Source organism: Xiphias gladius, chromosome 17 (genome assembly GCF_016859285.1).
Source record: "Xiphias gladius isolate SHS-SW01 ecotype Sanya breed wild chromosome 17, ASM1685928v1, whole genome shotgun sequence".
NCBI lineage: Eukaryota > Metazoa > Chordata > Actinopteri > Istiophoriformes > Xiphiidae > Xiphias > Xiphias gladius.
Window position 1 is genome coordinate 16,493,954 of NC_053416.1, and position 119,083 is coordinate 16,613,036.

At 39.1% G+C, this 119,083-nt stretch overlaps 7 protein-coding genes across 12 annotated transcripts; 3 read left to right on the forward strand and 4 right to left on the reverse strand.

Annotated features, from left to right (window-relative positions):
* Window positions 1–37,544: 37,544 nt before the first annotated feature.
* On the forward strand, window positions 37,545–38,395 carry gsx1 (GS homeobox 1). Its single transcript, XM_040151232.1, has 2 exons — window positions 37,545–37,923; window positions 38,043–38,395. Exons 1-2 carry the CDS (start codon window positions 37,545–37,547, stop codon window positions 38,393–38,395), a joined length of 732 nt encoding a protein of 243 aa, XP_040007166.1.
* A 7,365-nt stretch (window positions 38,396–45,760) lies between these two features.
* On the reverse strand, window positions 45,761–58,025 carry arhgap31 (Rho GTPase activating protein 31). The gene is made up of 12 exons (XM_040151060.1): window positions 57,624–58,025; window positions 54,651–54,753; window positions 53,873–54,017; window positions 52,245–52,327; window positions 52,014–52,121; window positions 51,625–51,767; window positions 51,277–51,484; window positions 50,992–51,113; window positions 50,260–50,316; window positions 49,436–50,080; window positions 49,188–49,336; window positions 45,761–48,671 (listed from the first exon to the last, which is right to left on the reverse strand). Exons 1-12 carry the CDS (start codon window positions 57,721–57,723, stop codon window positions 46,596–46,598), a joined length of 3,939 nt encoding a protein of 1,312 aa, XP_040006994.1. The 5' UTR covers window positions 57,724–58,025; the 3' UTR covers window positions 45,761–46,595.
* Window positions 58,026–62,704: 4,679 nt separating this feature from the next.
* b4galt4 (UDP-Gal:betaGlcNAc beta 1,4- galactosyltransferase, polypeptide 4) lies at window positions 62,705–71,732 on the reverse strand. 5 transcript variants are annotated; one of them, XM_040151136.1, is made up of 8 exons: window positions 71,169–71,590; window positions 70,009–70,170; window positions 69,638–69,787; window positions 68,072–68,304; window positions 66,543–66,730; window positions 66,244–66,366; window positions 66,010–66,114; window positions 62,705–65,917 (listed from the first exon to the last, which is right to left on the reverse strand). In XM_040151136.1, the coding sequence occupies exons 2-8, from the start codon at window positions 70,031–70,033 to the stop codon at window positions 65,782–65,784; spliced, it is 960 nt and encodes a 319-aa protein (XP_040007070.1). In that variant the 5' UTR covers window positions 70,034–70,170; window positions 71,169–71,590; the 3' UTR covers window positions 62,705–65,781. The 5 variants fall into 5 exon arrangements, with proteins under 5 accessions (XP_040007070.1, XP_040007067.1, XP_040007068.1 ...); XM_040151133.1 differs by lacking the exon at window positions 71,169–71,590 and adding an exon at window positions 71,600–71,732 and having other exon boundaries at window positions 69,638–70,170; XM_040151134.1 differs by having other exon boundaries at window positions 69,638–70,170; window positions 71,303–71,590.
* Window positions 71,733–75,101: 3,369 nt separating this feature from the next.
* On the reverse strand, window positions 75,102–78,884 carry casr (calcium-sensing receptor). Its single transcript, XM_040150860.1, has 6 exons — window positions 78,700–78,884; window positions 78,295–78,601; window positions 77,216–78,049; window positions 76,895–77,125; window positions 76,331–76,454; window positions 75,102–76,237 (listed from the first exon to the last, which is right to left on the reverse strand). Exons 1-6 carry the CDS (start codon window positions 78,882–78,884, stop codon window positions 75,102–75,104), a joined length of 2,817 nt encoding a protein of 938 aa, XP_040006794.1.
* Window positions 78,885–83,290: 4,406 nt separating this feature from the next.
* zgc:175280 (cationic amino acid transporter 2 family protein) lies at window positions 83,291–88,187 on the forward strand. The gene is made up of 11 exons (XM_040151067.1): window positions 83,291–83,660; window positions 83,903–84,058; window positions 84,241–84,397; window positions 84,638–84,771; window positions 85,119–85,341; window positions 85,604–85,740; window positions 86,382–86,484; window positions 87,190–87,323; window positions 87,410–87,576; window positions 87,827–87,935; window positions 88,045–88,187. The coding sequence occupies exons 1-11, from the start codon at window positions 83,291–83,293 to the stop codon at window positions 88,185–88,187; spliced, it is 1,833 nt and encodes a 610-aa protein (XP_040007001.1).
* A 1,095-nt stretch (window positions 88,188–89,282) lies between these two features.
* On the forward strand, window positions 89,283–98,527 carry kif20a (kinesin family member 20A). 2 transcript variants are annotated; one of them, XM_040151086.1, is made up of 19 exons: window positions 89,283–89,472; window positions 90,376–90,549; window positions 90,886–91,011; window positions 91,175–91,294; window positions 91,667–91,805; window positions 91,919–92,094; window positions 92,727–92,826; window positions 93,136–93,348; window positions 93,631–93,742; window positions 93,854–93,928; window positions 94,557–94,700; window positions 94,916–95,084; window positions 95,187–95,333; window positions 95,604–95,743; window positions 96,006–96,108; window positions 96,260–96,449; window positions 96,542–96,633; window positions 96,730–96,867; window positions 97,550–98,527. In XM_040151086.1, the coding sequence occupies exons 2-19, from the start codon at window positions 90,382–90,384 to the stop codon at window positions 97,925–97,927; spliced, it is 2,730 nt and encodes a 909-aa protein (XP_040007020.1). In that variant the 5' UTR covers window positions 89,283–89,472; window positions 90,376–90,381; the 3' UTR covers window positions 97,928–98,527. The 2 variants fall into 2 exon arrangements, with proteins under 2 accessions (XP_040007020.1, XP_040007021.1); XM_040151087.1 differs by lacking the exon at window positions 97,550–98,527 and adding an exon at window positions 97,376–97,528.
* Window positions 98,528–98,687: 160 nt separating this feature from the next.
* Window positions 98,688–105,221, reverse strand: cdc23 (CDC23 (cell division cycle 23, yeast, homolog)). The gene is made up of 16 exons (XM_040151088.1): window positions 105,090–105,221; window positions 104,411–104,483; window positions 103,137–103,274; window positions 102,978–103,020; window positions 102,773–102,878; window positions 102,431–102,563; window positions 101,966–102,143; window positions 101,772–101,869; window positions 101,388–101,469; window positions 100,871–101,024; window positions 100,570–100,689; window positions 100,409–100,484; window positions 100,244–100,305; window positions 99,934–100,012; window positions 99,216–99,335; window positions 98,688–99,118 (listed from the first exon to the last, which is right to left on the reverse strand). The coding sequence occupies exons 1-16, from the start codon at window positions 105,200–105,202 to the stop codon at window positions 98,966–98,968; spliced, it is 1,728 nt and encodes a 575-aa protein (XP_040007022.1). The 5' UTR covers window positions 105,203–105,221; the 3' UTR covers window positions 98,688–98,965.
* Window positions 105,222–119,083: the final 13,862 nt, after the last annotated feature.

Here is a 119,083-nt window from a genome sequence, read left to right on the forward strand (position 1 = left end):
TAGTGAAAAACTATTTTTTTTTTTTCAAATTCTCAGGTTCTGGTTTTGCAAATGACAGGATTTGCTGCTTGCTCTCTGTCATGTATTACTGTAGACTAAATGTCTTTGGGTTTTGGAAAGACAGGGAGATTTGAAGATGTCAGCTCGGGCTCTACGAAGTTGAGATTGACATTTTTGTTCACTATTTGTTGACATTTCATAGACCACATGTTAATTAGTGGATTAATCGAAATAGTAATGAGCAGGTTAATTGATTATGAAAATAATCGTTAGTTGCAGCCCTAACCACTTGATTTGTCTGACTCAGATTGCTAAAGTCTCATATCCGCTTCAGATGAATTTTTGCACAGAACAAGGACTGTGGATTTTTTACTCCATCACATACAAAAAAATTACTTTTATGAGCTGGATCTTTTTGCAGCCAGCATGGACAGGAGGAACAATTACAGTGACCATGTGACCCTTTCAATGTACATTGTTTTGAGATAGATTTGAAAAAATGTGAACCTATCCTTTAATATGAGGGTATTAATGCAACTAATTGACAATCTAGAACAAAGGAATTTTAATTATGTGTGTTTCCTTGATAATGTTTTTCAAAAATTAGTTGACAAAACAGTAAATCGAGTTACAAAGAAATTGTGGCAATTATAAAAGGTAAGTCAGAGATGTGCACAAGTAAGCCATATTTGAATGAATTAGTTAATTATTTATGAGCAAAGATAATAAAATCTTTTTGTTCCCAGGGCAGCATCCAAGTCTTCCAACAGCAGAAAACTTCTTCAATACTCATATACAAAACATGAGCTATATAACAATGTGTCAGTGACACCAAAAGATGCTTCAAAACACAACTGTGTGTCTATCCTACCATGGAGTTGCCGTTGGGTGTGCTTGTTCCTTGGTTCAGCGTACGTTTTTGTTTTTTCACGTCAGCAGTGACGGTCGACTCCACGCTGTCTCATCCAAATGAAACAACCTCTCTGCTGGCCCGCTGCAGTTGTGTGCTGGACAGCCACAGCAGTCATCTCTGCACGGCGGAATTAACTCTGAAAACAAATCTCTCTGGTCCAAATCGCAGCTTGAGCCATGGGGGGATTTGCTCAACAGATTTACTCCTGTCATCCAATCACAGTTGTCATGCCAGCCATTTGACATCCAGTGTTTTATTTCGGGGTGTGTGTTAGTCCTGTTTGCGTGGACTGTAAGTCATTAGCTGCCTTCTATGAACTAGATATTATAAATTAGGCAATTTGTACTGATTGATAGTAACAGCTTATCAAATCAAGATTGTTTCTAATGATTTTTTTCATGATCAGTTAATGTGATAATTAGGGCCTGTTTTTCTTGATTAATCAGGGAGTCTAGTCAGAAAATAGCAGAGATGCCCATCACACAGCCCAGCGTGAAGTCTTAAAACTGCTTGTTTTGTCTGACCAAGAGTCCCAAACTGAACATTGTTCAATTTACAGTGCGATAAAGAACAGAGAAAGGCAAATCCTTGCTTTTTGAGAAGCAGTAAATGGTGAATGTTCGGCCATTTTAGTGGCAATGACACATTTTTGATTAATTTCCTGCCAATCGATTAACTGATTAAAGTTTCAGCACTAAGATTAAATTAAAATGTCCAAAAGTACACCTTGTTCTGTAGCCTTTTAGTGTCTTCCACTGTCACTTTCTTGCATTGTCATAATTATTCCTCAGAAAAGGGTATGTGTGTATACGTTTTTAAATATATTTAACCTTCAATTTTAGTCAGTTCTTTCTGATTTTTTGACACCCTGCATATGCAGCAGCAGGTCAGTCTCAGTCTTTTTCAGGCTCCATCTGTTAACATCTCATTAAGGGACGACCTGGATTAATAGTGCAATCAGACACTCAGCATTTGATTTGAAAGCTACACACACACACACACACACACACACACACACACACACACACACACACACACACACACACACACACACACACACACACAAACACACACACACACAAACACACACACACACACACACAAACACACATTGCTCTCTTCTCACAGATGGCATCATCTGGATTGTGGGAGGGAGTGGTGTAACCCAGATATGGGGGCTTAAATCTTTATAAGTAGCACACCATGAAACTATAACTCATGATGGGTTTAGAGGTCAAGTTAACCCCTCACTTTTTTCATGAGTGGTAAGTGTGAATTTTAATCAAGACACCTACCTTTAACAAGAAAAGAGGAAAGAGGGAGATAAAGAAGCCAGGGACTACAATATATAAATCACAAAATCACAGATTTTGAGTTGGAATGAGGAATATTTTGACTTTTGGGGAAATACGTTTCTTTACTTTCTAGCTGAGAGTTAGATGAGAGGATCAATATAACTCTAGGATGCTGTTAGCTTAGCATTAAGACACATAAAACAGCTGGAGTGTTTTGGCAACATCAGCAGAAACTATTAACTGCACGTCCAGCTCATTTACCTCACATAAAACCCCAAAATGTAATTTTCTAACTTGGGTTTTTGCCTGGATTAAACAAACAAGATATAATGTGTTATTTATTGAGCATTACAGGTGCTGGAAAGATGATTTTTCTTTATTTTACCATGTGCTAAGCTAACCAGTACCTGGGGCCAGCTTCCTATCTAGCATCTAGACATCAGAGAGGGTATCAATCGTGTACTCTCAACAACAACAAAGTGAACAAGCTTATTTCCCAAAATGTCAAACTATTTCTTTAAGTACTACAGAGGGGTCTGACCATGTCTTGTGTTGATTTTCAGAGGCTTTAAAATCAGTCCTAAACGTGACAGGGAACCAAAGGAGAGAAGATAAAACTGAGCTTTTGATGACTTTCTATTGCCATTTCAACCTTGTGATTTTAATCACGGTGCAGAGGGATAGTGATATGTACGTCCCATCCTATATTAAAGCAGGTGCAGGATGGTAAATTCAGAGTAGGAAACAGAGGAGTGGCCTCACAAACTGGATACTGTGGCTCCCCAGCTTTATTTGACTGAAACAGGCAAATGGCTAACATGACAGAAAACAACTCAGCCGTATACATACTGGCACAAAACTGAATAAAATAAGACATACAAGATACAATGTCACACACTACAATTATTTGCAGGTAGAAAATTATAAAATAATTAATTATAAAATAAAATAAGAAATAAAATAAGAAATAGAAAATAAATTATAAAATAAAATAAGAAATAACATAAAAAATATTTTTAATATATTTAAAAACAATTTTATGACCATAACATGGCAACATTGCCCAAGATGTAATAGAAAGCAATGGTAAAGTGAGGAAAAATACCTCCAAAGTTGGTAATATTGCAGATACAGGATGACCAGCAACCTCACAATACTAGACAATATTTCAACAAATCAAAACATCCAGAATCATGTAAATAACGAATCCCGGCCGTTCGGAATGTCTATCAGATTATGTAGGGATTAAATCCAGGAAGTGTCATGCTGAAGAAGCTGTTGTTCATAATCCCCAACTAATTTTTAAATTAGGATCCACCAATTTTTTTTTTTCCAATCAGGCCCTGTAGTGTGTAATTGAAAAACTCTTTTCTGTTTGTGACTGTCTTTGGTACATGTATTCTTGATGGCATGTGTTTGCTGTTGTTAAGACTAGGAGCAAAACGTTTCAAAGAGGGTTCTTCCATAGTTTAGACAGTGCCATAATCTCTTGGCCAGCTCAGAAGTATTAACCCCAATACAGTACTTACCCTCCCCATTATCGCCATCATTGACCCTGCTGGTTTTGAACAATGTATCCAACCACCAGCTTACCCACTTACTGCACACACACCAACCCAAACACTAACACCTCTATCATCCATTACGCACCGACACCCAGACTGCCGCTCCTCTGATATTTGTCCTCCTATTATGGCTTTCTAGTCCTACTCTACATTGATCACTGCCAATGCCTTGCCAGTTATTACTCAGCGAGGGTGAGTGCTGCACACACACACACACACACACACACACACACACACACACACACACACACACACACACACACACACACACACACACACACACACTTGAGCTGTGTCATGAGCATCAGTGTATAATTTAACATTCAGTTCCCCCTTCCATGTTTAGCCCTTTCACCTTCATGTTTAAAGTTAGAATCATCATCGTATTCAACACTGTTTGACTGTATCAAAAGAGTCTTAAAATCATGAAGAACCATTTAAAGAGACACATTATTTTAGTTCAATGTTCAGTTGTCTAAACAGTTGTCACTACGGCTTTCATGCAGATGCACCCAGTGCTCATGAAGTGCTAAGGGACGTGTTTGATGATGTTGTAGTATTGTGTAGTGTTGTTAGCAAATGTGAAGCAGCAGAACAGTCAGCCGAGCACCCGTGGGTGAAGAAGGATCCCTTTGCCGGATGCTCTGCGGTAACCATGTGTGGCAGAGTCATGAAACATTTAAATGCTTCATTCAGTCGGTTGGAAACTTTAGTGTTTAAAGTTAACTCTCCATAACAGTTTTGCACGTGTAACAGCATTTTATTAAAGGGGCAACAATTTTACAAGGAAGTTTAGTTTACCGGTAACAAAGAGTCTTGGTGTTTGTCTTCTGTGGCTCTGGAAAAATAACCCAGATGATGAAATATTATCTAATGTAAGTTGATAGCAGAAGTTGCATTATGGAAAATAGTGTAGTTTCAAGCATTTTTCGAGTTTGACCCATATTAGAGACTAGAAATCAGGATCTCCCAGCCTGTTTTTATTTTACCCGTTGTTTGTGAGTGCCCCAACTTTTTGAAGTGAAATACTAAATTGCTGGAGTGCCCCTTCAAATTTAACTACTGTGATATGTAACAATCAGTCAGTTCCTTTGTAACCTTATAGATGCCAAACTAATAGTGTTTTAATTTTCAACAAGTTTAAGCAATGAAATAAATCACCTTTTTGTTGTCCATTTTAGGCCAAAGTAAATAAATACAGCTTATAGTATAATCCTCTGATGCCCATACTCTTTCACCTTTCACTTGGTGCCATCTGCTGGTTATTGTTGGTAGCACAAGTGAATGAGCCGTTAATCTGTGAGTTAAACCTGTCCTGCAAGATGATTTTAGGGAATTTCTCAATACATCTTTCAAGACACTTGTAACCTGTCTTGAACTGGAGACCCATAGGATTCATATTCCTACGAATGTGTTTTAAAGTTTGACAGGAGCTGCTCTCTCTGGATATATCCAGTTGCTGATAAGCTCTGAGAGCGATGAGGAGGAAGCTGAAGAGCAGCACCAGAGTTACCTGTTGAGTCCAACTCTTCTCCTGAGCTGAGGCATTTCTCAAACAACAAGCAACCCAGAGTAAAAGATCAACCTTTGAAAGACCTGAAAAATCGATAAATACTTTTATAAAACACATTTGTGAAGATTTTGATGCCTTAAATGACATGATTTTCGATGAAACTAAAACTCATTACGTTTAATTGTCTCCTGGTAAAACTACTGGGCCCCTACTGGAGCCACTATTTAAGTTTGCACACTGCATGATGTTTTGATGGTTTCTTTTATCTTGTCTGTACTTATGTATTATGTTTGTATTACACCAGAGTGCCTTTAATAAATAAAATAATAATGTCAATATAATGCCATTTAAAATCACATTTTTCTTCAGTATTTGGGGATATGACAAAACAATTTCAAACATAGGACCATTTATAAGCCAATTTCATAGCTTTCAACCATATAACAAGGTCTTCATGAGCAGGAGGAGTTTTCTCAGTTATCATGGAGAGGGATCTGTTGACACGCAAACTCACCAGCAGTTATAATTTCACCCATAGCACTTTTAGGACTTTTCATCCATATGGGCTTAGAGTTAAGCTTCCAAGTTCACTCTTGAACTTGTATATCATAATGATAGTGACAATCCCAACCCAGCTCAAGGTACGCTTACGGGCTTTTTTGGGATCTTTTAACCATATCACATACTGCATATCATCTCAGGGCTTGTTCAGTTGATGTTGATAACTGAAGTTGATCAATGGATTAAAGGAATTTACCACATATAGCCCTAAAAATAGTTGTAGTTTGTATCTAATTTTCAAATTATGCTTACTGCTTCTTTTCTACATTAAGAAATCATTAAAATTCACCTTGCCTTGTCATTATAAAGCTATCATCAAGTAATTATCCAACTGTGTTCCTCTCATCTTGTTCACAATGGGCTTTTACAAAACACAAAACCTTAAATTTTCCCATAGTAAAGCGCAGCACATCACACGACAGTGGGAAAAATAATCAGCCAGAGCTTAATGCTGTATCAAAGGCCTCACAGTTCCTGAGCAGCCGCCTTTAGAGGGGGTGACTCTTAGAATGCCTCAGCTTGTTTGTCTCATGGTTTAAGTGGTGCACATAGCCATGGAAAGATCATTAAATCACTGTTTTACCACTTGGCTTAATCCCCACGACAAAAGGGGAAGATACAAAAAAGAGAAAATGGAGAGAAAAAAATGGTCGGCGAGATTAAGTAGAAACGTGATGGATCTAAACTGACGGCTCTGTTTCCCAGCGTTGCCATAGGGAGTTAGGAATCTTGATTCCACATCTCTCAGGCTGAAGAGTGGCTGCTGATCGGACATTCCCTGTTACCCCTGCAGTTGCCAGCCGCGCTTGTAGTGTCCGCTGCCGTGGCCATCTGCCGCATTACCCAGCAGGATATATTTTTATAGAGAGCATCCTATTCATATCCTGCCTGCAAAGGTTTACATTAAGGTTGAACTCGGGTGCACTTACAATGGCAGATGAAGTAAGCTCTATCCTTCTTACAGCACCCCTCCCCATCTTCTCACTGTTTGGGAGACTGATAGCACTGGGTTGAAAGGGGCTGCTTCACCGTGGCATGAAAGAGGATCTCATGCAATGCCACTGTCTGCTACTGATTTTTTTTCAGGCGCTGACAATAAAGTGGTGCCCAGCATGAAAAAAAACATTTGTATGTGCCAAGTGCAATTGTTTCTTCTAATAGGCATCAACAGACCAACTTCTCTGTGTTACCATACAGGTGAACTCATTCCTGGGAAAATGTTTTTTTCTTTCTCAGCCTTGTAGGCGCGATGGCGTCCCCCTTTTTCCTTGGCCTAACGGGATTAGTCGTGCCAGTGCTACCCCGGCTGTCACGGTACTGTCTACTTCCCATCTCTCTTCTGGGCCTCTAATGTGATTAACCCATTCCCTGTGGTCCAAATGGTTCTGGAGGGTGGGTAGAGGGGGAGAGGGGGAGGGGGAGGAGGGAGGCACCTCCTTGGCATGTTCTTCCCCATGCCTGAGTCACCATCATTGGCACATTTGTCAGGCAGGAAGGACCGAGGTCGAAGGTCTGTTAGGGTGTGGAGACAAGTACAAGTGGCTGAAGAAAGAATCCATAGACTCTGACACTTACAGCTGAAACTTTAAAGTTAGCAATAAAAAACATTTTAACATTAGATTAATTCTTGTCTTGAATTCTTAAATATTAACCCACGATGCTGTTTGCACATTTAGAAGCTAGATCTCACTTTACCAGTCTGTTGGGTTCGATCTCTTCAGACACCTCAGTCATTAGTGAATATCTGTTCAGGCTGATTTGTATTGTGGCTTCTGCTTTCAAAGAATTCTGCACTGAATATTTACTGCTTGCTTAAGTGGAGACAATAATGATCGCCTACGCCCATCATCTTGTCAAATGTCAGTGCTGCGGGGCTTCGCCTGTTTAACACATGTCACGCTCATTTTCGACTCATCTGTCGCAAGTCTTCTTTGGGGCATCTGCTGCACGCAGAGGACCACATGCCCTTTGCCACCGCTCAGAGGGAGAAGCCTCAGAAGCAAAGGGCTACACACAAAACCCAGAGCTCAAATCACCTTTACAGTGGCGAACACTTGTCACTTCGTATTTTTACATGTGTGGTGATGTACAGCATACTGTAGCCTCTCTTTATAATGGGGAAAATTAATTAACATGTGCATGTACACTGTTCATCTGTTAACAAACCAGTCTCCTCTTAAAACTAAGTTATTACTATTATTATTATTGTTATTACTATTATCTTCCATATTTTCATGAAAAGAAAAAAAAAAACAAAAGATTTTGAGCTGCCCTGAAACAGACTTTTGGATGCAGAGTTTGCAGTGACCAGCACAATATTACTCAGTATGAAATATTCTTGGTTTGCTTACAGAGTCAAATATCTGTGAGGAAAATAAAATATTAGCTTAACTGATTTAAGCATGTTTTGTTTTTAAAGATTAAAGGCGGCTTTTCCTCACGCCCAGCAAAACAACAGTCCCTCATCACCAACATCTACGCTCATGCTGTGTTCAGCAGTGCTTCACGTGAGCGCACAGCCTCGGTCAGGCGACGGCACGGAGAATTAGGAGTCTTAATTAAGATTTTTCACAACTCTGCATGTGCTGTTCATATGCGAGACAACAGGCTTGAATAGGGTGGGGTGTGGTGGATCTGTAAACAGCTGCCTGTTCTGAAACGAACACAAAAGTTAAAATGAAGATCCACACGATGAAGGATTGTGTCACTTTAGATATACCTTCAATGATAGTCCGTGATATGGGTTGTATGGCGGAGAAAACTTTCAGTACGTGCAATTATCTATATTAAGTGTTTATATTTATATTCTAGGCGTAAGTGAAAGAGCAAAGAGAAAACAATTCGACATTGTGGTTGAAAGACAATACCGTGCATGAGGGGGTAGCGCCCCTTGTGTGGAGATTTGGTGGGTTTCCAATCCTGATATCCAACCCCGCACCATGTAATGGAAGGTGACACTTATTGTATTAGTAGGGGCTAATGAGTGTCTAAAAGCCTGTGTGACTGTGTGCGCCGAGGAATCTCATCGTGTGTGTGGGGTGGTAGGAAGAAAGGACAATATCTCTGCAAAGCGGGCGAGGCCATGAAGTTCAGCCTGGAGACAAAAAAAAAACAAAAAAAAAGAAAAACGTCCATCATCACGGCAGATCTCAGGGGGCACGTGAGGCCGTGAAGAGTTTCAAGCACTTCAATTCAAATAGAGATATAAAGAGGAGAAAACGAGCAGGCAACTTTATATGATGTGCGGTACAGATTACTCTGGCCAGGTAAACTTTTGCTCTATTCACACCATCTGATCACAATGTCCACTTAAGGAATCTAGAACAGCCGTCCCATTTTCAGACTGAGTGTGAAAACATGGGTTTCCTGAGCTCTAGAGCCAAATTTAATCAGGAGCATTCACAAATTAAATACTTCCCTCCTAGAAGCAACACCTAGAGGCTTTTTGCAGCCACAGACAATAGTAATCACAATATTCACAGGTGTGTTTTAGCTCACTAATTCTAAACTCTGCCAATCAAAGCCGCACCAAAGCAAATCAAACTCATAATTAACTGGTGTGAAACTGAGGGACCGTGTATTTATCTTTGTTTTTAATGCCGTATGTGTCTCTGCTCCTCTAATGTGTAACATCTATTAACCAAATTACACATTTTGCTGGCACCGTTCAACAGTAACTCAGTTTGTTAGATTGATGAAGTTATGCAACACTGATCAACATACTGACACATGCACCCTCATTAAAACGGTAAAAGGTGCAGTACTTCTTTCTAACCACAAGGTGGATATCTAACTAAATGAATTGGGCATCGTTACCAGGTGGAAATGTTTCCTATTTATGCATTCACTTCCTGGCTTCTTGTAATAACCGTTGATTTTAGTTACTATGTTTCTCATATTGTTCAGAAACATGCATTAATATTACTGTGAGTCAATGCAGTTTCTTTACAATACATTTTTAATTGCACTCTTTAGAATAAGTCTGTAAAATTATCTAATTTTTTGCAAGACTTCTTTTTCTAGACTTAGTTGTGCATAGTGTTTGTATTCTAATTAATGGATATACAGTAAAGTATATTTAAGAGTCAGTCCCCAATATTGAATCACCAGTAAGCTACTGTACATGCCCTCATGTATGGAGGACCGAAACTGCCAGAATAATAAATAACTAAATAAACAATTGACTGAATAAACAAAATAACATGGCTATAAATGTATCAGAAATAATATTTAAAAAAATGTAGGCATGAATTAATTTATAAAATGTGACATATTCATGCACCGATGACAGTCAAAGCTCATTCTTGGATCTTTAGGCTTAAGGCTTGAAGTATCTGGCAAAGAGAGCTTGGCCATGATTCGTTACATCTCCTGCACTAAAGGGCTACACCACTGCCAGCCATTCAACTCTTTCCCAAGACTCTTATTATGGCCTCCATTGTCTGCCGTGACATTTACTGTCTATCTCTTACTGGGTTACAGTGGCATTTCCTTCATCTCACATCTTTGGCCACATCCTCATCCTTACAGTAGCTTACAGTCCAATTGTGGGTGATGCCTAAATGCTGGTGTTACTGAAGTGGGACTGAGGTATTCAGTTATTACTTTCAGGTGCATAAGTTTCTCCCTAATTGTCAAACTGTTCCTTGACTGATTCAAAGTAGCTTGCTTTTATGATGCTTCATAATAAACCAAGTGCTCAGTGATCCATTTATCAATGGCACAATTTACCTTTGAGATCTACCTTGCATTCCCATGGGGAAATTAAAACCAACCCTCCCCTGCAAGAAAACGTTATGTGTAAAACAGTGTATTGTACCGTTACATGTTCATTCAGCAAAGCGAAGGATGACCTATATGGCCATATATTTTTCCAATACCCAATAGACTACTTTTTTTTTTTGCGCAATCTTTCACTTCAACATCATCACAATTTCTCATAAGATCAGTAAACTATGCATCTTTGTCACTGAATCTCCTGCCAATTATTCTAGATATTAAGATATTCTAGACCCTCATCTCCTCTTTGGGCCAAGGTAGCAATAAGTAAGACCAACTGAGCGTGTTTAGCATTTTTATACATGACCATTAGAATAATGAGATGTCAGCAGTTATCACAGGCGTAAACCCTGTCTGCAAGCCAGTGCTTCCAGTATAGTAGCTGTCTTTCATTCCGCAGGTGTTTCCTCTGTTTTTGGCAGTCGGATCGGTTTTAGGTCCAAAATCTTAACGTAGCTCTCTAACACACGAGTTCCTTGGATCAGCCGTCTCCATGATCAGGTGACTGGCCTGATACTATAATTGGAGGGACGTGCTATTTAACAATAGCAGTACCCTGATGTTTGTCTTAATACAATCATGATTTTAAAATATATCCATTGCCGATTCAAGTCCTTTTCATTCACTCAAAATTTGTGCTGATGTGTAAGTTCAGTGCTGACTGGTAAGTTTTGTATAAACACTTGTCGACTTAGAAAATTAGTTTGAGCTACACTTTCAATTGCACAACACTCATTTTTTTTTTTTCAGTTTTCTCCAGTTTTATAAAGCCTGTAAATGCAATGCTATTTTTCGCATCCCATCATCAAACGCAGTAATAAACTGAACAATTCCAAGCCCTACCTATACAGAGAGGACACAGTCCTTTGCGCCTGTGCTCCTTCACTTGAAACAGGCCTTTGGAAGTTATACTCTGAATACTGGAATTCTTGTCATTGTTCTGAATTTATGAATAGCCTAATTTGTTGCCAGATCACAAATGTGCCGGTTCACAAACGCGGACGATTTCGGGACGCTTTCACCGATGGGCGGCTGTGAAAAAAATAATGTCGTTAAACCAGGAGGCTGTCAACTAAAGGCACATGGCCCACTGGAGATATAATGACATCAAGGAACTGGAATGAAAGCGCGCTTTTTAAACAGGCCGGTGCAGGCTTACACTTGGTACACAGGTCAACTTCAGTGCACTCATCTGAACGTAACTCAGGTTGACACAATTTGACCTCAGCCGATACCCCTCTCTGCTGCCCTTTGTTTTCACGTGCTCTCCTGGGAATTGCATTTAATACTATCCTTACACATTCTATAAAATTTTCTAGTCTTCTAAGCTCTCATTTCTCAACATTTGCTTTTCCATTATTTCCCAGACCTCCTCGTCCTTTCAGGAATGGCCCTTTGTAGGCCTTTGCTGAAGCTGGGGGTCTGACAGAATTGTTTCTCTCGGCCTGGCCATCAAAGGAAATGCCCCTTTTTAGAGGCTTGAATGAAGAGGCTATTGTTGTTAGCTTAACTTAAATGTTTCAAAATATGGAACATTTTTAAAACTGCATCTTATTTATTAATTTAAAGTTGACTGTAAAACACTGGGTTGCAATTTTTGTCACATTTGTCGAACGCCAAATGTTGGTAAACTTTCCATGAGGTGGGTTCAGTGATAAGCTTCACTCATTGGTCTTTAGAAAACAGTGATTCCAGAGATTACACAGTCAAATGAACAGCAAAAGATTAATGTTATGTTTAATGCTGATCAGCACAAAGAGAGTCTAATCTTTGCTTTCTTCTGTGGCTTTAACTGCAGCATCAGGCAATGGAGTGGAGCGTCTTAAACAACTGGTTTAAGTAAAGCACCGTCACCTGCTCGTAGCACAGATTTCTTCTCACTGTGCTCCTCCTTACATGTTTGCTTCAGTGTTAGAATAAAAATGCAGGTTGAAGCATGCAGAGAAATTTGCTTTGGCTCAGACCAGCGCATGACTTTCATTTGCTCTCATTTCAGCTATAAATTAAATCAAAGTTTTCAACATGATGCACTGTACTATGCATGCTTTATTGAATTTATTTCCAATTTCCAGTTATCTCTTTATTTTATGACTTGGTAGTTTTTATTTTTGCATAGGATACAGCATACGCATTTCTGTGTTTTTTAAATGTAAGACCTAAAAAATGCTGCAGTTATTCCATGCTCTGCATCAGTTCCAAATTGTCTACACTTATTTAGATTGTGTATTATTCTATTAGCTTGGTCGATAAAGTGTTATTTTCTGTGTTAAAAACACACACTGGCGAGTTTTTGAGGGCTGCCAAACACAACAATCCAGCACCCCAGTGGCCTGGCACTGCTTTCCATGTTGCTGGGCACAAAGTGCACATGTTTGAAAACGTGAAAACACATTTAAATTCTTTTAGGAAGAGTCTGAACAAAAAAAAATAAAAAAACGTCCATCGTTTAGAGGTAGCAGGTGGATGATTGTGCATGGTTGACCGATCAGAAATAAAAAGATGCCCGAAAGAGCATTCAAGATGGGAAAGGCGATGTTCCTCATTTCCTCATTAGCGTTTGGTTTCGGCTTCCTTGTGCAGCATCCCGCATTGTTGCAACAAACCAACAAAAAAGTTGAGTTAAGCCACAAAACCTTCTGTATCTTTTCAGAGGAAACGGTCCCTTTTTGCTGGCCGGTGCAGCAGTGTTTATTTTCCGACAGTGAATGGGTGTGAGGTGTGAAGCTATGAATACTGTGAGGTCAACCCACCATGACGCTGTACATACTAACAGGAGCAGTGGGTAATGAGTGAGGCCACGGCTCAGCGCCCTATTCAAGCCTTTAACCAAAGAAACTGAACAGGAAACAGTGTTGTTCCTGAACAAAGATACAAATAAAAAGAGATACATTTACAACAAACAAAATAAGAAACTAATTGTTATTGATCTCACATTAATCTTGTCTGTAACTTCAGCTGCTAGCATTTTGTGGGATTTTCTAAGGGGATAAAGTGACTGTGGCAAGGAGACGACGCCGTCATGATAAATATTTCAAATGCTCACAGCTGGTACGGATACATGTTTTCAATTATAAAATCTGGTGTCTGAAACTGGTAACCGACAATAGCTATTTTTCAGTTTTTATGCAAATTTAGGATTCTGTATAAGGAAAACCAAATAATTCATCTTGTGCCTTTGAACTTGGCCACTGTAGCAAGGTAATTTATATGTTAAATCATCACCAGGTCTTTAATGACGTGTTCAGATATGTTTTCCAGAGCCACCTAAAACAACAACAGCAACAATAACAACAACTGCAGAACTCAACATGTTCAGAGCCACTGTGTCCTTCTGATGAACTGAACAAAACCTCAGTCAATTAAAATTACTTGTTTGCACCTTTCATACAGGTTAGTGCAATTCAAAGTGCTTTCCAGGGGACTGACAAGCTGATAATAAAGCAGTACAAATAGTACCAGTAAATCAATTTGGCACTAATGCACTAAAGAGGAGAAAAGTAAAGATAAAAGTCACATAATAAAACCAACATCATAGATAAAAATTAAAATAAAATAGATAAGTGGCAACAAAACCATTTAAAACAAGAATATAAAAAAAATAAGCAATGAAATATAATAACGGGCATAAGTCATTATGTTCTAATCAAAAGCCAAATTAAAGAGGCAGGTTTTTAGTCACAACACTTCCAGCTATTGGCTGCTCCTCAGGCAGACTATCCCTCTGACTTGGAACACGTAAAAGACGGATGCCCCCCTGGTTCATCTGTTGCAGGCGTGTCAGATAAATAGGCTGGTGCAAGAACATTAAGTGCTTTAAAAAATATTAAAACAATTTCATAATCAATATGAAAACTGAGAGGCAACCAATGTAAAGACTTTAAAATGGTTGTGTGTGATCTCTCCTTCCCCCTTAACATGATGACTGAGGATAAGGGAGAAAGGTGCAAAGTGAGGGCAAAAAGGACAACAACATGACTTTTCCCTGTTTCACAACAGCAGCGTTAGAGAAACAACACAGGGGGAAAATAATGACTGGGGACCATTGTTGTGCAAACAATCCACAGAGACCAAACAAAAAATACCACCTTCCTTTTTTTTAAATAAAGGGTGGCTTTCTGGGCATTGAGAGGAGAGAGCGACTGACTGTGTTGATTTGACTGGAGTGGGACGGTTTCCACCTTTGCAGAACCACTGGCAAGAAGAAGCATTTTGTAGGTGGAGCATTGGTGATGGAGCACTGGTGTTTTCGGTTTGATGTGAGAAAGCCACAGGCAGCCTGTAGTGCTCTGCAGCACTGATGTTAAATGAAGCGTGATGGTTACATTATATATTCATATCTTCAAGCTAAATGAGCATTGAGTCTGATATTTTTAAAAAAAAAAAAAACAAAAGCTATAGGTATTTTACAGCAGGTGTGCTTTTCACTACCAGGCAAAAAAAAAAAAATGCGACTTAAAGTTAGACACTCCCCACCTGAACATCTCAGAGAGAGCTTAGATGGTCATGCAGACAAACAGGATTTGACCGGGAGTACATGTAGCTTAGTCTTGTCAAGAGTGAGCTCAATGCAGCGAGTACACATTCAGACAGGAGATTTCTGCCACAGTGTGTGACCAAAAAAAAAAAAAAAAATCAAACAAACCAACAGCTTATTCTGAGAAAATTGGCTGAAGTTCATCTTTTTGAAAAGCTGCAGTACGGTAGGTTTGACAGAACTCTGCGTAGCTTTTTGTTTACGCAGAGATCAAAACTACAGATTTGAAGTGCAACCAGAAATGTAACGTCTCAGGCAGAGCAGTCTTTGCAGATCAGACAAGTGTATCATTGAGGACTTACTAGGTTAATGGTTGAACAGGCTGACAGCACATTCTGACTGCAGTACCTGCAGTTGCACCATTTGCCCATAGGATGTCACTATATAGATGATTATCTTAAAGCGTCTCCTGGCCTATGCTCTTGGCATAGAGTATCTGCTTCTGGCAAGTTAATGTAGTCGTGATCAAACTGGATCATTTCTCACTAAGTCATTCATACACACTTAAACCCTGACACGACTAGTGTGAAACTCGTTTTTCTCTCTCTAGGAGGAAATGAAAGACTTTAAGGATGTATTGATTCTCACTGTATCTCCAGGATGGCATAAAACCATTACATTTACAGTGTTTTATGACACCATCTTAACTCAGATTAAATTTAGAAATGAATAGTGTGAAAGACAAAATAGTCAAAAAGTCACACAATTATTATTAACAATTATTTTCTTTTTCTATTAATCTGCTGATTTTTTTTTTTTTTTTGATGAGTAGATTAATTGTTTGGTTTATGAAATATCCAAAAAAAAAAAAAAAAAAAAGATGTCAGTCACAACTCAACATCCAAGGTGTCATTCTCAAATGTGTCGTTTTGTTTGACCTGAGCAAATCCTGACATTTGGGAAGCTGGAGCCCGAAAAATGTGTTGAGTTTTTCCCTTGTTTTTCACTTGAAACGATTAATGGATTATCAAAATAGTTGCCGGTTAATTTTCTGTTGATTAACAGTCACTTATCTCAGCTCTGCAAAATAACTTGCACCATATTGTCCTAGTGGCACTAATAAAATAAAGATATTATATTCCTCAAAAACATTTCCACACAACAGATCATCATCCATCAAAGTACAGGGAAATAACCGGAGACATTGCAGAGGAGAGAGCTGAATGCGTACCAAGTAGCTACACCCAACAACACTAAACCCACTGTTACATCAGTCAAAATTTGCTGTCAAAACAAAGTATATAATGAGATATAACAGGGAGCACTTGCTCTGATTTCAATGCTTAGGACCATCCAAGACTCCTTTGTTGATTTAGCAAGAAAACAGCAGAGGAAATCCACAAATTCTTGAGTCTAAGAAACCTAAACTGAAGGATGCTGAACCTTCTGTCTAATGGCTTTCCCCCGGCATGAGTGGACGTGAAGCTGGTTCTACAGTTTGACACTATACTGGACTCTATACAAAGGATGCTATCACAATAGGATGTGATTTTATTGAGTCATTCTAAAATCATGGGCATTGATGAAGATTTGTGAAGGAGTGTGGTGCAGGTTTGCTCGAATTTCTTCAGGAAAATCAAGCACAGGCTATTGAAAACAAAGTTTGTGGATAGCTGCACCCTGCACAGACTGTTCGAATGAAGGAATGAGCATCTGATATGAATGAAAATCATCTGCCTCTGACTCTACCTGATGCTTATTCACTATATTCTTATTCTCAATAGCTTGAGAAAAGACAGAGTTGGCTCGTGTTAAAGTGTCCGATCTACCCCTTTAAGATTTCAGATATTAAAGGGATAAGATACTTCCTGAAGCCAAGGGAAATGGAGTTGTCCCGGCTGTTGTAACATGCAAAATCGTCTACGCAAATAATCCATTTCAGGCAAAAATATATCCAGCACCCAAAGTTAGATCATGGTAAAATTAATATTATTCTTGTTGTTCTGCAAAAATATATCAAATTAAGTGAAAGTTTAGGGTGGATACTAGCTTATATCCCTTTAGCACTGGCCCCATTGTGCTGACGTTCCTCTAGAAAATGTTGAACAATTCTGGTTTCTTCATCTGCCAACACTCTCTGATTGTTCAGCCTCGCTGCTGCTCACACTGTTTCCTCACAGACTTCGTGGTGTTGTTGTATCTCTTTCTCCTTCCTCTTCCTGCTCCATTCATATATTATGTCGTCGGCAGGATGAGGATAGATATGTAGTGTGTGTAGTGTGATAAACAGTGCGCGCTGTTTATCTCCCCTGAACTGAATTAATCTAAACTTGATGATTCAGTGATATTATAAAACGAGATTTATTTATTTGTTTGGAGATTAACTTCCTTTTACTGATGTTTATAGTTTTGATGGACATAACGGAAGGAATGATATATATTGTGTTCGGTTTAAAAGTCCTTATTTGGGGGGTTTGATGGGAACTACATGAATGTTGGCCTGTTAGAGTTATAAGATGATGTATTACATCTGCTGTCAGAGTTCTGTTGTCCAGCCTGGGCTTGATGTTGCATTCAAGGTCTCGTAAAAAAAAAAAAAAAGGTCTCCCTGCTTGTTTGTACAGCAGGAACGAGAAGACCCTGTGACAGGAAGATTCCTTCCTGCTGAAATGAGTCGAGGAAGACACTGACACTCCATGGTTGTTGTTCTTTAGCTGACGTCTTACCTCTGAATTGTGTGTTTGTTGGGGGGCGCAGTAAAATGACTATATGCTGGGATTTAATGAAAAGGGATTTAATGAAAAGGGAAAAAAAAAAAAGCCTTTCTCCTCTGATATTGTTTTAGCAGACACTGTAACCTTTAAATACCTATAGCTGTTTTTAATCCAAATAAAATCAAGGCTAATGCTTCATTACCGGGTATTTTTACATAATGATCCTCATGCTGCTGCTGTTAATTTTTTTATTAACGCAATTATGGGGCTCTTAGTGGACGGGGTCAGAGAGGTCTAATTACCCTGCGTCATGCTGGTAAATAGTTGGAGGTGTCTCTGAGCAGGTGGCCCTGGAGGTAAGAGGGAGACATGGGGCATACCGAGGCGGGCAATTACTGGATGAATTTCACTTTAATAAATGTTGAGCTACATTTGGAAATTCGGATAACACAGCTTTCTGCCTAATGGGTGCTGCACTGAGGCCACTTGAGCAAGAAAATGATCTGAAAGAGGGTTTAATTAACACAAGCTACATGATCCAGCGAGCGCATGACAGAATGTTAAAGCAAGGGGGAGAGCACACAGCGCAGGGATAATATGAAAATTAGTGAGGAGGATGGTGAGATGGGTAGGGAAGGGGGTTGAGGTGCCAACTTTTATTTCACAGGTTTAAAGTTGAGAATTTGCTCCTGTTTTTCCACATCGGCACAGATGCAGCAGCGTCTGTGTCACAAACATCATCAACATCTGTCTAAATGGAGATAAGACACAAGTGCAGAGCATGTGGCAACAAATGTAGTTTAATGTGATTTTGTGAAACTACATATTTATGCTATTAATAACATTTGATTTCATAATAAAGTGAAATATAATCCAAGTCTGTTAGAGTCTTTTTATTTCCCTCCATATCAGCTCAGGGGCTGTTGATTACCCGTCCAGCTGATGATGTTGGAAATCTGAAAATCTCTCTAGTCTGATCAGACTGGATCACCATCTTGTTTCCTGTTACCCATGGATACAGAAGCAGTTGCTATAGGAGAAGGTAATCAAACATTTTTATGTTATTCCTGTAAGTTAACCAGCACTAACTTTTAAAGTTGTGTCAGCTGGTTTTAGAGAAGATCCCCATTCTTAATCTCGATGATGGAGAGCACTGTTTAACACGTTGGTCCAAAATCTCCCATAGGTGTTCAATTGGGCTGAGATCTGGTGACTGCGAAGACCGTAGCATATGATTCACATCGTTTTCATACTCATCGAACCACTCGTGCCCTGAACTGTATGGAGGTGCCTGTTCGTTTTGTTTCTCTGCTCATTTATTCTGATTTTTCCCTTAATTCGTTTCTCCCTTTTGTTTTCTGTAGTGCCCATAATGTTGTGTAGGATTGACATGGTGACAGAGGAATCCATCACAAACTTCCTTGACTTTTTACCTCCATCTTACATGAAGGCAAACAGCAAAAGCATTGCTGCAACCTGATTGTTAAGCTCTGAGATGAACCTTGTAGTTTCCAGCTTTCTGATGATGCACAACACTTTTAAGTGGTACCTACTGTTGACCCTGTAGTCACTACACACCATCTGCAAACCTGCTACCTCAGCCCACCCCCCAAAACTCAGCAGGGTTATACAGTAAGTACTCTCAGCTATTTATAGCCAGTGGGTACTCAGATGAGATGGTGTTTAAAGGGAAACCTGGAAGGATGCATATGTACATGAGGTAGCTTACCCTGCAATGACATAATCACATGTTTGAAAAGTTACAATACACACAATTCAGTGTTGCACCTGCATTATGTGTCACTGAAATGACTGTGTTTTGGCCTGTAGCTCCTGTCACTTTTTTATGTTTTTAGTGTTTGTTGCACGAGCTGCACTAACGCTGCACCATATAGGTCTGTGTTATGTGTATAGAGGACGTGGGGTTTTGTTTTTGTTTAAGCAGTGTATATGTGTGGTTTTGTGCATGTAAGGTCCTCATGGTTTTACACACCGCGGTCTCCCTCCACTCTCCACTGGAGCTAAAAGCCCCGAAACAGAACGGTAATTGCCCAATTAGGGCCCTCGCTCTGTGGGCCGCAGAGCACTATGCGCCTCCACATGCTCACGGAGTCAGATAATTGAGCTGAAAGCAAATGAACGGATGGCAGACAAACAAGCTACTAGAAAATAATTACTTGGAGTGTTTCTTTTCAGTACCTGTACAGCGAATTTCATTATTGTCAATAGCCTCTAAAGCTGCTCGAAACTGTGGTATTTGTCATTTTCATAGAGACTTGATAATGACATTAATTTGTCTTAATGGGTTGGTTCTATTGTTAAAAATAGTAAAATGAGCAGAAATTGTCTTTCCTCAGCAGGTAGAGAGGACTTCACCACACTCCCGTCAGGCATGAGGAGATAATTTGGTGTGCTTGTCAAATTTCCAATAATTTGTTATATGGAACATGAGTAATGCTAATACCATTAATGTCCATTTTCCTCTAAATTCATTACTGCCCTTTTTCCCTTTTACGTTTTTAATGCCTCTGCCATTTTTCTGTGCTTCAAGAGGTTATACCAGGACTGATTAAAAACATGCACATTTAGACTTTTGCCTCATACACACACACACATGCACACACACACATAAACACATGCACATCATTTAAAACATCTGTAAGATATGCCTGCCATCAATCCTCCTCGTAAACAACTGAAGTGTCAGTTAAACCTGAAATATCAATTCAGTTTGTTAAAAAAAGGTTACATTCAATCAGTAATTCACTGACAATATCTGCTCTAAATGACAAAATTGTAAATAATCTGTACAAATCAACTTGTCAGTTGAATTTATCATTGCTATAATAGTGAACAGAGGGTGAATTTTAGAGGATCATTTGTTGTAATTCACAAATGTAAATTTGTGTTTAATGCTAGAGATATTTTCTGCGAAAAACTGAGTTTTCCCAATTACACTCAATTGTTTTTCACATTTTATTATTCCTTTAACTGCATTTGATTGCATCCAGATGATATTCAGATAGTTTTAATACTGTTTATTTCATTCTTTAATATTTAACTTTTGAAAGATGAGCCTATATTTTTTTCAAATAAATATCCAACAATATAGATTATAATGTTCACGACCCCTAACCTTGCAAAGATGAAATGGAAGACAGTCTTTGAAGATTAAACATTTAGTCAAAAATATTGATTAAAAATTAACAATGAAAAAAAATTGCCAACTCTCTAAATCATTTTCAAAACTATATTTTTTGTGATGATTCAGTTTTTTTCTGAATATCTGCAATGAAAGATTACGATCACTGAAAATAATAAATTGCAGACCAAGAATGAACTATCCTCAAATTCATGGATATTTTAAGTATTTTAAAGTCATATTGTAATAAGGATTAAGATACTGCTCAGCCACTCAGTCTTTGTATTTTTATTTACATTTTAAATTTTTATTCAACATTATCTTACACACTGACAGCAAAGTCTCTTTTAGATGACTCATATAAAAATGGTGTACATAACAATACATATGAGTAAAATGTATGCTTATAAAAATTGCCAGCTTGTAAAACAAATTTAAGAACAGGTGAACAATAAAAAAATGGTTGGAGGAAGATACAAATCAAAATGAAGTGGATTAAACCATATATGTGTGTTAGATGTCCATTTTGAGAAGTAGAACGTGTCAGACTTGTTCCCAGGATATCCCACAAAATTACTAAAATACCGCCAAACTTTGAATAAAACAGCAAAGAAAAGTGTTTAAAGTTTGAGGAGTTGGTGACCTGTTACAGCTCTAGGCAAAGGAGGCAGCTGCTGGGAGGCGATACTAGATCTGCCTCTGTTGATGGCTCCCCGCCTGCATGTGACCCTCCAGCATCACTGGGACAAAACAACACCAAATATCCTGAACTTGTGCACAAAGTGAGTGTCCTCTGTGGCTGAAATGGAGACGGCGAGATGAGCACTTTTATCATCCATTTCCACCATCATACCTCCGACAGTCAGCAAAGGGTTGTGAAGGGAGGAAGAAGAAGAGAATGACAGCACATACAATAAACAGAAAAAAAAAAAACGAGTTTGTTGTCTAGATGTAATTTAATGCTGCTGCGTGCTTTCAACAAACATGAAAGAAAGGACATGTCCAAAACAAAAACGCAGTAAGTTAAAATGATGAACTGCTCCTGTTGAAGCCAGGATGAAAATGGAGCAACTTTATTCTAAGAAATGTTATTTGAGGCAATAAAATTATGGCTGATGAAAATGTACTGAAGAGGAAAATTGAAATTCTGGGTTTAATCTCATGAGTCTGAGATTTTCATCAAAACTGAGAAGAATTTTGGTATTAGAGAGTTCTAATATATATATATATATATATATATATATATATATATATATATATATATATATATATATATATATAAAATATTACACTTAAACTAAATTAAATAATGTTTTACTGTGGCCATAATCCTCTACAAATAAATGCTTAGCCTGAGTTGCCAGATTAACTAATTCCTCCACTGATCTTTCACACTTTTACATCACTCGACAAAATTTTAAAATGTTTCTCTAAATATTATTTCTTAGACAACCCTTACTAAATCTCTGGGACTTACTGAGGAAATGCATAGGTGGCACTGCTCAGTGTGCTTTGAAGCTTCCCTTCACTGGTGATTTTAACAGCCTGCAGAGGGCGCTGGTAAAAATGAAATAATATACAGTACTAATGAAAGTTAGATATTTAAACAGTTGGTCCATAATGACTTCAGTGTACAGTGAGTGGGTCATGCTACCTTATCAGAACATGAGGCAAGAAGTATTTAAATGTTGTGAGTTTGAGTTTAACGATTAATATAACTCTCCACTGAAAAAATATCATATAGTAAGGTTTTTCTTTTATATTGTAGTTATAGGTGTTAGCAATGTCCTTTTTTCAAAAGTATTTTTTAAATTCTTGCTTTGTTTGCAAATCAGAACCCTAAAGATAAGTATACAGGACTTTTCCAGTACAAAAATAATCAAATAAAATAAAAGGTTTAGTAGTAAACTGATAAACTAGATTCCAGTTTTCACTGATCTAATTAAAATAAATTAACTGCTTCAAGTGAAATTCTTTCCCTTCTCATAACCTTTCATGAATAAATACATACAACAAAGTACTTAGTATGTAAATGGGCAAACCCTAACATTTCCAGTAATTTTGCAGCCTACATTTTGGTGCCTGGAAGAGGATTGTCCTTCTGGTGTTACGACTGCAGGAGAAACATCTATAGGTCAAACTATTATGTGAACGTAACTCTAAGTTATACAGTCAGAAAATAGCTGATGGGACCGATAGTAATTGGTAATAATAGAATGTTTTTTGTAATGAGTTATTTTTTGAGGGTACCTACGTGCTTTCCTCTTGTTCCGACCATCAGTATATGATGATCAAACTGATGAATCCAAGGAGTTTTTCTTTTTCTTTTTTGTTCTTTTGGCATAGCAATTCCAAATTCCAGTCTCCTCTTCTGTGTACAAATATAAAAAACTGTGTCACGTTTGATACATTTTAAATAACCATTAAGATGATACTAGTGTGAATGTGAGTGAATGTCTCCATAGTCCTGTCTTTGATCAGCCAGTATCAGCCAGTATGTCTCTGGGCTTCATGTGGGTGTGGTTTATGACCATCTAAGGCGATCTGGGCTGGATTTTCTTGCAGTTGTGGGCTTCTCCTATCTGATACTTCTAAATGTAAAGACCGCAAGGCCCAGATTTACCCCATCACCCTTGACACCAAATGACATTTTCTTATCCTGCCTTGAACGATGCTTTCACGCTTGGTGTGTGTATGTTTTGCACCTGAAGTGCTGTGGCAATTTTTTTTCTTTCTTTTACATGAAAAAACTTGGGCAGACAGCACTTTTAAGTCACCTGCAGCTGTGGCTGCTTTTCATCCTAACATCCCAACAAACACTGTACTACTGACTGTAGCTCTTATAAACATTTGCTGACTTTAAATAATATACTGATTCTCACCAAAGACTAACTGAGTTGTGTTTCATGAGACACCTTGCAAAGTCAAAGGAGACGCTACTTTCTGCTCTGCTCATCGTCCCCAATAATCCAGTCACATTAACTTGGCAGGCAGAACTCCACCTTTTTTTCCAAAGATGGACTACAGTTGATGTCTTCATCCCCTTTTTTGGTCTGCATGAGAAGTCTTTATAATATTCTGTATGTTGGACAAAACCTTAGAAGCACCATTCAATACTAATTACTTCAAAAGTAAGTACACATTGCATTTGTGTGTGCCTAATAAACTGGTAAGTCAGTGCAGTAATGTCTTCCATGGCATCTACTGGAAGGGTGCTGGCTGGTCTCACCAACCTATTTAACCTACCTAAGTAGATGACAGCATTTTCTGCAGCAACTTCCCTCTCAAAGCCAAACAGCTGGATGCATCTGTCTAGAGTCCATAATATGGACAGAAACCACAGCAGTCAAAACACTGTCTTCAGAGGCCGAAAATTATTTCATTTTCAAAACAGAGACACGTGAAAACTGTGTCTACAGGTCTGTCTACAATCTGTAATCTCAGTTTACTGCATGAATTACATTTCAAAATCTATAAAAACAAAAACAAAGTTTTTTCAGTAATGTAAAAATAACTAATAATAACTCCTATAGCTAGTTGTATTTAAACCTAACTAATTAGTCAGGTAAATGACAAATCCAATCATTTTGTTATCTTAGTCCAACTAATGAGAACATATTCTGAAATCATCACATTATCTTTGATACATTATTACAAGGATTTTTTTGTCTGTGATTTTGAATATGTTGTGACAATGACGTGTACATTTTTTCACACTCTCAAATAATTTTTCGTCCTCTGACCTGATTTTGAATGCGTAATCACGATCAGTGTACCATGACTGAATCAAAACCTGCTACATGTTCCTTTATAATAACTGTAATGGGTTGCTTACAGTTACTGCTGTTAGTGTTGATATTTGTTCATACACTAATGCTGAAAGTAAAATGTGTTAATATCCTTCCAAGTATTACCTCTGTCTGTATTTAGGTGTGTATGAGTTTTTGCGGACTGTGGGAAATGTCATAAAGTGCTGTAAGTGCCAGCAGATCGTTTTTTGACATGATGACTGAGCTGATGATTCATTTGCGAGGCCTGACTCCTATTTGGAGCTTTTTATGTAACACTTTGTTGAATAATACTTTTTAAATAGAGACACTCTTGCTTTCCACAAGGCTGCTGATGGGAATTGATGTCTGAGTGTGAGGTACCTTAGGATGTTATAATGCAGACAGGAAAAGAAAGGAACAATAATGGGGAAGAGGGATGCAAAATACATATTGTTATAAACTGTGAAATATTGGTTGTATGTTTTTTTTTTTTTTTTTCAAAGATTTGGTCCCTTTAGCTTTTAACGTGAATACTGAGTGAATTTGTCGTGATAGAACAGGTAGTGCTGCACAGGGTTGTAATGTATAAACCTGCACACAAAATATTTAAATGCTGTGAAACTATTAGGTGTTATTGAGGATGCACCGTGTTAAGCAGAAGATTATAAAAATCCTTTGAGAACTGAGAACTAAAGTAACTTTCTTTGCTGGTATTTCCTTTTCAGGTATTTATACTGATATGTTTTATTACACTGTACAATCCTGGGGAGACTGACCTGAGGAGCCCTTTAAAAAAAGATGTTCGCAGCCTGAGCTGTGTGGCTGGAACTCAACAAAAAAAAACTTGTTAGACAGTTCTGCTTCCGGAGAAGCATACAGCAGGGAAAAAAGAAAGTAAGTCCTATGTCTTAGCTAACTCTAGCAAAAAAAGTTATTTTTGTAAGCATTTTATTCTTTATTTATGTCCTTATAAATGTCGTGCTAGCTGAGTAGTATGCTGTGCTGGTGGTTCATGGTGATTCATGTTTCTCTATTTGTACAGATGAGGGAGATTTCACCGCGAGCCATCTTATTTCGAAAGTGATGTGATCTGCATGTTCCCCATACATGTAGTTTGCATTCATTGCAAGAATTTAGGATTTATTTATTTTTTTACTTCTCTTATTAATCTGATAATTCAAGGTTCATAGGTTAGAAATGGTTTAAATTTTTGGTTAAAAATGTAATAGAGAAAAAGAGCATGTACGATTCAATGTTTTCATGTGCAATGATTTGATTTTATTGGGGATTTTATGCCTTAACAATAATTTTTCAATTTTTCCAATTTTGCCTTTAAAAATAATTTATATATTTCTATGTATGTAGTAAGTTGTTTTGAACTCTTTGAAATATAATTGTAATAATAATTATAATAATAATTGTTATTACTATCATTAGTAGTAGTACTAGTAGTAGTAGAAGTAGGCTAGTAGTATTAGTGTTTTGTTTGCTACTACTACCATTATAACTCTTTCAGGCTAAAACAGTATATCACCCTTGTGCATAAATGGCAATTGAGACCCACTAAACCACATTAACCAAGTATTTAAATTAAATTTAAAGGATATGCCCAGTGTCTCATTTGAATAATTCATTGATGGTGTATCTCCACCTGCTTTTGCCTCTGTGCCAGTGTCTGAATTTGTGTGACGGAGGGGCTGAATGGTGATGTGTGACACACTCCTGATGAAAAATAACCGCAGCCCTCAGATCTGCACAACGGCTGATGAAGAATCACTGACTTTTATTGGTGCCGAATAAAAGGATGCGATGAAAGAGTCAAAGGCTGAGGGAGAGAAAGAGGGATTCAGAGGGAGGGGCGGAGGAGTGCAAAACAAGGCCCCATCCATCACACAAGTTGAGAAGACACATTCCAGTGCCCTTAGCAAGAGGATACATTCACTCAAAGTCACAATAGAGGGGGAATCTGGGAGAAGCTGGGAGGGGCACCCATCAATACACAACCTCTCCCTTGGGCTCTCTGTGCGCACAAACTCAATGCCCCTTCCAGTCCAATTCAGTTCCCTCTATAGGCATGACAAATGTACATTTTGCTTCCAATGAATGCGTTCATACTCAAAACAACAAAACAGACCAAAAACAAAATCACGGCATGGATGCTAATAGTTAAAATTTTTAACTCCACTTCTCTTCCTCCCTCCCTTTCCCTCCCTCTCTCTGACCGTCTCTCTCTCTCTCTCTGTCTCTCTCATTAATCGGAGTTGGAGAAGTTTGAGCTGGGGTTGTAGGATGTCTCTGTCTGGCAGAGTTAGTGGGGATTTTAGGGTGGAGGGAGCAGGTGATGGCTTTCTGGAGAGCACTCATTTACACTCCTCCCTTTCTCTCGCTGAGCAGCGTGAAGAGGTGGGTGAGATGAGGGGCCGCCTCCCCTCACTCCTGTGAGCTGCACCTGCCAGGGGTGAGGGGATCAATTGTGAACTCTGACCTTGTACCTTCCACAATGCCCAATAATTACCCATACCATGTAATATATACATCATACATTACGGATAGAGTAAAAAAATTCTACTTACTGGCACTGATGGTTGAGCAGCTGCAGAAACAGTTTTCACAACTGAAGAGCAAGTGGGATGTAAATAAGGGCTCCGGCTACACTCTTTTCTCCCTTAGACAAGATAAACATTGATTTAAGTATTACTAACCTGTTGCTGCATCACAATATGTAAACTGCTGTAATTTTTACTCGAATGCTTCACTCACATCAGTGCCTGATTGTGACTTTCTTAAGTAGACTAATACCTGCACGTTCCACAACGCCCATTGTTACCCATACCATGTAACGTGTACATCATTTATAAATGAATGGAAAACAAAAATCTTCTGGCTTTGAACTAACATAGCCGTGCAGCTGCAGAAACACGTTGCACAAGTGGGGCGCGAGTAGGATATAAGGACTCAGATTACCAGAGAAAGAAATGTAACACACTACAATCTGTAACAAGGTAGTCATGAACCTGCACCAGATATGGTCTGTACGCTAAATATGTCGAGTTAATAGTCTGGTAAAAAAAAAATCGTCAGGCTTGCAGTTCCTCCTTGTTTCCAGTTTTTATGCTAAGCTAGGATCACCACTTTGCATTTAGAGCAGATAGTCCAAGCAGCGAAAGAAAGAGCTTAAAATGAAAACAACCTAAACTGTTCTTGGACAAGATAAACTTTAAAATCTAGATACTGATAACTTGTTGCTCGCATTTCCCATCATAATATGTAAATGCTGCAGTTTTTACTTGACCATTTCATTCCATATCAGTGCCCGAGTGTTTTTTCCATCTTGTGTTCATTATAAAAAGTTTCCCAGAAATTAGGCCACTTTAGTTTTTGGTGTCATGTGTGCAGACAGGCTGTCATAGCATTATGCTGGCAGCTGACTTTGTAAGTGAACTGGGTCCACATGGGTATTATTCAGGGCTGAGATCCATTTGGGGTTTTGTCAGGACTTAGAGTAGTGTGATAGTTGATGTCAGTGGACCCCTGGCCCAGACCAGCTGAAAGCCAGTGTGTTAGTTTCTATGGTAATGGAGAAATAGTAACTACCTCCCAGCAGCGTCCCGCCGCGTGTCGCCTCCTCAATAGAGCGCATCTGCAGAAAACTGGGGGACCCTGTGAGATGGGCAGTGACCCGTCATTACACCGACTCTCACATATATGGTCATATATAGACACTGAATTAGCCTAAACCTCTTTTTCACACTGCTTACGTCATAACTCTTGAGGGAAAGTTGAGACTGAGCCATATATTCCCTGTTTTGTCAAAAGCAGCGTGTGAGATGGAGTAAAAAGCCGTCGCAGAGGTCATTACGATGGGGGGGTAAAATGCAACAACCACAAAGTGGGGGGAAAAAAATCAAACAAAAGCTGACTCTAAATCACAATGCCTGCAATAGAAATTTGAGAAGAAAAGGGGATATTGGGTTATGAAAATCATATAGGGGGTCTGGTCTTACTCATGCAAATGTCCCTAAATTTCTCATTCATTGCTCTGAGAGTGTTGCTCTCACCCAGGAAACACACCCCAGTCAATCTTTAAGAGTGGGCACGGGTTAATACTTGGAAAAATTTAAAAGTAAAATGGCAGACATATTCTTTTAGTTATTTTCTTTTTCTTTTCATCAAAATGTATCATCAGATTTCTCTACGTCATGCGGCAGAAAAGTGAAAAAGTTTATGCTGACAGTCAAACATTTGTATTGTAGAAAATGAAACCAATCCCAAAACATTGGTGACTCCTGAAAAGAGGCTAATGTGAGATGAATGGAGAGGAAATGGGCCAAACCGCAGGAGGTCATTAATGAGAAAACCATACACTTTAAGGAATCACGGTAGTTTTAGTCTCTGCTTCCTTTAAGACTTATTCCTGAAGCTCATCCTCATCCCCTTGTTTAGAGAAACACACTGAGAATGAGGTAATCATGAACTGCTGAGCCGAAAATGAGTAAGTAATGGTTACATGAGGAGTTTTTGGAGTGTTTTTTTCCCCCCTCCCTCCTGCTCTAACTCTCTGACCTCCCTCCTCCCTAACCCTTACCCCCCTCGGCGGTTTCCCATGGGCCTCCAATTGATTCAATTAAGTGAACACACAAATACCATATGCTTAAGGATGTTTTTTTCTCAACTGAGCACAAAACAACTGGGCAGCTGCATCAAGGAAACATACTTGATGCAGCTACTTTTGCAAAAACTCTGAGATAAAACTTAAAATCGTAAGAAATTCAGCTGCTGTCCATCCTCTGTCCCCCTTTCCTTTTTGAATTAACCGTCGAAGAGAACCCACTGGAAACATCAGAGCATTCGAAAACAAAAAATCAGAGAGAAAAAAAGTGACAATGAATGAAGGGAAAAGTGAATGAGGAGGAGGGAAAGAGGGGAGGATCAGAAAAGTAAAGCGGTGAAAAGGAGGGAGGAGTAGCGAGTCACCATCAGAAGTTGTTCTCAGCCGTAATTCTGCTTTGTTTTCTCTACAATGAACTCTCCTACATGTTGGCCAACAGCATAACATTCGGAGGAGAGAAATGAGGCAAACAGAACATCGCAAAAGACGCTTTGCATTCTTTCGCTTTTGTACTTGTGGGACTGTTGATGAAAGAGCAACAGACACAGAATGGGGAACAAAGGGGGCAGTGTGGATGAAGGCACTATCACTGACATCCCCAGTACTTTGAACAACTTGTCAGCGCAGACACTGAAGCAACTGCATTCTGTCACATTTGTGTACAAACTGCTTGAAAGGGCTTGCTGACCTGCCCATATCCCTTTATTGGGGTTCAAATGGCAAGAGTCATTCATTGTGTCTGGGAGAGTTCATTAAATTCATTGGTTTGACCTGTTATTTCTAGGCCAAAAGTCTGCTGATTTGGAAAAATGTGAGTCAGCCATACGTAATAGCCTACTGACCTCTGCAGGGTAACAAACCCTTTTGAAGAGCATTTCAAGGCCTTTATATGAATAGGGTCAAAGGGGAAGTTTGAGACATATCTATAGCAGAACCAATGGATTTACATCAAAAGGGAATTTGAAATCATCCAAAGATATTTAGATCTCTAATGGCTCTGTGGAGTTTTTCCTAACAATATTTTGAGCAAAATCCAATTTCTAATTATTCTTCGTTCATGAGGAAAGCATGAGGATTGATGAAACTTTTACGTCAAACAACACGGGTGAAAAATGTATCAGTTAATAAATGATTTGTACGTTAGTATGAAGGCCATTGGATGCTAAATGGTGTAGGTTTGTACTATTTGTCTTATGTACGTGAGCATTTTAGTTCCCATAACAGCATCACATTTAGATGTAAATAGGCTCATTAGAGAGGCCAGACCATCAGGTTTGCATCTATTTCTCATTTATTCTTGTCAAACACATGCAAGGGCCCACATCATGCATTTTTCTGCTGAAGTATGAATGGAAATCAGAGAAATTCTTATTTTATTTTAAATTGTAGCAGTGCAATTCTGCAAAATGAGTCACAACGTGGCTGTTGGTGTTGGTGTTTCATACTTGGTCTTCACGGTGACGCCTGAGTTCATTTTCCATTTTATCTTTGTCCGTTTTGGTCCACTTTCTCCAAGCCTGCCCCTTGCTCTTGTAATTGTCTTAACATAAAGTTAACAACAAAGATGTAGATGCTACGCCAAAGACGGTGCCCTATAGGGATGACACAAAATGCATCTCAGTCCACTTCATCGTACACATTCTTGTACGTAATTAGCATCTATAACCTTTGTAACTCAAGCACTTTATAATCTGGATTTTTGAACTCTATAAATAAAGATATTTTTATTTACACTGTAAAGTCGGGTGGGCCCTGCCAGTAAGGCCAAAAAAACAAAGTAAGAGCTAGAGATTTCTGAAACTTCAAATTCGCTGCTCAATATATATCAGAACATACAGTAAATGTGTTTCACGGAGCTTTCCACACTTTACGGTTTGACCAAAGAACGAACAAAAACTTAAAGTGGTTTTGGAGTAACAACCAGCACCAAACAAGCTTGGCAGTATTGACCATTATTTTGAAAGCCAGTCCTCCCTCTCAGACAATTCCCTTCTAACTTTACTGAGTAGAACTCCATCCACAACATAGCTCCTTTCCAGGTATCCTTTTTTCTCTGATTATCAGTTATTCATTGACTGCACTCTGTGGTTAAAGCTTTCAGACCTGACAGCCTTGCTGAGACTGTCAGTACTGAGACTGTCAGTGTGGCCAGCTGTGTAGAGAGAGGCATAGCTGCGAGGACGCACCTAGCAACAGCACTTGACCTGGACTCGACCACATCAGAGAGGCTCTACACGGCAGACAGAGGCATAAATTCAGCAACCAGATTTGCCATCAGGGGAGAAATCCTGAGAAAGACAATCAAAATGGAAAAACCTCGGAAACGAAACAAGCATTTAAGTATTTCAGTCACATCAGTGCTCTCCTTTTTATTATTTTCTTGTTTGTCATCTCTCCAAATTAGAAATAGGCACAAGGTGCAGGTTTCTAAACATAGGCCTGTGTGTTCATGCTGCTTGTATGTTTTGTGTGTGCTTTCCCACTCGTGCTGTTCTATGCTACTTGTGAGTTTTATTCCATTTTATTTCACAAATTTTCATGTGCACGAAAATGTGAACAAGTGTTAATTCATGGTAGGTAGTTTTCTTAGTTATTTTCACTTGCAACATTAAATTTAAGTCCAATAATTAGTAGTGGATTATAACCTCCATGATGGAGGTTGCTGGGAGATTTTTAGGACCCACCTCGATGAATCGCAGCTCAGACTTGTGTCAGCATGACGTACGATGTGCCATTTGTCAAATTCGCACACCACAGAGATGTTTCAATGCGCAGCTCCTGCTTTTGAGTGGACATGTTTTTAAGTTAAGTATGTGTGCTGAGTGTGTATCAAGTGTAACATAACATTCCCATCAGAATTAATCCTACGGATTAAATATACTGAAGCCTGTGTGTGAATATCTAAACACACACAAAAAAATGAGGCAGCCAAGAACAACTTTACTGGCTTAGTGTTTGAGATCAAATCTTATTCTTGTTGTTGTAGATACTGACCTGCAATACCCAACTGGTTAGGATGATTGTGATAGTGCTCAGGTCGTTGGTGATTACAGGGTGCATTATTGGGTGGCTCGGCTTTGTGGTATGAATGGAGTGCCTGCTGCAGGATAGCGTAAATGGCCACAGGTTAGACAGTCAAAAAGCATACATAAAAAAAACAGATTAAAAAAGATTATTAACAAAGGAACAGAGAGTTACGTTACATTTGAAAGTTTTACTGTAACCTATAAAAGTGATCCACTCTTGCTCGGCTCCCACCTTTGCTTTGAATGTGGCCGACAGCGGAGGAGACTCAGTGCCTCAGTCGTGTTGTCTGAAATTTGAAAAGAAAAGAACAAAAAGTTCTTCATATTAGTGAAGCATTCTGTGACCCGCATCAACCATAATGAGTTTACTTTTTCCGCCACAGGTTCGACAGCCACCTACACATGTATTTTGACCACTTTTATTAGCTGATGTCATCACTGTAGATTGCTCTCCTTTTTTTTTTTTTTCTTTTTTGTTTGCTGGTCTCAGCTTAATCATCACTGTTCGTGCATTGGACTGAAATGAGCAAACTGAGTATGAGAAAATGAAATCTCAATAGCATCTAAAAACAGTCTTTTGCACTTGTGACCTCCTCTTTAGAGGCATCTGAGTTGCCTGCATTGTTATTTAGCGGTGGCGACTAGCACTCAGAATTTTTACAGCCACACACTTTGGTACTGCAGAGAAAATGTTCTGCACTGCCACTAAGAATATACGAAGCTACATTTTCTCAGTTGTGACAAACTATAACAGCCATCATTCTGGTGGAGCATCTTAATTTAATCCTTGCAATTCCTAAAAAAATATCAAAACATTTCAGCTAAACCTGGTCCCAAAAAAATCTATTTTGGGCATCAAAACAAATTAAGAAAAAAAAAAAAAGAAGAGTGGTACCAGGCTTTACACAGGCTTTACATCTCAGTGACGTGCCAGAGACGGAAGTCTTGCATCTAATTTGTAGCTATTAAAGAGATTTACTCCTAATTAGTCATAAATCAAGTTTCAACTCAACATGTATTAGAGTAAGTTAGCTGCTTAACAAACGTCCCCTTTTTTGTGAACAAGTCTGAAAAAGACAATCCCCCAAAAAATGGTTTTCTATTCTTAAACTCTTTTGAATACAGTTCTGAGCCTAGTCTCTTCTGAATGAGAACTCTTTGGAGTGAATTGTCAAAAAAAAAAACCCTCAGAATCAGTCATAGGAATAATGAATCACATTTACACTGGTGTAAACATAGTAAAACTTTTAGGCTTTTTTTCCTCATCTGCATTTGAATTGTACTGTTTTGTATGATCTCCTGTTACAAAATAAGTAACTGTGTGACAGCAGTGAAATTGGGATCATAAAAAGATTTTCAGGCCTATAATTCATGAGGTTTTGTGCTTTGAAACAAAATGTAGTGTGTCAAGGTTAAGTCAGCCGAAATATGGAAGTAAACGCCAGGCCTGTATTGGCCTGTTGAGTAATAAGTGTAGCAATTTAACACTGAATAAGGGAAACATGATAGAAAAGTTTCTGACAGTGTTCATTTATTGAGCCAATAAAACCGTATTCTGAAGCAAAATACATAAAATGCTTTTTTTTTTTTTTTAAAAACTGAACATCCGAAAACAATTTCTTGTGTGTTGAGAAATGTCGGTTTAACTTTGATTTGCTTGATGCCACATGTTTCTTGTAACTTCAGGAAAAATGAAACTGCTATGTGATCAGTTTAATTGTGAGTCCGCATTGAGTTAAGGAGTACTTTAACACAATTATCATCTTGAAATGATGACTGAAATATCTCTTCATCCTAAAACAATCAGCGAAAAGCCTCCAATTTCTAGATGTTATCTGTCACTGTTCAGCACATAAGAGAGCCGAGATATTGGTTCTTTAATTCCTTATATTTACAACTGCAACCAAAAATGATCAGCGTATAACTCCTCTACTTCACTCAAGTCCAAATTCACCTGTTGAGCCATATATCTGTCACGTTGTGGTACCTTCACCGACTGCATCTCTTTGTCAGCCTGCCTCTCTCTTAAGGATTCATTAGTCTCTATAGACTCCAGCAGCCTAAGCATATTGCACCATTCAGCTGGTACTTATGTGTCATCTGTTATCTATTGGACTGGTGTTTCTGGTGAGCATATGAATGATAATCAGGCCTTTGTGTGTCCACAGAGGTGCAGCGGGATCGGCGGTCTGTGATGTTGCCTCAGGGGGAGATTAGGAGGGGCAGCCGGCCCTCTGTGTCACGTCGACAGTCACAGCGCCCATCCACGGCTGGGCCAAACCCCACTGGGACCTTAAATCCTGTTACACTGTCAGCTAAAACCATCATTTGTATTAGAGATGTGTGGGTGTTTAAGTGTGTGTACATATTAAGTGAGGGGGGATAGTGTCTTAAACTATGAATAATTCATACCAAAAAGAAAAGGAGATATTGACTACATCTCCATAAACAGACTGCTCTCTTTATGTCATCAGGCACGAGATCTTTGGGTATAATTGCATAAAAGCCCCTGAAAATGTGCTTCTCCAACAGCACAGCAGGTATTGGTCAGCGTAATCATCAGGGATGAATTTGAGTGATGGCAATTGTTCCAACTTAATATCTTATAAATAATTTACTATTTCTGGGGCATTGCTTTCCCCCCTATCAAACATTAACGTTAAGGAGCTTTGCCAGCCCACAGCTGTATGCTAGTTACTGAACACATGAAGCTATGCTGAATTGGTCTGGCTCATTGGTTTGTGGGGGAACACACAGATATGGATGTGATGATGCATTGACCTACAAGTGGCTATATATATATATATATATATATATATATATATATACAAGTTTGGATCTAGTGCAAAAATGTAATAGAGTCGTTACAATGTGAGTGGGCTATTTCCCTCGATTATTTATCTCAGTAACAAGTGATTATGGAGAATGAGATTCTTTGCACTTCTGGCCCGCGCCTCCAGAGGGAGGTCAAAACTATTTGTCAGTCTCCAGTTGGGATTGCAAATTAGGATGAGCCTCCCTGCGTGACGACCCATGAAACCTCTATTCCTATCCACGGGGTGACTGCGGTACATAATTTGAAAATTAGGGCCTTTGATAATATCTTTATGTTGAGCAATACATCAAGCTGCCACCGCGTACAGGCTGCCTGCCTGCCGCAATTCCTTTTTTAAACCTGCAGCGTCTCGGCCTGGGCCGGAAAAGCGGCACACATTTTGGCTATTTTATCTTGGCCTCCGAATAGTAGCGCTTCCAACGTGCGATGAAAACGTGTCGTCAACTTATTACCCCGCGAAGAAGCTGAATAAAAGCGACAGATTTGTATTCACAGGTTTACAGCGAGATCGACGGACTAGTTAGTGGCTGACTCCTGGCAGAAAAATGAAAGGACAGACTAATACAAAAATGAAAATGGCTGCGCCAGGTATATCAGGTGTTTGTCCGAATAGCGAGATCTCGTTAAAGGGTTTCGACTGCTCCTCATTTGTGTCTGCTTTAATGGCGCAGCCTAATTGCAGGTCCAGCCTTTTACGGGAGATTAGTGGCGCGGGGCTGAGCACACAAGGCCTCTTTTAAGAGGAGGGGACGGATAGCAGCGCACCGTCGCGTGGACGCGGTCTGGGCCCGAGGAGCCGACTCGCCCAAGGTGAGCCCCTCTGGGGAATTATCCCCAAAGGAGATGACATGTAAAAAAAAACAAACAGGCGAGGGAGCCAGGAGACCAAAGAGACCAAAGACCAAGCGCCGCGCGCACCAAGTAGGAAGACTCGAGCCAAAACGGAAGTTTGTCTGCCTTGGTAACTCGTTGCCCTGTCAGACGCAAGGTCCAGAGGCCTTGGCTCCGAACCCGCCGCGGTCTATTCGTGATGGCATATTTATCGCGAATTATAAGTCATAGTCGGGCTAGTTTGGCGTTTGTCTACTTTGGAGAGAAGGAAAAAAAAAGACAACTCGGGGGGAAGAGAAGTGGCATTCCGCTATTTACTCACACATTACGGGCCCCGCGGCTTTGAAGGTCTTGTTCAGAAAGCCTTAAAGTGAAAGAAAATGTTTTCCTATTACTTAATTCAATCAGAGCGCGAGGCGGGGGCTTCACGCGCCGCGCACTGGGCTCCTCTATGACAGAGTCGCCTTTGTTGCGTCTATCCGCCGCTGTCACACACTTTAATTCGACTCTCTTTCTCCCTCATTGAAAACCCTCCACAATGACATTCAATAAAGGGCCGCGGAGTGAAAACCTGGTTATTTTTACATATTCTTTCCCCCCCGACTCGGCAGGGGCCCGAGCAAAGGAATTAATCACTGCTCTTTAACAGCGCTGCCTCCGGGCGATGACTTGTCCCTGTTTTGTTGCCCAGAAAATGACACATTAACCTTAAAATGGATATGCATAAACTTTACATGCAGCTGCTGCGTTCGCGTTTTGCGCCCAACGCCGTCAGTAAAAGTAGCCGCACGAGTGTGTCGGGGGCTGCATATAGGACACAAATAATTAGCCACAGCTGCGCTCGGCGTGCAGACAAACATTTATGTAAGAGCCGTTGGCAATTGCCGATGTTTGGGTCGAAAACAATAATAATAATAATAATAAAGGCACATTCCGCCGATTGGCCTTAAAAAAGGACTGGTTTTACCTTCTCGAGATCTCACCAGATAACATGCATGATAAGAAGCGATGGGGAACATACGGGCACCATCAAGGCTGTGACTTGTAGGCGTGCAGACCTAAAAGGGCTGCTTGATGCCTGAAACAAAACTTATACAATACACATGCCGGCTTTCCGAGTGCGACAGAAACGTTTTCTCTCGCGAATTTAAGCTCCGCTCTATGATAAAATGAGAGTGATGATAAAAGGGAGAATGGGGCAGTGCCGCCTCTTGCGGCGTGGGTGGGGCTGACAAGAATAGACTACATTATGCAGTTCATTTAGTTAACAAGTGAAATAATGGGGAAGCGTGCAGTGGGAATGCCGAGAGAAAGGCACAAAACCCTATTGAGAGCTCTTGGCCGCTTACAGCGTAACCGTCACATGGCCGAACCGAGTCCGCGGCGGCTATTTAAGGGGCGGCGGTGCGCCTTCAGCACCACTTCGCTGTCCACCGTCCCGAGGAGAGCAGGCTGACACGAGAGGCACGACGCGCCGGCTTTCACCCAAACCGCACTGAGCAACACGTTTGCAAACATGCCGAGGTCTTTTCTCGTGGATTCCTTGATTTTAAGGGAGGCCAACGACAAAGGGAACGAGAACAACCCACCTTTATTCCCCTACGCGGTGCACTCGCCGCACCACCCGCACGGGCTGCCGGGCTCCTGCCACTCCAGGAAAGCCGGGCTGCTGTGCTTCTGTCCGCTGTGCATGACCGCGTCCCAGCTCCACCCGTCCCCACCGACGCTGCCGCTCCTCAAGGCGTCCTTCCCTCCCTTCAGCTCACAGTACTGCCACTCGGCGCTGTCGAGGCAGCACTCTTCCTCCAACGGCGTCAACCTCAGCCACGGCCCGGGGATATACCAGGCTGCGTACTCGGTCCCAGACCCGCGGCAGTTCCACTGCATCTCCATCGGTAAGTAGAGGCCGATTTAACGTTTGATGAAGTGGACAAAGCCACATTTGACACGTTTTCATAAAATCACTGTGGCTGACAACCCCCCCCCCCCCCTCTCTCTCTTTTTTTTTTAACAGAAAACAGCAACGGCAAACTTCAGAGCAGTAAGCGCATGCGCACCGCCTTCACCAGCACACAACTTTTGGAGCTGGAGCGCGAGTTCACCTCCAACATGTACCTCTCCAGACTGAGGCGCATCGAGATCGCCACATACCTGAACTTGTCCGAGAAACAGGTGAAAATCTGGTTCCAGAACCGCCGAGTGAAGCACAAAAAGGAGGGCAAGAGCAGCGGCCAAAGGACTGGATCACATAACTGCAAATGCTCGTCCCTGTCAACGGCGAGATGCTCGGAGGAAGAGGAGGATGACATTCCCATATCTCCGTCCTCGTCCGAAAAGGAGGATGTGGACCTGTCCGTCTCCCCTTGAACTTCCCCCCTGTGCCTCTCCTCTGAAAGATTTTGGTCCTCATGACTTTGAATACAGCCAAAAAAAAAAAAAAAAAAGACTGTTCCGCTTGTGTTCAGACGTCTGTACATAGACAGAGAATATTTAATCAGGGAATTGCCCTGAATTATTGTATAGCTGTATACATGTTGTACGTTTTGTATGTAGTTTTTTTCTGAAAACGGTCCATTTGTTGTTGCCAATCCGATGAGTATGGTAGGCATATTTGTAAAGACAAACCCAAATGACAAAAAAAAAAAACACAAAAACAATTGTTTATTAGTATTTTGGGGAAGACAGTATTTTGTATACATGGTGAATACTGGTTAGATTCATTCTATGTGGATGGAACTGTGACTTAAAATATGGAGAGCTGGAGAGAAATCCCCTCACTGTCACATTGCTGAGATCACTCTGAAATTATATCTTCAGTGTAATTGAAAAAAAAATATTTATTTATTTAAAAATGTTGATACTTAAATAAAAAATATTTCTGAACGGTAGACAACGTTGTCGTGTGAGTTAAATATTTTGGTCTTTGCGCACACTGAGTGCGCCCGGTGGCGCTCGTAGACTCAGGGCAATTAGAGCTTCGGACATTACATTTAAAGAAGGATGGATGTTGTGAGAAGACAATCAGACATTGGCAAAAAAAAAAAGATTGATAGTAGTTGGTCGAAACGGTGACATGAATTACATCACCTCACATTTTAACCGTCCCTGGCTGCGCAATGCACAACGTGTGGATGTGCAGTGCATTATTTCATTATATTGCGTTATAGTTTCCAACGTTTAAAGTATATATTTGAACATTGTCTTGCATGAAGGAAAAGCTGCTGTGCGCAAGGACCCACTTCTGCTCAGGCTATGAGATGTAGACAGAAAAAGGGATTGACGAGGTTCATAATTCTCGCTCAAGGAGCCAAAACGAACCTGGGAGGAACAAATGCAATTTTTCTCAGATTCCCAACCTGCACTGCGCACCACAGACCAACCAAATGTGCCTGTGCATCAAAGGAAAACATTAGGCCATATGAGCTGAAGGAGTAAATCAAATGCTCAATAATCTTTATCACTCGGAGATGATAAAGACATTGCTATGGGCTCCTCTTGTGTGCTTTCCCTGGGGGACACTCAGCCCAGATATCACTGCCTGGCCCTTTGGAGCTCTTTTCAAGTTCCATGCCTGCTGAAAAGACCCGTCTCGTGTGACTGGGTTAATAATCGCTGTGGGTGTGTAATGGTGCATCAGGAGTGTGAATATCTTAAGATATCGATCTAACATGAAAACAAATGAGGAAAAGACACAGTTTGGTGTCCATGACCCATATTGTTCTTGTTGTTAAAGCACCAGTGTGGTCAAGTTTATTGTCGGTTTTATGAGCTCCAGGTGTGTTTTAGAACCAATAAAAGCCTGTCCAACTCAGCTAATATTATTTTTAATCAAAAAAAGCACAATAATTAATTAGCATATGATCTGTTTTTTTACGGTATATCCTTTAAACCACAAAATTAAATAGTATGCCAAGTCAAATAACACGCAGCATTTTGAAACATAAATTAATCTTTCAGCCAAAATACTTCTATAGGCTCTTGTAGTTAGAGTTAGTCTAAAATTTGTGTATATTTATATTGTCACTGCAGTTAAAAAATATGTCATCCGATTACTAAAACATCTCCAAAAAAACCAGGCCATGACTTTAACATATAGTTCCAGTTTTTGTTCGCCTATTTTACGCACCGCTATAGCTGCTCTCTGACTGAAGCTTTGGTTCTCAAACTGATATTTATTATGTTGAATAGGCTTTAAATGATATTTCCCTTCATAGAAATGTATCTCTAGACCAATTTTTAAAGGGAGTAAAAACTGTTCTTAAATTGCGTACAGCACATTATCTGCATCAGTGTGCCTTTTTTGGATGCGGAGTTTCACTTGTAAACTTTCATTTAATTGTTCACTTAACTATTTAACAAAACTCTAATATTTGCATTTGTTAAGATATGGGATTAGACTATTTTGTTAATTGCACCATAGAGCCCCATTTTGCTCACAACGTCCTCTGCAAAGCGCCCTTTATCCATTCAATAGCCCGGGGGTATGCGCCCTGGGGGAGTTTATACGCTCGGTGCTCCAAATGCTCAATTTATTTATTCTTAATTTTGTGCCGATCAATTCATTGAAGCAAAAAGGACTACGGTGTCTTTTTAAAAGGAAGAAAAGGGAATTGTGGACGTAACCTTGACGGAGCTGAGGAGAGGGCTCCCCTGACGCTGGAGAGCCGCTTGAGTCAACAGGCGCCCATCTAGCAGACTCGCCCTTGTCTTTATTCTGGCTAATTTTTTATTTACGGCTTTTCTTTGACATGTCTCTTATCTATCAGATTAAAAGAACAGCTTGTAACAAATCAGTCTGCACGATTTACAACAGCATTAAAAGGGGACAAAGGGAGCAGGCAGTCAGTACCTGAGAGTCTGGTAGACGGCGCGGCGCTGCAGCTGATTCGATGGTTTGAAAATACGCACGAAACAAAATACTTGAATCCTGAAAAAGAGCCTTTGTACGTTTCTTTAGAAATCAAGCAATTCTGCATGACAAAGGACAATTAATAAGCCGTCTTTTCACGACCAGCAGCTGGTTTCCCCGTCAAGGAAAGTTGGAAAAAATTCAGACTGAATGCGCGCAAAAGCCCTTTGCGCGCAGACAGCAACCCAAGGTGACCCATTTGGCACAGTTAAAATAACCAAGCCGAGGTAAAAGCGAGGGAACTGTCAAAAACATTTAAGCTGAAATATCTTGAAATTGCAAATCCCTTTATGTGGAGGGACGCTGCCGATGTGGGTTAGTCGTACAAAGGAGGTGGTTAAGTTGGAGAGGCTTTGGAAACGGACACGTGGCTTCTCAATGAGAGCTCTTTTGGACCCGCGTGGCTTGCTGTGGCACTGCACATTCAACTACTTTAAACTTATCCCGCTTAATAAATGCGTGTAGTAAACCTAACATGTTAACCTACCAACTTTAAAGAAATAGTTTGTAAACTTTTAAACACTTTAGCACGTTTATAACGTGTTTGTTTTCTAATTTTTAAAGGACAAGTGCCTGCTGCTCCAGGCTTCCAACCTCGCCTGTACATGTAGAGTACTGGGTTATCGTTGGAAAGGGGCAGACTATTTTCACTTATCAAGATGATATTTTTAATAAGCATGTAATGGTTTAATGCACTTTTAACTTCACATTTCTTGACTTTTTGATGTGTGGTGGCGTTTTTATTTTTCGTGCAGCTGTTTTTCGCAGATAAATAGTCTATCGGAAGGAAATAATTTACTGATATAAATACAGAAATCTGAGCCTGTTTGTGTGATTTGAAAATGAAAAAGTTTTAATTTTGCATCCGCACTGGGAAGTTAGCTAAATATAATATCCATGGTCTGTATAACAGGTATAATCTTCTATATTTTGGTACAGCTTCATCCCAACAACTCGACCTGCATGACGGACTGGAAACCGTTTCGGTTGCTCTCTATGGTTTTTGTTTTGTTTTGATGACTGCGGTTAAAATGGGAGAAATGGAACAGCAACACGGCTCATTATGGAGCTGTTAGTGGTGACGGCCCTGCTCAAGTGGCAGGGAAGGAAACCGCTCGTCATTGCCCTGAACTGCGACTGTTTTCTGCTGCAACATTTGAACCCATTCAGCAGCATATAATCTGTTTAACAGCTAATCAGTAATGTAAAATGAAGGACTGGCACGCAGCTTCACTTCTCCCCAGTCCCCCTCCTCTAAATGAATATTCAACGCGCGCACCGCGCTCTGCTTGCCTTTTTTTCAGCGTGCTGTGAATACGCCTTTTTAATTCTAGGCCCATGCACAAGCAGTGTCAGAGGTCGAGAAATAATGAACTGCGTAGGCATGGAAGTGACCTCCGCAAGCGCCGAGGCTGGTCCAAGGTTCTGCTGCTTCTGAATGGGACTCTGCTCAAAAAATATCACATGCAACGCTTGGACAAAATTATAGTGGGCTTTTTCTAGAATGACGACTGTCACCTGCGGTCAGTCCACATGTCAGCAGGGCTCAGCTGGGAACAAGAGACCTGCCTGTTCACTGAGATATATGTTGGAAGCGACGAAGCAGAAGCTGATCTCTTATATTTTAACTTTCAGGTAAAAAAACAAAAACAAAACTCAATTCAATTTCATTTAAAATAGAGATATGTAATATAAATTAAACGAAGATATAGAGTTATTTCTTGCACCATATCGTCCAGTGGTCTATTGGTTGTTTAAAACAAGCAGTCGTTGTGCATCGTGACTTGTGCTTCCTACTGTGTGTAGCCTAACCACTGTGCTGTTGTGCAGCCCTTCTGTACTGAAGGAGACAGCAGACATTTGATTTACAGGCCTGCAGCTGACTCCCTCTGCTCCGTGGCACGTGAATGGACTCCGACGCGGATTTGCGGCGTGGAAGCATGCGGTGTAAAGCAAAAAATTATTCTGAAATGGACGACCGAGGGGCGAGTGCAAGTTCTCTCGGTGAAGGGGAGCTACGCGCACGCACCCCGCGCGCACGAGCCACGCGTACACGCACACAAACACATAGACGCGACACAACCCGGAGCGTGGTACACAGAGCGGGGGGGGGGGGGTTGCTTTCGCCTGCAGGTAAAGACAGGTTCACTTTCGGCCTCAGCGTGTGTAGAGTAGCTGGTGTACTTCATGCACCTGACTGTTTTTCAGCAGGTGTGTGTATGTTTGTCCCGCAGTGTAGTGGCTCGTTCAGATCCTGCAGTGTGGAGCTGGAGCGTCATCTGGTGGCAGAGACCAGAGCTCGTTGATCTACAAGGAGCTGCGCAGCCATGCTTTGTAGGATTTCGATTGAAGAAAGCACTGCCTGTTTTATTAAAGACAGAAATAATATTTTTAATACTTAAGCTTACAGTATTATTTTTTGAATAGTAAAATATGCCACGCAATGGCAAAAAGCAGCCATGCTGCTATAGGTCCCAAACACAACACATGCAACTGGGTGCAGAATCATATCTGAGCTCCAAAGGGCCCCATCCCTCTCGAGGGGCCCCTCTACTGCTCGTCATTCACACAGCAGCAGCACAGCCTCCTTTATCTCGCCCCTCTCAGAGAACTGCTTTCTGAAGGACTGTAGGAAGGTTTTGAGATTCTCTGCACACTGAAGAAAAATAGCGAGTACTTTGATCAAGTATCTTAAATACCTCAGTTGTTAGTCAGGTTATCAACAGCTGGACTAACCAACAGACAGTCACTCAGGCCATTACTAAAATTAGACAGCAAACTGCATACTAGTAGGAAAAATTATATTCAGGAATGCTACCTTGGCAACATCTTTCAATATGCATAACGTGTGTGACTATATTTCCATATGAGGAAAATGAATAACCTGGGTTTTGTCTATTCTATGGTATGTTCCCCAAAATGACCAAAAGGGCTCTTCACTTTGGAAACACGCTGTAATCAGTAAAGAAGCTCCTATTTAATGGGATAGTCGGTGAACAATCACAGCAGTTTTCTCAGCACTCTGAGTACTATAATCTATAACTCTGACCACCAGGTAATTTGGCGTCGGTGTAATTTTAATTTGGAACATCAAATGACACTGATGATGCCTGGTATCCATGTTGTAATGATTGTTATCAGGTCCTTACTGTTTCTGGTCATGTATGAACCCTGGCATACATCTGTTTGTCAAATTGGAAACCTTTAGTAACATTAAAAAAAATAACATCTCTTTTTCAACTAGTGAGTTGCATTTCACCATTTAGTGAGAATATCATTGCTTGACATTGTATGTTTTAATGAAATCGATATGTTAACAGAACCAATGATTTTCATACGTTTTTATTCTCATAACTTCTTGTTGTAACAAAACTCAAGTGTCTTCTGTACATTACTTCAGGTGCCATCGACAGACAATTAGGGTGAAACTCTTGTCTCAAAATTCTCAATGTATGTGTTTTTCCTGGGAATACACGGCGTTCAACCATTTTCACTATCAACAAGTATACAAAAGTTACAAAATAAAAATAAAAAAAACACTCAAATCTCCATTAACATCCAAACATTTTTTGATTAACAGTGTAATCATTCATCCAATCCATCCAAACTACAGTATAAAACACATTGCATCTTCAACAGCATCCAAATCGACTTTAAAAAATACTGTAACCTCCTCTAACATCCAAATGATGTTACATGCATGGGTGCTCACCCGAAAACAGCACAAAAGGTAATCATATCAGAAGCAAAGACGACAAAAAAAAAACGGGAGATACCATCGTCTGACTTTGACTCAAAGCACCATCAAGGTCCAAACACATTGAATACAGTCAGTATGCACAAAGTCAGTCTCCAGTTTATTGTCAGACAAGCAGCTCCGGGATTTTACCTTTGACAACATCACAGACACTCTTTTTTTTCTATTTTATACAATGCTGGTTTATCATTATTGTCAAAAACCAAACCACAAATAAAAAACTGCCATACAGAACTAAGTAATTACAGAAAATAAAGAGACACATTAAAGTCCTTCTGTGAGTAAATACCATTAATTAAGCTTCTGATGTATTTAAATCAGAAAAAGGAATTTCCTTTTAAATATTAGTTAAAAAAAAATACATTGACATCAGCTTATCACAGAGCCAATACCTACATACAGTATAAGGCGTCATAGGTATCAAGTTTGCTTTAGTAATTGGGATAAATAAACAAATCTTCTTCTCCATGATCAAATGCACAGCTGTTAAACTGTTTAACAGTTTAATTGCATTTCTTCAGTTTTTTCTTTTTTGCTCACCTTTACTGTACACTTCCTGTATTCAGAGACTTCATGTTCAGGGATAAATTCAGTTCAGAGAGGAATATTTATTGGTTGTGATCAGATACAGTATAAACTTTGGCTGCTGATAGGAGCTACATTAAATAATACAAAATGGAGGAAGAAAAGGGTGCATGTTTAAACAACAAATCTTCACGAATTTGAAAAACATGTAGGTTTAGTTGAAAGCCTGAATTTAAGCTTTTAAGCTCACATTTCTAGTTTTTTTCTGGAGATTTCAGCTGCATCTCACAGCCATCCTCAGTGAATGGAGCTTGCTCAGTGATCTGTCTCCAGGACAGCTGAGTAACCTCCGTCCGCTGGGAAAACATATGAGATGTGGTTGAAGCCAGTGGTGGAAAGTAACTAAGCAGATTTACTCAAGAACTGTTAATAAATAAATTGTGAGGTACTTGTACTTTACTTGAGTAATTCCATTTCATGTTACTTTATACTTCAACTCCACTACATTTGTTTGACATATAATGACTGGTTACTTTACAGATTAAGGTTTTACATCAGAGATGAGAGAAAAGCCCAAAAAATATGAATACTAATTGTTGTAGTAGAACTTTGTTTTTTCTTCTTTCCTACCCCATTAATCATTTCACAAACCCTCAGATTTATACTGTTACCCTTCTGAGAGGCCTGCTCCCTAGATTGGAAACCCCTGGACTAAACTACTTACATGTATGTTAAGTAGTTAAAACTCGCTCCACCTCGATGAGCTACAACAGTAAAATGCTGCTACATCCGAATCTACAACCAATAATGTATGAGTCACAGAGGACATTTTACTGCAGAACAGTACATTTTGCTTATAATACTCCTGTACTTTTACTTGTAATGGAGTACTTTTACATCGCCGTATTGGTACTTTTACTTAAGTATGTGAGTACTTCTTCCACCACTGATTGAAACCTCTGGAAATAGCTAGTAAGTGGGTTGTGTTTAAGATTTTTTTTTTTTGTCAAGCTGCTGTTTCCTAGGTGTTTTTTTTAAAGTACTTTTTCCTGATAATTTAGAGAACAAACAATTACTCTACTAATCAAGAACACAATCAGCAGTTAAATGGATAATGACGAAAATCATTAGTTGCTTAAATGGCTCTCACTTACACCATGGCTTCCCCAAGTCTTTCTCAAATACTTCATGACTTTTGCAAAAGGAATCAGTATTTTAACTATTAACTTTATCCCACAAGAGAAGCTTGAATCATAGCAAACAAAACCCCGTAATTTACAGGTTATCACTTTCCTTTCAGTTTCAACAATAAGTTTCCTTATATACTGTATATATTTACAGACACTCAGTCTCATAACCACTGACTGCACCTTCAGTCACTCGATCTGCCTGTGGCTCCTGCTGTCAAATATCATCGACCTCCTCTGTGGCTGGTAGAAGCAGCTGGTCGACGTTTCCAGTCTCTGTCCACTTTTTGGCATGGTCATTTTGTTTTGAAGAGTGACCCCCTCCGCCGTCCGGAAATTCTCCGCCATCTCTTTAGAAAAGACATTCACTCCTGATGTGTCATTCAGGCTCTTGATGGATGAAAGGAGCTTGCCATCGTCCCCTGACGGTGGGTAGTCCATGATGGGAAAAGGAGGGCTGAGCAGGATGAGACTCTGAGGTCTCTGCCTGTTCCTAAAGGACGGTCTTTGTAAAATGTTCCCTCTGTTAGGTCTGGGACAATCTACAAACACTTCCAGACTGGGAGCGTGTCTCCTTGTTATGACTGGCAGTTCTGGAGTCAATGCGGTCTTCACAGACTCAGCAGATTTCTCAACATTTGGGTGTTTTTGGTGTTTGGGGCCAGGCTCTTTATTCTCCAGCTCCTCCTTTAGATCTGACATCATCTGAGGAGGTGCAGCATTGCTTTTCTCTGTGCTCAGTTTAGAATATTCCTTCTCTTGTTCCTTCAATGCATCGAAATCATTCTCGTGTCTGGAGTGAGGTATCTGACTGTACTGCACCTTTGGCGGGACGACAGGCACAGCTTTGGCCTGGCATGTTTTGATCATGAAGGCTGTTCGCACCGATGACACGCTGACAGGGGCTGAGTTTCGGCGTAGGGGCGCCTGCCGGTCGTTCAGGAACAACTCCAAGTCCGAGGACAGCCCGTTGTTTACACTCCCAGACGAGGTTAGTAATCCTCTCTGACAAGATGAAAACTCGGGGGAATTACGGTTTTGCTGATTAGAAATGTCTCTGATGCATCTATACCCCAGGTCGAAGTTAAGCGAATATGGCCTGTGTTTAGAAATGCAGTTTTCTTCTCTTTTCTCTGGAGCAGCTGCCTCGTAGGACATCTGTCGGTAAAACTTATGAGATGACACTGTATTCTTCTGTTTTGCTGTACTGCATTTTCCTGTGTGAGGTTGTGTTGCGTTATTGCTGTTCACACTCGCCCGTGTAGGTACTGACGGCAAATACATCCATTTAGTTTCGGGTTTGCAACTGGACGTTTGAGGAATGTTCCCTGAGAAGCGTTCAGTGCTCTTAATGGCAAGTTGTTTGTTATTGTCAACTGAAGGAGATGGAATCTTTCCCTCCTCTGATTTCAAAGTTTCCCCGCAAGAGCTGAGGGGTGACAGCTGGTACAACAACTCCTCCACCTCAGGTGAGTGGAGAGGACTGGTAACCCACTGCTTGGTGGAGCTAAGATCCTCCCAGGGCTCCACCAAGTCCAGATCCTCTGAATTTCCTCCACATCCCTCGTCATCGTCAAGGTTTGGCAGCTCCAAGGTGTTACGCCTCTCCTCTAAACACACTGAGAGCCTCTGAATAACGTCCACCTCAGGAATCCCTCTCTTCTTTGTTCCATCACAGGAGATTTTTTTGTCTTCTTGGGGAATTTCATGTTTCTGTGATTTGTCTGTATCATCTGCTCCTGAGATGCCTCCAATTGTCGGAGCACCCTCTGCTGTCAAAGGATTCATAACTTTATCTAAACACGGTTCTTTTAAAGCAAGTTGGCACCGCTTGGTGTAAGCTGGTTCATCTTTGTTTAAGGATGTGACTTTCTGATGCAGTTTCTTCTCTTTCTCATCCACCGTGTCAGCAGGGCAGAAGGCTTTTTCTGCGCTTCCACCAACAATTACATCAAAGTTTTTGTGAGGAGAAAATAAGATGTCTGACTCAGAGGGTTGTTTCTTTGCAGAGTCTGATCCAGTGGCAGTTACATGACCACTCAGAGAGGTATTTGACGATTGCTCCCTACATAGCAAAGACAGAGACGGGGAGCTCTGGCTTCGCTTTGACTTAACATCCATCATTAACTTTGCGCCCTCACAAGTGCTCCTGGAGCTGAGAACAGGCTTGAACGTCTCATCCAGCAGGTCAATTTCAGGCTCAGTTATCTTCAGTTCTTGGTGGAGGTCAGACCACAGCTCTTTCCCGGTAGAACATCCCTTGTCCTGAGAAAGAATAAATGATAAACAAAAACAGACAGGATTAAATATTAACAAAATTATTCTACCATTCACTTCTAAAATAAACGACCATAATCTTCCTTACGTGCTGGTTTGAGCCATAGATATGTGGCCAAAATATGAGCAGTATTCATCGTCACATTATCTTTCCAGAAATTCAAATTATAAGGGATTCGGGAAATTTGTGAATTGTAATTCACAAATTGTCTTCTCCTACTTTAAGGCAGGATTATTATTGGGATCCAGAGGAAAATGCTACTATTTTCACCTGAAAATCCCAGGAATTCAACTTAAATTGACTGGACAGTTACTCCTGAGAATTGGAAAGACCCGTGATAAATCTGAAGGCACTAACCAGTAACCAAATGATACTGATGCCATGTGGTCTTTGATTTTCTGGCTTTTACTCTTTAGCTAAGTATTTTTATTTTTTATCTTGATAAACTTAATTCTGCTCTGGTGGCAGCCCTACTACCTACACTTTAACAGCAAATGATTTACCAGTTGTATAGCTATGGGCTGATTGTGCAGTTCTTTCCCAGGAGATGGCGCTGCGTCTTTGCCTTCGCTTGCATTTGCAAGGGACGGCAGTTCCAGTTCAGAAGTATTCATCCCTCCTTGACCTTCTGGTGCTGCTTCTTTGCTTGTATCTGAGGAAAAAGTATATTTTTGTTGTTTTGTTTTCATTACATCTTATTACACAAGCTGAACAAGCCATTTTAAAATGTGGTAAAGGAGGATGTAGTCACCCTCTGGCGGTACTCTAGAGGTCGGCTCCTCTGTATTTTTCTTCTCTGTTCCTTCCGGCTTCTTTGGTTCCAGTTGGGGGAAAGTGTTGCTCTTTCCACTGCTGCTGCTCTGCTCTGAGGTCTCTTTGCAGGGTTTCAGAGCAACTGCTTTGTCTTTGGCATGTCCCCTGCACGGCGTGCTGTTAGAGCTGATAACAGCTGACACACGCAGGGGTACAGATACAGCAAAAGGCTCAGATATATTGACGGCTCGCCGCTGATGCCTCGGCGAGGACTCCAGCGGGAAGAAGCTTCCTGGGAAAGAGGGCCGAGATGAGCTGTTATGGGAGGAGCCCGAGTACAACATCCTCCTGTTTTTCGGAGACGTGGGCTTGTAGCCGCTGATGTCATCACCTTTGAACACCTTCAGCTGCTCTGGCAGTGTTTTTTGAGGGGGTGCAGAAGCGCCGGGTGACCCCTTTTCGTTCGTGTCAGAACTCCAGCCGCCTGTTGCCCCGCCAGCTTTGTTCCCTTTAAACTCCCAGTTTTGGTCATGTTCACTCAGGTCATAGAGCGAGTCCGATCCCAGCGTTCTGGATTTTACATCTTGAACAAAAATGCCTCCAGGTCCACCAGAGGGACTGTTGTTTCCTGTTCTGTCATCATCTTAACAGTAAAAATAACATAGGTGATGAATAAAACAGGTAAAAAATATCAGATCTCTGTAATAGATGCAACAACCCCATTTTATGATGAGGCAAAGACAATCTTTATAGTTTGTAAAATTACTCTTTTCATGCAAATGCAATTTTCATGCATATAATATATCTAGGTTTTAGCCCCACCTGTTGGTAAGGAGCACAAGGACTCCATGCTCCTGGACGGACGTAGAGCTGCCTTTTCTGTGGAAAAAAGCTCCAGTAATATTATCACACTTACATAGAACATGGACAGGACATCACTTTTTGGGGGAGCTTTGAAGTAAAAAACATACCCTGAAATTTGAAATGTGTTAAACTACAAATTGCCAAAAAGTCTTAATAATATGGAAATGTTTTGAACAGAGTTCAACCAGAGCAGGAGTTTTTCCTTCTCAGGTTGTTCCATTTGAATAATTTTGACAGACCTGAAAAGGTGGCATGATGTAGTGTTTTTCAAGAAAAAGGAAGTATTAAGCAAATATTAGAGAAAACCCTTAAAGAGAAACCCAATTTTGTGTAGCAGAATTTAGTTTTCTCTTTTTTTCTTGTTTTCTGACCCCTTGGATTTATCTTATATCACCTTGGGTGGTGAACTGGTCTAAAAATAGTCCAATCCAGTGCCCTGAATTAAAACATGCAGCCCTTTCTGGAAACCCACTTACAATCTCTACTAGTTACTGTTCCTAGTTGTCCTTTAATGATGATCTTCAGCTTTCCACATGATGGAGTTGCACATCTGTGTCTCTTTTGTTTGGCTTGGAAACCGTTCATGTTCACCTTGGACTATCTTAGACTGCAGGAACAACATATACTTAGGGGCCTTTCCCTTAAATGTGTATGGGTGATCAATGTTAACTTTCCTGTTGGACACTTTACCTGTTATCCTCTGTGCTCTTATGAACACGCTACCATTCCGGCTCAGTTTTCCCTTTGAGTCCACAGACCTTCCCAGGTTGAAGATGGACTTCCACTTTTTTGATTTCCCAGAAAACTTTCTCCTATAAGACAAAGAGAAATTATTAAGCCCAGTGCTATCCCACAGCTTGTTCTGACAGTAATAAATACAGTAATCATATGTGCATCAATCACTCAAGCATCAAGCATATTGTTCGTAAATTATACTCAAAGTGACTCAATAGACTGAACCCTAATCTGTCATACTTGCTGTCTGATAAGTCTATGACGGTGTGGTAGAGCGTGGCAGTGCTGGTATCAGGAAGACTGTTCTCTCGCTGACGTTCTTTGTGCACAGGATGGTTTGGACTTAAGGAGCGGGCCTGAGCTTCTTCCAGGCTCATCAGTTTCATCGGCCCACACTGGCCACTGATCGGGAGTGTGGCGTACTTCTCCCCACACATCAAACTTGGTTCTGGAGAAGTAGAATAAGTCAGTTTTTGAACTACGTGGTTATAATAATATGATAATAATAATCCAGTGGTGATTTAGCAAAACTCTTAGGCCTCCAAATCTCCAACAATTTAATTTGTTTGTATTTTCTGAATGTCATACCTTCTTTGGGTTTGATTTGCACCGAACCATTGCTGAAGATCTGTTCTGTGTGGTTTAGAATAAACTCAACCACTGACTGTTGTATTCGCACCTCCTGGAAAGCCATGTCTCCATTAGCACATGAAGCTTCAATGTTTTTAGATCTAAGAAAATAAGAGATGAACATGAGAAATGTTGAAATACTATTTTTGCACATTTTCCAAAAGTAGCTACTGAAATACATTAGAGCTTTGAGTGAGAATACCTGGTAGCTAAATGAGCACAAAATTCAAAATCCCATTTTTTGGTTGTAAAGTCTCTGCATTTCCTTTATGAATTTAACTAAAAGAAATAGGGATAATTTTTATGGGAGGGTAGTATTTCAAGCACACCCATGAAATACAACCTACCTTAACAGATTTGGAGCCCACACCAGGGCCAGGTTACGTGTGTGCATGTTTGTCTGAGTGCTTAAGGTGGCGAGGTGGGCCAAGTGCTTAGTAAGGTACTCCAGAGTCCTGAGGACAGTTGATAAACACTTGCTGTCACATTTATTACAACATTATTAGTAAGAACAGGCAAACAGGACAACCAGTTGAACAATAGCTGAGAATACCAAGGGCTTAAGTAAAGAAGTTCACCTGAAATGAGGGGTCGGCAGTTCTTTGATGACCTTCTGAATGTATAAAAGTCTCTCATGATCTCCCTGGACTGAGACCGCTTCCTGTGTGTAAAACAGACAGATGGCCATATCAAAAGAATTCGCATCTAGGGTTGGTAAACCCCGTAAAAAACCCGCATACATACCCTTACACTAACATAACATCTCACAGCTGGTTTTCCCCAAAATTACCAGTTCGCACAATGAACGTACTGATGAACTTCAAGGTAAAGCTGTGATTGCACTGCATGGTCCTGTAGGCTTCCACCTAGCCTCCCAACCCAGCTCTCTCTGCTAAACAAATGTAAACAGGCACGCTGTAGTGCGTGCAGTCAAACTAATGTGATTGAGGCCTGAACAGCTGTTGCAATTCTTATTCATGTGTGAGGTCGTCAAAATCTTCTCTGGTGCAGTCCTGTGCTATTACGTCTAATGGCACAAAAATTAATGTCAAAATGATGTATTGCATCCAAAAAAGCTACAATCTACTAAACAGTGTCAGATCAAATAGATGTGGAAATGAAAACATGGGTGTCGTCCAGTATGCAACTCATCTAAAAACTTGAGACTGGGTTCGCTCTTTCCAAGACAATAACAAAGTTCTACATTAGGGCAACAGTGTTCCAGTGTTGTGTTTTTCTTCATATTACACTACTGTGAGGAACGGATTCGCCCTAAAACACTGGACCACTGGAGTTTATAGGCATGAGCAGCATGAGATGTATGAATGCCAGGGTATGCAAATGGTCCGTCAAGGTACACAGAAAGCCACACAGAGAGCATGAACCAGGTCTAGCAGTTTGGTATTCCTGTTGCCTTCCCCCCTGTGTCTGTCTAAAGTCACTTTCACATCTGCAATTCACCCAGAAAATATAGCTATAAAGCTTCTCCCTGGTATTAAATGTAGATATTGTGTCACCCCAGTGTTGGCCACACAGGATGTCAGTTCAATTCTGAATTGACTTTAGGATTACATTTTTTATATAAAGTATCATTTTGCTCCTGCTTCGTCACAAACCTTAAACCTCACTGTAGGACCAGAAGGACCACAAACGAAATGTTTTCATCTTTAAATCAAGCTCCTCGGTTAAACATTGCATCGGAACCAACTGTTATATGCCAGGTCGGCTTGGCAACGGGATAGCCCAAAAAAAGCACCAATATAAATACACACATAAAAGATAAAAATCATCAGAAACACTGAGACTCTTTCAATCAGTTCTGTTATGCAGTATATGCAGGATCATCTGTTTATGATTGTAAGGCAGAAAAACTACGACTTTCAATAATGAAGATGATAATGATAATAAATCATACTGTGGTAGAAGGAATGTTTTATTTATTTATTTATGTAATACGTTCTTTGCTTTCAACTCAGTTGACATCTGCTAATGATACTATATTCTCCAGGGAAGAGATGACAACAGTCAATCAATAGTGAGCCAGAGAGCTGAGGTCACGCTCATGAAAAGTGATAATAAATAAGATCTGTATAGTGCTGACACAAACACACTGAGGTATCATGTGGAATAAATACTGTTTATTGATTTCCAGTGTTGGATTTTTCCCCCTTTGTCAAAACTCCAAATGTGAGTTGAGTGTACTCACAGTGAATTTGCTGTATAGCTCATATGTGAGCAGAGGATTGGGTAGCTCCCTGAAGTACAGCTTACATAAGGAACCCACACAGTGGATGTCCTGGAGGTACACTTCCTTTGTAAGGTCAGGGCACGCCTCAGAGCAGAATTCCTGCCTGCACTCACACACACAAACACACACACACACACACACACACACACACACACACACACACACACACACACACACACACACACACACACACACACACACACACACACACACAAACACACACACAGTTGAATGCTTTGATTGTTAAACACCCCTTCTAACTCCTGTTGCAGTAAGTGGCTTGTTATATTGAAGTCTTTTAGTCTTCACATAGCCTGACATTGTTATGGAAACAAAAACAGCAATAAGGATGCGAAACAAGCTCACTACAAATCTGAGAAAACAATGGACTAACTAATTTTATGGGCATAATTTGAGATAATAACATGTAATTTAGCGTAGCACTAATTTTTACTGAATAATTGGGGCGGCTCCAAACAGGATATACCTGTATACACCAGTAATTACTAAGAATGTGTACAGACGTAATACATACAGTACATTCAGAGTCATCAAAGATTTTAAACACTAATGTTTTGTTATAAAATTTTTAATTAGTACCATCTGATGTCTACTATTTTCTATGACTTGAGGTTTTTGATGCCTCATGCAGCTGCACCGCATCATCAGATGGCGTTTCTATTATTGCAAACTTAGAGAAATGCATTATTGTACACCAAACATATCGTATGAGTACCTGAGTCGCTGGATATTTGAGTTGACCCCCGACAGTCTGTAGATCCCGTCCACAATCCCATGCTTCTCAATAAACTCTGCACATTTCTTCAGAACCTGAGGAACTTTAGTTAAGAAACTGTGTTAGTCATTATCTGTTTGAGAAAGACGTTAGAGAATTTTAAATACATGTATTTTCTGCTGTTCTGCTCTTTCACTCTGCACATATGCACATTGGACTTGAGGATCACATTCAATCTTAAAAGCAGGAGAAGGAAACACTTTTAAATGTAACGTTTCAGTGGTAACACTGCACGTAAGGTTGACTTCATGGTATGGGTTTCCTCCACTATGGCTGTTTTCTATTCCTTAGGGCCGCTGATTGTAGGTGGACTTTGACAGGAAGTTAAAAATGGTTTGTTTGTTTCAAAGGAAGGTTGACACACCCAGTCCTTGTAGCTGGTATTACTTACGACATTTCCTCTAATAGAAAATGGCTTTTGAAATTTTAGAACTGACCTACACAGCTTTCTGAACTACAGTACATCTTCTTCTGTACACAACTGTGGTTGGCCACAATTTAAAAAAAAAAATCTCAACAGATTTAACTGTGGCTTTCCAGTGTCTGTTAAATCACATGCTCTGGTTCAATCAAACCACAACTTCACTTTAGCTAATACTGAAAATACCAACTGATTGCAAATGAGTTTACTTGGAAAAAGCTTTGAGTCGTGTTCTGCGGTTTTTGATGCAAGCACGCTTGGATATATAGAAACTGACCTTGGTGAAAATGTAGAATTGATGGAGAAGCTGATTTTGTTGTATTTGTGACTGCATTGTGACTCCCCCCCCCAAAAAAAAACAAAACGTAAGATCGGCGGGCCTTACACTACAGACTCGTAGAAATGAGCAAAAATGAAATTTTGTCTATCTTGTCGTGGTGCTAATCTTAGTTAAGAGTCATAGTCCACCATTGATCAATAAGTTGACTTTTAACCTCTAAGCAATATAAAGCAATATAAAGCATTTTAAAGTATTAATGAGTAATTTATTGTGTGACTCTTCGGGTTTAAAGACATTACTTAATATTCACATTTGCAAATCAATAGTGAATATAACGTAACTGTCTTTCACAGATAAGAAACAATGTATAACAAAAACATTCTTTTAAACACGTGCTGACTAACATTTCTAAACCTTCTGCTGAATGAACATCATTTTATCTCATGATGTAAAATAACGGATTATTCTATTGGTAGGTATTTTGTCTCTTGTAGACTTGTTAATCCGGCTTTGTCAGTAATCATTGCGGACCAAGAATCTCCCATTTACACACTGATCTATTTGACTTAATTGGACTTTCAGTGACCTGAAAGTCCAATTTGGCTGTGGTCAAATGCTGGATGATGAACAACTCTGTAGCCTTCATCTAGTGTCTCTCAGTCTCTGCACTAAGGGAAGATTTATGCAACAAAATATAGCTTGATTATCTTTATTTTTACAGATATTATAAGGTAACATATGAAATTAAATCAATGTGTGGCGAGGATTGTTTCAAGTTAAAATATGACTCAGTCTGGACAGAGACAGAGAGTCAACAGATTCAAGTTATTTGTTTCTCCAGGAAGGTTCAATATTCCATTAAATGCTGAAACTGCAGCTGCGGCTCAGTGGTAGGCTTTACAAAAACCTTTCACAGCCCTGAAGTCTCTCTCGTTTGGTAGATTTTATAAACATAATTTATAGTAACATTGTTGTATTTTGACTAAAGCACCTTTAAAGATTCAGGGCCTGATTAACAAAACCTTGTTGTAAAGTAGTCGAAGTGAAACGTTTTTTGAGTTCCACCATTTCCTTCGTCCTGAGAGAACTTCCTCGGGTGTCTGCTGATTTAGAGAATTGCTTTTCTGAGATGATTGTAATTTTTAAACGGAAACTTGAGACAAATGTTATCAACAACTAACAGAACTACATAATCACAATCACTTCTGTCTGTGTGAGACAGGAAGTCTGAGTGTCATGCCTTTTTTAGGTCCATCGCAGATTTTGACTTTGATATATGATTGTCACTATATCCAAACTTAATATCTACTTTGTGTCTCTGCTAGTTTGCCAGCAGCTTCCAGTGGTATTGAGTTGCTCTCATTAAAAGACGGTCCACAATATGTCTGCTGGACATCCATGATGAAGGGGTATGAGCCATACCTCCTCCCTCACTTCCTGCGACGATTGCCCCGCCTTACAGTGTGTCCACTATAACAGGTCTTCCTTAAAGCTATCCTCAACACAGCTATTCATATGCCTCTGCACGTGGGAGACTTGTGTTCGCTTTTTTTTCTTTTTTTTTTTTTTTACATACCATGGTGCTCCCTAAAAAAAAACAGATGATGGTTGTAAGAAAATAACAAAGCATACGAGCAGAGGAAAAGAGATTAAGGGTAAAACAATAGTAACCTTTCAAACAAACCCGCCTATATATTTGGATATTTTAAGATACGCTCTGCTTGTTTCTGCTCTTTTTTTTCTTCTTGGCTCATCATTTTCTCTCATCTATAAGCAGCAGCACCGCCTAGTCTTTTGTCAGATACAAAACTAGTCATAGGAACTATAGTCACCGTAGGAAATCAACACAAAAAATGTAAGAGCCACACCCAGAGTCACAAATGACCATTTAATACATCCAGTGGTTGAATGAATGGTTTTCCTAAATGTAAAACACATGTAAACCTACAATTCATATATTTAACCTTTGAACAAAGCCTGTATTTCTTACGTATAGGCATTTTTTTGTCTTAATTTCGCCACATAATGTGAATTTAAAAGGTTATAATAGCTATGTTAATCTAGGTAATGACCAATAAAGCTCAATTGTCGGTATAAATGTTATCCTCTATGTATGAATTAAATAATTGATGAAAGAAATCATGTCTAGTTCGATGATAGCTGCTTGTAAAGGTGTGTTAGATTTCAAAGAAAGCCAAATAAAAAAGTTTACCATCTTGTCCTGAATTCTGGAGATGTTCTGTCAGGTCACAGCCGAACGCATTTTCACTTCCTTTCTTTTTGGACTTCTGCTTAGTCCCTTTATTCTTCATGTGGCTCCAGTTAGTAGTCCAGATGATTAAAACAAAAAGATCCTTGAAAGCGCAGCGATCGATCCATATGACCCCAAGAAAAAGGCTGAGTTTGTAGGTCAAAAAGCAGCCACATAGAAAATCCCAGTAATCAGCTCCCAAAACTCTGCATCCGCTCACATTCTGACTAACCACACTGTTGGAGGCTGAGAGCAGAAGTGACGTCACATTTTAAACTTTAAGTCCTTCAGATTGTCATTATTTCAAGTGATGATAAGAGAAAAAGACATGGTGTGACTGTTGCTTGGTTGGGACGTGGCAGTCCGCTGCTTTATCTCTGAAGGATTTGCAGAAACAGCATTAGAATCGGTTGGTTTCCTGTTGTTTTTTTACCCCCAGCCAGTCTCTCTCTGCTCCTTTTTTATCTCCTCCTCTTTTCCTTCATTCCACACAGTCTCCCCTTTTCACTGGTTTCTCTGTGGCTGAGGAGGCATACAAGTATCAAGAGAGGCAAATCCCCTCAGGAACATTAGGTTTTTTTAAATTCTGATTTCCCTTTAAGATTTTTCAGATATTCTATGTTTAGAGATGGATTCGTGGCAGTGGTGTGGCAGGGATTTTTGAAATGTTTAGACTGCGTAAAGGGGAGGGAAGTGAAGTGAGGGGAGGAGAACAGCTGACTTCTGTTTCTCTCCTGGTTTAGGAATTACTGACCTCTTTTATCCCTTTTTTTCATGTGCCCAAACTCGGAGCTAACGGGAAAGCTGCTCTCTGCCTTCCTGAATGCTTCCAATGTATACAATTTCCTGTGCAAAGAGCCCAAGGCTCAAAAACAAAAACAGACGGGTTCTGAAGGAAGAGGGAAGTGGGAGGTGACCGAAGTGAGGGCCTGAAGGGCACAGATGGGAAATGGGGGGAACTGGGGGGGTAAGGGTGAGGAGATGGACAACACATGGTTCTTGTTACTAACTGCTATGCATGTTTTTTTTCCCTTTTAAAACTGGAGTGCAACTTTACCGCAAACACATAATTAATGAATGCATTAAATGTATAGCATAGATGTCAATTTTTTTGTAAAGTAAATAATGTTTTCCTCCAGTACTCCAAGTATCTTTGTTGCTTCCTGTTTGAGTAAATGTAATCCAATTGAGTGCACTGCCTGAGAGGGATCATGTAAAACTCCCTGGGTACTGATTATATATTCCTCAAATTTGTAGCCTTTCAACAGTTTCACGTGGAAAATGAAAGACTTTAAATCCCAAATTCCATAAACTGCGGTCTGCAAATTTCCACCTGTAAAATACTGAACTTTCCCTGAGGTGATATTTTAAGACTTAATCACTAATATCAGTATATCTAGCCCTGCTGGACCACTGTCAAACCACCACTGACCGCAGTAATTTACTGGGTTTAACCAATTGGATTTTAACACCACAACTGAAGACGGAAAAACAACTGTATGCAGCCATCAAAAAACATGTCAAATTATACATTTCTGTTGCATAACTGGTTGGGTTTTGGACAACAACAGATTCTGACTTACAAATGTGAAGCAGTACTAAAATAGGTTGATTATTTGCCAACTGGCAAACTACAATTGTTGATGGAATGAAATTTCAAAAACACTTCCTGGCTTCATAATCGGCCTTTCCACAGACCAAAATATGGTTACCTTCAACAGGTGAAAAGCAGGTGCCAGTGGATTTTGATGCTTCTGTTCTTATAGAAAGCCTCCAATGCATCATTAAAAATGTCAAAGTTACAAACTCAAATGATGCACAATTGGCTTAACATAATAAAAACTGAAATAGCAGATTTTTTGGCCAATTTAGGGCAGTGGAAAAGAGCGGTAAACACAACACTGACATATCATCACCTTTTAAGTTGATGTGGTGAATTTATTAGCAAACAGTTGCCTATTCGCATATCCAGCAGTTACGGAGCAACATAATCATTTGTTTGGAGTCCATTTGATTAATTAATTCCAACATTCACTCTCTTTTAGCTCTCTCTCTTTTAGCTCTGCTTTGGTCCTCACCCATGTATAAGGGAAATATCTTACTCTTTAGCTAAACACTCCGCTATGTTCACCAACATGTCGCTAACTGTCTTTGTTGGCTGTTTAATGCTTGGCAAGTAGGGTACAGTAGGTTTATCAAAGATGTTTTTTTGCCAAAAACAGCTGTCTGCTGCTGCCAAAAACAATGCTGTTGAGAGCCGTTTGAGTGAACCAAAACAGTAAGGTTGCAGGCCGGAAAACCAAAACAATGAGCTGACAGACGCTGAAGCTATCAATAGAGCTGAGGAAAACTGCAGCGTTGGGGTGATTTTTCATGGATTCTTCACTACAAGTGACCCTTTTCAGATATAAGTAATCATATGATCCTTTGTTCATATAAAAATATTCATTCATTATAGCAGCTTTAATTGTGTTGGTTAAGTATTCTAGTTAAGGGTTTTTTTTTTCTTTCTTTGACAAAAAATGTTTTCTGCTTGAAGATTAGGCACAGCATCCATCCATTGCTCTATCTGCTTATTCCTACACAAAGGAATAGCAACAGACACAAAATACCCGGTTCGCCTGACCTGCATGTGTTTGAGCTGTGGGAGAAAACTGGAGCACCTATAGAATGGACCCTGGATCCTGTTGCTGTACAGTGGCACCACCGAGCTGCTGGGCTGCTCTGAAATACTGCAATGACATTGTCAGGAACGACTGGTTAATCAGTTATAAAAAATATCTTACTTTCCATCCAACAGCTAAATCTTTTAATAACATGTGAATTCACCTAACGAATTGGGACACGTAGACTAAGTCTGGATTTTATATTTAATCCAAAGATCTGAGGCATTGATTTTGCATAAAATATTGCTTTCTTTGCTGTTGTAAATAAAGATATGAACATCACCCTGGTGAATTCTTATACTATTGCATACAAAGGTTACTATATTTACAAGAAGGAACAATATAGTACACATCATACACACCACCGGCACTCTTTAAAAACAGAAGTGTTTTGACTTGCAGAGTTGATATATTTCTGTGCTAAAAATGTTTTGTGAATGTCACATGTGAGCTGGATGACCAGGCATGGCTTCAACAAGACAAAGCTTTCTTTCTGCACCATAGGAAGAGGAGATGACATCATTCTGTCTATCCCGCTCTTTCTTTGCACACTTGTTAAAAAAAAAAAAAAATCTGTCTATGTTGAGAAGACATTTCATTGTACCTAAATAAAAATGGGTTATTCTTGTCCATATTTTTAGTACATGTCCCCGGGAGTGCCACAATGTCTTCGTAGATCTGCAGCATAATTTAGCATCTGCTAATGTAAGCGAGTGGAAATGATGCGATGAGGCAAATCCTCCACCTTATATAAAAATGTTGTTGATTTGAAGGTGAAGATAATACACTTAAAGTTTGTGTTACTCATGGACAGCGGAAGTGTCTAATCAAAATTTGTGAATATGAACAACTCTACTCCAATATGGAAATCAGAAAAACTCATTCAAATGTAAAATTCACACTTTAAAGAAAATAAATTCAGTGTACATTGATGGATAATGCACAGCTTCACTGTGCTGGCACATCAGTAATAAAGTTAGATGCAAGTGGATTTTATTACATTTTGGCTCATCTTTACTTAGATGCACAAAAAAACATGGAATCAAATTTTAGACCCAAAAACTTTGATATAATTACTTCAACAAATAACTTGTGTGAAACTGTCAACAACAAAATGTTTGCCCGAGCCTCAAGTAGCCCCGCCTGAAATCTTGAGAGAAATTTGTGGGCTGGCACTGTGACACTGCACATGATGTGATTATAGTGTGACTCCAAATAAATAAACCTGAACCATTATACAAAGAAAACATGGTGAAAAATCAGCTGTAAAAGGGACACCACTTACCCTCAGCAGGATATTTGGCCTAGTCATGTTTGGGATGCCATAACCTACATTCACACCCTGTATCTCTCCTATCAACAACAATGTGTCACAGAGGGACTGAACTGCTTTTAATGGGAATGTGAGGAGCTAATTTCATTCAACAAGTACGTTTTCAACGTAATCCAAGCTCTCTTAAAATTGTATCACCTCTGAAACTGGCAACATACATTAACTGTGTGTTCACTTTTAAAATCCTGGAGAACAAATTATGACAGTAACCATTAATTCAAAACACATTTTTTTTATTCTTGTTTTCCTGTGGTCAAAATAAAGTTCAATCAGGATACAACTTGCCTGATTTTTTGATTTTTCATTTATGTATGTTTTTTTATTTTTTCAAAATCTGCTGTCAACAAATGTAAGATATTTGTTGTTTTCCTTTATGTGGTCCATGCTGTTTGTAACATCTTCCCAAACTTCAACCAAACAAGACTTAATCATTTTGTCACCATGATGCATTGAGGCTAACTTCTGTGGAAATTGCCAGGCAATAAAAGCAAGCTTTCTGTAATAAACAAGGAAAGGAGACCACAGTCAAGATGTTTTTCCAATAGTGGGTTGTGCTCTCAAGGCCCCCCACTGGTCATATCCATGCACTGCAGGCTGTTACTGTCTTGGTGCGACTGTGTCTGTTATACAACATGCTGCTGTCATACAGTAACCAAAATTACATAAAATATTAGTAATACAGTGAATAATTTATGGAATTCTAAATAAGCAGGGAGAAGCTTTTTAGAGGGGGTTCATTTTATCCCCAAACCATCCATAGGAAGGGATCAGGCAGGTGGGGCAGGGAGCTGTGGTCAAGATCTGGTTTTCAGATCAAGGGATGACCAGGAGAGTACCCGTGGACGTGTACGGAGTAATGCAAAATCACACGTAGGGCTGCTGATGAGATGAATCAAGTGTGGTTTGAATTAGGATTATCAAATATTAGAGTGAGGAACCTATAACATGATACAAGCACCTGGATAAATCATAGAATAAAAAACAAATATTTTATTGTTTATTGTATTTATTATAACCAATATATCCCAAACAGATATACTACCAATTGCTACAACAAAAACAGGCTTAATTCCCTCAAAGATAAAAAGGATTGAATTGTCCAAATTACAGTATCTGTCACCCTCACTGATATTTAGAACTACCTGTCAAGTTACTTTTGCACTTACGACTGACACAAATAAAACAAATGCTGTTTCTTATCAGGTAATCCAAAATTGTGGTGCCAAAACTGTAAAAGATATCCCTGGAACACATAAAATGATGAGACACTTCCTAAGAAAAAATACTATTTATTAAACGTGTTCTAATGAGAAAATACTCTTATTAGAATTTAAATGCATACTCCTCTCCTCTGTCATCATCGTTCTCCCTTCAACACAAACGAAACATAACACATCATCCAAAGTCAACACAGACATTCGAAATGACTCTACCAAATGACATTCTCAAAAAGTTAATGTGGCAAGAATTTAATTCAATAATTCATATAAATTACAAATTCAAATAAAAAAAATGTCGAAGTGTTTGACGCTACAACACTACAACAAATTTTTGTTTTTATGTTTTATAAAAGAAGTTGTAGTTTAACTTGTGCACTTAGAATATTTTCACATACAAAAGTTTTAAACCCAACAAGTAGAAAACAAAACATTCAGTCAGGAGTGGAGAGATGACCATGAAATTAACAGATGGTCAGGCCACAAACAACATAGCAATAGAAAACTTTTATTCTGGTAATTGAAATGTATAACAATGCTAAGAGCTTCATAATGGCTATAGCATACTGCAGATTTATGAAGAGTAGTTCAGTTCATCAACCGAGCAACAATTCACCCACACACAAACAGAAAATGTTGTAATTTAGAGCAACCTGTAGTTATTATGAAGCTCTAGTCTAAAAGTAATGAATATGAAAATACCATGAGTGGCTCATGTGTACTGTAACCATTTTTGACAGTATAGTTGGTAATATTGCTCAGTCTTGAAAGAAGTAGGATCAGATGATCTGATCAGATATTATTATATACATATATATATATATATATATATATATATATATATATATATATATATATATATATATATATAAAATAAATTTGATATGAGTTTATCAGACACCCATTACTAAGCAGCATGCAATGATCAAAGTATAAGTATGCAGGTTTTTTTCAACTAAAATTTCTTTACATTCAATAATAGTAAGAAAAATTTACATTGATGGTCTCAAAAGACTACAATTATAATTTAAAAATGTTAAACTAATAAATAAAAATCCACCAACCATTAATTTTTTGCGTACAAATCAAGAATGTAAGGCCTAATATATATTTTTAAAAATGCATGCAGTATAAGAAATCATCCTATCATTATGGCTCACAAAACCAATTCCTCAAGACAAAGAAACATGTTCATCCAAAATTGTCAAAGTTCTCAAGGTCTCACAATGAGGCCAGTTGGCCCAAGACAGCCCAAGTCTTTTTCAGTAATGCTAAAAATAGAAATAATAATTTATGTTTATTTTAGACCAGAGATTTAAGAGCAGAAATAATTTTAACCTTATAATAGACCTTCTTCACAGCAGACATTTTGTCATGTCATACCAGGAAATGCATGTGTAATAAATAACATTAACAATGCATTTCATGTGAGCCAGTTACAGGTTTGTGTCCTGAGTATTTCCTGCTGTGACAAGTAAAAATGTCTGCTGTGAATTTCGCCTTTAATATATATATATATATATATATATATATATAATAACATATTTCAATTGAATATGACTTAATATGATCAGCCTTCCACATATTATTATTGCTTTTCAGTGGTCCTTGAGTTTTCTTTCTCAAAAGGTCATCTGTTGTCTGCTGAAGGACTGATGCAAAACTAAAGTATTTATGTTTACATTTTTTTAATAACTTACTTTATGATAATGAACAGTAATATTACCAGCAAGTTTTAGATGAGGAAGACCTCAGATATCTAGCATTAAGATTTCTTGGATATCACTGACATGTTCACTTTATTTTCTGTGAACACCAGAAATTTTTGATTTGAATGAAGAAGATAATTTAGACCTAATTTACATAAATTCATAGTTTTTGTTTTTATTTGGACATTAAGGATTCTTTTCGCTATTCTAAACAAGCCTCATTACATTGGTGTGCTTCAACACTGTAAAACAATAAATCATGGCAAGTCTAAGTGGGATGATTACTCTTTATAGGTACTATATTAGGCTATTGCTCTGTTGCTGTTAGTTTGTTTTGTCTTTCTGCCATCTACTTGTCAAAAATCAATTAATACAGCTTTAATGCAAAAATATTTTTGTGAACTGATTCAGTGTTCGCTTTACATCAGATTAAACACTGTCTACAGTTTGTCATGAACATGTCAGTTTCAATAAAACATTCCTACTAAGCTACTAATCAAACATTGCATTGCCTTGAACAGTCAAAGCAGCCTTGAATCAAACCTAATCATTAACTTACTCTCAGAGGCTCTGCACACCTACACTGGTGTTATGTTGTCTGGCGTATAAGTTCTCTGCTCAGGCAAAAAAAGTGACAACACCTGTGTCTGTAGGGACTTTAGGAGGTCTGTGTATCCACAGAATGAAGCACACAAAATACACACTGTCCATGTGCAAGGAGATTTTACACACAAAATATCAGCATGCTTTACGCTGTAATTTATCATGCGGGCAAATAATAAGGCATATGCATAAATTAATCAAAGTCTGACAGCTGGATGTTTTGGCAATATATTAATAGGGATCCTTATGACCAACCTCTCTATTTGATTGAAACCAACCACTCCTTGAAAGAAAAATAAAACTGTTTTATTTGTTTATTTATTTACAGGCTGCTAAGACGCATCATGAAAAATGCCAGGTAATAATATGTAGAAATGAAGGCAGCATGATATGGAAAAATTTGCAAAGATGTACCAGCTAACGAGGTTGCCAGTTGAACTTAAATTTAATATGTAAACTAATCAAAAAAAATGTGCATTTTGTGTGCTTAATATGCTGTGTTTTACACATGTAGTAGCTTTTCGGCCTGGCATACTGTATAAAATATATCAAAGTATTTTTTGGTCACAGCAGGATTTCCTTTTTGAGATCTCAACTCTGTGGCTTACCAATTTCCACAGTAACATTCACGTAAAGAGGCAGCCTCTCTACTGACAAAGTCATATATGAGCAGCTGTTGAGTCCATCCTTTCTCCATACCTGTCGTGTTTGTCCTAGCAACCTCATCCTGAGAAAAAAAGTTAATTGGAGAGAGAAATTTACAGCACAAATCAGGATGCACACATGTAAGTGATCTAAAATATCTCTACAGTTACTCACCTGTCCTTGTTTATTTCATTGCCACTGTCCCGTTTGTGAAACACCATGGTATAGCGAGCTACGTCAGCGGGCGGGCGCAAGATCTTCATTTTCTGCAGCTCAACCCTGCTCGAGACAGCCGACCCGCATGTATCAGTGAATGACTGAAGGAATGTGCGCCACCACCAATCTGCTCCAGATTGGAGCAAACAAACTAATAATTTTAAATACTATTTTCACTTGTGTCTGTCTCACCTGATGCGAAGGTCATCGTCTTCTCCCCCCCAACCCCAGTAACTGTTTGAGAATCCATTCGCTTGAAGAAACTGGTCTTTGGTCATAGCTGTGACTCCTCCAAAGTAGCCTTTGTAACGCAGCCTGAGAGTTGAAGATTATGCAGAAAATTACAGTTCTTTGTTTAAAGATGATATCAGCCCTTACAAGGTATTCTCATGCCTGAGGAGACTTTCTAATAACGCTGCATTGTTTATTCACAGAGGCAATATAGAGTTTAACGGCTGACTCATAATAAATTTACTTAGTCATACACTCACTTGTATCCTGTGGCATTCCGGCCAACCACCAAGTGTTTGGGCTGCTTGTCACAGACATATAAATTGCGATCATTTTCAGGAACCAGGTCCACATCGTGGAAGATGAAGCACTCCCAACTGTAGTCCTTCAGTGCTTCCAAATACCCAACGTTCAGTAACTTGGCACGGTTAAAGGTTGCATCACCAGCCTTTAAAAATAGAAAACACATCAAAATCACAGTCTGCTATAGTCCTCTATGGACTCTGTACAATTCAAAGCTCAGTGTACACGTTTCTGTTCTTCTCCCTTACCTGATGTTTCACTGTGCCTAATCTTCTGAAAAAAAAACACAAAGGTTTTTGGGGACCAGAACAGATACACCTCAGAGAAATTATTTAATGTTACTCCTGTAGGCCTGTTATTACCATAAACTTGGACTTTTGGAACTGAATAAATTTCATTGTTGAGTTGGCATCAACATATTCAGGCTATTATAGGAAAATACAATGCCTGCCAATTGAATCTTAAGTAATGATTCTATTTTCTATGATTAACTGCCATAAAAGCCAAATACTGCCACAGAATGAAACCTGATGACCACACAGGAACTAAAACACAACAAAATATTTTACACAATTAAGTTAGAAAAGACATCTTGGTAAATATAGGGTTGTGTGCAAGTGCATATACACTGAATTAAATTTACAAGCTAATAATTTAGAACTAAGCGTACTTTTTTTGATTTGCTTGTCTTCGTCTTTCCATAGCTTTTTTCAACACATTTATACAACACAGACACACACAAACAATTCATGTAATTCAGTATTTGCCTGTTCTGTGGTTTGTCTACAGATATTAATGACTTTCACTTGGAGTACTGAGGACAGTATTTGGTTGCAGATGATTTGCCTTTGGCACCTGAATATGTTTTGCTTCACCTTTTTTTTTGCATCACTCAACATGACATGTTGCATCCTTTGCAGTCTACACGCGTTAAAGATTTTATGTCTCCTGTAGGAACACACCGATATGGAAACAGATTTGATCAGTTACTTAGAGACAAAATTGCTATAGTCAATTGTTTTTGCTTGCAAGTTTAATGTTTTATTTGCTTGAAATTTTGTCACTTTAAAAAATTACTTCAAAGTAACACGACAAAGTTACACATCTATTCTAATTTCTTCACTTAAAAGTTGCTTTTATTCCCTTACTTATGCCCCACGGGTGCAACTGGATCACTTTTGGTCGTTGTAACATATTTTTTTATTGACAGGACATGATGGGCTGATAATCATAGTTTCAGATTTTTACTTTTTGGTCAAGAAACTGGTTCAGAAGAATGTTTAAGTAAATGTGTTAAAGGGGGAAAAAAACAAAAGTAAAATAATTAACGGCAGGTTCTTCAACTACAACTACTTCAACCAAAACAATTACTAATAATCGCATCGATGATTATGAATTCTTAAAACTTAATATCAGCCCCGATATTATAATTTGATTTCATATGAAAACTGTGTAACATCAAACTGTGCTGGATGTGGAGCAATACCTGCTGGATGACATAAATGGCGTAATGTAGTTGCTGCCTCTGCAGAAAGGGGTGCAGGTGGTGCAGGAGGTAGAGGAGGTGTCTCTCTCGGTTGCGATGCGGGATCAGGATTGCTACGTTCTGCCTCGCTGTACAGTCTGGGGGCTTATACTCGCCTTCAGTCACTCGTTTGTTCTCACTCTCCACATCCTTCAGTTTCAGAGAGGACTCAAAGGACAGCTTCACAGCTCCCTCTGTAGAAACAGAGTTAACAAATTTAAACAGAAATATTAAGTGCTAGTGATCATTCTGTTATATGTGATTCATAACACAGTAAGCGGGGCCCTGTTCATACCTGGCATTAACATATGTCTCGGGTGATTTGATCACAAGTGGGAAGTTCTAAATACAGGTATGAATGCACCTAAGGCACACTGAGGATGCATCTGAGATCCAAACACGCAGACAATATTCAGAGTTGGTCTGGGCTTCATATGGCCACATTCTTTTAGCAGTGTGTATATGAATGTATCCTGGGCCATATTGTAGGACCGCCTACTCAACTGACATCTTACGTAAGCGAATGCATGTACTCATTTGTAGACGAATACAAGTTGTACAAGTCACATGAACTTGCTTTGTACATGACATCTGAAAATTTTGAAAAATATAACATCTTAGGCTATTTGGTTTGTCTGGAACACACCAAGGAATAAACCATGTCTAAATTGTTTTGATTTCTTCTGGAAGTGCATTGCTGCCTCCTGCCTGTTAAAAATAACAACGCATTTAGTCTTGGCAAACAGAACTGATGTATGTGTTTTTTTTTTTGCATATACGGCTGGGAGGTGACATGAAATCACAAGTGATCACTCAAGATGCATGTGATAATGCATTCTAATGCCAGTTGTGAACTGACGTACTTAGAGCTGTCCACTTGTGATTGGATCACCCAGGACGCATGTTAATGCCAGTTCTGAACACGGCCTGCGTCTCAAGCAACGTAACACATTTAAATGAGGCTTTGCTGACTAAACAAATTTCTTTTGCTCCCTTCTTTAACCCATTCAGGACAGACAACATGTAATAATTCACAAGTAATAAGTCATAGCACAATTTTGCAAAACATGTTGTATTTACAAATCTAAATCTTTGGCACAAAAAAACTATACCCAAGATTAAAGGACATATTAAAAAAAAATAAAAAATAGATTTACCAGTTTTAATGCTATTATATTCCAACCCTTTACATGATGGTACATGATCACCATTTATAATCATAAATAGCACAATCAACCATCTCTAACTGTGAGAAACTAACCTCTCAGCTATAGTAACCAATGTTCATGGTGACACCACAGATTAATGATTCACACAAGTTTGAGAACTTTGAGATAGAAATATAAAACAGAGACAAACAAAAAAAGCAAACCAAACCTATTTAGCCAGCAGGCATCACAAGCAGACAGATTTAATTTACTTCTGAGAATATGAGTATTTTTCTTTTAATTAATCCACTTAAATCAAAAATAAAATACAGACAATAACTTTGTCCCTTCTTAAAGCTCCACGTTGGCATATACTTACGTAGCAATGGTGACTCCTGGGGACATTTGCCTTTTGGTGGTGGAGTATTTAAGTGATCAGGTGCTGAGTTGAGTTTATCCCTTAGTGTATATCCTTTGACAAGAGTTTGTGTTGTGGCGGAGGAAACCTGAACGGATTTCACTGTTTCGCCTGAAAAAAGTGCAATCCATGCTAGTAGTGAGAGCGAGAGAAAGAGCAGCACAAAATACTTCCCCCTGCGCAAAGTCTTGCACACAGGCGAACAGAGGCCCATTGCTGTTTGACTTCGCTAATGTGAAACAGTGAAAGTGGCAACTGTAGATGCTGTAAGCTACAGTTTAAGACATTTCTTCCAGGTAGGACATTTCAGCAAAAGCCACAGACTCACTGACCAGTCATCCCATGGCGATGAAACATGCTCCTGATCTGGACAGTCAGTCAATGAAATGACCAGTCACTTTGAAGTAAAGAAAACTTATCGATGAAAATCCATTGCTGAACCCACAAAAGCCAGTTTAAAGAGATGAGGCCAAAACGTTTTATTTCTCTGGGATCTGTAAAGTGTTTGGGAGAGAAAACATGTTACTAACGAGAAAGGGAATATTTGCATCATAATCTGATACTACAATCTCTTCTTGTGCAAAATTACACCCAGACAGGACAGGGTGTAGCTTTAAAGAGATATATCCATAACTTTTCATAGAACAACAAAAAACACTAGATGAGATGTTATCCTAGAAAACAAATATACCAGTGAAGTGTATTCATTTCAAGTTCCACATTTTTCTTTTCTTTACTTTTCTTTCCAGAGCCATTTGTTCTCTTACACACTACTGGAAGAGTTTCATGAAAGGTAATTTTATACTCAGTAACTGTACACCTATCTTTTTCTGAGCCACCTGACAAAGTTTAGTATCACATTGCCCGGCTGTTTAGCTTCACCTTTCCCCTGGCTTGTCCGGAATGAAACGGAACCCTTCACATGTGACTGCTGTAATCTCACAGAGAGGTTTAGGTAATCGAGCAGGGTCGCAACGAACATTTATTTTTGTTACCGATCAATCTGTCGCTTTAATCATCGCTCTGTAAACTGCCTGGAAATAGCGAAAACAGGAAGACAATCACAGTCTCCTAAAGAAACGATTGATAATCATAGTTATTGGCCATTAACATTAACCGTTGGCTGATTTTCTGTGTATTCATCCGCTAATCGTTTCAGCATTCTCATTGATATTTGCATAACAAAGCCAGCACTCAGCTGCGACCATCAACAATACTCTTCCAAAAATAGAAGCTAGGTTAACCTTCTTAATTAATAATCAAAAGACAAAACTGCTCCATTACATTTTAAACCGAAGGCAGCTTTGTGAGCCATTAAATAACCATTAATATTGTAACGTCAGCTAAATTTACTTGAGCAACCAACAGCAAGCAAATACAAAGCATTTATATTTAACTAGTAATGTTAATCGTCAAGTCTTGGCTACTGTCTCTGATGGGAAAACCTATCAAGGAGTAACATTTAAAGCTTTGACATTTTTTAAGCCATTACCTCCTTCACAACGTGTCCATCACCCTGTCTGTTGATGTTGATTTTGGAGACAGTAACATGCTAACGCTGGCTAGCTCTGAGCACCACCGTGATATCTGCCGTTGCTCATGAAAAGACTCCAGACAGGACACTACCTTTTTACATCGCTGACAGCTGCTTTTTTCCCCTGCTTTCTGTCCATTCTCTAATTTGTTCCGTGAACTGGCTGTAAATGTGCCCAGATGAACTCACAGGGTCAACCTAGCTGTTAGCTGGCTGACGTATGCGGATGTAGCGCTATTAAGTTAATGTAAAGTGCTGTAAAAGTTAACGTCTCGTTTAAGCATTCGCGCACTGTGGAGGCAAAACACAGTATGACTTTGTTTCAGTGAAATGGAAGCGAGTACTGTCCTTTCCTGACAAAGAGGTGTGGTTTGCTTGGCGCATCTTACCATTTTCACAAGCTAACGTTATTCCGGTTATCAACCCAGGACCAAACGACAACACACTGTCAAGCCAACATAATTACACACATTTCCACTAAGCTTATTTCATATTAGGGACTTTGGCGATGAAAAGCGGGGTTTAAGAACAGTTTCCAGAAATAAAAAACCTTTCTTCCTATCAACCTGCGGGTGCCTGTTTATAAGATATCCAGTGGCATATGAAATGACCAGGTGCGTTCCCCATTTCGTCTAGACCATTTGACCTGACAGCTCTGATTGGTTACATATTCTTAGTCCTCAAAATAGTCTTTCAAAAGATCGACATTAAATTTGCTCAGCACTCAGCAGATACGTTAGAGTGTCCGTGTGCCTATTTTATTTTTCTACTGCAACCGTGAGTCACACACACAAAAGCTTTTATTTTGAAGGCAGCATCAACAAATAGGAAGTAACTGTTGTTCCTTTTGGGTGGCTTGATAAAGCTCAAAGCATGGTGCATGTGTTGTTTAAATACTTCCGGTAGGTGGTTTTCAAAATAATCGTCGTCAATCCTGCAACATCACCAAAAAAAAAAACACATCCCCAAACAAAAACAAAAACAAAATCCATCAGTACAATACATGTAATCGCTACTGTCCACTTTATATTAAAAATGTTTTGCAACACTCATCGTTGGCTCCATGCCGGTGAAAACCATTTAATCACACGTTGATTGCTAAACAGGGCAACAAAATACTGCATAGCTATGAGATTTTAACAAAGCTATTGACAGCACTAATGAGGACACGTATGTGTGATTTCAGTAGTATGTATATTATATGGATTGATTACAGATGCTATGTGTAACTAGAATATTACTTTGGATCCTATGATTCCAAGGTCCTGATGCAGATCCCTAGAGTTTGTCGTTGAAAACAGCTGTATAAAATATAGGTACCGTGCAACCTTTAATAGTTTTTCATCGATTTCGTCTCTATCTAGCTTTAATGTCTTCAACATTTTTACAGAAAAAAAATATGAAAGCAGTGCGTTATTGAAAATAATGTTGATTGTTCAGATAAAAGGGTGTAGGGGTTAGAGGTATTTAAAATTGAGTTGTTGAAAAAAGTGTGAAACATTTGTGTGCGCACTTCTGTTGGTGTGCTCATGGTTCTTCATCTGAATATTTGTAGGACACTGTCAGATTCCTTGTTGGGAATGGACTTCACCTCCTCTTTTCTCTCTTAATGAGAACTAGGGCTGTGACAGACATTCCCATCGCGCAAAGCTTCCTGGTCATTTCGTCCAAAATCTTGTCTCACTGCACCCTACAGATCAGACATAAACAACATGCTGGTCTCTCTGCTGGGCTCCACTGGCTCTGAGGATAAAGGTCTCCCTCCTGCTAACGCAGGAGGTAGTTGTCCAGCTGCTCCAGCCTGCTTCAGGTCAGCCATGATCCTGAATGTCGCAGTATGTCATCTTCTTCTTAAGCAGTGTGGGAGGTGCCGCAGGCCTCAAATGCCTTTTTACCTACTTTTTTTCTTTTTTGACAGTTTCCCTCATCAACTGAGATGTTCCCTTTTGGAAAAGATGTGGTGGATTTTGCCACAAATTTTTGCTGTGTAAAATTTCCTTGGGTGCAATTCCTAGGGTGGCATTCTTGAGCTAGAAATGTCCAAGCTTTGACTTGCCTTTAGTCAAATTCAAACACTTAACCTATCTTTTCAGAGCATGGTCAAACAATATTGATGGGTGTTTCTCTTCTTTACTGTCATAACTTGAGCCTTCACTTGATAATTATCTATAAAGTAGAAACATACACAGCAAAATTAATATTAGTAACAATAATAGTAACAGTAAAAAAAAAGTTAAAAAGTTATCTTTTATATTTTCCTTTGTTCAATAACCTTGGACATTTCATTAAAATATTTTGATTGTACAAAATCGCTTCAATTTCATTTATTTCTGAAGATATTCTAAATTCTGTACTTAAAATTCAGGGGTGCCAATAATTTCAACCATGATTGTACATTATTTTATTGTTCTATCATTAATTCATAGGCCAAGAGTCTTTTCTACTCAGGAAGTAGTTATAGCTTAGTGACTTCATAGTTGACAATCAGTGAGTGGGTTAGAATAAACAGTACCTTCCCCAAGCTACTCCTCCCACCTGCCTCTATACCTCCTCCAAACTGTGAGGACATGAATGGGTGGTGTAGGCCTATAGTGAGAATGACATTAACATGTGAGATAGCCCTGCGCTATTTGCAGTTGTCAGAGACTTGTGAAAGGCAAGCAGAGAAAGGTCTGTGAAAGCTCGGCATCAAAATACCCTGTACACCTCCATCAGCATGTTTATTGTTTTCTTTTTTCTTTTTTTAAAAATCAGGGTTTTTCTTTTATTAAGATCTATATTTCTGAGAGAATTTGAGTTATTTTTACTTTCATATGGGTTTATGTTTATCATATTTAATACAAAATCCACAATTATGCTTTTTATGGTTGTATTACAGCAAGTCCCCTCCAATCAGAAAACTATGGAATATAGTTCTATAGAATCTCTCACAATACAACCAGTGAATCTTCAAGGACAAGAAAGCCATGCTGTCCTTCACCGTTTCTCATGAGTCCCTTATTTAATATTACAAAAGAGGGAATATCTTAATGGGGGAGGGAACAATCTGGATTTCATGGTTTGGCATTTTTCTGTGAGACAGTGATTAAAGCGGTGACGTTTCTTTTATTAAGCCAAACAAATATATCTCATTTTTACTGTCTACGTGTAGTTTACATTTCATCTAATCATTTAAGTCTGCAGTTTCAAACTTTGCTTTAAATGAATGCGAGTGCTGCCCACAAACACCCCAAGTAAGGTGGCGTGGATTTCACAATGTTATGCTGAGGGACTATACTTCCATGTCTTTTGTTGTCTTGTGATTGACTACAGTAGAACGTAATCCCTAAGCATGGAACATTTTGTCAACATCCAGTTATTGTGTATTTACAGTATGACTCATGCATCCTCTCATCCAATTGAAGAGCCTGTGTTGTTCGCTGGTTAAATATTGTTCCATGTTGCCAGCCAGGTCTTTGTACTGAACATGGTGTTACCTCGACAGTGAATTTGTCTATGAACCTGAGTTTCCTGTCCTAAAGAAGCTCTGATTTTTGTTTCTGTAAATGCTCTTCCTTTAACCCTGCCCTATAATAGATAGATAGATAGGTGTCCAAACGGGAAAAAACAACATCTTAAAGATCTAGTGTAATGTTTTTAATTGTACAAAATGTTTTATTATTATTACCATACTTAGTTTATATCATTGAGTCACAGGATTCAGGTATAGTACAGTATATTAATTTGAGTGATGTTGTTTTCCTCAAGTGAAACAGCATCTTGCTGACAAAATGTCAAGAAAATGGGAATATGAAAAGGTCTACATGTAAATACATTTCAAAATAAAGTCCAAAATGCACCCTATTAATGGGACTTATGAAGCTGAAATTGGACACATCCATACCAATGCCATCACATCAGAGAACTCCTCCTTGACTCCTCAAAGCTCAAGGACAGAGTAACTGTTCCACTGCCAAAGCTCACTCTTGGCTTATGCCTTCCTGAAGTCGGGTCACAGTCATTGCCGTTGGTCTTAAGGCTGATGGATGAGGATGGAGTAGAGGCAGAAGATCCACCAATGCTGCTGGACTTTTTTCTTGAAGCTGTGTTATGTTTTAGTGTAGCTTTGGCAGCCACTTTGAAAGCATGGGCTGCGGTGCTGCATCTGACCTCCTCAATGGTGTTCCTCGATGGTTTGAAGAGGATGATGTAGACTTTGTTGAAGAAGATACAGGCCAGCATCCCAAAACTGGACGCCAGTATAGCAATGACCTCCACAGCTGAAACAAACTTGCCATAAGTACTAAAGTAGGCAGGGATAAAAGAGATCCAAACAATAAAGAATATAAGCATACTAAAAGTGATGTACTTAGCTTCTGTAAAGTTTTCTGGAAGTTTCCGGGATTTAAATGCAAAGAAGAAACATATAGCTGCCAGGAGGCATGTATAGCCAATAAGAAACCCAAGAGCCATCACAGAGCCCTCGTTGCAGGTGATAAAAATGATCTCATCAATGTCATGATTCCTGTAACTGGAGGGAGGGGCGTTGTAAAGCCAGACTACACATATCATGACTTGGACAAATGTGCACAGAAAGACCAACAGAAACTGTAGGTTTAATCCCCACCATTTACGATGGAGACTTGTAGGGATCTTGGCTTCAAATACCAAAAGTACTCTGTTAGTTTTCACGAGGATGCAGGAGATACAGAGAACAAAACTGATCCCAAAGGCAGGCTGGCGTAAACGGCACGTCCAGTCCTGTGGCTCTCCAATGAAGATGAGAGAGCTGGAGAAGCAACAGATAAGTGAGAACAGGAGGACGTAGGACAGTTCTCGATTTGTGGCCTTCACTACTGGGGTGTTGCGAAATCTCACAAAGACTGCCATCACAAAGGCTGTCAAGAGAACACCTAACACTGCACATATGGCCAAAGCTATGCCAAACGGTTCTGTCCAGGAGAGAAACTCAATTTCCTTCAGGAAGCAGAATGTGTGGTTCCCATTGGACCAGGAGTTATTTGGACACTTGGTGCAAACGCTGGCATCTGTATAAATGAAAAAAATCTGTGTTAAAACTGCAATAGTAGCAAAGTGTAACATTAGTAAAATGAGGCTGTGAATGTTTGAGTCTTTAATACCTCTGTGATTACTGTACTCTCCATCTGAACACTCAGTACATTCAAAGCAGCATGTGGGCATACTATCTATGATCCCCTTTCTTGTGCCAGGTTCACAGTCCTCACTGCAATTAGAGAATGGCACCTATAGGATGTGAAATGGGCAGAAAAACTGCGTGAGAAAGAGTAGAAAATGAACTGAGAATGGATGTAAATGTGCATTATATATAAACAACCAGGACCCCATTTCCCAAAAGCTACTTAAAGCTGCACATAAGTGGTCAATCATAGTGATGAACCCTAAGTGAATCATCACCAAACTTTGCAATTTCTCTCAGCTCTAAAAGCATCTTTCATTTCACTGTTTTGATTTTAGGGCCCTCCGATATACTGTTGAGTTCATTATTGCTTTACGGGAAAAAATTTAGCTCTGAAAAATTATAATAATGTATGTTTTGTTTATCAGCAGGTTTCAAAGTTTTCCTTCCTTGCTGTAATTGTCTGCTGACAACCCTAAAACACCAAATGACAGGAAACATTGGAATGCATTGATGAGAACATCCGCCACAAAACAGTTTGACTGACCTCTGAACTGTAACCATTCCACAGAATCTTTGTCTTGTCAATGAACAGTTTGGCTCCTCTCTTAGCGTGCATATTGTAGTATCCAACCTCCTCAAACACCACAGAGCCATCTTCAGCAGACCTGTGCCAGTTTATAAGAGTGTAGTTTGCTGCCATGTCTGCGTTCTCATCAAAGTGCATCTTTTCCCCCATACTGTTGGTGTAGTTCAAATGTCTGAGCTGCTTTAGGACCTGTGAAGCAGAAACACATATTTGTATGATTCACTTTTCAAGAAGTTAGGTACTTACTTGCTTTTCTTATGGGGAAATGCAATATGTTACCTGCCATGCTTCCATTTTCTTTATATCTGCACAGGAATTGTTGGCAAAAAGTCCATGTCCAGGTGTGCAGGTGAGTATGTCCTGCAGGGCCTGTGCAATGGAATACACTGCAACATACACATTATAGGAGATACGAAGGTGTGTGTAGTCCAGGTACGGGGTCTCAACCCTTGTGATGTCTTCCTCGCCAGTACATAAAGGCCTGAAACTAGTGCTACCACTTTCTTGCAGTCTTGGGCTGTCTTCCAGATAACAGTTGAAGGTTTCTTCCCAAAACTCCCTGACAAATTCATTATGACTATCTTTCTTTGGTTGGACTTGTTGTAAGAACTCTCTAAAGCCAGTTATGTGCCCTGCCTTAAGAGCAAAGCCAATAGTCCCTGCCACAACATCAAGATACTCTGGTTTAGCAATAAGAGAGGAGCTTGCCCATGCTTCGCTGGCTAACCAAATGCGATCTGTGATGTTTCTCCTGACCATCTCTTTGATTAAAGGCTCAATATCTGGGCCGCTGGCAAACACAACAATTACTTTAGCTGTTGAATTCTCAATCCTGTCAGCCAGAGCTTGGATTTCATGATCCTCAAAGTACTGAGAAATAAGTTCATTTAGGTGAATGCAGATGTCTCGCTCCTCCATTTCCTTCTCAAACTTTTCAATTCCCGGGCGTCCATAGTCGTCATCAGAGGCCACAGCAATGACCCAGTTCCACTCAAAGTACTCAATGACGTCTGCCATGGCTGTGGCCTGGTACTCATCTGTGGGAATGGTTCTCATGAAGGACTTATACTGATTCTTGTTGCTCAGTAAACGACTAGACGAGGCATAGCTGATCTGAAACAGGAGAGATTTCAGTTAATCTATCAAGGTTTCATTGTGTCCTGCTTATTGCTGTTATTTTTCTTAAATCAATATGAAGGTTTTGTCATTTTGTTGATAAAACACATCATCCATGAGGTATTACTTTTCCTTTTAACAGTATTATCCATTGCAAATTAATTGTATGTGAACATAATTTTCAGGATATGTGACACTTCTCTGATTGGGGTTGCTGATAAAGCTGTTGTTCAGTTACTCACCTGAGGAATATAAAAGAGACCCAGTAGGTTTGCAACTGCTGTGGAGACTGCAGATCCAGCTGCTCCTACTACTGCAATGGTTGATGGGATGTGATCAGTGCAGTTACAAAATTCATCTAAATTCAAAGAGTCAATCTTATTTTGGGCCACAAAACTAAGGGTAGCTTCCAGGGCTTTTGACACTGTGTTGCATGTGTCAAATATCCTGTAGCCCAGAGTGATGTTGGGCAGGAGACTGCTGCTGTTATTAATTTGATCAATTGCAAAAATCATGGCCTGGAGCCAACGGTAACCACGGAAATTGAACCTGCAAAAACAACATAGATGGATGGATTTAGAAGAGCTGAATAGAGTCAGTTTTCAAAAATACTCTTTGTCAACTTGTAAACCAGTCTCAAATTTTACCTGACACACTGTGTGGATTCTGGCCGGGCTGCAAGGTCTTGGTCTTTGGATGAAACACCAAAGTGTATGGGAAAAAGACCTCCGAGTAAAATATCACCGGTCATCTGTGCTCTTTGATGGGGCCCATAACTTGAAATGACATAACTGGACCCCAAGAGTATCAGATAATACAGAACTACTCTCATCTTTCTTTTTTTCCCCAATGGGAAGGATTATTTTCCACAACTCCCCAGAGTGAAGATATTCTCAGTATAATCTTCTCCCACCAATCTGCCTGCTGCGCTGTTTTGTGTAATTCATGTTTGCACTGATGAGAATACCTACCTGTAGGAAAAAAGAAGAAAAAAACATTTATGCCTTTGTTTACTTGTCTACAATCACATCGGGTACCAATTTTCCCTATAAAATAAACATGTAGAAAAGGAAAATTTATTTTGACTAAAAATAATCAACACTGGGGAAAAGCTTTTCATTTTCTTGATATTTCAAAAAAGATATAAACATAATTCTTGTGCTGTAGCAGCGTTGGATACTATCTAATAAACTCCAATCACCCATATAAACAAGGACAGGATGGCGAGAAGAATGGTGTTAGAAGTCAGCATGACCTAAGGCTGTTATTACCTAGCAGGACTACTCAGTTATACTGTATAAGTCTTTTAAAAGTTTGGATTTTTTTTTAAATAAGTAAACTTGTAATGTTTTTAAAAAGAGATGACTTTGAACATTTAACTCCTCAGTAACACCATGGTCACGGTGTTTGAAATATCCATCTGAACCAAAATAGATGCAGGATTTACATGAGCTGAGAGAGAAGTCACACTCTAATGACCCTCCTTCCTGCAAAATGCCTGGTCTCACGCTGTGGCCAGTGAACCCAGTCACCATGGAGAAACGCCATGGAGGCCTTACTGCATGTGGCTAATACTGCTGGAAAAATGCTGGGGCAGAGCTGTGATAATGAAGCAACTAACGCCTTTTAAGAGCCCCTGTTTGCCACATTAACTATCACTGAGAGAAGTTCTACGCACAGTCATATAAAATCTATTTTAATTTATTATTGCCATTATTTTGGATGGAAAGTATATTTTGCATTCAAAAATTAACTTCCGACAAAGGTATTGTAGAATATAATTATGTAATTATCCAGTGTCCAGTGTTGGTATCAAATGTCCCCTAAGTCTTCTTTTTTGTAAATAACAATTAAAATACAAATCACATAATTACCACTTGTTCCAAATCAATAAAAACAGATTTAAAACACAGTTTTCTTCGCAAAGTACACTCAGCAAAGTAATTGGCTGTAACATTATCATGTTTTAAATAACTGATGGCTAAATTAAAAAGTAAGATGACTGTTTCTGAATTCTCTAAAAACATTTCTTCAGTGCTTTTTAACTCCCAGAATAAAACTATTAGAACATCAAACATGGACAATAACACAAGATCAAACTTACCACCTGAACGCCTGAGTGTGGTTTAAATACACCCCAAACAGTTCATCTGTAGCTACATAGAGATTTTAAAGCCTTTTCCCAAAATATCCAGGATGCTGAATGAATTTACTGGACAATGGTTTTAGCTTCCGAACCTCTCTCTGCAGATGAATCATTAACAGAGAGAGGGGTAGTCCATTTCCTTCAGCTAATGAAGTCTACTCACAGTTCACTCCACCTGAACGTAAGTCATCACAACCTACAGTGGCAGAGAATGACTTGGGAAGGTTACTTTAACTTATAATTATCTACTATTACTACAGCATTACAGGAATATAATCGCATAGCCACTTTCCCTGACAAGATCTACAATATGAGATGAAAGAGACAGGTTGTTAGGTTTAACTTTGTCTGTCACCTTCATTACTACTTATTACAAGTTGTGTATCTGGATGTTTGGGTATTTCATATTACAAATACAACAATAATTTCTTCTTCAAACACAAGTTTTATGATGGTATACTCCGTCACTGATTTTATCAAAGCCACTGACTGATATACAGGCTCATCTCATTTCAAACACATGTCAAATTAAGTCCAAAGTACCACAGTGCAACATAAGCATGTTCATTTCATTAATGAAGAAATAAAAAAAAAAAACCATGTCTCTCTTGGGCAGCACAAAAAAATTCCTCTAACTCTAAGTAATTCTTGGTGCCTCTGTCTGCATGTGCTTAACATCCAGTGATCAGTTTTCCAGGCAGGTTTAATCTGTCGTTGCACTTCACGAGGCGAGCTGCAGCACGATACCAGGAACCCCTAGAAGCAATGGATTTCACCATTTAGCAATTAGTTGTCTCCTTATGCTCTGATGAACGAGTCTTCAATTTGTTGCTGAGCAGATGTCTCCAGTGAAAAAAATTTCAGTTTACAATATGTTTACCTATGTCTGTCCCAACCCACCACTGTGTTCATGAGACATCAGACACATGGCAGTAAAAGAGTTTAATTGAATAAAGAAAAACCAGGCTGGAATGCAACATGCAGACTTCAATATGTTTGACCAGCAACATGAGATTCAGAAATCCTGAAAGGTTTCCAGAACCTGTATTCGCAGAGGTGAAAACACTGCCCTCATGTGGAGGATGAGGCCGGTGATCACACACAGAAAATCGGAATTTCGATGAAGGATAATCAGGATTTCGATGAAGGATTTCTTATATGTATTAAATATTTCCCATATTTCCCATAGTTCCCATATTTTGCAGGTGCCATATTGCCATTCTTTGTAAAGTTACTATAACTCAAACAGAAACACAGAACTTTCTATAGATAATAACAAAAGTCTCTAAAAAATAAAGGAGAGAGATTTATTTTCCTTTTCCAGGAGTAATTGGAGGAGTTTATGGAGAAAGACTTAGGACTTATAGACCAGGTGTGGACAGGTTTCAGGATCTTGAGTTAAAAAGTGAATGTAACTGATGTGGATACTCTAAGTGAAAAAGCCAAAAAATATACTCTACTCTACACTTTAAATCCTCAGCTTCGTTAGACTTTGTGATGTGTTGTACTGTTTTCACCCAGCATTGATCTTTTCAGCCCAGAATAGGAAAAAAAATTAATACCGTTTGAAAAAGTCTAAATCATTTTAACTTGTAAGGACCTGGTAAATGTTTGTTTTGTTTTCAGCAAAAAAGTTTTGTGATAAAGTGTAAAACACACAACAAATAAGTCACATTTTATGACAATAAAGGTGACGCAGGGTCACAGCAATACTTTATACAGGTCTCAATAGGTTTCTGAGTATTTAGTTAAAATAAATGTTAATTTTGTGCGCTTCTTGATTTGGTTGTCTTTCAGTATCACAAATAAGACTTAAAAGAATATGTAAAACTTCATATTTTAATTGTTGTTTATTTCAAATGTCAGAAAAATTACATTATGATCCATTCCCTGCATTGAAACTATTACTTACAATTGATAATGTGTTTACTTAATTTTCTTTTGAAAATTCATTCAGGAGCCATCTGTCAGAGATGACAAACAATTTACACCAGGCTAACACCAGTTTTGATACTGAATGAGAGCAAAAATTTGGTTTGTAGGCCTCATACCCACATAAATGAAGAAACAGCCGAACTGAATATTTTATCAACTGCTTTGTGAAATTTATGACATTGTTTGACATGCCAGCAGTGTCCTCAAACAAATCATTCGAATCCGGTCTTTTTCAGAAATGGCACTTATGTCTGAAATGTCACATAATGTGTCAAAAATGTTGAGCTGTGAAGAGTTCCCTGTGAGTGGATTTATCCTCACATATGGTGTCGTCTGGGACAGATCAAAACACATTCACCTTCACTGCTGCATTCGGCTGCAAAGGTAAGAATGTCTTTCTTAAACTGACTAAATCATTTACTGGTTGCGATCATAGTTAGAATACAAAGTTTGTTCAGTTCATCTTAAAGTTTTTTTTAAAATAATAAGTTGTTGTTTGACTCACGATGAGTCATTGATACATTATGTAATCAGTAAAATAATAAATGAACAGTAATGAAACTACCACTTACTTCGATTTCTTCCTGCGTCATACACACAGGCCTTTACAGTAAATAGGAAGACATATGAAATGATTACAAGCAATAATCCATGGAGGTTTAGCAAAAAATGTTTTTCGTTTGTTTGTTTGTTTTGGGGTTTTTTTTTGGTTTTTTTTGGTATTCTCCAACAATATTTTCATATTTACATTGTGTGGGAATAAATACCATGAATATCTGTGCAGGAATTGCATTTGGTGAAAAGGATAATTTATGAATGGGGAGTTAGTGTGTGTGTTCTTGTAGCTTCCAATGAAAAGTGATCTTGTACATCTCTCAGTGATTGTAAAGCTCAAAAACTACCTGTGGTGCATCAGTTTTACAGAACAAAAAGTAAAAATAGTCTATAATGAAACAAATGCTGCAAATCTGGAAAACATTTAACTTTTAAATGAGTTTATTTGTATCTAATGTTTCAGTTACATATTACATTTTCGAAAGAGACCAAGACATTTTCTGGTTTGTCTGTGGACTGTGTCAATCCTCAACTATACCATTTTCGTGTGCTTTTTTCTTGAGCAATCCTACCAATGAACACAAAATATCTTGATTAATAGGATGTCTGGTGCAAAGATTCTGCTGTTCCTGCACAGTCTGTCACGTAGGAAACCTCTGGAGCCTGAGGGAGAAGTGTCCAACTTTCGCCGTTGCCTGACTACCCTTGACCTGGTGGCTCTGGGGGTCGGCAGCACACTGGGGGCCGGTGTCTATGTGCTGTCGGGAGAAGTGGCCAGAGCCGTAGCCGGACCGAGTATCATAGTCTCTTTCCTGATAGCAGCAGTGGCCTCCATTTTTGCAGGACTGTGCTATGCTGAATTTGGAGCTCGTGTTCCCAAGACTGGCTCTGCCTATCTCTACAGCTATGTGACTGTGGGAGAGATATGGGCTTTCATCACTGGCTGGAACCTGTTGCTGTCTTATGTCATAGGTAAGATAATGTCTCTCTGAATACATTTGCAGTCTGTGATGGATGTTTAACTTCATTCATCTTGGAAAAACCTCTTTAAGGAATACTTTAGCCTCTCTTTCCTCAGACACTTGGTCTTGATATTATGAGTCTCAAGTCTAAAATAAAGAAAAAAGAAAAAGGAGAAAAGAAAAGAAAAACATTTATGAATCTCTGTGAGAATTTACACAATTTGTGTCTCCTTCTTGTTTACTATTTTTAAGGGACATCAAGTGTAGCCAGAGCATGGAGTGGGACCTTCGATGACCTCATTGGAAATGTCATTGCCAACTCTCTGGGCAAACAGGCTGTGATGGATTTACCTGGATTAGCTCCCTACCCAGACATTTTTGCAGCTGGCCTCATAATGCTGTTGGCTGGCAAGTTTCATAATCTAACTTATTATTGTAATTTATGTGAAAAATTAAGGAAAAAACTGTAGATAATCACAATTTGAAATATATTTTTGATGTATATTGAATATTTAATTATTTTTGAGGAACAAGGCTTGACTGTATTCAAAGCCATGATGAACTTTATATTTTTTGTGTTTGCTTTCTAGGGATTCTTGCATTTGGTGTGAAAGAGTCAGCCATCGTAAATAAGGTTTTTACAGCAGTTAACATCCTGGTGTTGCTGTTTGTTATCCTCTCTGGCTTCATAAAGGGGGACATCAACAACTGGTACATCAGTGAAGATTTTCTCTTAAATGGAAATGAGTATGTATCATACATAAAAAAACATACTTCCCCAGCACACCACACCATCAAACAATTATCTCATTAGTTTTATTGATGTTGTGCTATGCCACCTTTTACATGTATTTTCCAGGCTGTTAATGTTAATAAAAAATATTCAAGTTACTTTCCTGGCTAAATATGAATTTAAATTACATAATTTTCAATCGGTTTGCTGATTATTATTGAATAACCAAACATCAACATGTCTGTTACTTGCAGAAACCGCACATCACTGAATGAAACAACCAGATATGGCAGTGGGGGATTTTTCCCATTTGGCTTTGAGGGAACATTGGCAGGAGCAGCCACTTGCTTTTATGCCTTTGTTGGATTTGACTGCATTGCTACAACAGGTAAGTTAAAGGAGGTCCAGCAAGACAATTTCTTGTTATGTAACTGCTGACAAGCAAAGCCAGTAATACTCCAAAGGGAAGTGAAAGAAATGACTCAAAATGACTTTCAGCCCCTTTGGGTGGGACATAATTGAGAAATAAACATATTAAACGTATATATTTCCGGTTGTTTGGTGCAAATAACAGCAACGCTGAAAATAATATATAGTATAGACTAAGACCTTATACACATTAGTATATAGTAAACAGTATATGCATTGTTGAAATATACACTGAATTTAAACAGATGCATGCACAATATATAAAACACAACAAATTAGTATAAATTAAAATGTGTTTTTGTTTAGGAGAAGAGGTTCAAAACCCTCAGAAGTCGATCCCGCTCGGAATTGTGGCATCCCTCCTCATCTGCTTCTTGGCTTATTTTGGTGTGTCTGCCGCCCTGACTCTTATAATGCCGTACTATTTGCTCAGTGTTCACAGCCCACTGCCTGTGGCCTTTACATACATCGGTTGGGGCCCTGCAAAGTATGCAGTGGCCGTGGGATCCCTCTGTGCACTGTCAACAAGGTATGAAACACAGTGTGTTAGATACAAACCATATCTATTCCACCAGTCAAATCAGAAACTGTTTATTTTACTTAACTTAAGTTACATTTTTCAGTCTAGGTTAGTTCATTTGTATTTTAAGTTTATTAGCAGAAAACAGCCCATGATCATGGCTGACATGTAGAATACATAGAGTACATACTGTAAATGAAGATCATTGGAATCACTATTAGCATAAACAACCAAATTGTTGTTGATGGAGTCATTTGACTTTTTTCCACAGCCTACTAGGATCAATGTTCCCGATGCCCCGTGTTCTCTTTGCCATGGCCAGGGATGGCCTTCTTTTCAGACCTCTCAGTAAGATGAGTGACAGACAAAGTCCTGTCCTAGCAACCCTGGCTTCAGGGGTTGTAGCAGGTAAAACTTCCAATATAAGTCAGAATCATCTGAAGTCTTTTCTCTGCATTTTTGTGGAAGCTTAAGTTAGTTCTCATTTTGTTTTGCAATATAAATAAGTAAATAAAATAACAAATAATAATAAATAAAAGTGTTCATCCTCATGCTCACTGCTAAAATGGTTTATGTACACCTCACTTATTTTAACTGTCTAAATGTATTGTATGTATGTGTGTACAGCATTTGGCTAAAAGGTTAATGTTCTCCTTTTCAAGCTGTATAGTACAGAGTTGAATAAATCTGCAGAATAAACGCATTATGTGTCAACTAATGAGTACAAGCACACTGTCCATCTCAAACTGTAAATACCTTTTCTCTGTAATCCCTGTCTTGATATGTTAACCCTGTCCAAAATACAGTTACATGAATTTTACTGATTTGAAAACTGATGAGTTGATGAACTAAAAAATATTTACAAAAAATTGTCTGAAGTGTATACCTCTCTCTCAGTGGGTTTGGAGCAATAAATCTTCAATTAGAAAATTTAAGACCAAACCCTGGGTGGAGTTATGGTTGAAATATGATTTACTGAAATGAGTGTGAGAGGAAATTATTTAAGTTTGTATGAATAATTCTTCTCATTATTATTCATGTCTTTTCAGCTATCATGGCGTTATTGTTTGACTTGAAGGCACTGGTTGACATGATGTCGATTGGAACCCTCTTTGCCTACACGCTTGTTGCCATATGTATCCTCATATTAAGGTATGACTTATCATAAGTACTAACAGTAATGAAATGTGTATATAATTATGACTGTAATGTAAATAGTAGCTATATTTGTTTGTGAAAATCTTATGTTGTATGAGTGGTGTGGGTGTTGTGGAGAAACCTAGCAGGGCTATATAGCACCTGTGGGTAAATAACAGTGACAACATTAGAAAATGCTGTTGTTCATGTGTATATAGGTTGTAATATTAATACTATAAGGTAACGGAGGGTAATGAAATTAAATAGGAGTTTGAAAGTTTGCAGAACCCTTGATTGGCTTCTATATGAGCGAAAACTGCCTGCAAAAACAAACATGTTTTAAAGGTGGGGAGATTAACAATACTGGAATTTTGTCAAATTGTATTTGTTAATGAGTTAATAATACACTTTGATTTACTGTCATTATAACAGCTTGCTGATACTGTGCAATTTCTACAGTAATTCCATTTAAGTCCTTCCAGAGGCCGATTGTTATACAGGAGGACATTGTCCTGGTGTGGGGTGGAAACATTAATAGCACATGAACTGTATTACAGACAGAGATTCACATAAATTTATGTGAACCAGGAGATAACAAAGAAACAAGAACAAAACCCACTGGACCCCCTGTTTGAGTCACAGCTATATCAATATATTGAAATAAATGTTATATTAACCCTATACCTGGGTACATTTATTTGTATTTCGTCACTTTTACAGATACCAAGTAGACCTCGGCGAGGATTCAAGTTTCAGCAAACCAGAACCCTTTACAGTTAACGGAGTAATATGTCCTCCTTCACAAGCAACCACACGGACAACACAAAATGTGTCTGTTTTAACTGTTTTTATTAGTAAGTGATCTTCTAAACATCCTCCTTAAGTACTATACTGCCATTCCATTGTTAATAATCATTGGAACTTACATTGTTCTTCTCAGTCTTTTTAGCTATCATCATAAGCCTCTTCATATCTGGGGCTGTAGACTCCCTGCAGGCCCTTGAGTGGTGGAGTTCACTTTGTGTCTCTGGGATCGTTCTAATGCTGGTTCTCAGTACCCTGATCATCTGGAGACAACCACAAAGCACAACAAAAGCTGCTTTCATGGTATACCTCATCTCTTAAGTGATGGTCTTCTGGGAATACATGTAATTATTTAGTCTACATTTATTTCATCCAGTGAAATGTCATTGCTGAATAATATAAAGATGACTCCTAACAGAAAAAAATGGCAAACCAGTATTGTTTTCATGTATTATGTCCAAGTGTAAAGTTTTAAACAGGGAAATTGCGTATTTTTTTCTTTGTTTTGATTTTGCCTGTTGCAATGTTTCTGCTTTTTTTTTCATATGTACAGGTTCCTTTTGTGCCATTGCTTCCTATTTTCAGCACCTGTGTCAATGTCTATCTTATGGTTCAACTTGGATCAGACACATGGATCCGCTATGCAGTGTGGATGGCAGTGGGTATGTAAACAACATAATTACAAAATACACATTTTCCTTTAACCAAAATGTGCAAAAACATCAAATAATGTGAGCATGACTCTAGGTGATTTGACTTTTCTTTCAACAGGTTTAATCATCTACTTTTGTTATGGTGTTCAGCACAGTGTGCAGAAACAAAGGCTTCAAAATTCACCCAACCGAGTCAGTATTCACAGCATCACCACTACTATAGTGCAAAACTATGAACCTGGACAAGATAACAATGGTTAAACGAGGTGACATGATTGAATGACTGATAAAAACATTCAGTGGGCACAAAGCAAAATGATTTCATTTTGATAAAAATGTGGCCAAGTTCAGATAGTTAAAAAATAATTTCAGTCATGAGCTCTGACCTCTATTATGTTCTTGTTTTCTGTGAAATTGAATGTTCAGAAAAGATATTTGTAGATTTCTTTTAATAATTAAATAATGTCAGCGAACCACACTTGTATACATAAGTCACACTGACGGTGTGTCTGCCCGAGGCTTCATGCAATATTGTGTTTTCATTTTATTGCTTCAGTTCCTTATATTGTTACATCACAGTCCTGGAGTGCACAAGATTTTATAAAGAATAGAGAAATGATCAATGGAAAAGAAGAGCCAATATTCAAGTACCTCTTATAGTCAGGACTTTGTATGAGTGCCAAAAGAAAACATTAAGCTTATATTTTGGAGGTGAATGCTGTAAATAAATATGGTTCTTGCAATGTCTAATTAACTATTTTGTAATCAGTATACCACATTTGATCAAATGAAATTATAGTATTTAAGTTCCCCGCATTACCTTTATAGGTGACATGGTTCTATTACTCACTGTTGCTTCACATTTATGCAAAGCTGTTTCATATATATATAAAATTGCTAGTGAGAGGGATTTATTTTGTTACCCACTGCACCTAACTCCAGATGTAGCCTAATGCTGTATTTGTATCACCTTCTATTATCATGTATAATGTAACATTTTTTGTGATATGCAGGTGAAATAAACATGACATTTTTAAGTTTTGTGTAAGCAAACCTCCACAAAAATACAAAAAAATAACTGTCTGCTCCCACTTCCAAGATTCTGTCTTTCTTTCTTGTGTTTCTTATGTACTAAAATCCCTTGTGAGAATCTTTGTTAAGCCATGCCCACTGCCCCCATATTTTGATAAAATGCCACGTTTATTTACAACACGTGATAGGAACTCATGAAAGGCTTCTTCGTTTCAGGAGGCGCAGTTTACATAGCCCACCATGTGAACGCATGCCAGCCAATCAGAAGGCAGACAGCAGGGCGCTTTAGCCAATCGGCGACTCGCCCTGCAGGGGAAGCGCATTGTTCAAAAAACCAAACGCAGTCGGGTAAAATAACTCAGCTGAGGCTCGGTGTTGTTCAGTCACAGGTAGCTTGATTAGACACAGTTTTGAACCAGTATCAGTCAAGTACTTGAATCTGGCGATTTACTCAGTAACTTAAGAACATTTAGTCACTGGAAGTCAGACGCTCGTCGTACTTTGGACCTTCGAGGTAAGTTAAATTAATTTTTGTATAAAGGTGGGTCATTCCATGCTAAACAACAATAAAGCTTTTAGTCACGGCAGTGCTGTAATTATAATACAGTAATATAAGGGTTTTTTTGTTTATTTTTTCGTCCAGCTAGTGTTAGCGTTACTTTGGTGGAATAACGTTACAGTTTCTCGCGTACGTTTTTGCATAACGTTAATTCTACGTATTCACGAACTTACCTCGTGTCGAAACGTGTGTATTCTCTATTTATCATATCTTCCAGGTGGCTGAGGGACAAAAACATTAAGTTAACCTACATGCATTAAAGTTGTCATTTTTATCTTGAAAATTTGCGATGCCCTACATAAATGTTTCAGGTCATCCATCTAAACGTAACTCGTTGCTTCAGTTTGAACAGTAAAAGGCTCATTAACATCCTAATAGATGTCAATGGTGAATTTCCTCTGCACCAATGCTAAACCTGTCACAACGGGTAATAGCCTGGGAAATAATTTTCTTGTTTGACTGCTCAGGCAGGTACTTGTTTGGTTTTGAAGGGTAAAGGAGCCTTCGTTCTGTTTGTCTCATGTCACACCCTTAGTTCTCCTAATCCTCTCCTACAGTGAAGAACTGCCTAAAAAGTATCAAAGTAAAAGCTATAACACTTGATAGTATCAGTCAAAGATTTTCTATAATTGTCAAGTGATATTGGTGTAACAGAGCAGTTCTGACAGGTCTTATTGAGCCCTTAAATGTGTATTTACTGTACGTATTTGTTTTATTTATATTGTATCCTAATACAAATGCCAATATGCAAAGGGACACTACATAGTGACTTTTTAAATGGATTTTACTGGCTAACATCTAAGTTTGAAATATGCTGTGATTACGTCATACTCATGGAGATTTGTCTTCTTGCAACAGGTAAGCATGGCGCTGTCTTTGTCCTCCCCTTGTGGATGCCCCTCCGATGAGGAGGAAGAAATGGCTGTGTTTGAGTCTACGGCAGCAGAGCATGGAGGCCTGGCCAGACCACGTCTACCTGAGATCTCTGTCATTTCTCCTGGCTTGGACCCCCGGCAGTCCACTGCAGGACGGGTGAGACTTGACAGAAGTATGCTTTGTGTGAATTTCTCTGCAGTTTACCTAGTGAAGTTTTCACTGTAAACAAATGAGGTTTGTATACATTCCACATTACAATACGCATTGTGTGTATTCCGACGATCAAACAAAACATGTTAAACGCATTTCCTACCTCAGTCAACATTTGCAAAGCCTTCTATTAAATGTTTTGAATCCTGTAATTTTTACATTAACTTACTCTCTTCTTCCTCCCATTTACTGGCTTGATGAATGAGCACATGAAAACGATGATTTAAATTCTTCCATGTCAGCAACAAGCCATTAAAGATTTTTTTAAATTTGTGTAACTAGAAACTAGCAGTTAAACCTGGATTGGTGAGACAAGGAAGTGGTGGCGAAAGAAATACTGAGAGGGTGAAGGTTTATCTGCGCATCCGGCCACTTACTGAGACAGAGAGAGAGAGGGGAGAAGAACAGGTAAGACTTTCACTTGCATGATCCATTGCATGTCTCCATTCAGGTATTCACGACAACTGCAGTTGTGCTGCATGTGTATTAATTAATAAACTGATAGATTTTAGTAAACAAAGTGCATTTATTGGTTTAAGTACACATGTTCACTGTGTTACTGTACTTTTAGGGTTGCGTGGCTGTCCAAGATGAAGAGACTCTGCTGCTAAAAGCTCCAAGGGACTCTCAGAACATGAGGACTGCAGAGAGGGGCATCACCCAGAGCATGCACAAGTTCAGTTTCTCTAAGGTACACTTGTACTCAGTTTTTACTTAATTTACATATAATTGGATGTGGACCTGAATTAATACTGATTTTGTATATTACAAAAAAACAAACAGTGGTGTTGGTGGGAGAGTGACCTGTGTGGAAGTGAAAAATATTCCGAACAGGCTTTTTTTTTTTTTTTTTTTTTTTTTATAAATAGTGCTGAAAATATCGATGGTAAATATGGGCTGATGGGTGTTGATAGCAACCAATGTCAGTAATAAACAAGGAGGATGCTATAAAAACATTATAAAACATTATAATAATATGTAATGGTATCATTTATATATTAATAAATATAATAATAATATTTATGTATCACATACTGATGTTTTCATTATCCATCGTTCATAGATCTTTGGATCAGAAACCACACAGCAGGTATTTTATGAGAGCACGATGAAAAATATGGTGAAAGACGTGCTTCAAGGAGAAAACAGACTCCTCTACACTTATGGTGTCACCAATTCTGGAAAGACTTACACCATTCAGGGTAAGATTTTATTCTTGTACTAATAATACTTGGACAGTATAGAGCCTAGGTTTGATTGCGATGTTAGTGTTTGCAGCTCTAAGAAATGGGTTTGTTTGTCTTTTGACTTACAGGTAGTGGTCGAGAGGCAGGCCTCCTGCCCCGAGCTTTAGTGTCTTTGTTTAGGAAACTGCAGGGTCGTCTCTATGGTGCCATGGACCTGAAGCCTGTCATGTATCAGGATGTGCGACAGCTTCAACCCAGTGAGGTCAAGGTGGAGGAAAACCGCAGAAACTCTCTGCTCACAGAGGTAAACAGAAGAATGATTTTTAAAGGTCTGTCTCATGGCCTTTTCTCCTACTGCCAAGTTTAATATTCAACAACTCATCCCGAGCTTTGGCATAGATATAGATTCCTTACAATACAGTGTCAACTAAGCTGTAGTGGTCTCAGCTTTGATGAAGTTAAGCCTGAAAAATATCCAGCTAGAATTGTCTGAGCTAAACCAGATATGTGTTGGACAAATCTGTGCACTATGGGGAATGTTTACATGATTACTGACTGAAAGCAAAGATCACTAACAACAAAAGTAGCGGTGTATTTTTCCAATCAGTGTAGAAAAATGTTATGTTTATGTTGGAGTGAAGGAAAGGAGTCTCGTGTCACTCCAGTAAGTGGACTTCAAAACATTCTGCAATGATTTGTCCCATCAACTTTTGAAATCTCCAGCACCTCATACATAAACGAGTGACAAATCAAACAGTGGAAGACAATTACAATCTCAATGCCATTTCATGGGATCTTTTTAAAAATCTCGAATATTAATGTTTCATATCTAGGTTATTGTCATTTTATATTAGCTGATCTGGGTAACCACACTACTCGTAAGGAATTTGAGTATCTTCTTGCACAGTTGGAGGTTAATGTACTTGTGTGTTACAGGATGAGAATTTGACTTCTCGTCGAGGTGGCACCACTACAATCGGAGACAGCGGCATTGGAGGACTCTCCTCTACGAGTAACATTGCCAGCCAGCTGGAAGGTGAGGAGGACAGTTGGGGTGTTGTGTTGGACATACTCCAAATTAAAATCCAAGTCAAATTTGAAATTCATTTAAATACACATTACAACATAGCAAATGAATATTGGCCATGTGAACAAATGTTAGTATACTGACAGTCAGGTCAGATCCTGATAAGCATTTAACCATGTTTCGAAATAATTTTAAGTGTGTTTGTTTTTTTTGTATAAACTGTCACTGTAAAAGCCTTTTCCTTTTGAAATATTACACACTGATCTCTCTCTCTCTCTCTCTCGCTCTCTCCCTCCCCCTCCCTCTCTCTCTCTCCAGACACTGAGAGTGTTTGTCTGGAGCCAGACGGCCTTTCACAGAGTGGAGGGGACGACCTTGAAGCAGGGGTGCAGTTTTCTATCTGGGTGTCCTTTTATGAGATCTACAATGAGTTCCTGTATGATCTGCTTGATGCTTCACCCTCCATGCAGCCCAGGAAAAGAGTCACACTGCGGCTTAGTGACGACAAGCAGGGCAACCCCTATGTGAAAGGTAACACCGACTCATTCACAGGAATAATATTGGAATAATAGTACATTAAATTAGTTCAATTACTATAGTATATATCAGTTTGAACCTGTGAGAGCTCGATCCACTTTTGCAACTTCTCTCATCCGATGTATGTTACATTTTATTACGCAAGAAATTATGTAAAAGAAACTGCAATAGATGATGAAATTTTTTTTTTTTGTATGATGTTAGTATTTTTGCTTCGTTATAACTTTGACGTGGAGCACATAAAATATATTTTATTGCTCCTGCTGCTGGTGTCAGACCTCACCTGGATCCAGGTGCGCAGTGCCGAGGAAGCGTGGAGGATTCTGAAGGCCGGACGTCGTAACCAGAGCTTCGCCAGCACTCACCTCAATCAAAACTCCAGCCGGAGGTAGGAGCACATTAAACTTTAGCCTTTCAAAACCTTAATTTGATTTATATTGACAGACTTGTTTGACTTGTGCTTATTGCATCACTGATCATAAATTTATCACCTACTCAGCCACAGCATCTTCTCCATCCGTGTCCTGCATCTCCGCCCAGAGGCAGATTCAGGCCAGGCCATGCACATCAGCGAGTATGTTATCTTATTTTTACCTACCCGGATGTCCCTAAATTTCACAGGGTATCTGCGGGTCTTGAAGTCTTAAGAAGCATCAATTTGCTTTCCTAAAAGAAAGCCTTCAAAGGCATTAGATAGTCTTAAATATTTCCTAAAAATTTCTTCAAGCCTGCCACGTTAGTTATAAAATGTTTGTGTATGTGATTCTTGCAAAAAACTGTTCCTAAAATCCCCATTACTCCAGACCTCTGATCTTATGTAAAATTAATATTTAAGCTTTATATGAATTAGTTATTTTTTTAAATTGGTTAAACCATTCACCATTTTCTGCTGCTTATCTGGGTCCAGATTGTGTTCAATGATTAATTAATATTACTAGGAAATATTGTATTGAAGCAGTTACAAAACTGTGGTATTCATGGACCTGGTAAATTATTCCAGGCCTTAGTCTTGTTGTTTTCATTGATATTATTCATACTTCGCCTGCTATGACTGTGAAACAGGTATTAAATTGCACTCTGTGGTATTAAAAGGTTTAAAAGTATTGGATTTAACTTTGTAAGCTCTGCAGAAAACCTGATTTGAGTTTCGGTGCATTTTGAGTTTTTAAAAGTGATAAAACAGTGCTATGTCTCCTTTTTAGACTGACTGTGTGTGATCTGGCTGGGTCTGAACGCTGTAAAGAGCAGCGAAATGGTGAGAGGATGAAGGAGGCCAACAACATCAACACCTCCCTTTTAACCCTGGGGCGTTGTATTGCTGCTCTGAGGCACAACCAGAACAACAAGTACGTGTTTAACCGTAGCTTTGAATGAAAGTGCACCCTTGGTGATCATTTTTAAATCATGGAAACATAGATAAGTTCTCTAATAAACTAGTTAGTGGACCTTCGAGTCAAGATTATTTTGTCATACAAATATTTGTTTTTCTTTTGATCATAAGATATTTGAATGAGTTTTTTTCAGACAGCTATATTTTGAAAACTATTAAATGCATCCACAGATCACGACCCCCTCAAGTGGTGCCCTTCAGGGACAGTAAACTGACCCGGGTGCTGCAGGGTTTCTTTTGCGGCAAAGGAACCTCCAGCATGGTGGTTAACATCAATCCATGTGCCTCCATCTACGATGAGACACTCCAGGCCCTCAAATTCTCTGCTATTGCTACCCAAGTAAGAAACACTTGTACATCTAACTTCTCTGATTTTTTTGAATGATTGATTGATTTGGGGATAAGGCCAAAGACAAATAAACTATCCCACATATCGTTTTAGCTGGTCCATGGCCCATCCACAAAGACCAGAGTGGCCTACATCCTTTCTCTACTGCACGAGCCAACAGGAAATGGTAACGAAAGCACGGTGCTGGAAGAGGATGAGAGTGATGTCGAAGACGGAGACATTACCATGTTAAATACAGAGGTAGCATCCTCAACCATCATGAATGGAACTAATGCTTGTAGTTTTTTTTTTTTTTTTTTTAAATCTCCACAACCACTTAAAAAAAAGAAGATAAAATGTTACCATTAAGACTTTCAACAGGAGTTTTTTGCATATTTAGATGAACACCTAGATGATGCCTTTAAGATCAACTAAAACATAACAGATCAGGCAATAAATGTGTAGGAGGAGAATTTCAAATGTCTCAAAGACTTGTCGAGCATTCCTAACAGTGACTCTACTTTTATTTAGGCTTTGCTGCAGGCCATTGATGTTCTGAAGAGAGAGGTGCAGCGCCAGCGGGAAGAGAAAGAGGTTCTTGAGGCAAATGTGAGAGAGCAGGTGGTCTCTGAGATGATGGAGGTCATCTCTGGGATGCAAGATGGCTTCAGGTTTGTGTTGAGTGTGCTTTATTTAAATCAAAATGCCAGTTGAGTTTCTGAGAGCATGTATTAGAAGCATTTCTAGCAATGTTTTAGAACTAACAGTTCCCTCTTAATAGAACTTACTGCATGGTATTCTTAATGAAACTGTTTTTTTTTTTTTTTTTTCAAAGTCCCCCTCTACAGGAAGTCATAACATTAAGATGAAAAGAAAATGTTGGACTTTGAGATGAATACGGATACTATACTGTGATGTCTTTTTACCTTATAGTGAGACCCTGGAGGCAGAGAGGGCTCTAATCGAAGAGAGGTACGAGGACAAGATAACTAACCTGCAGAAACATTTGAAGAAATTCTACAGCCAGGAGCTGAAGGTGAGAGTTCAGGATCAGCTTCAAGTTTGCATCACTTTCAGGCAGCGTTTCAATACACACATCATCTGTAAAATCTACACTGTTACAGCTGTCGCTGTATCTTTGCGCTGTGAATTTTCACTAACTTATTTCCTTTCATCATTTCTCTTAGGAGCGTGATCAGGAGATTGAAGCTTTGTCTGCTGCCCTTGAAAACAACAAAGAGGCTGAATCCGTCCCCACGGTAGTGCCACAAGGAGACGGGCCTCGTCGTTCTGAGCGCCTCACCACTCAGACAGAGCTTAGCCAACTGCGTGCTGAGCTCGACCAGTGCCGCGCTGAGCTGCTCACCAAGACACAAGGTACAGTCTGACTGGGACACTGCTCTGATTATGTGTGGATGTTAGCATATTGTTAATGGTAGCTGACGGTCTTGTTCTGTTTGTCTGTACAGCGCTGACAAAGCTAAAAATGCAACTGGAAGTGTCAGGTTCAACAGGCAACCTCACCGGTGCTGCTGACCGCAAGCTTGAGGAAGGTCAAAGGGTCAGTTACTGCTGCACTATAACAAACGCAGTTTTGTTTTGATGCATGTGACCCTCCACCCTCAAAAGGGCTACATTTGGGACTCTTTCTTCACAGAACCTGCGTCAGCTGCGTGTGGATTTGCAGAGGCTCGGGGTGGACCTGCAGTCCGGTGAGCGTGCCTGCTGTCGCAACACAGGAGGGGAACGGCTACGCCAGGCATTAAATGTTGCAGATGAGACACTTGCCAAACAGGTACACCACATATGTATCGTATAATACCATGTAATTTATATTATTTTATAAACTAAGCTCATCATTCAATAGGGTGCCCAAAAACATTCAACTAAGACAATAAAATGCTGCACAAACATTCATGTTCATAAAGTTAAATAATGAAACTCTCGAGCTTAATTATTAAGCTTAATTATTTTGTTGTTTTGAAAGTTTTGTGAGTTTGTGATTAAATTACTCCAATCTTCAATTGAATTAATCAGATTAAGGTTTCTTTTATCATTATAGTTGAATAAGACCAGTCTCAAATTGGAAATATAAAAAAGATTTCTTTAGACTGCAGACATGAAGTAACAGTAGCCGAAGCTCAGTACCAGTACCGAACCAAATCAAGACCACGACTTCTGTTGTCCCTGTAATGCCTGCATATAAAATTTCAGTTAGGTTATTTCAGTCAAAGTGCAATTCTCAATTTAAAAACTCTGTCTTTCTCTCTTCTACTCTCTTCACTAACAATCTTGATGCACAGCCAGCTTTTAAACTAAATTTAGGTTTCTAACGCTTTCTGCACCAAGTGATAAGCGCAAAAGCATGCTCAAGAGCTGCATTTTGCCTCACTTTCTGTCACTTAACCTCCATCCTTATCCTTCACCATCACTTCCCCTCTGGTCTTTTCTAACCCTGTTTACTGACTTCTTCTCAGGACCAGATCCTGGTGGAGCTCCAGAATGGCCTGATGCTGGTCAAAGCTGACTTAAGGCGAAAAGCAGAGACTCTGGCCCAGATTCAGGCCACCCGGCCCCAGCTCCCCCTGTCTGGCCTTTCTGCCTCCACCACACCAGGTTCTTGTAAGAAGAGGGGCTGTGGGACTGCTGCAGCAATCGAAGCTGAAAACCGGCCTCCGCAGAAACGGCCCTTTTTCCAGTCTCTGTTCCCAACACGCACGCCAACACGTAAATACAACACTGCTGCTGTTGAAGAAGCAAACCTTACCCCCTACTCCCGGATCTTGCGGTCTCGTCAGCAGTCTCCACCTCCGAGCCCTGTCCCCACCCCTCGTCGTCTCAGGGGGAAGTACTGAGCTATTTAGAGCTTCAGAAGGAGTCTGTTCTTCTTTAATATTATGCAAAAACAAAGTCAAAGTCATACTTGTTGGTAACTTTTATAGTATTTTTATATTGTTATATATAAATTCACTGTTTGCCGTGAGGTTTACTCTGTCATGCCAAATACAGTTATAATATTCATGACAGTAAAAGAGTTGCTTTAAATGAGGTTGCAGTACACAACTAAGGTAACTGAGGCACTCCTGAGCAATAAAGCTGCTCAGTGTGGTAGTTGTGGACTGTATGGTAATTGTGCATGTGTGTGATTAACCTTCTCAGCCTCTGCAACTCCACATGCCTTTGCCGTACTACTGTTTTCCACAATATGATATATGAAAGCACTGTTTTGAGTAGTCAGAAAAAATGCTTTTTACTAACATTAAAAATGGAATTCTCACTGCACTAATATCTTCATTTAATTCACTTACAGTGTTTTCGTGTCCTGTACAAAATACACAGAAACAGTCCTTGCAAAGCTGGTATGCTTTAAACTATTTATATGTACAGCATTGGTGAGGCATGAATCGTGACTTCAACTCAAAACAGGATCTGTTTATGTGCTGTCTTTGTTCTACATGTTATTCGTATATGCTGTCTTTATTCTACATGTTATGTTAACAGTTCAAGATGTCTCTTCTTTGTACTAAGTGCCTGTGCTCTGAAGGCGTTTATTTGTGCTGTTTACATTGTTAACCAAACATTAAATTATATAAAAACTGTATTTGAACATCTGTTCCAAAAAAAAAAAAAATTAAGCCGCACCGGCATTTATTAAAAGAGCTTTGATTGTTCATATGTTTTTATCATAGATCTTGTCTTATCCTGGACAAAAATGATCAGGATTGCAAATTTTACAAACAAATGCAACTTTAATGTCATAAACTACTCTTTGTACATCCACAAGTAAATCCCTCTAACACAGTCTTTTGGCAAAATATCAAACCCCCAAGAGGTTTCGTGTCACATGATACATAAATTGTCCAGTTTAAGGCCAATGAAGAGGAGGGTGGGTGTCAGGGTGTAAAGGAGATGAGATTCAGAGGAGACACCCTCCTGACTGGAGTGTTGTTGTTTGAGAGCGGAGCAAACAGATCTGCCGATGGCGTCTCAATCTGATCTCTGACCTGTGAAATCTGCCTCAACAAAGCCTTTCCCTCTTCACGAGCCTACAGACAGAGTGACCACCAACACCAGTTACTGTGTTTCTGTAATTTACACTACCACAACTAGAACAGGGTGCTCAGATTAAGCAGGCAAACTTACATCATTGTAGTCACAGCAGCGCTGAGCACAGAGGGACGCCTCATCGTAGAGTTTGTTCTTTAAATAGTACTGACCCAGGTACCGCAGGGCTGTGCTCACCTCAGCGTGCTCCAATTGTTCCTGTCATGACAAAATTTTTTTTATTAGAATTAGATTTCTTCCAAACAAATACAATACATGGCCTAAGGTATGTGGACACGTGGATATTATGCCAATGTGTGATTGTTGATCATCTCATTCCAGAACAACAGGCATTAATCTGCTGCTATGACAGACTCCTCTTCTGGGAAGGCTTCCCACAAGATTTTGGAACCTGGCTCCAGGAATCTACTCCTATTCAGCCATAAGAGCATGAGTGAAAATGGGTGATAAGGCCTTGCTCACAGTCTTCTTTCCAATGCATCCCAAAGGCATTAGATGGGGTTGAGGTCAGGGATCTGTGCAGGTCAGTCAAGTTCTTCTACACCAAACAAAATCCTGATTTTGTGCACAGGGGAACTGTCGTGCTGAAACAGGAGAGGGCCTTCCTCAAACTACTGCCACAAAGTTGGAAACCCACTACTGTCTAAAATATCACTATGCTGTTGTATTAACATTTTCGTAACTGTAACTAACTAGCCCAAACCTTTATTAAGGCCCCAGACCAAAACTATACATAAGTTTGTAGACAAGGGTGTCAAAAATTTGCATTTGTATTCAGAGACTTTAAAATGCTTACCCCACATGAGAAAATGTCTTGGATGTAAAGCATGTAACACTGGGCAGCATCATCAGACTCATTCAGCTGTTCATGGAGCCTACCAAAGGAATAAGCAGAATTCAGATTTAGCACCTAGAGTATTTCTGGGTGATGGAAATAACATGTTGACAGATGACATCGGGAAAAAAAAATGCTGTTGACCGGATCTTCACTTTGTTATTTCAACATTGCATTAAATGTGATGTAAATCACTTGTTTTTAGACCACATGATCTGTTTTATTGATGTTCTTCAATTATTCAACCGAGGATATAGTGATAGATGCTTACTTTGCCAATTTGAGTAGAGCCATTTTCTCTACATCTCCAACAGAGTACGCCCTCCAGTAACACTAGACAAAAACAAAGTATGTCATGGTCTAAATCAAACGAGCCAGAAGCCTTAGTGAATTTATTACACAAACCAGGAATCGCTAACAGATTTAGCATACGGACCTTCTTGGCTTCTACTTGCTGTGACAGTTTTTCGTAGCTTTCACCCAGTGCGACCAACATGCGTGAGTCATTGGGCCTTCAAGGGTACATAATAGTATGTCAAAAAAAAAACCAACCATTGTCAAAGCCATCTTATTTTGTCAAAATCCATACATTCTTACCTGAGCTGGTGAGCTTTTCGATAATAGTATAAACAGTAAAAGGGCATCTTGAGGATCTCATACGTCTGACCTAAGCCATACCAGGCACGGTAGTCCCGCTTGTTCACTTCAATAGCATGCCTGATAGAAAAAAACATGAATAAAAACAAGGAAACAATGTTCACAATACCAATTCAGCTGGTCTGAGTTCTACAGCTGTGAGAGGTCTGGTAATAAGTAAAAACTCCATCATTCACACACTGAACAAGACACAGACATCCACAAAACATAGGTGTCCTATGCTCTACATCTTAAGGCTGACCTGTAGGCCTGGATGGCAGCTGAAGTGTTCTTCATTTCCATGTATTCATGGCCCATGAGGGTCCATGCGCCAAGGCAGCGAGGGTTCAGTTTGAGGGCCCGCTGGAAGTACAGAGCTGCTTTCTCATGCTGAGAGCGTAAGCTGTAATAGTTTCCTGGGGATGAGACACATGATTTATTAGCACTTGTACAGGAGTTGTTTGTGTTCACAACATCTCAAAGCTCCTGCCCTTGCTAACCCTGAAGAATAATAAAAAAGTTTAACAATTTTTAATTAGTGCAAACCTATGTTGTCTAATTTATTTGATGGTAATTATTTAGATTTAGAAATAGATGTATAATCCCACTCCACCAAAAAAAACAAAACAAATGATTCATTCATTTTCTAACTGAAACAACACAAAAACTGTAGTCGCACTTGTAAAGTGATTTAGACTAATCATCCCTTCACTAAAAAACTGCTGTAACATTATACTTTGGTGAACAGCGGCATTTGATCTGATTAGCTCAACGCTTACCGATGACACAGCACGTTTCCACTCTGTACTTGTCGATCTCCACCAGGTTGTGGGCCAAGTAGCTTAACTCTGGCTTCATGCTCTGTGTGGAGGCATGCGCTACCATCAGCAACAGAAATCACTTTTTTCACGTAGATCCTATGCTGAAAACTTGTTAACCCCTGACATAATTTAGAGGTCAAGTAAAAACTTCAAGATGATATAGTGAACCCTTGTGTCAGTAAACATCTGTCCCACTCAAGTGTCCTTGCGAGAGGCACTTTGTCCCTAATGGCTGATATTTTTTTACAGCTCTAGCCACCCTGTCAAACAGCTGAGGTAATAAGTCAAAACACACTTCTGTGCTAATCAATACGGTATCACATTACACTGCACTGAACTCACCTTAACATAGAGCAGGTTGGAGAATGTGTCCATGTTGTCGATGCGATATGGATCTTGGTCCCTCAACTCATTGAACAGAGCCAAAGCTTGGTCAATATCTGAAATGAAACAAGACAGAATGCTGTAAAACTAAGCCTCCCCCCATAAAATTCTTATGACAGGAAAAATTCTTATTTAAGAGGTAAAAGAAAAACCTCGGATGTTGTGGTAGGCCACAGCAATCTGGGAGATGATGTAGGTGCTCTTAGAGAAGCCAGCCTCGATGAGGTTCTGGTATTTCTGCAATGCTTCTTTGATCATCTGCAGCTCTGTGTACATGTGGGCCATGAAGAAGTCTTTAATCCAGCAGTCCGGCAGAGACAATGACTTCAGCTGGGGAGAAAAAAAAAGAAAAAAAAAAAGAGAGATGGCATCGTTTCGGTCCTTTAAATTGCTCCCCCCCCCCCCAAGTTTCTTGACACTGATCGACTATGACACCGAGACTGTTCACATTCTCTGTTTGTTCTGAATTGTGAAGTTTATTTTAAAAGTAGTGGGGCAGAGTTTTGAGTATTGATTTTTGGGTGTAAATGTTTACTGTGGACCTGTGTACGTGAAATCAATGACACTATGATGTTATCTAAAATTTCTAAAAATGTTTTAAAAATAAAGGTTTTTACCATTTCAATATTGGTGACAAGGTTACTGAGCTCTAGCCAGGCTCCCCAGTGAAGAGGAAGTGCGTGAATTGCCTCAACAAACACATCCACCGCCTCCTTCAGCAGATCCAGCTTTCGTAGCACCACTCCATACCTGTGCTCCCACACACACACACACACACACACACACACAATGCGCACGCACACACACACACACACACACACACACACACACGCGCACACACACACACACACACACACACACACACACACACACACAATATACAGTTTATCAGCAGTGTCCACCCTATTCCTCTGCACAATCTGGGGAAAGTGTGCAAAGTTCAGAGGAAACGTTCTTACAGGTACAGGGTGAATCCGTCCAACTCTCCTGCACTGTGCTTCTTACTGAGTTCAACCCTCAGTTCTCGCAAGGCTTCATTGCGCACCTGACCCTTCTCCAGAGGACCTAAAACCACACAGAGAAACACATGTAAGTTCAGTATTAAAGGGTAAAAAAAAAGGATCTTTAGTTCTCCTTTATTGGTCCAAACAGACAAGTCCTCACCCAGGCTGTCCACGGTCTCATCGTCTTTCTTTTTCTCGCCTGACTGAAGACAAAGGATACTTTTCAAAATGGTTCACATGTACTACAATCAAAGTGAAAGCATGAAATTAGATCAAAATTCAAAGGATACGAGCCTGCCAGATATCTACAGAATCTTACCAGATAACGAGAATACATATAGAGGAAATAGGCCTTCTGACTGCAGCAGCCTTTCAGAAAGTAGGCAGCACGGTCATACTCTTTCAGGTCAAAGTAGGATTTAGCCAGGGTAAGTGCATCCAGGTCTTGTGCATCTTCCTGTATTTTGGTCAGACAATGAAGAAGAAAAGTCATCCTACTCATTCAAGTAAAAAAGGATGAATCAAATTGAAAAACACAGAGCTACTTTCATAAGTTAGTAACTGTATGGGCCACTTAAGAACATCCAATGAACAGCCTTTTTTTTCTCTAAAAAATTGTGAGCAGGGGTAGTATACATTAATTAACTGGCAAATCAAACCTAAAACATAAGGATGATGTGCTGCAGTTATGCAAATGTCTTTTATTTCTTGCTTGTGTTTAATTTTTGTCTACTTATCCATTATTCATTAATTAATGCTGAAATGCTTTTCTTTGCTTGTCTTGAACATGATCTGGTGATATTCTATGTTTTTTTTCTTTGTTTTTTTAGTAAATCCCGTGAAAAAACAAAACCAACAATGAATTGATCCTAATGGAGAGTAGTGTCTGTGTTACCAAAACATGATATAGGGTTATAGGCATCATATATGATCTATAGATAAGCACTTAATCACACATCAGTGTTGCACAAGCAAGTACAAACATGTTCCTTCATTAAGATGAACATGGCTGTAGTTTATTTTGAGTTAATCCAAGCACACCTATTTTGTGGCTGAAAAAAAGACCACAACGAATGCACCATTTACCCTTGTTTGGGTAATGACTGCTAACAACTGCAGTGCCCAGCTATCCTAGGAAGTTACTTAGTCTGTACTTAGAGAGTCTATACTTAGTCCTGCACAGAGCCCTGATCTCTCAGTCGTGTCAGTCTGGGATGACATGAAGAGACAAAAGACACTGAGACAGCTAAAATTCACAGAAGAACTGTAGCAACTTCTCGAAGATGCTTGGAAGAAACCTACCTGCTGAATACGTTGAAAAACTGTGTGCAAATATATCTAGGAGAACAGGTGCTGTTTTAAAGGAAACAGCACTTTTTTTTTTAACAAAACTTTGTAAGTCAAAGTTAACTGATAAATAAAAACTACTCACTTTACTTTTGATGCCGGAAACTTTTGCATAGTACTATACACACACACACGCTCATGCAATAATATGATTTTTCAACCCTAAAGCTTCTTAAAGACGGTTTAACATGATATAATGAAAACAAATTAAACCCAGAAAAGCCTTGGCCCTCAGACTGTACAAACCTCAGTAAAGGGAGCTGATGGGGGCAGTTCATCCTTGGGAAGACGGTCCAAAGCAAATGCCAACTCAGAAGCCCTGAGATGTAAACACAGGAAGCATGTGACACAACTGTGACACTTATTATTTCCTGAGTAATTTACAGATTCATGGGTTTTGTGCTATCACACTAGATTTCTTCTTGCGGCAAGAAAAAACTAACAAAAAAAAAAAAAAAAACACTACAAGACTGCTCTCTTTTTAATCCACATTCCGTCCAGTATGTGTTTGCTAATCGACATCAATTAACAACAACTAAACATTGAGCCCAAAAACGCTACACATTCTGTACATTATACAATATACATATATGACATACAGTCAAGAAACTGGCAGAGAAGTTACATTTTATTTCAGCTCACAATGTTTTTCTCCCTGTATACACTTGACTTGTCAATTATCCTTTTGGATTTATAAAGCAAAATCATTTAACGACGCTCTTTGCTGAGAAACAACTTTAATAGTATTATATACCAATATATACGGTAAACAGCATTAGATAAATTGTTAAAACGACTCTTCACAACAGCACTGCTAATGTAGCTAAGAGACAGGTAACTTGGCGTTAACGTTTAGTGTTTGTTACTGAGTTCACGCAGCAGAAAGACAGGCAGTTAGTGGCACATTAGTCAGAGTCAGTCTTACCACTTCGCGCTGTGTAGAAGTCCTCTGTCTTTACAAAGCGATATCACCGATATTAGCTGTTTCTTGATTTGCACCAGGTCCCCAAACTCACTACAGAGAGCCGCCATTTTCATACTTTAGCAAGCTTGTATGTGATTGGTAGAAGTTACTATGAGGTTGTCCCGCCCACCAGGAAGTACATCACTTCTTCTTCCTCTCAAAATAAAAGTCATTGTAAACATTTGTCAGAAAAAAACGGCATTTGCAATTTTAATCCTTTTATTTGTCACACATATCACAGATATTTGTCTGCTTACCTGCCCATGCAAACCTGCACATACTGCTGCACAAGTATCACAGCCACACATACCTAGCCGAATAGTACTCAATGCAAGTTCTGTATTTCTCATAATATAGAACATAAAATAGAGCAGCCATTGAATAACAATGTTATCAAGCGAGGGCTATAATGAAGAACACGTTTTTCAGTAAACAATGAAACATAAAAACATCAAAAACTGAAAAAAATCTATCTCAGTATTTGTTATGTTGGGAAAATTAATTTTATGCTCTAGAAGCATAGGTTATGCAAATGATCAGTAGGCAATGCAGAGCACATGTCTATTCAGCCACTTCTCAGTAATTTCTTTCTCTGGCAGTTTTGTTTTATTGCACAAATGCTGAAATATTATAAGTATGAAAACATTATGCACCTGAAATTACACGGTATATTACATCATACTTCATATGCACACCTGTGTTATATCCCTTTAGAATAGCAAAATTACTGCTTTGTTTTCATCCCCTGCAATCATATACTGGATAAAGACATGAAACATCATCAGGACTCTCCCGCTATATTTAGCCTTTGGCTGAGACTTCAGTTAGCCCAGGGTTTACAGCTCTGTTAGCCCTGAGCTTACAGTCACTTCAAACTCAAAACTTAAAATGTGGGACATCACCACCATTAACGCAAGGCCTAACCCTGCTGCAGAGCAGGGTTAAGCCCTGATTCTTCGAGGTTATACCCAAAGGATCAGGGTTAAAATAACTTATGTGAACTGGAGTTGGAGCGAGGCAATACAATGTTCCAATCAAATTATTGTGACGTGGTAATAGTGTAACAAAGTGCTTTGAGTATTCTGAAGATGTTAGCGTGAATGGCCTTTTTTTGGATGTATTTTTGGAGCCGCTAGAACAAACAATAAATTCCCCTGCTACTATTAACAGGAACAAAAATCCCAACCTGCAATCCATTCTTAAACCTCTCCTTGTTGATCTTATGATGTTGAATAACTAACCCATATACCTGCCTGCATGACTTTGTAAAGGATAAGGTGGGTTTAATCTGATTTTGATGTACTTTACAGACAATAACACTTCCAGCAACTTTTCAGATCATCATACGAGGTATGAAATGTTAGAAAACAAATTTAAAGGACAAAATTTATCCTGTGCCACATGCCATTTCATAACTATCCAATCCTCTTAATGACTATTAATGACTAAAGCCTTGCTGATGATGTAACCCTGAGATCAGAAAATGCACTATATATTAACAGCTGTCAAACAGTCAGTCTGTATTTATGTCTGTAGAAGGCTCTTTTAAGCTCTGCTAAACCCAGCCCCTGTTTTGTCAATGTAACCTGCATTAGCTTGCACAGAATCAGCAGTAACTTATTTTTATCAGTATCTAACTCATTGGTGAGTTGTGAAGGAGCAGGAACATTATGAGAGTCTTGTACAAGCATGTATCTTATCTGAACGCCTGCCCAGTGCCTGCCACTGAACTCTGTGCCTGGCCCTGCTTCACTGGTGCAGAGCTGACATGGGTCATTGCGTTCCTGTCCATGAAAATCTGCACAGAAATGTTCACAGAATGAGCTGGCACTAAAACCCACACAACAACTGCTAAATGTAATTCGATCCTGGAGAAGGCACATTCTTCAAGTATTGTTTGGCTAAGTTTTTTCTCTTGTAAGGCTTGGACCAGAAACATGCCATCTCTTTCATGCACACAGAGACCACAGATAAGTGTTTTTTTTAAATCACAGACCTCATAATTTCTTGTCCACAGTTGCCTTATCCAGTAATAGAACAACAAAACGAAAGGAATGCAAGTGGGGAATGCAGGATCAGTAAACTCCCATGTGTCACTGACACGTGAGCTTGGTAAGATTTAAGGAAGAAATAGCATGTAGTGCACTTTCTTACTAACACTTCCACTGCACATTCACGAGGAACCTACTACTGTGTGTATGGGTGCATAACATTAATTTAAAATAAAAACAAACTAGAATTATATTGTGTGTAATGATGTTATTATAAGATCTATTCTTGTATGCTATTGAAAATATGTCCCCCAATGAAACAGAAAAAGCTTTAAGAACAATAGTGTTTTTTCAGGACCTTATTCATTCAAATTCAAGTGAATGGAGCATGTGACCTTTCTTAGTACATAAATAGTGTATAAATCCTCCTATTAACAAATGTTTCAGTGATGCAGCAGCTCTATCTAACGCTGGGGTTATTCGGCACAAATTAAACAGGTGTCATTGATGTTTTTGTAAAGCAGCTTTTTCAGGCTCTATTTTATGTTTTTTACATATCAATTGTTTGTTTTTTGTTGTTTTTTTGCTTTTACTTTTACAATTGTCGATTTAATTGTTAAATTAATATACTTGTTTAATTTTTCTGCAGCAGAAACCTATGATATTTATTTGGCATGTACTGCGCGTCTTTGTCGGGCAAATAGGCATAAATTCTGAACTTTAATATTTTAACTAGCAGAAAGTTTATGCAGTGAGCAGATGTTTGGCAGATGGGGATGGATTCTATGAAAAACTGAGTACCTAATTTTGCCAAGGGGTGGCACTGTCTTACTGGATTCGCAAGTGTATAACCAATAAAATAATTAATCCAATGTATTCCTGTATAACAGATTAAAAACTGTGTTTGAAAACTTTTTAACATTGTGTAGAAAACATCATCAGCGCAAAACAAGTTTAATTTAGATAACGTGTTGTCCGTGAAAATGTTGGACTACAATTCCTCTACAAATCTGACAATGAAGTTGACCATCCACACCCTTCTTTCCCTCTCTTTGAAAGGTACCTCAGGAGAAGTGTTTTTGAAATGTCTTTCTTAATTGCTTGAATTTTATCCAAAGAACTGAACTAGGAATTTGGTAGGAGAAATGAATTGTCTCTGGCCCCCCAGAGTCTCCGTAAGGGGAAGTGAGGATGACACAGAACAGTTTTCATCTATGTTCACAGCAGAGAGAAGACAGGCCATCTACAGGAGTGCTGCATGATACTGAGGCTCCGGTTGTTTGGTCAAAAAACAAATACTGCTGATGAATCTATTATTTTCTCACAAGATAGCAGAATATAATTTCCCTTCATTTGGATGCAGCGTCTCCACTCACCTCCCCGCACTTCCCACTCTCTGTTCGACATCCTCTGTTGGACATGTCTCCCTGTTTTCTCCACAGAGCAAAAGCCACTTAAGAAGACTGACAAAGTAATCAAGTAGCACTGCAGTTTACAAGGTTGAGCACATGGCTCACTGATCAGGTTGAAAGAGGTGCAGAGACGGACCGTATAGTCCATCCCTTTCACTCAGCCCTTTCTCTATTACACACACACAGTCTCGCACACACACATTTCTGATGTCTTTTGTTCCTCATCGCCTCTATAGTACTTCACTTAAACATCCCCAACACACACACACACGCATGCACACATGCACACACATGCACATATCCTGCAGGTATGGGGCAGTGAAGTGTGTACGTGGTGGAGCTGCTGAGACAGAATTTTGAGACAGCCGTGTAATTGAAAGGGAAAATATGCCAACAATGTGCCTGATTGTTTGTGTGTGTGTGTGTCCGTGTGTGTGTGTGTGTGTGTGTGTGTTTTCGTGTATGTGTACACCTTCACCTTGAAACTCAAAGCTGTATTTGTATAATGCATAATTATTTATTCACTATTTGCTGTTTTTTTTAATATCAAAATACTCCAATAATGGGTATGTATGTGAAGCCGGCAATGTGTACAGATTCTCTATGTGTAATAAATAGTAAAAGCAAATACTGCTCAATTGATCTCTTCAAAGGTTGAAATCAAAGGTTCAAAAGAGCTTAATGTGGTTGAGTTTTCATCTGTTTTAATAGATACTCATCATCAGAAAAGAAGCCTGTACACTTTTTACTTCTACTTCTTTCCTCCTTGTATATCTCTCTGCAGCTGTTTATCGAAGCAGCATTAGATGGAGGCGATTTGCGTCCGCTGGTATGGCCAGGGGAGATAGTAACAAAGAGCTTGAAAATAACATAAGCCAAAATGGCTGAGATAGATATAAAACATGTTTCAGAACCAAAAAAAAAAAAAAAAAAAAAAAACCCACGATATTTTCTCCTTAAAGCAAAACATTTCTGTACATCTGTTACATTTGTGTAAGCAAGCGTGAAAAAGCGGCTTTACAGGCAAGGCCAGTCCCTGTGGTTTTGATCAGGGCCCGGCGTAGAACCCTGTGATTGGCTGTTGATGATCTTGTTTAGTTCGACTGAGAACAGCCAACAGCCATGTCTCATCAGGGCAGCCACCACCTGAGCACTGGGCACTGCACCAAATTGCCTTCAGAGGAACAGTCATGCACTGATCTGCACTCGATCGTATTCATGGCCTTAGTGGGATTTTTTTTTTGTCATCATGGCATAGTAAAATACATACATTGTCCTAGCAGAAAGCATGTAGAAAAAAGAAAAAAAGCTCCACATTTAAGATTTCCTCAATCAGGCAGAGCCGTGCAGTAACCACATCCTCCATGTCAAGGTGGCATGTGATGTGTCCCAGAAACATGTCAGGCTGTGGATAATGGCTGAGACAGATGTGTCATGTCTGTTCACAGAAGGGGAGAGAGGGATATGTCTTCGGTATGGGATTAATTTGCCTTTTGGGACAGGTGCTGAAAGCAGTGGCAGCAGACACAATAAATCTAATGTTACATGCAACCCCCCCCCCATCCAACTCCACAGGACATTGGGAACACGTAACTGGCTAATTCATATGGAAAATCTCTGTCAGCAATATGCTTTTACACCACTGTTATTATTTCCTGTAATGTGATACCCTTCTTATTCTTGGTCTTCTGTGAGCAATAGGGAGTTTGCTGGTAGCACTCATGTGGCCAGCTGGTCATAACAAATTACAATAAGTGAGTCAGAGTCACCCCTGATTAAAGCCGGACACTACATCATATTTAAACTGAAACATGAAAAAAATTCCCTCTGGTATCACTGAGTGCAGGTTTTTAATAATTTCATATCACAGGATCCCTGGTCAACTGCAGGAGTGATGGGGCACAGATGAATTTAGACATGTAATAAGCCAGTCAAACATAATCCTTAACAGGTCAGAAATGGCAGCACAGAGTGTGGATATGGATGATAGGTTGCTACACCCAAGGCAATGCAAATACATTATTTAATATTTTATGATTCATGACTTTATACGTGAATTCTGATGTCAATTATTTTTGCTCAATGAAACCCAGAAGAGATGTTATAAATTTGTAACAGGACTATATGTTCGCTGTTCTCTCCACCAAATGGTGCAGTGCTCTCAGGTAATTTATCAAAGGGATCAACAGTCCCTTTGATTAATTTGCTGTTACTCCTTTGCCAGATCATCTAGTATTATAAGTTGGCTAATTTTTAATGGAATGGGCCCAGAAGTAATTGACATACATTTTTTATTAGCATTAGAAAACAAAGTGTTTCTTGGGCACTGCTTGAACAGAGACTGATGATGGTGGTATCCAAGATCAATGTAAATGTGATGTACCAACCAACTTGTCATAACAGTTTATTTGGAACTCCTGAACATCAGTGACAAAGTGCATATGTGGTTTTAAGACTGTCTCCCTCCTAGACGCCCAGAAATCAGCACTGAGGTTAAAGATTTGACCTTTCTAGCTTTGGTAACTGGCACTGCTACTTTGACCTGCTGGTGGGTCAGTCATTAAAGACTCACACTGTGGAGCCAGACATTGTTCGAAATCCCAAATGCTTTATTTAAACTTCTGATGGCGTTCCCAGAGTTTCTAAAAATACCAAATATGTGAGGCTTTGGGGGTATTTCTGGTCTCTTTAAACTCCTGAGGGAAATATCTATCTCTTTAGCTGCTAACTGACACACTGTGTTCACCAGCTAGTTGCTAACTCTGTCTGTCTGCTGCTTGGTGGTGAGTGGCTTGTGTGCAGTGGGATTTTAGAGCTTTCTTGCTGAAAACAGCTGCCTGCTGCAGCCGAAAACAGTCCTATGAGAGCGGTGGGAGTGAACCACAGTAAAGTTATGTGCCAATTCGCTAAAACTCGCTATAAAGCTCTGTAAGTTCTTTATTATGAGCGACTCCTTTTCAGATTGTCACATTGTTTTCATGTTGTCATTTGATACATTGTTTTTATAAAACTATTGATTATAGCCGCTTTAAAGTTTAAAGGGGGGGGGGGGGGGTTGTTGTGTTAAGGGGTTTTAAATATCTAACTATTCAGGTATAAAATGAATTCTTGCAAACTTTCAAACCAAAAACACCAGAGCTTGACCACACTATTTTTCATGCTGACAGGTGAACTGAAATACCCTTTAAATTTAAAGGTGAGGTTATTTGCTTCATGGTTAAGTACTTCTGGTGCCACATCTCCACATACTCTAGCATGTAATAATATGCGACTCAGACAGAGTCCATTATTCTGTGGAGAGCTCATTTCCATTGTTGTGACCAATATTTACATCCTACGAGGAGCCACTGCCTTCTTTTGTGAACTGGATCACCTCGTCTCCGCAATGGAAGGTTCCCACGCTTTGCACTGTTATCGTGTTTGGCAACATTATCCACACCAAGGTGCCTTTTGAGCTCCATAACGACACGTAACAGATGACATGCCCCCATGGACAAAAAACTCGAGCAGAGTTTCATGTCAAACACTGACGCTTACCGCCTGCTCCTACAGGCTCTGCTGGGACTGTCTGACCATGTCATGTTTTCGCCTCTCAGGGAGTGTTTCAAGTGTACAAACCGGGTAATGTTCACAGCAGCTTGGGACACTTTTGATGAACTCGCTGACATGAGGACATCACACACTACATCGTTGTGTGTGAAGATATGGGCACCATCTCAACCGCTGAAGGTGAACTGCTCTTTTCTGAGATCAAGGCCCAGAAGAGGCGACATGTTGGAGACCTCATCAAGCCTTGAAGAGAGGGGAACATCACTGAGTCCCAATTATGCCCCTGTTTTATCCCCCTGATTCAGACAGCTTGTGGCATTATTCATGCTCGTACAAGGCGCAATACTTTGAGCTTTTAAAAGCTGCGGAAGTTCTATTCATTTGGAAACCAAAAGACATCCCTTCCTCTCCTTCTCTCTCTGTCACTCTTTGTTTCACGCTTTTAAAGACACACAGTGGCCCTGAAACAAAATTAATTAACAGCTAAGAAGAATAATTAAAAACTGATGTTGAACAAGGACAAAAGAATCATTAAGATGGTTAGACAGCTGGTTTCAAAAAAGACTCACTGCTTTGTGCAATCTATGACTGAATATCAAGCTATATTTTAATTTTGAGTGGCATTTTTATATACTAGGTAAAGTAAAACTGACTACAGCTATTCCTCATAATTATGGAGTTTTACATATTTTAAGGGTTATTAGCTATGATACATATGCTTTACCTTCAGAGAGGGAAAATGCCTATTCTCCTGTTTCTGTTTTCTGTGGTTAGGATGTGTTACTGAAGCACAATCAGCAGCATGTGACTGAGCTTTTGTTTTGAATTCTCATTTAATTATTTTACATCAATGACTTACAGGCTCTGTAGGTGTGATGAGAGAGAGAGGTATTGAATTTAATAGTTACCTTATTAATATAGAACCTGCCATTCAAATGAGTGACAAAATAACCTAAATCTTCAGAAACTTTTTAGATACACCAGAGTTTTGAGCTTCAGTTTCTGATGTAAATGAGGATGGAGCAGCATATTCTTTCAGTCATACCACCATGTCGAGAAATGGTGAAAAATTTATTCTCCAGAGGAAAATAAAGAGCTTCTTCCCTGAGTTTCTGAACATCAGGTGGAAGCCACACAGTTAATGAATGTAAATGTGTGAGAAAATAGCCAAATCCACGAATCAGTCTTTCAGCCCCATATATTATTTAAGTTCCAGTGCATTTTGTGTCCTGACTCCTGTAACAGAACATCACATGCCATTGTACTTTAGTTAATATGATGTATTCACATGTACAAAGAGAGACAGAGAGAGGGAGCACGGGAGAGGAGGACGACAAGAAATTAATTTTTCATGTGTAAAGACTGGGAAATTAGTGCATTTTATAGTGTTTTGGTTTTACAAACCAGCAAAAAGAAGGCACACTTGAATATTACATCAGTTTACTGCATTGCAAATGTACACACACACACACACACACACACACACACACACACACACACACACACACACACACACACACACACACACACACACACACACACACACACTCCACAACATGGTCCCACTACAGTGTTGTGTAGCATGTCATTTTCTGATGCAACTGGGATGTGATTACAGTTTCTTTCTGATGTGTCAGAAGCAAAAGAAATATATAACCCCCAGCATAAGTACATGATTCTTCTTAAAAGCCTTGAACCATACTCACTATATCAGCTTCATAAAGCTTTTGTGATGTGATGTAGTTATGATTAAAAATGTTTTTAAGATTAGGGTTGTTTTAAGATTTAGGCTTTAAGCGCAATATTGCAAATAATTCAAGCTGATTCTTCCTATAATCTCTTATGCCTAAAAAGGGCAAAAGAAAAGAAAAAAGGAATATTCAGCTAAGTCTCTGGTGTCATTCAGAGGATGTGTTCGGTCTGTTCATGACACAGTGAGACTGAATCCTTAGAAACCTGCTGAGAGAGGCAAAGACCTCTGATATGGTCAATTATTGTGGAGCTATTCTGAATGTCAGAAATGTAAAATCTAAAACGTGATGTCCCTTTTTTTTTTTTTATTTCAGTCTGCAGCCAGAGGTAGTCTAAAGGACAACTCTTGAGTCAGCTCTTGATTAAATAGATCTATGGATCAATTTTTCATCCTCAAAACCTTTTTTTTAACGACTTGAGGCAATTACTGTGGAGTTTGCCATAGAACTCCTCTGTCTTCCCTCTGTCTGTCTCTCCCTCTTTTCCTTTCCCTTTGCTTGCATCACTCACATCTGCCTTCGTAGAGTGAATTAGTAAAAGACTGCACTTATAAAAGCCAGAGCTGACTGATTCAATTAATAAGCAACATAATCATAGCTGATCTGTAAAGTTATCTACAAGCCAACATATTAGGAGCACTGGGTGTAGCGCAATGGAGCGCGTCTGGCTGCCTGTCACATTTCTGCATCTGCTCTCTGCTGCTGTCAATCCCATCTTCACCTAATTGCTTGAAATAGAGGTTTGCAAATTGTCTTAAAGAGCTCCCCCTCTATTTAATTTTTCTCAAATAAAGATGTGGAGATTCTTGGTTTGTTTATGGCTGCTTCCTTTGAATATTTACTGCAGTGTGAACCAAATTAACCTGAGAGATTTAGAATGCCTTAGAGTTCTACACCCAAGATACACTTGCAGTTATAGTTTGAGAAGGATTTGATTTTATAACATGTCACAACAGACTACAGTATTTCACTATTGGCACATGTTACTTAAATATTATAGAAACACGTCCTGAGTCAAGAAAAGGATTAATTCAGGATCCATAAACGTACCATGGGGCTGTTACATAGTTCTCAGCTTTATACAAGATCGCACACTGTTCATGGGTTTGTTGAGCGGCGTCTAAAGTATTCAAGCCAAAAGAATGCTATAGTTCATCAGTGATTTGAATTAAAATTCATGGCTTCAAGGCTTTGGGTTAAAAGAGCCTTAAAGGACAGAGCTGCAACTAGCTAGTCTAATGACATTGGAATGCATCACACTAAATCGCTCTCATTGTGTACAGAGTCGAGCAATGAATCATGGGAGATTTGTGAGAAAGTGTTGTTCAGCCAAAAAAATGAATGACTTCTAACCACGGACTTCTCTGTTTGGGGCCACCAAGACCTCAAAGACTGGGATTCAGAATGCAGTCTAGATATTTAAACCCAATTCATGGTTCCCAGAGGATGTATCCTACTGACTTGAGGTTCACATTTGGGGATTTTGAGGGAAATTTCTTGACTGTTCAATAAATTGCCATAACATTTTGTACAGATTTTAATAGCTTTGGTGATCCCGCTTCCATATAGTGCCACCATCACGTCACGTTTTTGACAAAATACTTCTAAAACCAATGACATTCCCATCAGTCTCAGCTGTACTTTGTGTTTGGTGCTCATTACTTAATGATAAAAGATGGAAACATTTAGTGGGAAACATCAACATATTAATATTGACATTGGGCGCATGTTAGCATGCAGACGGTGGCATTAAAATCAAAGAACCGCTGCTCCTAAGTACAAACCAGACTCTGTATAATGACCACGTCATATACAATGTATGGAACAGCTAGCATGAGTGTAGACTGCCTTGTTGTTGTTAATTTAGAAGATTTTTTTTTTTGACGTGTTTTACACGTCATAAGCTAGTTAGCTAAGTAGCCAGTGCTCCTGTGCACTGTGCATTGCACAGCAGTCTGACTATAACAACAACAACAAGGTAAGGCAGAGTACAGCCTCAGTGAGTCTTATATTAACTGTAAAAATGACTTCTTTGCCATATTACCTGTTTGATTTTACATCTAATTTATATTCTGTAGCCACCTGTTTTATATCAAGATGTTTATACAATTTAAACACCGCAGTTTCAAATGGGAGCTCATGCTGCACCAGTGGTCAGAAAACCAAAGGTTTAACACCCTCCCATCAAACAAAATTGGCTTTCTCTCACGACATGACACCCCACTGATTTTCATTTTAAAATAATCACTCCCTATGTTATGACGTACCTCAACATCCTCAATCAAAAGAAAATACATAAAATTAAGATAACAAGATAACAACATGCTGTTTTTTCATACTGTGCTTCCTACAGCTGTTGTTGTGTGTTGTTGTGCTGTACTTCATGTATTTCTGCCTGTCATTAATGTGTGTAAAGTTTTAATGCTGATTTACCCTGTGACATGGAGTGCTGTGAGAAAGAAATTCCTCCAGGGGACAATAAAATCTAACTAACTAACTAACTAACTAACTAACTAACTAACTAACTAACTAACTAACTAACTAACCAACTACTGTGACAATAAACAAATAATTATTGTCCAATGTTTGAATTTCCGGTCTATAGAAAACAAAAGAACTGTGACAAACAAGCACCTGGATCCACAGCAAACATCATCTCTACCTTTGTCTTTCACCTACACTTATACCATTAACACTAACAGCATAATCACACCACTGGCACACACTCCACACAGCAATAAACAATTTTACACACTCATTAATGCTCACACCCTCGACTGTGCCTCAGGCCGAGGCCATGTTATTAATTTCCATGCAGAGGTATCTATGTTTATTTATCCACAAAATTCCTGTAAATAATTGGTGTTTGTGGTGAAGAGCAGCAGTGTGAAAGAGTCACTGATACCCAGTCTATTAGCTTGTTGACACTTTGGGGTCGGCCTGACTCTGGGCTAATGTGGAGTGTGACCGAGCAGAACCATCTTCATTATCCCGCCGTAATGTTTCATCGCTTGGGGCTTGTGCACTGATAGCCACCCAACCACTTCTCTGCTCCTACCTCTCTTCTTCTACTGCTCCGTGTTTCTACCGTCTGTAAATGCGTGGTTACAAATGGCCGCTTGCCACCCAGCATTTTTTTTAAATCATTTTTTCCACTGATTTCAAGATTATTTCACCCTCCATCCATCCATCTCCCTCTTCTACTTCCATCTTTCTCTGTAGTGTCAGAGCTTTATTGCGTCATCTTTCTTTGGTGTACATACACTCATATTTCATGCTTTCATTTTGCTTTGCCTTGAGATGTTGCCATCTGTTTGCACTCACTGGCCTGGCTGCTCTTGTATTATTTGTACATCTTCTTCACAATTTTGCTGGGCCAAATCACAGCTGCTCTCTGTAATTTTCTCTTTCATCTGACTGTTTTGTCGTCTCTCTAGTGCATTGAGCTTTCTCAGCTGTGTTTTAAGGTAACAGACGAGGGGCAATAGGGCGTCTCGTGATACCTGACAGAATTTTTGATTGACTTCTGCTTGAAAATTTCATATTTTCCATGTCAATAGAGTCATTTATTTGTTACTGCCATGTGAGAAAAGCAACTCAAAATTGCATGCTGTGCTTTTAGTAGTAATGAAATTTCAGCATTGGTAACTTTAATGGGGAGTCAGGGGAACAAAGTGGCTTTTGAAACATGTCCCGATTTGCTTTTTTTTTTTTTTCATTCTTGATCATATTGTAAATCATTGCACATCTACATGAGCTGTGCCAATTAAGGTTCAGGGAGTAAACAGTTTCAGAATCATTATGCATTAGGGCAATAACAAGTAATATGAAGCTGTCCAAAAGAATCTCTCACTGCCTTTCCACTTCTTCCCTCGACTGTCATCTTGTCACTTGCCCTGTCAGGAGCTCTTAAGTCATGCTAGACTGCATGCATGAAAAAAAAAACAAACAAAAAAAACAAATTACCTTTTCTTTAGTACAATTAATTGACACAGATGTGAGGAGGAGGAGGACGAAGAAGTAAAAAGGTAGAAATCAGCCAGGTGAAAACTATTGATTCAGATCCAGAACATGACCTTTATAACATATCCTCCCCAATTCTCTTCCAAATTTCCTCACTCTCTCCTCTCCACACTGTCTAACAAGGTTTAATGCTGCATCCTGATCTTGAAACTATAGTTTATAAAAGTGTAGACTGCACTACACTTGATAAAACTTGTTTTAGATATGCAGACTTTCAAGAAACTATGAGTATTTATTTAAGACAGAGGACATGTTTATTATTTAACTTAGTGGAACATTATCTAATGTAAATAGAAAAGTGAAGGGGGAGAGGGCAAAGTACTACTATTGTATGATTTATAGCAATTCCTTACTACATGTTTATGGTGTCTGGAAGTTCCAAATCCATTAAACACGATGTGTAATCTCTGCAGAATTTTTGGCAGAGTTGCTTGGTCGTGTATTAGTATCTGAATGTTAAGGCAGTACATTATATTTTCACATACAAAACCTCTGCTTATCTGCCTCAGCGGGACTGTGTGAGTGTGGTTTGATCAGATTTGATTGACAGTGGTCAGGCAACATCAGCAAACAACCAGCTGTCATCACATTTTGAATTAAATGTTGCCAAATCCCGATTGGTTTACGGAAGTATGTGACATCACCTTTATCCCACTGAACTCCACCAATTTCGATCCGTATTGAGAAGACCGAGGACAAAAATTAAAATAGAAAAAGAAATTTCTGTGAAACAATCGAAACTGTTCTAACTTTGGCAGAAAATGTTGTTTTCAAGTACGGTGCCATCTCTCATAGTAAGAAGGTGATTGAAAAAATTGGTTTCAGGGCCTTTAAAATCACCCATAACTAGGGCATGCAGTCACCTGCCACCTTTAGGTGCAAATCTGGGGTCTACAAACAGCTGGATTGTCTGTGTCAACACATCCTCCTGCACATTGTCTGACCTCCTTGCCAGTGAGTGCGACACAGTGAAGACCATCCTCCTGTTCTCTGCTGTGACCGGAGGAGGCTGCAGATCAGTCTCCCTTGAGATCAATCATGTTGAGCCTGCTGAAGAAGGAGTTCAGCTGGATGACAACGGAAGCAAGGTCTGAGTGACCTCTGTCTGAGGTATTTCTCCTGCTTCATATACCCCCTTATTTATACTTAATAAAGTCACCATGCTAGCATTGTTATTTTATTATTTTTTTCTTCTCATATCACATTATTGCATACAGGCCTCTGCACTA

Bases quoted from the DNA above. Each gene is read 5' to 3' on its own strand.
- arhgap31 (XM_040151060.1), bottom strand. From the start codon at position 57,723: ATGAAGAATAAAGGGACTAAGCAGAAGTCCAAAAAGAAAGGAAGTGAA. The intron at 51,114-51,276 runs GTATGACAGATT...TTTGTCTTATAG, and splicing joins ATAGACTTATCAGACAGCAA to GAGAAAGTTTTCTGGGAAAT. The intron at 50,081-50,259 runs GTGGGGCTAAAA...TTTACTGTTAAG, and splicing joins CTTGTGCTCCTTACCAACAG to ATGATGACAGAACAGGAAAC.
- kif20a (XM_040151086.1), top strand. From the start codon at position 90,382: ATGGCGCTGTCTTTGTCCTCCCCTTGTGGATGCCCCTCCGATGAGGAG. The intron at 91,295-91,666 runs GTACACTTGTAC...CATCGTTCATAG, and splicing joins ACAAGTTCAGTTTCTCTAAG to ATCTTTGGATCAGAAACCAC. The intron at 96,868-97,549 runs GTACACCACATA...ACTTCTTCTCAG, and splicing joins ATGAGACACTTGCCAAACAG to GACCAGATCCTGGTGGAGCT.
- zgc:175280 (XM_040151067.1), top strand. From the start codon at position 83,291: ATGTCTGGTGCAAAGATTCTGCTGTTCCTGCACAGTCTGTCACGTAGG. The intron at 86,485-87,189 runs GTATGACTTATC...TCACTTTTACAG, and splicing joins ATATGTATCCTCATATTAAG to ATACCAAGTAGACCTCGGCG. The intron at 87,936-88,044 runs GTATGTAAACAA...TTCTTTCAACAG, and splicing joins TGCAGTGTGGATGGCAGTGG to GTTTAATCATCTACTTTTGT.
- gsx1 (XM_040151232.1), top strand. From the start codon at position 37,545: ATGCCGAGGTCTTTTCTCGTGGATTCCTTGATTTTAAGGGAGGCCAAC. The intron at 37,924-38,042 runs GTAAGTAGAGGC...TTTTTTTAACAG, and splicing joins GTTCCACTGCATCTCCATCG to AAAACAGCAACGGCAAACTT.
- cdc23 (XM_040151088.1), bottom strand. From the start codon at position 105,202: ATGAAAATGGCGGCTCTCTGTAGTGAGTTTGGGGACCTGGTGCAAATC. The intron at 100,306-100,408 runs GTCCGTATGCTA...GTTTTTGTCTAG, and splicing joins AGCAAGTAGAAGCCAAGAAG to TGTTACTGGAGGGCGTACTC. The intron at 99,119-99,215 runs GTAAGTTTGCCT...CTCTGTCTGTAG, and splicing joins GCTGCTGTGACTACAATGAT to GCTCGTGAAGAGGGAAAGGC.
- b4galt4 (XM_040151133.1), bottom strand. From the start codon at position 69,890: ATGGGCCTCTGTTCGCCTGTGTGCAAGACTTTGCGCAGGGGGAAGTAT. The intron at 66,115-66,243 runs GTGAGACAGACA...TGTCTCGAGCAG, and splicing joins GACGATGACCTTCGCATCAG to GGTTGAGCTGCAGAAAATGA. The intron at 65,918-66,009 runs GTGAGTAACTGT...TTTTTTTCTCAG, and splicing joins AATGAAATAAACAAGGACAG to GATGAGGTTGCTAGGACAAA.
- casr (XM_040150860.1), bottom strand. From the start codon at position 78,884: ATGAGAGTAGTTCTGTATTATCTGATACTCTTGGGGTCCAGTTATGTC. The intron at 78,050-78,294 runs GTGAGTAACTGA...CTCCTGTTTCAG, and splicing joins GTCTCTTTTATATTCCTCAG to ATCAGCTATGCCTCGTCTAG. The intron at 76,455-76,894 runs GTCAGTCAAACT...CACATCCTATAG, and splicing joins GGAATGGTTACAGTTCAGAG to GTGCCATTCTCTAATTGCAG.